General features: G+C 40.2%; 8 protein-coding genes across 10 annotated transcripts; 2 read left to right on the forward strand and 6 right to left on the reverse strand.

Annotated features, from left to right (window-relative positions):
• Nucleotides 1–9,542: 9,542 nt before the first annotated feature.
• spats2 (spermatogenesis associated serine rich 2) lies at nt 9,543–47,695 on the reverse strand. Of its 2 annotated transcripts, none has more exons than XM_083974905.1 (13): nt 47,562–47,695; nt 43,811–44,151; nt 42,768–42,847; nt 40,718–40,826; nt 40,151–40,200; nt 38,586–38,823; nt 36,746–36,937; nt 35,838–35,973; nt 25,119–25,177; nt 20,756–20,865; nt 20,540–20,642; nt 14,497–14,642; nt 9,543–13,614 (listed from the first exon to the last, which is right to left on the reverse strand). In XM_083974905.1, the coding sequence occupies exons 2-13, from the start codon at nt 43,833–43,835 to the stop codon at nt 13,285–13,287; spliced, it is 1,578 nt and encodes a 525-aa protein (XP_083831031.1). In that variant the 5' UTR covers nt 43,836–44,151; nt 47,562–47,695; the 3' UTR covers nt 9,543–13,284. The 2 variants fall into 2 exon arrangements, with proteins under 2 accessions (XP_083831031.1, XP_083831032.1); XM_083974906.1 differs by having other exon boundaries at nt 47,558–47,655.
• Nucleotides 47,696–51,239: 3,544 nt separating this feature from the next.
• pym1 (PYM homolog 1, exon junction complex associated factor) lies at nt 51,240–55,680 on the forward strand. Of its 2 annotated transcripts, none has more exons than XM_083975983.1 (3): nt 51,240–51,512; nt 53,319–53,397; nt 54,397–55,680. In XM_083975983.1, exons 1-3 carry the CDS (start codon nt 51,482–51,484, stop codon nt 54,935–54,937), a joined length of 651 nt encoding a protein of 216 aa, XP_083832109.1. In that variant the 5' UTR covers nt 51,240–51,481; the 3' UTR covers nt 54,938–55,680. The 2 variants fall into 2 exon arrangements, with proteins under 2 accessions (XP_083832109.1, XP_083832108.1); XM_083975982.1 differs by having other exon boundaries at nt 51,259–51,512; nt 53,304–53,397.
• A 5,396-nt stretch (nt 55,681–61,076) lies between these two features.
• Nucleotides 61,077–66,446, forward strand: LOC310988351 (matrix metalloproteinase-19-like; the record flags this gene model as incomplete). Its single annotated transcript, XM_083974908.1, has 7 exons — nt 61,077–61,200; nt 61,746–61,958; nt 62,757–63,002; nt 63,537–63,641; nt 64,415–64,579; nt 65,047–65,174; nt 66,207–66,446. The coding sequence occupies exons 1-7, from the start codon at nt 61,125–61,127 to the stop codon at nt 66,444–66,446; spliced, it is 1,173 nt and encodes a 390-aa protein (XP_083831034.1). The 5' UTR covers nt 61,077–61,124.
• A 2,322-nt stretch (nt 66,447–68,768) lies between these two features.
• Nucleotides 68,769–81,594, reverse strand: LOC310988083 (transmembrane protein 198-like). The gene is made up of 5 exons (XM_083974596.1): nt 81,370–81,594; nt 79,672–79,997; nt 72,648–73,229; nt 71,197–71,327; nt 68,769–69,417 (listed from the first exon to the last, which is right to left on the reverse strand). The coding sequence occupies exons 2-5, from the start codon at nt 79,829–79,831 to the stop codon at nt 69,268–69,270; spliced, it is 1,023 nt and encodes a 340-aa protein (XP_083830722.1). The 5' UTR covers nt 79,832–79,997; nt 81,370–81,594; the 3' UTR covers nt 68,769–69,267.
• Nucleotides 81,595–94,566: 12,972 nt separating this feature from the next.
• Nucleotides 94,567–99,544, reverse strand: LOC310988149 (thyrotropin-releasing hormone receptor-like; the record flags this gene model as incomplete). The annotated part of the gene is made up of 4 exons (XM_083974662.1): nt 94,567–94,971; nt 96,367–97,183; nt 99,316–99,326; nt 99,437–99,544. 4 exons carry the CDS (start codon nt 99,542–99,544, stop codon nt 94,567–94,569), a joined length of 1,341 nt encoding a protein of 446 aa, XP_083830788.1.
• Nucleotides 99,545–103,701: 4,157 nt separating this feature from the next.
• Nucleotides 103,702–108,484, reverse strand: ocstamp (osteoclast stimulatory transmembrane protein; the record flags this gene model as incomplete). Its single annotated transcript, XM_083974663.1, has 3 exons — nt 103,702–104,055; nt 105,275–106,283; nt 108,462–108,484. 3 exons carry the CDS (start codon nt 108,482–108,484, stop codon nt 103,702–103,704), a joined length of 1,386 nt encoding a protein of 461 aa, XP_083830789.1.
• Nucleotides 108,485–113,254: 4,770 nt separating this feature from the next.
• Nucleotides 113,255–125,173, reverse strand: slc13a3 (solute carrier family 13 member 3; the record flags this gene model as incomplete). Its single annotated transcript, XM_083974904.1, has 13 exons — nt 113,255–113,395; nt 115,175–115,312; nt 116,868–117,029; nt 118,373–118,485; nt 119,755–119,852; nt 120,350–120,454; nt 120,590–120,682; nt 121,423–121,548; nt 121,658–121,837; nt 121,930–121,999; nt 123,153–123,331; nt 124,078–124,343; nt 125,066–125,173. The coding sequence occupies 13 exons, from the start codon at nt 125,171–125,173 to the stop codon at nt 113,255–113,257; spliced, it is 1,779 nt and encodes a 592-aa protein (XP_083831030.1).
• Nucleotides 125,174–131,022: 5,849 nt separating this feature from the next.
• On the reverse strand, nt 131,023–136,258 carry LOC310988151 (uncharacterized protein; the record flags this gene model as incomplete). Its single annotated transcript, XM_083974664.1, has 5 exons — nt 131,023–131,328; nt 133,629–133,786; nt 135,560–135,761; nt 135,858–135,998; nt 136,232–136,258. The coding sequence occupies 5 exons, from the start codon at nt 136,256–136,258 to the stop codon at nt 131,287–131,289; spliced, it is 570 nt and encodes a 189-aa protein (XP_083830790.1). The 3' UTR covers nt 131,023–131,286.
• Between the last annotated feature and the right edge of the window lie 7,921 nt (nt 136,259–144,179).

Consider the following 144,179-nt stretch of genomic DNA (forward strand, 5'->3'; position numbering starts at 1 on the left):
ACAAAAACTGATTTGCTCTTGTAGAATTAGACTAAATATCAGAAGAGTGAATGATGACATGAATTTTATTTCATATTAAATGCTCAAGTGCTCTCAGTTTGCATCAATTTTAGTATTAATTTGCATTTTACTGCAACAATCAGACCAGAGTAATGATCAAGACGCTACAGGCAGAAACACTGTTGTTTCATGCACTGATCAATTTTGAGATTTTGGCCTATTTTTCTTCCCTAACATGTATTCTTTCAGAAAAGTCAAAAGAAATGGTAGAAAATCCACATTAAGGTGGTTATTTTACCTGATTTTGATTTTGAACAGCTACTGTGACATACTGAGCTGTGCCTGTTGTCTGACCCATGTCATGTCAGGTATCATTGTAAAGCTCTCTCTCTCTCCTGAACAATGATGTAGGCACCAAAAATGGTCATTTTCTCTGTATCTGCAACCAATCGTAAAAGTACGATTTACATTAACAATCAATGGAATTTTACAGTACAAGTCTTTAAAGGCCGTTTTCTCAAAATTAGTTTTTCCTCAGACTCTGAACCTGAAATCCCCACTTCAGCAGCACTTACAGACACCAAACCTTCCACTTTGATCCCTTTCTATATTCTGAATGTTTTTACAGAGGGGATTGTTGATATATCATTCACAGCCTGATTTATACAACATTTTATTCCTAAAAACATGGAGAAATTAGATTTTTTTAGGGCTGGTGACAGTATTTTCTTATTTACAAAGTGATAAAAAGAGATATCCAAAATCCCCTCTGTAAAACCTTCTGACTCTAATATGTCAACAAAATAAAACAAGAATTTTGAAAGTGACTTCATCCATTTTTCAGATTTCGGTTCTGGAAATGTATGAAAAGTAGCGCATATTTCATCCGGTATTGCCTCATTTATGTATTTAAACATAAAATTTGACAAAACTTGTAATACAAAAAATATTTGTCTTAATGTGAAGGGTAAACTTGGGAAGTTTTATGGTGATATCTGTTATTTAAAATTGTTTTTTACCCTATTCACCTGTAGTGTCTCCCCTTAATTGGTTTGTATTCAGAGCTGCTCCTCCTCTTCCTCTCTGACCGGTGCAGTATTGATCTGAACTAACTGTAACAAAGCAAAATCTTTATTTTGGTGCCCTCTATTACTGCCAATAATACTATTTCATTTTTTACTCTGTCATTACTAATCATCACATCCTGGCAGGTTTTTACCCATCTATGGTTTTTATTCTGAAATGGCACCAAATTCAGCTAAAAGTGCAGCCTACTGTATGTTTGATTTACTTTTAATCTTCAAATTGATATAGTATTGGGATACTGAATGTCACCTATAGGTCGACTAAACGTAACAAAATAAACCAACAGACAATGCATTTACAGTAAGCACATCATCTGCTTTTTTAATTTTTGGTTTTAAATATACGGCAACAGAAAAGTGCAACAATAATTAAAGTTTTTTTGTAATTACGTTGTGTTTCTCTAAGGATCGACAAAAGTTACGCACTACAATTTACTTGCCTTTTGGGGCCCCAATAATCATGGGGCTCTGACATACAGTATCTGTCCTTGTAAGGACGTGTGTGTGTGTGTGTGTGTGTGTGTGTGTGTGTGTGTGTGTGTGTGTGTGTGTGTGTGTGTGTGTGTGTGTGTGTGTGTGTGTGTGTGTGTGTGTGTGTGTGTGTGTGTGTGTGTGTGATGTTGTTTCCCGTCCAGGACGAGGATCATGTGTCCAAACCTTGAAATCCCCTCTTCACCGTGTTTGACTTGATGTGCTTTTGACCGTATCAGTGTAAAAAAAAACAAAAAAAAAACTTCCTCTTCACCATTTTTGCATCTTTGATGAATTTTTGCATCATAAATGTCACAGAGTTGAACTTCATTTCAACTTATTTAACTTCTCTTTCACTTTTTGTTTCATTTCCATGAAACTTGGACCTGATAGCGATCAGGGTTGAAACCAGTGGAGCGTGAACGATTATGTTCGTACTGATACAGAAACAGATCACTGGTCTTTGATTTTGGGGGCTGTGGGAGTTGTAAAGTGTTTTCAGGTTTGTTTGTTTGTTTGTTTGTTTGTTTGTTTGTTTGTTTGTTCAGGTTCAAGTCCAGAGAGAATAGAATAGAAAGACTTTATTGTCCACCGTAGTGGATATTTATCTTCGGCCTCTCCAAGACAACAAAGCATAAAACAATCAAACATACACATAAAAACTGAAATGTTGTGCAAAACAGGCATAGACAACAACAGGCCTCTAAGGGGTTGCCAGCCAGGTGCAGTCAAATAATTCAGAGCTTGTATGGCCTGTGGAATAAGGGATTTTAAACTGCAAAATACTTTCAACAAGGCCTCTGTATGTCATTTCTAATATATGTCGACTTGCACCAAAGCTCTTTAATTTCCTGATTCAAAACAGTCGCTGGTTTGCTCTTAAAAACACTTTCTGAGTTCTCATTGAAGCTCAAGGCGTGATCAGTGATTGTGCCCAAATACTTGAATTGATCAACAACCTCCACAGTCTGGTTGTTGTAACATTAGTAACTCCCTTTGTTTGTATTATGAGTTATTTTGTTTTGGCCACATTCATTTCCAAATACAAGTACAGAGACCTGTCTCAAATAAACTTCCTTGAGTGTGGGATTATTTTCTGATATAAGCCCAACCAAGGCGATGTCATCTGCATATTTCAACAGTTTAACATTGTTCCTATCCACAGTCATAGCATTTACTATATAAATTGAGAACAACAGCAGCGACGACAATACACAGCCTTGTAGTGCTCCAGTATTTAAAACCAGCTCATCTGAGTAAACACCATTCATAAAAACTCTTTGAGGACGGATGAATGTGAATGTGAATGGCGGGCTGATTCACTGGATTAGATGTTTTTTAAATGGATAGTTCACCCAAAATTCAAATTTTCATTATTATTATCTACTCACCCTCATGTCGAGAAGTTTCAGAGTCCTTCAGAGTCCTGTCTGTGCAAATCTATGAGTGAAAGTAATGAGTGAAATTTGAATTTTGGGTTAACTATCCCTTTAAGTGACCCAAAAAGTCTATCTAAAAGAATGTCAATTTGCATAGTATTAAAAGCAGAACATAAAGTAATAGAAAGAACCCGAGCCAGTGTTTTTGGCTGTTGCTGAGCGGCGGATGAACCTGTCATGGTGTGTGTGTGTGTGTGTGTGTGTGTGTGTGTGTGTGTGTGTGTGTGTGTGTGTGATGCCTTCAGGGACCAGGGGTCAAAACCTCCAGTTTATCATCTATCTCCAAACCGATCGGGGTTGAACTCCTTATCAGTTCAACCTCAATAACAAAGAAACCGCAGTCAAAACTCTTTTTTACAAATGAAATCGACACATCACACATCAAACATCACATCACCGTGTCGAACTTCTGCTAAAACCAAAACCACGATGATCAATATTGGCACATCACCGTCATAAAGAACCCACTCACTGCAGCTTCTTATGACTGTGAATACATCTGGATAAATAAGACGCTGCAGCGACACAGAGGTCATGATGCAGTTTTACGTGATTAAACACATATACGTACGTGATGAATGAAAAAGAAAAAGATGTGTCATGATGTAATAGTAGTAATAACATGATGTAATACTACCATGATGTAATACTACTACTACATGACCCAAAGGGAAAAAACTGTGCTGTTGAGGTTTTCCCTCCCTCCGTCACGGTGATAAGACGACCACAGATGATCCACACACACAGGCCCCGTCCGTCTGTCTGTCTGCCGTTCATTTGGGTGATGTGTTACCATGACAATGCAGTTTACAGTTTATCAATGAACGACCTCTCAGCAGCGAGGTCACCGTCACTCGTCAGCGATGACCTTGTGAAGTTCAGCTTCAACTGTGACGTCATTGTCAATTAAGATGAATGTGATAAAGGTAAATAAATACTCACTTTTTTTTATTGAACATTTTGAATATTTAAAAATATAGTGCCATTGCCATTAAAGGTGTAGGCTACAGAAATGGCCGTTTGTCCTGTTTGTCGCGCCGAGTTGTCACGAGCTGCAACACGAGTTTACCCGAGTGAGGAAAACGAATTTGATTGGTCGTTATCGAGCGGGCGGGATATTCAAAGCTTGGGGCGAGCCCGAGCTCCGTGTGTGTGTGCGTGTCTCAGACGTTTGAATGACGGATGACGGATCCAATATCAGTGGCTGGTGAATCGTGTACAGGCTGACGTATAATCCGTGCGCCTGCATTATCCAATGCGGAAAAAAAAATACACACTTTCATCCCGGATTTACTCAAAAATAGAATTTTGCACAAAGTTTGGCCTACAACGTCTGAAAGATGAGTTATCACATTAATTTTATGACCCAAAGTGGGCTCAAATTCAATTTTCTTTTCTGTACACCTTTAAAGACTTTAAAATAAATTAATTAAATAGAAATATCGTACACATTAGTAAATAGAAAGAGGAGAAGTCGAGGACAGGAGTGGATATGCTATTACAATGAAGAGCCCCAAATACATAGTAAATCCATTCTGAATTATCAATCTGATTCTTTTTATTCTATTTTGCTTTGTTTTATTTTTATTTTATCATTCTGTCCATTTTCCTTTGTTGTGTCATAATTGTTATCATGTCCCTATAAGCAGGTATGGTTGTAGGTTTTTGTTCCTATTGTCTTTGTTAATACATTATTCTGATAAATCCAATTGGGTGATGTTATTGGGATTTTAATTTTCAATATGCACAAATATAATTTTGATAACATCACAACCTTTTTTGATAACCCCCCAAATACAGTGAATTTGTGTGTTTTCTGTATATTTTGTTTGGAGAAAAAAAAGGTAATTTCTCATTTACACACATCTCATGAAGCTTGATGTCAATATTCAGCCTCTTTTATCTCACATTTGGTGAAAATAGAATGACAGACAATATTAATGCTCATTAAGCGATTTTACAAAATTTCATGTTAGACTTGTTTTCTACACTTTTCTATTATTTTATTCATACAGTATATTCCACTGCTTTTGTGAAGCTAAGACGTTGAGGTAAACCTGTTTCAAGCACCAAAACAGTTCATCTTCATGACTGAAGTTGTGTTTTCACAAGAGATTTGAAAGTTTTCAAAAAGCGGACTTCCATTTTCTAGCATCTGGCCTAAATTATTTCTTCATACAGTGCTCTAGGACCGAAATGGGCCTCAGAGTAAATAGAGCTGATATTGTCCTTGTGGCGCCGCATTATGTAATAAATTAATACATTTTCACTTCATGATGTAATAATTCTTGAACGCGATATGTAGTAAATATTGCCGCATTTTGTAACAAGTTGTTACACATTGCACCAAATTATTCAATTTTCTTCATAAAAAGAAGTGCAAAACTTGCATTTTGTAATAACTATTGCAATATGTAACAACTTACTACAAAATGAGGCAAAGTTTATTACCTATTGCGTTCAAGAATTTTATTATAAAATGCGGCAGATTATTACATCATGAGGTGACAATTTATTATTATTACATAATGCAATTGTGGCAAGGTGAAGAGGGCCCAGGCGGGGATTGAACCCACACCTCCCAGGTAATAGTCATGCGTGCTTGCCAGTCACCCAAAGGGACATCCCTTTGGCCAAGTAGCCAGGGCACATGATCAATTGGAGGCATAGTGACAGGAACCTCAACTGTCACACAATGTTATTACATAATGTGGCGCTACAGTCCTGAATATTTAGACATAAAACACTACTGTATTGTTAGATCTGCAAGTACATTAATAAGGTGAATTGGATGTTAGGGGCAGGCGTAGGGGGGGGACAGGGGCCTCTTCAGTGCCCGGGGGCCGATGGGGGCGCTGCTCCGGCCCTGGTCCCGGGCCTGAACAGTAGATGTTTGACAGCCAATGACCTTTCTAAAAGAACAATGTCTCTAAAATGATCGAACCATTCTTTTGCCGATGGAATATCCGGGGAAAACCATGAATGAATAACGATCTTCTTAGCGGAAGTCAATCCTGCAAATATAACTTTCCTATGTGCCAGTCTGGTGTTGCCACTAAGTATGTCATTGATCGGAAGTAGGGGGGGTGCATAGGAATGGGAAATCCCAAAATAATTTTAAGGCACCCAGGCACCTTGGACACAGAGGGGCATTCCCAAAAAACATGAAGGTATGTGCCAACAGCTGACAAGGCACCAAGAACCATCCAAATTCATTGAACTATTCGGCTGCAAGCGAGACCTGATGTGTGACCTCACAAATGGACTCAACCAAACTTCTGTTATCAAGACAAAAATCTGATAAAACATAAATTGCATCTAGACAGCAGGGAAATGTTGGTGATTTGTTTTCAACGATAAGTGTTTTGCTTCACAAGAGAAAATCTAATATTTAAAAATGCCACTCTTACATTGGCTGCAGTTGTTCCCATGAGAGCAGAATTCAAAACGTTATGTTGAATGAAATTCAGATATTTGTCAAACTTAATCAACCACGACTCCAAAATATTGTCAATTTTTTTTCAGGAGGATTGAAAATGTATTTAGCAAGAACTGGATGGTATATGTTTACAGTCAAATGTTTTCATGCACTGTAGGCTCAGTTTTCAAATTTCAAAAAGCTGAGTGGTATTTTTGTGGAGGACAGTCTGAAGATGCAATTGAGCGAAAATTCAATTTGCACAGAGTTTAAATGTACAAAGGTTTCTGCAGTATTGGGGAGACATTTTGGTGAAAGTTGTAAAACTGTAGCACGCACAGTTGGTTTGTTAGGGATTTTTCAAAGTTTTAAATGTAGACGTGACGTGTTCTTGGAGTTGAGTAAATCTGGCATGGGACCGGACCATGGTGCAAAGTTTGGTGATATTCCATGTATGGGAAGTAGGATTTCCCAGGAAGAACAAGAACAAGAACAAGAAGAATACTGGCAATAAAAACAATAGGTTCCCGGCAGCTTAGGCCGCCTGGCCCCTAACTAGATGGTTTTACTCCTTTTTAACAAACAGACCCCCACAGGTGAAGGTCAGCGCGACCTCTCAGAGATGAAATACTGCAGCACTGGAGTTCCCCAGGGCTGTGTGAGTTGAGTTCACCCATTTTGTTCAAACTGTACACACATGAGTACAGGAGCACACAGCCAAACACTCATATAGTTTAATTCTCTGACGATACAGTTATTTTAAGTTTGCTGCAGGTTGTTATAGGTCGACAGTTTGGAACGGCGTCGCCACCGTCCAGCTGAGAAATAATTTAAGTTGTACCAGTCAAAGGTGGTAAATAACATCAAGATCTTTTCTCTGCCCAGAGGTTTATGCCACGCTCGCCCGTGTTGATGGTTGTTTATGTGCTCCATGCAGGGCCGTTGCTAGGAATTCTGGGCCACCTTAAAGAATACTAAAGTGGGCCCCTTCCCCCTAACTTTTCCAGTTAGTTTTCTTAGACTACGTATGTATTATCATTTTTTATTTAGCCTACTTTGTTTTGATGCTAATGCAGCATTACTATGAGTACTAGTCAGTGTCTTATGCAGAAAAATTCAGTCATACACAGATTAGACTACTGGGGTTTTTTGGGGCCCTACTGGGCGCTGGGCCCCTAAAATATACCTTTCTCCCCTATACAACGGCCCTGGCTCCATGTGTAAGCTGTACTTTCTGCAGTTTTCTGTTGCTGTATAGTTGAATGTGTACACCACGTGTACTCGAAATGTATGTTGTGAATGTGGTTTTGAGGAGGAGGATAAAGTTTATCTTAATCTTAATCACATTTTGTAGGCCAGGGTGTGACAACATCCTTAGTACATTATCTCCAGTTCAGTTGTTTTACCAGTTGTTTAAACTTACATAATACATTCAGTTACTTTACTTATAAAATACAAACTTTTTCAATTTAAATGAGTTGTTCTTGATCCATTCAACCTGCAAACTCTCACAAAAACGTGTGTGTTTTTAGGTTCCTTGGACAAGTTTCAGAAAATGTATCCCTCTAAATTTCTCAGATAGTTTTAACCAATAACTCACAAAAAGACTAAGACTAGGGAATAAATAAAAAATAACAAATGTGCACTGTACAATGCACCTTTTTTTCCCCTCTCTCATCATTAATCATCTTGACTTTTTCTCTTTCTTCTTGTGATCTTTTAGAAAGGTCAGAAACCACCGGGACACCTGTGTACTTTTCCTTGTGATTCTTAAAACACATTTCATTGTTTATACTTTAACTAAAAGATTTTAGTTTGACGTGTGCAGGACTTTTTACCTGTAACACGACATTCTTGTGTTGACACTTTGAAGTCAAAGATATGAAACTTCCTCCACCTCTGACAGATCAAGGGCTTCCCTCTAAAAAAAAAAAAAAAAAAAAACCTCACACATTTGAACTTTTCTCCAAAGTGTAACGTCGCCCCCTGCTGGAGGCAACAGCTGCCACACGCAGGTGTTTTAAATGACACTGATGTCGTTTGTCTTGATACGTGCGATCAGAAAACAACAATACTTAAGAGAAAATAGTTATTTTCTGTTCATAGAAAATGTTTTAGATCTGTGAGTTCGGCTCATGAAAAATGGGAGGAAAAACAAAAGTGTTGCATTTCTATTTTTGTTCAGTGTATATTGCATCTTGACGCATTGTTTTAACTGCAAGTGAAAATATGTTTTAAAAATGCCACTCTTACATTAACTCTTTATTATTCCCATGAGAGCAGAATTCAAAATGTTTTCAAAAATTCAGTTTTTGAAATAAAATTCTGATATTTGCCAAACTTCATCAATCATGACTCCAAAATGTTGTCAATTTTTTTTTTTTTTTTTTTAGGAGGACAGAAAATGTATTTAGCAAGAACTGGCTGGTGTGTGTTCAAATGTCAAACGTTTTCATGCACTGTAGGCTCAGTTTTTCAAATATCAAAAAGCCGGGTGGTATTTTTGTGGAGGACGGTCTGAAGATGCAGTCGCAGCAAAGTTGGTGTCAACTGAGCAACATTTGTGGCAGAAGAAAGGTTTAATAAGTTTTGCACCACCTTGCACTTTAATGCACATGTCCATATTTATGGATACTTTTTTTTTGTACCGTTTACCTGTGTATGTTTACCTGTGTATCCTTTATATATATTGTTTTTATTTTTTTCTACCGTCCTACTGCCATGTGGAGCTGCTAAACGTATTTTCACAGTAAATGTTGGTGACAATGTTGACAGTGACGATAAAGGATTCTGATTCTGATTTTAGTTTTTGAAAACAGAGTGATGGACTTCATAATTTGCACTGGATATAATCGTAAAAAAGTTTCTGAAGTATTGGGGCGACATTTCGGTGAAAGCTGCACAACTTTAGCACATATGCTTATTGTCATCTGGGTTAATCAGGCATGATGGGACTGAATCTTTGTGCAAAGTTTGGTGATTTTTCATGAATGGGAAGTAGAATTTCCTAGGAAGAAGATGAAGACTGGCGAAAACAAAAGGGTCCCTGGCCTCTAATAATAATAATAATAATAATAATAATAAAAGAACAAACGCATTCAGTATTGCAAACTGTTTATTTGTAGGAAATGAAAAGTGTGCCATTCAGTGACGGGGGGAATAAGAGGAATAAGAGGAGGAATAGGAGGAGGAAGAGAAGGAGGAAGAGGAGGGCGGGGGTGTCGGGGGACGGTCAATGTCTTTGGTCCATACTCTGGTGGAGGGGACGTCAATGAATCGGTGGGAGACAAGAAAAAGGCACTTGAGTTTACAGTTTGTCTCAGAAGATTCGTGTTGAGAAGAAGAAGAAAGACACGAGGTCTGAACGGAAAAAAAAGAAGGAAAAAAAGAAGGAAAGAAAGAACTAGATGCTTTAACCTCCGTGATGCCTGCTATGAATATCACATACAAAATGCCCTGTGAGAGCACAGACGTGTACGTACGGCTACATACATGTATATACAGTGAGGAATCAGAAAGTAAAGTGGAAGGAGAAAGAGAAAGAGAGGATGAGAAGAGAAGAAGAAGTGTTGGATTTATCCCCTTTGGAATATTTTTGTTTTTTTTACAGGACAGAAAACAAAACAAAGGCAGCAACTTTTTTTTTTTACTTGTTTCTCTCTATAAAACAGGACGAACTCGTTTCTTTGGCGATAAACTAAATGTTCCTAACGTTTACAGGAATGTAAAAACAAAAAGTTAAAGAAGTGAGACGAGATGAGAGAGAGACCAAAAAACAAAACAAAAAACAAAACAGAAACGTCGGCGACTCGTCCTGCAGCTTCGATCAGATCAGATCGAACTCGTCGACTCGTTGGTTGTTTAAAAAAAAAAAAAAAAAAAAAGAAAGAAAAAATCCCAACGACTTCAGTCAATAATAAAAATATGTCACCGACGCCGAGAGAAACAGTTCGACCAGTTTTGTTTTCTTACCGAGAGTCAGAGGAGAAGACTGAAGCCACACACACACACACACACCGTTTCCTCTAAAACTATAATAATTGATTAGTCAATTACTTCATTGGCAAAACTGATGCTTCGTTTTCCGGTTCAACTGTTAACGGTGAACGTTTGTTTCCCTTTTGTTTCCCCCTCCGATATAAAAACTCTTTGCCTCTTTGGGGTTTTTTCTCTGTTTTATACCTGAAAAATAAAATAAAAAATAAAACAAAACATAAACTGAAGAACTGAGCATTAAATCTTTGTTAGTTACAGTTGAGGAATAATAATAATCCCGTTTTATTACCTGAGGTTTCTTGTTAATTAACTCGATACAGATGAAAAATAATTAAAGCAATTTGATCGTAACACAACAAATGAGGTCAAATATGAACCGATAATAAACTTGGACATCACTGTGTTACATTTTATTTCCTCTTCCTTCCTGTTTGGAAACACAATCCTGCCTGTTTTTTTGTTTTTTTTTAATCCCTGAAGATTTTTATCTTGTAAAACTGTTTAGATAAAATGTAAATTTCACCTGTGTGATGTGTGTGTGTGAGGGGTTTTTCTTTTCATTAGGTCATTTCACTCCAGTTTCACACTCAAAACTGGTGAAATTTACTATTTATCTAAGATGTTTTCAGTGTTTTTTTTTAGTTTTGTAGGAGAAAAAACTTCTAGGATGAGGATTATTAGTCTGAACTTCTCGTTTCCCACTCATTACGTTTCGGCTTCGATCTTCTCATGTGACTCTGAGCAAAAAAAACCAAACAGGGAATCTGCTCCGTTAATGTGTTAACCATCACACATGTTGAACAAAAACTGCAAACTGCAAACGAGGTCTCCACAATATTCAACAATATAATTCATTCATGAATTCATCTCATCTCATCTTGAACAAACAAAAAAAAAATCTTCTTATGATCAGAAGTTCAAACAAACGGGAGAACGAACTCTTTAAATTCATTTCATTTTCCTTAAATTTCAGTTTTCCGAGGGAAGACGACACGTGAAGAAAAATGCAGCAATAATGTAACAACCGCTTTAACTTTTAACTTTTTTTTAACTCTACAGCTTCAGCTCCGCCTGCCGAGTCGGAGAAGAGGAAACAGGCCGAGAGTCCAGAAGATCAGCGATGAGGTATCATTCACCAGCTCCTTCGATTATCGATCGATCGATTCTACTCGCGCAGCTGGGATCAGAGTGAGTTTATATATAAAAAAGGTGTGCGTGTAGGGGAGAGGAGGGGAGTTAAGAGTCGATCTTGCACCTTATTCTCACATATTTAATGTTGATTCACGTCTGCTCGACCACTCGTACCGTCCGCCTGGAGCCGAGACATCCATGATTCTTAGAAAAAGGCAAATGTGAAGTCTCCGTCTCTGTGACTAAAGGCAAAGCACGTCATTAATACGCCATTCATGTGCATATAAACAACAACGACAAGAACAACTAAAAACAAACTCCACCTGGATAAATGTTGAGAACTAAACTATAAACAGAAAAAAAATAAAATTCCTTTGCTGAGAGTTTCAACACGTTTTGTCTTTTTTATGTTTCTCTCTACAAAAAAAAAAGAAAAAAAAAGGTAATGAGCCCTCTCTTCGTTAGAAAATAACCGAGAACAACAAACAGCACACGTGACGACGCCGTCGGCCGGAGGAAGGGCGAAACATCACGGCCTTAAAGAGTGGAAAAAAAGAAAGAAAAAAGGAAAAGTTAGACTTCTTTGTGGGGAGAAAAACGATGGTTAACGCTCCCGTCCTGCATCAAGACCGGAAACAAAGGGAAACCTCATGAAACCACTTTTTTTGTTTAGTTTTTTTTTTTTTTTTTTACACTTTTTGGTTTTGTATGAGGAGATTAAAGTGTTAATTAGTGAAATGTTGTAAAATTACAGCATTTAAAGAAGAAGAAGAAGACATTCACAGACAGGAGCGTTAACCGTCCTCTCCGACTCTAGAGCACTTTCCCAAAAATGCTGCAAACTTCTCCTTTTTTTTGTTTTGTTTTTTGTTGAGAGCAACTTCTACCGTTCCTCTAGCGTTAACGAGTTCCCTACAGTTTGTAGCAGCCATATGAAAAGCTCGGGATTACAGTTTGATATGTTTCATTTCTTTCTTTTTTTTTTTTAAGTCTTTTTTTTATTTTTTATTTTTTTAAACCTTGCAAAGATTAACGATAGTCTGTAGTGTTGATTGCATTTCTAAACTCTCCTGATGACGAAAGATCCCTGTTCACGCTAGAAACTACTTTTTGTTTTTTTCGTTATTATTATTATTTTTTTGTTGTACTTTCACTACGATTTTCCACGGTGAAGGCATTGAAATGGTTCTGGGAGATCAAAAGAAAAAAAAAAAAAAGAAGATTTGAGGTGCAAATCAGAGAGCTGACATATAAGCCACAGCAAAAATAGAAAGTACTAAGAGTTCAACTTCAATAGTGCACAAAATTGTTGCAGAAAAAGTTCTGTCAGTTTCTGGCAGAAGTTAACAACAGAGACTGACGATAGCATAGCAATGGGATCTCTTATAGAGGAGGAGGAGGAGGAAGAGGGGGGAGGAGGAGGGAGGGAGGGGCTGTTACTTTAACCTGTGGGGGGAGGAAGGAGGGAGGGAGAGGAAGGAAGAGCGATTACAGAAGAGTGAGAGCTTTTCAAGTCTGAAGGATGAATGGATGTCGGATGCAGAGAGGCGGCGGCGGCACTAACAGCTCAACTGATGGAAATATGTAAACTTGTCTTCTATTCTTCATTGAGAGGAGTTAACGGGAGGAGGAGGAGGAGGAAGAGTGCAGGGTGAGGAGGGGGGGAGGAGGTGGAGGTGGGGGGTTCGGGGGTTCGGGGTTAGTAAGATGGGATTGGATTGAACGACGAGGGGGTTTTCCAGCGTCAAGGGCAGTGCGTCGTCCGCGGCGACCGCTGCGGCAGCCCGTTGTGCGCCGCCGGTCGGTCCTGGTGGTGGGAGGAGGAGGAGGAGGAGTGGGAGTGGGAGTGGGAGGGGCCTCTCGAGTTGGTGTTGGTGTTGTTGTTGTTGGAGTGCTGCTGCTGCTGCTGCTGCTGCTGCGAGGTTTGACCGTGACCGTGACCGTGACCATGGCCGCCGCCGTCTCCATGGTAACGGTGGTTGGAGCGACCGGCGCCGTAGGAGCCGCCGTTGTACCGCGGACGGTCCGAGTGGAAACCCTGACCCTGGAACGTACGACGGTTTCCCTGGAAAATCTGGAGGGAGGAGGAGAAGAAAGAGGAGAAGGAGAAAGGAGGATAAGAAGGAAGGAGGAGGAAAAAGAGAAGGAGGAGAAGGAGAAGAACAAGAAGAAGAAGAATAAAGATGAGGGTAAGGAGGAGAAGGAAAATGAGAAGGAAAAGAAGAAGAGAAGGATAAAACAAAAGAAGGAAAAGGGAAAAAAGGAGTAGGAGAAGTAGAAGGAGGAGGAGAAGAACAAGAGAAGGAAAAAGGAGGGGGAGAAGAAGGAGGATAAGAAAGAAGAAGAAAAGAATGAGGAGAAAACAAGAGGAGGAGAAGGAGGTGGAAAAGGAGGAGGGAGAGAAGGAAAAATGAGGAGAAGAAAAGGAGGAGAAAGAGAGGAAGGAGAAGAAGAAGGATGAGGAGAAGAAGAGAAGGAGAAAACAAAAGAAGGTGAAAGAAAAGGAGAAAGAAAATGAAGGAGAACGGAAAAAAGGAGTAGGAGAAGTAGAAGGAGGATAAGAAGAGAAGGAAAAAGGAGGAGGGGGAGAAGGAGGATAAGACGGAAGAAGAAAACAAGGAGGAGAAAACAAAAGGAGGAGAAAACAGACAGAGAAGGAGAAGAAGAAGAGAAGGAGGAGAAAATGAAAGAAGGTGAAGGAAAAAGGAGGAGGATGAGGAGTAGATTGAAAAGGAGATGGATAAGAACAGGAGAAGGAAAAGGACAAAGAGGAGAAGGAGAAGAAAAGGAGAAAATGAAAGAAGGTGAAGGAAAAGGAGGAGAAAATGGAGAAAGAGATGAAGAAGAAGGAGGGAAAGGAGAAAGGAGGAGAAGGAGGAGAGAGTGAGTCAGTGTTTAAAGGATAAAGGACAACGATCATTATGTTTTATGTGTGTGAAGCCGGTCGGCATCGAACCTGTTTGGTTGGGGGGGGGCGGGAGTCACTGGGGGGGCTCTGGGTCTGGGCGGGAGGGGCCGTTTCCATGACGCCGGGGCTGGTGACGGACGAGGACGTGGAGCTGCAGCGGGAACGGTTAGAGTACCCGGTACGAGGATGGTAAACTGGAGGAGAAACGACACAACGAACAGGATCAATATCATTATTATTATCAATATACAGGATCAATATCACTATTATTATCAATATACAGGATCAATATTAGTATTATTATCAATATACAGGATCAATATTAGTATTATTATTATCAATATACAGGATCAATATTAGTATTATTATTATCAATATACAGGATCAATATTAGTATTATTATTATCAATATACAGGATCAATATTAGTATTATTATTATCAATATACAGGATCAATATCATTATTATCATCAATATACAGGATCAATATCACTATTATTATAATACAGGATCAATATCACTAGTATTATTATAATACAGGATCAATATCACTATTATTATCAATATACAGGATCAATATCACTATTATTATCAATATACAGGATCAATATCACTATTATTATAATACAGGATCAATATCATCATTATTATCAATATACAGGATCAATATCACTATTATTATCAATATACAGGATCAATATCACTATTATTATAATACAGGATCAATATCACTATTATTATCAATATACAGGATCAATATCACTATTATTATCAATATACAGGATCAATATCACTATTATTATAATACAGGATCAATATCACTATTATTATTATAATACAGGATCAATATTAGTATTATCAATATACAGGATCAATATCACTATTAGTATAATACAGGATCAATATCACTATTATTATTATAATACAGGATCAATATCACTATTATTATTATAATACAGGATCAATATTAGTATTATCAATATACAGGATCAATATCATTATTATTATCAATATACAGGATCAATATCACTATTATTATTATAATACAGGATCAATATCACTATTATTATTATAATACAGGATCAATATCATTATAATTATCAATATACAGGATCAATATCACTATTATTATCAATATACAGGATCAATATCACTATTATTATAATACAGGATCAATATCACTATTATTATCAATATACAGGATCAATATCACTATTATTATCAATATACAGGATCAATATCACTATTATTATAATACAGGATCAATATCACTATTATTATTATAATACAGGATCAATATTAGTATTATCAATATACAGGATCAATATCACTATTAGTATAATACAGGATCAATATCACTATTATTATTATAATACAGGATCAATATCACTATTATTATTATAATACAGGATCAATATTAGTATTATCAATATACAGGATCAATATCATTATTATTATCAATATACAGGATCAATATCACTATTATTATTATAATACAGGATCAATATCACTATTATTATTATAATACAGGATCAATATCATTATAATTATCAATATACAGGATCAATATCACTATTATTATCAATATACAGGATCAATATCACTATAATTACAGATTTATAACATTAGTTCCATAACAACGGAGAGTAAACCAGAGTTTCAAAGTGTCGCGTCACCGTGACCAGAGAGGAAAACAAACTGAGACGACTGAAAGCTCCAGGTGTTGTCATGACATTTATAAAATCACATTACTGTTTATTGTTGTTCACACAATTAATTAATTAATCAATCAATCAATTGACCTAATCAATAAACCTGGTGACAGAATAGACAGAGACTGAGAGGACGGTGACAAAGACACGACAGCAAAGGAAACTCGACATTGAGAAAAAAAAATGCGTTGAATTAAAAGCGAAAACAGTGAGAAACTAACGACTCAACTAATAAAAAGTTAAATTAAAGTAAAATCCCGTTGTTTCTGAGCCCAGTTGAAGTTTGAATTTAATTTAAATCACACCTTGAATCCACCAAACTGGTCAAATAAACAATATTTGTATACCGTACATTTATTGATTTATATTTTGCACCTGATTTTTAAACCATTACAGTGATTAGTAAATAAAGTTAACTTTTGGATTGGATTGGACTTTATTGTCCCGAAGGGAAATTTGTTTTGGGCTCGGAGCCACTGCATACACAAGACAATACATACGAGACATCCATACAAAATACTTTCACACCTTTAACACGCATTCAAAACAGTGAAGGGTGCTTCCACACTATTACTATTTTGATTATTGTACAATTGAATAACTTTTCCCCAACTATTTTTCCCCCAAATTGAATTTAATGAAATTTGAAGTTTGAATTTAAAACACATGGGGAAATATTCTAAATGTACCGGTATTTGACTATTGTACTGTATATTTGCTTTTTTTAAATTTATGTCAACAGCCAGATGGGGTCTGGCTGTTGAAAAGACACTGATGAAACAACAAAGAGCCCAGAAAACAACACAAACATCCCACTTTCAAATAAACACACTTTGAGTGACCCCAGGCTGCTGTTCATCAGCCTTCAGTCACATTTAAACACTCATTATCTGGATTTGGTAATCGAGAAAAGTACGGCGATATCGGACCGTATAAGTTTTGCTTTCACTGTTGTCATGCATGCGCTCTTCTCTGTGTGTGTGTGTGAATGCCAATAAGAAACAGCGCTATGCGGAGATGAATGAACGGATGACATGCGGCGGTGGTGTATTTGTGACAAAACCCCCCCCCCCCAAAAAAAACGGCCCGCCACTCCTAAATGAATGTAGAGGAAACACTGTGTATATATATAATATTTCAACTTCTCCCTCCGTGGTTTGTAGCCTATATATCTATGGTCGCACTCGCAGCCTTTTGCTCCGCCATTGTTTTATCAGTGAAGAAGTGTGAACATGCGTCAGGCGCTAACGACGTGATAACGTCATACTGTAATTACAGGAGCCCCAGGTGATCAGTGCTAATGAGCTCGCGTTTCACAACTTCAACAGGCTGAAAAAAGTCTTGAATCTGGATTGAAAACTATGTTTTCAGGCAAACACATTTACCAAAAATAATGCTTATTACAGGTTGGAATATTTAGAGCTGCCCTAATATTCGTTCGAATATCACTTTTTTTTAAATATTCGAATTATATTCGAATAACGAAGTTCGATGTCAAAGCCCTACAGTACATTAGTGAAATTGTGAATATTTCCCCATGTGTTTCAAATTCAAACTTAAAGGTTGAATATGTAGAATATTTATTAAAAGCTATATTTTTTCAAAAATAATACATCCATGGGGCCTTTAGAGGGGTACAGAATGAAAGTATTGCTTTTCCATAAAAAAATTTTTTTTAGTCTGAATTATTATTTTTAATTTTTTTGACGGGCTCGACAACTGACTTTCTGTCAACGTTCTGTTTACATTCGTACCTGCCTGTAGCCGACATGTGGCTCAGTTCTCCGCTGTTTTCCTGCCTCCTCCCGGTCATATGCGTTTGTTTCCAACCAAGCCTTTTTAATAATCAATCGGTGGATCAATGGATTATCATATACTTGTTAGGATGGGTGTATTTGTGTAGTCTTATCTGTCATAACGTTTATCGTCGCGGACTTTCGGTGCCACGGAGCTCCTTTTTTTTTTTTTTTTTCAACTTGACGAGAGCAGTGACAGCGGAGGCTCTGAGCAGCAGCAGAGAGCCTCCACTGTCCCTCTAACAAGCTACAAGTCATTTATTATGCTGTTAATGACGGTAAAAATGAAACACAAGGTAAATATCCTGCTTAGCTCTCCTCCTCTGCTGTCCTCTGATCAGAGCGGAGTCCCTAGCAACGGCCCGTTTTACCTAGCAACGGTCTGGCAATCGACTGCTGGAATTCTTTTTCTGTTGTTTTTCTTGTAATTCTACATAGTCAACCTTTAAAATTTCATTAAATTCAGTAGTTGGGGAAAGGTTTTTCAGTTGTAGAATATTCAAAAGTTAACTTTATTTACTAATCACTGTTATGGTTTAAAAATTAGGTGCAAAATAAATCAATAGATCTATATATACTGCATTATAATGTAGTTTATTTGACCAGTTTGAATTTATTTTAAATCACATTTTGTTCCTGAAGTCCCCCCTGAATCCACCCAACTACTGGGATCAGAATAATCCAGTTTTTTTGGAGCAAAGTTTTCCCGATCCTACTGAAAAGTTTTGAACAACACAAATTGATGGTTTGATCCAGATGAAAACCAAGACTGGATTACGTGACAGGTTCATGAGGGGTTAAAAGGTCTGATCTGACGCCGCTGGTTTCTGTGGTCACATTCACATTCACTTCTGGTAACCTGCTGCTGACGGATAAATTTAGCGTCGCTGTGGTCGGAGTGTGTGAACTTCCTTCTCTCTTAAAAGTCTCTAAGTCACGTGACATCATCTGAAAACTGACCGTGTCACATACGAGTCGACCTTTAACCAGCAGCCGTTTTAACTTGTTTCTTCTCTCGCTGGGCCTGTGTTTGATACCAGGAACTCTGAGGCGATGAGATTTGAGATTCTCTCTCTCTTTTCTCCACATGTGTCATTGATCGCCGACAGGAAACGGTTCATCTGAGGGATTTGAAGGAGTTCGAGGTTTTTCCTCAGAGGACAGATGATCCTGTTCTCGTGGGCTCCTGCTGCTCTTCAGTAAAGTCACATCAACTCTCGGCCAGTTTCATCTAATTAGTGGGTTTGTGTTATTGTTGTTGTTGTTGATAATAAAGTTTAAAATGTCACAATTCATAACCAACTGATCCTCAGAGTCTGAGCGACTCCATGTGTGAAGTGTTTGAAGTCTTGTTGTTTGTTTTTATAGCTGCTACTTTTCCTGTGTTTGGTTTCAAATGGATAAAAAAAACTATAAAACATTTTTTCAAACAGATCAGCAGCGTTTATTAAACTTATATATTTTGAATTATGTATCTTTATTGTTCGTTGGCACGGCCTGAAACAACCTCAAGCTTAATTTAAAGGTGGAGGCTGAATTGAGTCATTGTACAATAGTTATTATCTGATTATTCTGATGACTAGTCGACTATCAAAACAGTCATTAGTTGCAGCTCTGCTCATTAACGGACTAAAAACTACAGTGTGACGCTGTTTTACTTTAATATACGGCGATGAACCGACCAGATCACAGATGATCAGCACTGATATCAATTGATTATTGATGGTTCATCAGTCCAAGTTTCTGTTAGTAAATGTTTTACAGGACTCATTTCGCACACACAGACGATCAGTGTTTAAATGTTCTTATTTTGTCTTTTATCAGGTTTTTAGTCGTCTCTGTATCATGGACACTGATAATGTGCAGCAGTGGCAGAGTCTAATATGAACTCCTCTACAGGGACAATGAAGCGCCAACTTTATTGTGATGAGAGTTTCTTTACTGAACAATCTCACATTGGGCTTTTTAGTAAACCTTTAATTTACAGGCCGTTTATTATATGAAATAGCCAAGAAATAACAATAAATTGCCTAGTAATGTCAAGAAATAACAATAAATTGCATAGTAATGTCAAGAAATAACAATAAATTGCGCAGTAAATGCCAAGAAATAGCCTATAAATAACGGCCGATTTCATAGTAATGTCATGTTTTTCATAAAGGCAAAAAGACTACACATGCTTTTCATGCTTTAAATTTTTTTGGGAAAGGCCAACATTTTTCCAGTCCTTGCAGTTATTAGACCGTTATTTCTACACAATCAATCATTATTTCTTGGCGATATTTCTCAACATTATTATGAAACTGGCCGTTGTTTCTAGACATTATGGCACCAATTAATTGTTATTTCTTGGCATTATCACGTAATTAACGGCCTGTAAATTAAAGGTTACAAAAGACACATCTTGATCTTGTTTTAGTGTGTAATAGAGGGAACTTCCAGCCTGTAATAATGAATGCACTTCAGCCTGATCCTGTATTTTGGGATGGATGAGGGTGTCGAGTGTTATTTTGGATTAACTCAAAAGGGCACGGGGAGTTTTTTTTTTTAATTAAAAAGGTAATAAAAAGGAGGTTGAAGTACCTGATCCAAATGATGAGATGCTCGTCTTCAGCGGTTCGAGATCGAATGTGAATCTCACAGCTTTCCCCAGGTCCTCGTCGTATTTACGTTCACTCACAAAGTGCTGCAAAAAACAAAAAAAAAAGACAAAGAAAGAAGAAGATAACCGATTATAATCGCCACATTTCCTCCAAGATACAACTCTATATCTTAACTATATTTTCTACATAAACTAACCTTGATGTCTGCACGTAGTTCAGTCAGCTGCTCCTCGGACATCGACGCTGACTGGTCCGTGAGTCGTCTGAGCTCCTCCGCTCTCTTCTGTCGGGCGTCTAAGATCACCACTGAAACAACACAAAACATCAGATTTAACAGACATTTAGTTTTAGTTTCAATGTGAAACCAATAAAAAAAAAGACTTTTGACCTTTTAGTGTTTCACAGTGAAACAACAAGAACTATAACATTATCCGTTTCTGCTCTTTAAAACCTCTCTCATGATCTAAATTGCCCCTGACGAGGCCGGAAACTAACAATTACTTTGATTACTAATTGATCCGCTGCTCTTTTTCTTGATTACTGTGATTTTTGAGACGGAGAAGCAGCAAATCCTGTTATTTGAGTGAATCTTTTGATTAATAAATGAAGCGTTTAATCAGCTATCAGAATAATTGGGAGATTATTTTTACTGTCAAATCAAATAATCACCTAATTGATTCATTGTTTAAGCCACATCTGTTTCAACAACAGTCTTTTAAAACAAGAGATGTGTAATTCAAAGGGATAGTTCAACATTTTGGCGAATTGGCCCATTATAACCCCTATAGTCATAGCAGTAGGTTTGTTACCTTTAATTGTTGGTGCAAGCTGTTTTTAGAACGGTGGAGCAGAGCCGCAAGATGCTCAGAGCTACGCTACGGAGGCTCATGGGATTTCTTGGTTTCCCTCATCAAACTCATCAAATACACAATCCAACAACTCCACAACGCTCTGGCGGACAAGTTGTGACCTGCACATTCACCACGCTATGAGATAACAGAACGTTACAAGACAGAGTTGTTTTAGAGGTAAATACAGAGACTGCTTGATGAAAAACTGTCCCTGAAGACAACACGCATCAGCGGTTTTGCATGAATTTACCTCTAAAACAACTCTGTCTGGTAACGTTCTGTTATTATCTCATAGCGTGGTGAATGTGCAGGTCACAACTTGTCCACCAGAGTGTTTTGGAGTTGTTGGATTGTGTATTTGATGAGTTTGATGAGGGAAACCAAGAAATCCCATGAGCCTCCGTAGTGTAGCTCTGAGCAGCTCACGGCTCTGCTCCGCCGTTCTAAAAATAGCTTGCACCGACAATTAAAGGTAACAAACCTACTGCTATGACTATAGGGATTATGGCAATGGGCCAATTTGCCAAAATGTTGAACTATCCCTTTAAAATGAATAAATCCTCAGATCTGTGAAGCTGCAGGTGAAAATTTGTTGCATTTATTCACTTAAATTTACTGTAAATGATAATTTAATGTAAGATATTGATTGATCTTAGCTCTAATTTTATGTTTTTCTCAGTTGTGTAATGATTTTCCAGGCGGCCCCGAGAGGTTTCACTTCTCCTCCGAGAGCTCAGGTGTGGTGTTGTGAAGCGAGCTGTGCAAAGTGCAGCAGCTGAGTCAGCCACAGGTAAACACGGGTCAAAGATAAAAACACAGACAACGTCGTCATCGTCATCACCATCATCACACTAAACACAACTCAGTCAAATTAACTCTTAATACTGTATCAAGACTATTTTTTCTTTTGATCTTCAGGAGGAAGAAAGAAAAAACTAAAAATCGTTGGAGAGTCGCTGCGTCTCTTCATCGTCTACAAAAATAAAAAGACGTGTGAAAAAGCTGTGAATCTACACAGAAGATTTTTTTTGTCTTTTGATCTAAAACATGTTCGTTTCATGTTTCGGCTTCGTCTCCGTCTCGTCTCTTGTGGATGAACAGCAGATATAAGAGACGCCAGAAATAACCACTGGATGAAAAACAAAAAGAGAAAAGGTTTCATGTTCAGTCCTCCTTTGAGATGGACATTTTTATTTTTTATTTTAATGACATAATTTCATGTGTGAGGATTAGTTCTCAGTTTTTTTTAGCTTTACAGCTGCATTTTTTAATGATTTCGACTCTTTACTTTAACAAAACCAGCCACGAGGAGGAGGAGGAGACGTCACCTCGGACATTATGAAGCTGTGACTTCAGAGACAATAAAAAGCTAAAAATAAACATCAATTAAATGCTAATGAAGCGTGAGCGATACCTCTACATGTAGTATATACACTATATGATCTCATAAACACCCTGTGTCTGTTTTGCATCATCAGATACTTCACTTCCCTCTCGGACGGACGTCGTCTCTGGCTGCACGTCCAGCTGTTACACATCTGTCTTTTCTGTCCCTGTGTCCTGTCCACCAGTATTTTAACATTTATATACACATAGGATTATCCTCAGTGTGTATATACTATATATACGTATATACTGTGAACTTTGACAGGTGACGAGTGTGTTTTTGAGGCTCAGCTTTCCCACATGTGCACAGATGTTTGTACATTAAAAAGAAAACAAAAAAAATGACAAATTACACTTCAAATTGTGAATCAGTGTAAATTTGCTTTGTACCGTAACTATTTGCTCTCTTCTTTGAGCACTTTTAAACTGTGAATACTTTTAAATCCAGGTTAAAAACAATGTGCTTACAGCTGAGCTCTTTTTAAGAACTTTAAACATTACCTATTTTCTTTTCTCTCTCTAGTTTTTCAATCTTCTTTGCTCTTGCTTTTAACTCTACTGTACGTTTCAACATTGAAGACTTTCATGTTTGCTGACGCCTTTCATTAACTGCACTGTAATATTATTCTGTTATTTTATATCTTTTTTTTTTTTTTTTTTACACACTATGTCTTAGTTGTTCCATCTCCCTTTCTGTTTTACTTCTTTTTATACCCGTTTTAATTCTTTCTCTTGTCTGTTTTTAAATAATGTTAGCTTTTTATGTTCTCATTTTGCTAATATGTACAGCACCTTGAGTTGTCTTGATGCGGGGAAATGTGCTGTACGAATAAACTTGCCTTGCCTATGTTTAATATTTACAATTTAAAAAAAAATTGTTTGTTTTTACGCTATTTTATGCTGTTCTTTTTAAATGTTTTGTCTTTATGTAAAGCACATTGAGTTGCCTTGGTATGAAATGCGCTACATAAATAAAGATGTCTTGCCTTATTGACTCGGGTCTCTGCAGTGAGTTTTTAATGGTTTAAGTCGACATCGAGCCAGGAGGAAACAGAGTTGTTGCTTCATCTCTGTGTGTCACTGTTAGTCAGATTAACTACAGAGGTGATTTCTGAGAGATTTTTCTCTCTGTACTATTTTTTATTTGATGTGTTTATTGTCAGTTCAAAAGGAATAATCCTGATCCTTCCTCAGACAGGAAGAAGCCGAACAGGAAGTCTCTGCTCTTCTGTGTGTGTGAAAGTCACAACAACACAATCACAGACGGTAAGAAGAAAAACTGTGATGTGTGACACTGATTTAATGCACAAATTAATTAATTAACTGAGAGCAGATTCGTTCAATAATGTAAATAAATAATAATGCGCAGGACAATCTACAGAACTGGTTATGTGGCGGCTTCGGCTTCGGGGATGAATAGGGAGCATTATTACATCCTGGACCGGACTGAGAAATTCAGGGAACATCTTTTTTTGTTTAGTTATACAAATGTCATAAATTGAAAACATGTGGAGCGAGGCTGTTTATCAGTAACATCTTCTCCTCTGGGAGAGAGAGAGAAAGAGATGGTGGAAATAAAAAAAACAAAAAGGAAAACCTGTTGGTGAAGCAGAGGAAGAGGAGGCTGGTTGAGGAGGTGGAGGTGGGAAACTCTTGATGAAATTTGGCTTTTTTTTCCTGTTTTTTTGTTGTTTTCTTTTTGTAATTGTCTCAAGAAGTTACTAGAGTTTCTTCACTTCCCTCTCAATTCCCAACACACACACCTCGCACAAAGACAACATTGATTCCCCCTTGACACCTGACACTATTCACTTTTTCCAGGCCCCCGGATCACACACTCAAACACACACACACACACACACACAGCTCAGAGAGAGAGAGGACAGGATAACAGAGAGTGGCCTACTTGCACAAATATGCAGTCTTGCTCTGTCATGTTACACTCACACACACACACACACACATTCACACAGTGTGGTATGCCTCAGCCTCAGGTATATATCAGGACCCCCAGGGCAACAACAACTGCAGGTTTTTAAAGAAACTGGGACTCGCTCTGCCACAACAATCTCTTCCTCCTCCTCCTCTTCTGCTGCTCTTTTCTTTTTTCTCTCTCTCTTCCTTCTTCTGCCTCTCTGGAAGCGATTTAGGTCAGATTCTCCAGCCCTCGAGTCAGGTGACCACATTATACGAGGAAGGACCAGCGGCTCGTAGATAGATAGCAGCAGGCTGGTGTGTGTGTGTGTGTGTGTGTGTGTGTGTGTGTGTGTGTGTGTGTGTGTGTGTGTGTGTGTGTGTGTGTGTGTGTGTAGTACTACTTACTGGCCTCTGCTTTCACTTTATCCATCTCTCCCAGTAGAGTCACTTCTCTGTCCATTAGACTAGAAAGAGAAAAAAAAACAGAAAAGAGAGAAAAAGGGTCATTTGTCTCGCCTTGCTCTGACAGATCAGGAGGAGAAATGTTGTTGTTGCTCCCTGACTTTCTGCACTGAGATTGTTACAGAACAACATTAAACAACAAAGAGGCGGTTGCATCAGCATCACTGTGGGATCAGAGATGCAGCAGCAGCAGAGTGACGATGCAAAACAACAAGTGGAATAGAGTCGGTGCAAATGTTACAGCAAGCAGCACAGCAGGTTACACAACAACACTGTGGTATTACCGTAGATGACCATTTAGTAGCCCGGGCGTTTAATAATATGCTAAATCGACTTGGAGCCGAGGCGTTTATAAGAACTAGGCGCGTATTTATTTGCAACAGGCTACAATTTATTTTTGCAATGACCAGCACCAGACCATTATGCAAAGAACAAGTAGGTCACCATAGCACCACTGGAATTAAACTACGAAACTACTTTTTCCCCCAACACATCTCTGTGTTACCGCAACACAGGGAGCTGATCAGATCAGTGTTATGAACGATAACGGGAAGGGGGGGGTCGATCGCGGTTATTTCACCACTGTACATTAGCGCATTTATCTACAGTATTTGTCTTTGTCTATTAGCCGTCCAGCGCGACCTGTCCCACTAGTGCACCTGTGTTTGTCTGTCCGTGTGTGTGTGTGTGTCAGCCTGCATGCAAGAGAGAGCGAGAGGAGAGTCAGCCCGACTGACAGAGGTGAGAGGCGGTGAAACGGCGTTAAAAAAAAACGTTTTGTTTTCTGTGCAAGACTACGGTAAACACTTAATCGCCCGGGTGTTTAATTAAACCGGCGTTTATTATGCCAAATGAGGTCGGACCCCGGCGGCCATTAGAGCACAGGCGCGTATTTGCACGTGGGCGACTATTTGGTAATCTACGGTATTATGATTATTATTAAAGTACATTATAGCACAGGTCGGGTTTCCTACAGGAGCTGCTGCTGAGATAAAGAGTCAAAAAGCTGAAGGGAGAATTAAATTATGCAGAGAAAAACGGAGCCATTAGTTTGAGCTAGTTTCACTTAAAGCAGATATCAGTGGAATGTTTTTGTTAATATAAGTCCTAAATAGTCCTATTTTCCGTCAGCAATCACTTACATGAAGTATTTCAGCCTAAACACGAGTCTCTCCGTCACTCTGCTCTGCTGTAACCCGAGGAGAAAATTTTCCTTGTGGGATACAAGTGTTATCCAATGAGGAGAGAGAACGGCATGAAGGGCTGTGTGTGCAGCCAAGGGATGCGCGTGAATGTGGTGACGTAGCACGAGGACCAATTGATGCCTGACAAGGGCGGGGGCTGCTAACTCATGGTGCGTTCAAAGAAACTCGTACTTTGTGTTTTTCCTTCCTGTGAAGTCATACCAGTTCGATCTGGTACGAGTTCACGGGTCGGAAGTTACGAGTGGCCGTTATAGGGAACTTTCACAGACAACAGGATGGTAAAAACACGAGCTACGGGTTACCTGGAACGCTACCAAGTCGTAGTTGTGACTTGAAGCTGTAACTTACGGTTTCAAAAGCCTGCCTTGAACGCAGCATTAGCCGAAACGGCCGTGAAGCTGATATCTGCTTTAAAGACGTAAAGTAAAAGGTAAAGTCTCTCTGTGGAGCCGCTGACAAACTGTAGGAATATGGAGCAACGGGGCTCACGGACACACAGCTTAACATCCACAGACCGAAGGAGGAGGAGGAGAAGCAGCAAAGGAAGGAGGAGAAGGAGAAGAAGAGGACAGAGGAGGAAGGGAAAGGAGGAGTAGCATGGAGAAGAAGGAGACCGAGACAAAGAAGACAGAAGGAGAAGTAGAAGGAGATGTAGGAAGAGAGGAAAGAGAAGATGGAGGAGATTTTTTTTACAATCACACTCTATTTACCAATCACAGGACATTATCAGCTGTTCCTTCTACCCAACTACAGACTTATCTATTTATTTAAAACCCACACCATAAACAGATGAAGAAGGAGAGGACAAAGAACAGAGAAGGAGAAGGAGACAAAAAAGACAGGAGAAGAAGGAGACAGAAGGAGAAAAAGAAGATGGAGGAGGAGAATGAGAAGAAGGAGGAGACAAAGAAGACAGAGAAAGAGAAGTAGAAGGAGATGGAGAAGAAGATGGAGACAGAAGAAAGAGAAGATGGAGGAGGAGAAAAAGGAGACAGTGGAGAAGAAAGAGAAGACGGAGAATGAGAAGGAGAAAAAGGAGACAAAAAAGACGGAGAAGGAGAAGAAGGAGACAAAGAAGACAGAAGGAGATGAAGGAGACAAAGAGGACAGAAAGAGACGGATAAAAAGAAGAAGAGGAAGAAGAAGGAGACAAAAGAGAAGATGGAGGAGGAGGAGAAGGAGACGGATAAAAAGAAGAAAAAGGAGACAAAGAAGGAGACGAAGGAGACTATCAATACTGTTATTATAAAGAAGACGTCCGATGACTGGAGCCGATTGATGATGATCCAGTTTATCTAACGACTCGGTCCCTTCGGCCTCTGAGTTGATTTGAAACAATAATAAACGCTGAGTCATCACTAGCTGCGTTTCCATTACAGATTTTCGCAAAATAAAAGCGATATTTCTGAAACTTCGAAAAAGTGCAATTGCCATTTGCGGGTGTTTCCATTGAAAGGTGTTTTGAGAATGAGCCGTAATGCGTCTCGCGTTTCTATGGTGACGGCACAGCGATCTCAGCTGCCGACAGCTGTTGCTGTTATTGTTTTTAACAAAGACGAAAACAGCGCTTGATTACTGAAAGGCAAAGCCCGTGTGGCGCTGGCAGCGGCCACAAATAAGGACGCACTCACACGGGCCAGTTGTTCCGCACCGTGCTGAAGCTCTAATGCCCCCTCCTCTCTCCCCCGCTGGCCCGCACTCACACCACCTCCAACCCAAGCCTGCAAGCACGGTTTCCTCCGTTGATATAGAGGGACTATTTGTTTACCAACACGGCGGATGTGCGCTTTAACCTGACTGCAGAAAGAACGGAGCCTTTTAACACCAGCTGTGATGAGGCGCTGACAACAAGGTGGTTGTGTGTGTCCACACACCCATACTGGTTTATGTGACTTAAGGTGACATTTCGGCGCAGGAGGGAGTGGGAGCGTGGATGCGAGCCACATTTCCTTCAACCATGCACGAAAAAGGGGAATGATAAAGGTTTTTCTAATTTAATGAGAAACAATGCCCAGGTCAGCAATGCATGACAAAAAACATGTGGTTCATTTGTCCGCTCAAGTTACATAAATCAACACAGCGTGGACACACACAACTCCGCTGACGCCGGTGACGTGTAGAAAAGCGAAAAAAGTGTTTCCATTACACTTTTGCGATACACGTTTGTATCGATACGTCTCAAAAACCACCTCATGAGAGCGTAAAAACTTGTTTGCGATATTTGAGAGTTTTTTCGAAATGTAGGTGTTTCCATTACCAGTTTTTAATTTCGATATTTAGGTTTTGCGCATTTCAAGGGGTAATGGAAACGCACCTAATGTCTCAGAGCCGTGGAGTTAAATCCATCTTTACTCACTCAGGTGTGTAAATAAACTAATTAAAATCTTATCAGTTATTGATGGAAAGAAAAAGTTACTATGCATCCGTTAAATACATTTAAAAAAAAGATAATAATAATAATATCTGACAGCTACGACCTCGTTAGACAGAAACTGACCAGCAGGTGCGTGGGGGTTGAAGGAAGTATGCAGGTATTTAACGTCGCCCTCGGGCTCTTTTCTCTTTTTTCCCCTTCCCTCTTTAAACAAATACAAACACCATGAAAAAACCTCCAAGGACGCAGAGGCTGGATGAACACGATACATGATTTACTGTCGCCACGGCAACGACACAGCTGTACGAGGCGGTGTCAGGTGTGGCGAACAGGACGGCGTGCCTCCAGGTGAGGTATTTATTAGCAGCAGCAGGTTTATAAATCAAGGAGGAAGTGGTTTTAAACTCCTTTTGCCCTGCAGGTGGTTCTCGATATTAAACGCCACCGAGGAGCGGAATCAGGCTACTTACGTCGGTAATTAAATCGTACAAATGTGTTGGACAGGTGGCCGCGTGCCATCTGCAGCAACGGGACGACGCCCTCGATGAGCTCCGCGTCACTGATTCAACACAACGTCGTACGGCTCATTGAGGGAGAATCAGAAGCTCAGAGAGTCGATAATGAAAATCCAATAATGCTTATTACACACTAGGGCTGTGGTTAAAAAAAAAACCCGATATGGCCAAATATCATGATGTTGTCTTTGCTGATAGATGCATCGGTGCAGATGCTACTGTATCGATACGAGGGCTGGGACGGTAACCCTTTCTCCTGATTCGATTCTTTTACGATTTTTTGGGTGCCGATTTGATTTACACTCTCTTTTCAAAAGCCTGGACTGTAGGGATGTGACTCTTGCTGTGCGTTCACACCAAGTTCGATCACGCTGGTCATTGGGAGCAGAAATACAAAAAAAAGAGAAAAAAAAAGGCAGCCGACGGACATCTCTATTCTGACAGGTTGCCGCCGAACCGCGTCATAGCTAATTACCCTAAAGTTAAAGCAGAAGTGAGTGATATATTTGTGTTAATATAAGTCTTAAATAGTTATATCTTCCGACAGCAATCACTTACATAGAGTGTTTGGACTGAAACACGGGTCTCTCAGTCCCTCTGCTCTGCTCTGAGCCGAAGAGAAAACATTTATCGTATCCTACAGTTTTTATCCAATGAGGAGAGAGAACGGCATGCAGGGCTGTGTGTGCAGCCAAGGGACGCCGTGAATGTGGTGACGTAGGGACGAGGACTGTTATGGTGCGTTCAAGGAAACTCGTATTTTTCCGACCGTGAAGTGGTACCAGTTCGATCTGGTACGAGTTCACCGGTCGGAAGTTACGAGTGGCCGTTATAGTGACTTTCACCGGTAAAACAGGTCGGAAAAACACGAGTGGGTTGCCTGAAACGCTACAAAGTCGTAAGTTGTGACTTGAAGCTGTAATTTACGATTTCAAAAGCCTGCCTGGAACGCAGCATTAGCGAAAACGACCGGACCACTCACTTCTGCTTTAACCGTGGCTCAACTTCTCATCTGGTGACGCTTTGGAAGCTTTGGACGCTCAGTGTCGCTTGGCTCTCATTGAAAATTCGATGGGCCATGTAGGCCATACAAACCACGAAAACCTGCTGCTCAAAATGAATTGCCCCCTGTGGGATTAATAAAGTTGTTTTGAATTTGAATTGAAAATGAATTGACTTCCGGCGTTTTGACGCTTTGGAAGCTTTTGGTGTGAACGCACAGTTAGTGTCTCAACTAGATTCAAAATCAATTCTCACATGCACATAGATGTGCGGCGCTGCTAAAAGACAAGAAAAGAAAAAAAAATGGACGGCGCTCCGCTCTCCTGCTGGTTCACCTGCAGCGCCACTGTCTCTCTCTTCAGCCTGGTGTTTGGCTGCACTTTGTATGAAATGAGCTCAAAATGTGAAGCTCTAACCTCCGTCTGAGGCTGAACAGCTGATCGAAAAAAAAGTTGTAACTCTAAAATTAAAAAAAAGAAAGAAAAGAGGCTGGAGTCGTGTGTGTCAGTCAATAAATGTTTTGTCTTTTGTCATCAAAAGTCATTTGTCAGCGTTGATTTTGTTTTTGTTTACAAGAGAACAACTGTACAGATGTTGAGGTGTCACGACTAAAGCAAAATATAATGACCTGAAAATGACAGCCAACACAAAAACCTCTTTTTCTCAAGATATTCGTGCCAAATGGCTTTTTGGGCTAAACCAACCTATATTCAACCACCAATTTCTCATGACTGGAACGAGATAGAAACACACAGGTTTTTTTTTAGCTGGAAAGTAGAGACTGTATTCTTTCATTTGATGGTTTGAATGTGTATGTAGGAATAGTACATAATATATGGTGGGTCTAAGAAAATCAGTCAAAAAGCTGGAAAATGCCTGGCAAGCTGGAGGTATCTGAGCTCGCTCCAACGCTTGTGTACGGAAGCCTGTGAGGGCGCACGGAGAGACGGAGGAAACGTTAATAAAACAAATTGAATCGATTCATAAACTTCAAAAATCAGAGGATAAGAATCGCAATTCTTACATGAATCGTTTTTTACCCCCCGACCCCTAATCAATACGTCATAAAATGCTCTGTTTTACAAAAGGAAACCTCACGTACAGTAACAGCAGCATAGACACAAACAGCACAAACATAAAAACTGTATCCGCCGCCGGGAAAAAGCTGAAAGCACCAGGAAGTTGGGAGTTGGACATGAGTCATGATGCAATATGCAAGTTAATTCGGTGCAGGACACGGTCATTATTCAAAATCAACGTGCATCAGGATACACATCGTAATCATAAGGTTGTACACACACACACACTATGCTATGTGTATGTGTGTATCTTCGCCGGCGGCCGAGGTTTTCTCCTTTATCTGTCTTTGTAAAGATAAGCTGAAGTGAATTACTGAGGATCCCTCGTCCAGAGAGGTGCAGCGAGAGTCCCCTGAGGTGTCGAGCTCTAACCGGGGAAAAAATAAATCAGTTCTGTGTTTGTTAAACTGACAAAGTGCTCAAAGTTTCTAGAAGCAGCGGAGGGAGGAGAGGAGTTCCCATTCAGCTCCGAACATCGGTGAGACGCCACGGCATCGAGTTTCAGCCGCTTGCAGAGAGAAAAAGACGAATACAACCGATACTAATAACACTTATTGAATTAAAGAAGATAATAAAAGCACATGTAGTTAAAGAATATGAATCAGACCTAATGAGTTTATAGGTTTAGCTCATCTGATACCGGTGTTAACTCCTGTTGACCTTTAACCGACTGACCAACAGTGACAGGTCAGTTTCTTATCTATAACCAACATCTACAGCAAATAAGAACAGAGAGCTTTTTGACCGACCGGCTTCTGATCAATATTTTTTTTCCTTTAACAGATTGGAAACAAACCAAATAAATAGATAAACAGGGTAGATGTATATTTATCAACATGGGAGCCTGAGTGAGTGTGAATATGGGGACGCACATCTGTTTGCCTGTGACCATGTGGTTTTTAAATCTAATGCATTTTTAGTTATTTTTTATTATTTATTTTTATTGTATTTTACTCACTTTACTACTTCATTTATTCTATTCTCTTTTCTATTTTTCTACAGGCTCAACATGAACTGGTTCCATTTTTTCTGCTCACAGCATCAATAATAGACTCCAGCACTTTACTGCCCAACTCTAGCACTTTAACCCCCGCTGTGAACCACGATTGTAATGTGTTGTAAATGTGTTATAATGTGAATGTGATCGTATTATTTTCTGTTTTTTCTTTTCTTTTAAAAAAAATAATAACAGAACTTTTTAAATATTGAGCTAGAATTGATTACATTTACATTTTATTTTAAAATGTGTATCAATGTAAATTGTCCCTCTCCATCAAATAAACTGAACTGAATAAAGTTCACAAACTAATAATTAAAGTAAAGCAGACAGACGGTGCCCATGGCATTACTGCGGTTTGGACGTATTAATATCGTAATGTGCAGTCTGCATTGCATCTGCTCTATTTTAGTTATTTAATTATCATATCTTAGTTTTCTTGCTATCACACGTCCCACCACAGAGTTTTGCTGATTCACAGATAAAATCCTCAAAAACACACAGTGACACAGTGACACATCATCCTCAGTGATGTTCCAGATGTTTCAACATCATTGACCCAGACCGGGTTAACCAGACATTGAGTCACAGAGTCGGATCAGATCGGTGTTTGTATTAAAAAAAAGGGGGGGAGTTTCTGATCCTGTAACACTCACACACGCTGCTGCAACTTCATGTGGTGTTTTCTGGCTCAGTGTGAACATGTGAAGCCAGAAAGAACGAGGCGTCGTCGTCTTAACCGAGAGAATAAAAGAGGATGTGTCTAAACGACGCTGCCAGAACAGTGACCCGAGGGTCAACGTATAGAGCGCTCCGCTTCCTGTTATGCAAACTTCTGCCCCAGAGACACAGAGACCAGAGGACAAAGGTGACAAACTGCCCTTTGACTCAGTGACAGTAAAGTTAAACTTACACACATATAACACAACATGACACTTCAGTAAAAACTCTTCACTAGTGCAACTTTACGACCAAGGAGACGATCAGAAAAATAAATTAAATCGATGCATCTTTTCACCCAGAAATGACAAATATTCTCAGCTCATCAATGAACTGAGAAAATAACAACTATTATCATCATCATCATCATGTTGGGACGTTTTCATCTGTTCTTCTTTTTAAAAGTTCAACAAAAAGCTAATAATTAATTTATGTTTATTAATTACAATCCTTTAATGTTTGTGCTTGTGGTTTGATCACAGAGTTAAAAAGGATGAAATGTATTTAGACTTTCTGGTTCCATGTTGATGCTGCAGTTTGATAAACATGACTCAGCGTCCCAGTGGATCTACATGTTACTCCCAGTCTGTACATAACACACACACACACACACACACACACACACACACAGCAGCAGCACATGCACATCTGCAGCTTCAGCGTGTAAACACCATCACACAGTAAAGTTTAGCTCTGCTACACAACTAGGCCTGTCACAATCATGAAATATTATGCATTTTACGCATTACAAATAACTGCGATTAAGGTTTGAATTTTATGCCGCTTTTATAATATAAGCCTGAACATAGTTTAATAATACAAATAGAAGAAGAGACATAACTGGCTTTGCAACCAAGGATGCACCGAATATTCTGTAACCGAATATGGCAAAAAAAAGGCACATCCGGCCTTCGGTGGAGTGAGTTAAAAGCAAGGCCGAATAGACTATTAGTGGCGTGTGACGCAATGACGCAATCAAACAACGTGCAGTGACGCGGTGACCTGGCGCCTTCGGTAACATGTCGGCAGTGTGGAGATATTTTTAAGTGTTGGAGAGCGAGAAAAGAATTGCAGTTTGATGCAAGTGTTCAACCAAACTACCTAGAGGGGGTTCCTCTGCAAAGACCTTTAGCGCTACTGCTGTAATTACTCATTTAAAAGCCAAACACCCTGAACAGCTGCTGAGTAGGAGAGAGAGAGACGGCTGCAGCAGCTAAAAGGAAAAGCTTCTCGTCCCAGCACGCCCACTCCGCCCGTGGCCGACGTCTTTGAAAAGACAGAAAAAAAGTTTGCAAAGTGCCAAAGCAAACGGAATCACAAAGAAGGTAACGGAGTTCATTGCTTTGGATGATCAACCGTTTAGCGTTGTGGAGCACATTGAGCCCCGTTACACGATACCGAGCAGACGGTATATTCTAGGCTATTTATGCAACAATATTTTAAAAAAATAGCGAAAAACGTTAACAACTGCATTCGGTATTCGGCCAAGCGTTTAATTTTATTCGGCTTCGGCCACAAATTTTCATTTCAGTGCATTGAAACCATGATCCATGATGCAAATGTCAATAGGTGCTCATCGAAATGCTTATGTCGAACATTAGTAATTAAAACACCTTGAGATAAAGAGGAAGAAGGGGGCGCAATGTGATGATGTCATTAAAAAAGGATCAGTCAATAATCTGTTTGAGGTAACATGGTCGGCTTTTCTGGGGTACTTACCCCCACCCCTTCGGGACACTGTAAATAAGGGGAGATATACTTTAGACTGGAATACTTCCACTAGATGATTTATGGTATCAGATGTGTTATTGCCAGTCTCTAACTCTCCCCTTCAATGCTTTTGTTTAGATCTTATACGACTATATCTACTTGTGTAATCTATTTATGTATTTTAAATTTAATTTTATTGTTTATCTGTCTGTATTTCGTTTACTTACTTTTTAAAAAATCAATTCCTTTTTAATTATTATTTATTTATTTTTTTTCTTTTCTTTGTCTTTTCCTTTCTGATGCCTTTTGGGGTAAGGACAGTCATGAGCTAAGTTTACATTTGGGTTTGGATGGTGGCTTGTTTTTCTTTCCGTATTGATATGTGAATACAGAGAGCACTTGTATGTTGTATGTTGTCGATGTTTTGTTCGATAAAAATCAATAAAAATCTATTGATAAAAAAATGAATGAAAAAAAAAAGAAAAAAAAAAAAAAAGGATCAGTCAAAGCTCAAATGATGGAAAACGATGAATAAACACTGATGGCAATAAGATTTATGTTAGTTTCACCCAAACTGTTTTTATACAGATGAAAGGAAACAATTTAAACGATTACGCAAAATAATTGTGACAGGCCAATTCCGTCTTTCACTGTTTTTTTAAATGGTTGACAACAAAGTCGACTTTTTCTTACTTTAACAAAAACAAATGTCTGGTTTAAGTCCTGATAATCAGCTCTACAGGACTTCCTTGTTTTGTGAATGAAGTTAAATACAAATCGAAGCAGCTGTGAATGACTGAATAAAACCTGTTCACTCCAACAGAGCAGACACCTCATCGTTCTTCCACATCTAAAACTTCACCGATGGGGAAATAAATAAATCAAGCCCCTGGTTCTTTCAGACAGGTCCAGTTCAGCAGAGTTTTTTTGTTGCTGTTACACCTCATTTTTCAACATGATCCAGATATTTTATCACCTCAGGTTTCAGCTGCAGCTTTGGGCCAGAAGCAGGTCGGTCTGTGTGTGTGTGAGAAGAGAAAATGAAATAAAACGTGCATACCAGCTCTGGAGCTCAGCGAACGTCTGCTTCATCCTCTTGATGGAAGAGTCCATCTCCTCCTTCACCACCATCCTGTAGCGCGTCAGCGAGGCCGTGCATCTCTGCAGGTCCTTCACAGAGCGGTCGATGTTGGAGGCTGAGGAGACGAAGAAAAACAAAAACGACACCTGTGACGAGGGATGAACCGAATCCAGGATTTTGGTTTCGGATTCGGCTGAACTTTTTTAGCTTTTTGATGGAATTTGGTTTCTGCCAAATCTCAGAACGTCAAACAAACTGAACCCTACGCACGTCAGCGAAATGACACCGCCAACGATTATGGGAAGATTTACTAACGATATTCTGCCTTTCAAACGTTAAAACCTCTCTCAGCGTCGCTGCCATTATCACAAACTCAATATAAAGTCCATTAGCTTGATGCTAACATATAATGGAAAACATCATAGACAGGCTAAGGGAAATTAGCATCGCTATCACGGTCATTTTAAACCAACAAATAGCCGTTATTTGAACATAAACATGTAAAAATTACATACAATAATATTTTTAGATATATATTTTCTCTGCTCTGTGGAAATAATTTCACTTTTAGGTTTTTTTTCCATTCTTGTTTTGAATCAGAAAAAACACTAAAGCCTGAATCCTGAATGACTTGAAGCTTAAATCCTCCGTTCAAATGCAAAATAGTAGTGAAAGTTGTTGCCCATTGTTTTTTACAGTGAGAATAAAACACACTGTGTGACATTTACTGCATTTATAATATGTTTACTGTATGGGCCTATGATGGGAGGAGGACACGGACGAATCCCTGCGTCCCTACCTGTGACACTTCACCTCGTCTTATCAATCAGTGCTTTCTCTCTCTCTCTCTATCTACGCTCGGGGAGATAAGAGCTGAGGAGTCTGACCTATCTTCTTGACCGCTGGTGATCCCTGTTCGTCGGTGGCGGGGGCTAACGACGAGCTGTGGGGATGCGAGTTCGAGCCCGGTCTGCGTCGGGCCTTGTTGCCTCTGGGGCCGTGGTCGTTCCTGCCGCCCGGCTGGGAGAGCGAGAGCGAGGCCGGACTCGGAGCGCTGCCTTGACTTTCTGCTTCAGCGCCTGTGGGAACAAACGAGGATCATTACTTTTTTTACAAGAAGTGAAATCAGCACGTTCAGAAATTACTTCCTCCTAAATACCTAAAAAAAACAAGTTCACAAGTTCGAGTTCATTCTTCACTTTTCTTAAAGGGATAGTTCAACATTTTGTCATCATCATTAAATAATCATGTAACATTACGAGACATGAAGCAAATACTCTGAACTACTTAAGCCTGTGCATATTCTCATTTGTCCAGGTCATAGTATCTCAAAGGAATTTTAAATTGAAAGCAACTGGACTTGATTATTTGAACTGAACTACTTGCGCTTTTGAAATCACTCCGCCCAGCAGCCGTGTCTGGAATGTAGTTCTGGCTGCATTTGTCTCTAAAACAACTCTGTCTCGTAATGTTACATGATTATTTCATAGCGTGGTGAATGTGCAGGTCACAACTTGTCCACCAGAGCGTTGTGGAGTTGTTGGATTGTGTATTTGATGCTCACGTCTCTGCCCCGCCGATCTCAAAACAACATGCACAGATAATTAAAAGGTAATGAACCTACTGCTATCACTACTACAATTTGCCAAAATGTTGAACTATCCCTTTAAGATTCAGATAATTATGTCACATAATCTGACATTTACATTATTCAGTAACATAAACAGTGACACAGAGCAGGTTCTGCATGGGGCATTTTGATTTTCTTCTATGATATAAACTCCGTTACCTCCACCGCGGCAGCTGATGAGCATTTTTCACTATCGATTCATCTGCACATTATTCTGAATCATTAAATCATTTCACCCCATAGAAAGTCTAATAGCATCTAATTATATGACATTAGAGGTTTAAAAACACCTCCATGATTGGAGCCTAATCGTCAGGAATGTCAGGTGTAATTTCCCTGAGGCCAAGGAGTCGATGTCTTCAGATGTCAAGTCTGACACACGCGTCAAAATTTGTGATAATTTGGGGCGTCGTTTAGCTATAAACCTCGCTCTCCACCCATTTTCTGTTTATTTCCAGTCAAATTAAAGGCATAAAAGCCCCCAAAAATCGATAAGTAAAGAAAAAGAAAGCATCAAACTACAGAAACACTACACCTGCACATTTGTTTTTCATGCAAAATAAATATTTGACTATCAAAGAAGTTGCTGGTTCATTTCCTGTCAGTCACGTAATTAATCAATCAAATTCTCTCTGCAGCTGTCGGCTTAAAACTTCAAACTGCTATTTACAACCCCCACTGAACAATGTCACCTGTTTGAGAGTGTGTGCACGTACTGTACGCTCACTCTCAGGACAAGGACGTGACCCGTGTCGCTGTGTGTCGTCGTCGTATTAAAGCAACCTGAGCCGACGGTGCAGAGGGAGGAGAGAGCAACAGCTTGATATGACATTAAAAACGCCCGCGATCGGAGGCAGCTCGTGGAAACGTGGCAGATGTGGAGGCGAGGGGATAATATGACAGTCGGTTAAATACTATAATGTCATCCTAATGGTTTTTGCATAAGAACTTAGATATAATATCATTAGACTTTCAGAAGATACTGATTGTGTCTCTAATTTTCTTTAAAAACCCTTATAAAAAGACAAAAAAAAAACTCTTTCTTCCTAAAAATCGCTCAGCTCTTCATCTCTCATCACACTCCTGTTTATTATTACCGGTAGTTTCGGATGTAGCGGGTTCAGAGTCCAGCTCGGCTGCATCCAGGGAGGCAGAGTCCAACTGTTCACTCAGCGAATCCAGCGACTCTCCATCCATTACCGACCCGTTGGCGTGGAAACCGTTGATCTCGTCCTTGCCCCTCTCCTCCTCCTCCTCCTCCGGCGACGTGGCCTCGGGCGGAGCGGGCTCGGCCGACGCCTCTGGCTGAGGCTTGGGCTTCTTTTTCTTCTTGGGCTGCACACGGAAAAAAAAACATCAGAGTCACTCATCATTGTGTCATCATTTTGTACCAACACATACCAACGGTTGTTAACCAAAACATACCGTTCATTCTCCAACAGACGTTTGAGGAAATAAAAGCCGGTCTCAGTCCGTTTCTGTTCCCTACAAGTTCTTGTGAACCTCTCAAAGCCCACGATCGTTCATCACAGCAGTTTCTAAGCTGCTTTATTTCGTGCTGCAGTTCTGAACAGGCCTGAAAATCAAGATCCAACCTGGTGTTGAAGCTCCGACCCGACTCACGAGCGTTAATTCTTGGCCCAAACACTTGACTTGCAGTTATTTGTAAATGTTTTTGAGGAATCTGTGCTCCTGATCCGGCTCTTTCCTTCTATTCTCACTCTTTTAATCAGTAACAACAGAACAATTTAAAAGGATTTTCCATCTTTGCTGAGCATAAGATTTGTTCAAAATTAAATTTTCTCCACTGTCTTTGTCTAGCTAGTGAGACTTGTTGCGTACGAACTGATGAAGCCCCGTGGATAAGAGGCGAACCGTCTTCCTAGACAAACACAAGTCCAGTTGCCCACGATTCAATTTTCCCAGAATAGAAATTAAAGATTCCCCCCGAGGAGTTTGCTTTTGGTTATAAAAGAGTCTCATATTAATGTGGATCAATCTACGTTACCCAAACTTGTTAATGGGTCCATTTTCAATAAATATATAATTTCGTCTTTATCGTTATTTTGATATTATTATTTAGTGGTCGACTCGCCCAGCATTTATAGTTTCCTGGTTTCCCGGACGCTGCCCGGCGGGTCATGGGAATAACGCCGCCGGATCGCTGTTTATGGTCGTAACTACGACGGTATCTGATCATCTTCGAACCTCCGACTTTTGTTCTTGATTAATGAAAACATTCCTGGCAAATGTTTTCGCTTTCGTCCATCTTGCACCGGTCCAAGAGTTTCACCGTGCACGCGGAGGCTCGTGGGGAATTTAGTGCGAAAACACTTCCGCTTTCCGAAACTCCTCGTTGTCCCTTTACAATAAAAGCCTGAATACATAATATGCACTTTTTATTTATTCTACTTTGTGTTGGTGCATCACATAAAATACCAATAAAATACATTTAAGTTTGTGGTTGTAACGTGACAAACCGGATCAGTTTGGCAGGTGAAGCAAATAAAAGCCTGGGCGTCTATTGGAGAATCAACAGTAGTTTGCAATGAATGGACGACAACTTTAATCTTCAAGAATTAATTCATCAATTAGCTTCCATTATGTCAACAACAAGTACGAGATAATAAAAACGCCAACTCAGTCTTTTGTGGCTCCTCACCTTCTTTTTGCCGGTGACATTCCACTCCTTGAGGATCTCGACTGCGCTGCCTGAGGCGAAAAGCAAACAAGAGTGACGACAAATGGCAACACGGTGACATCCGACAGGCGTGTACTAATACCCCATCTCCATATCAGAATGCCCCGAGGTGTTGTTTAGAGCGCTAAAAGAGGAACAAAAGGCAGCCTGACGTACGGAGGCAGATTTTTTTGTTCTATAATTAAACCTGTCAAACTGAAGGCATGTGTGTGACGCTCGACCTGCGGATGCAAAGCGAGGAATGCATTGCAAGGTATTTGTTCCCTGAAACGAAAGCAACAGTAGCAGAAACAAAACTTAAAACTTAAACTGATTAACTGACCTGCAAACAACAAGTAAGGAAGTGAGTGCAAGTAAATGTGGAGTGTTTGTTGAAGAAGGCGTCACATAACGAGCGTACGTAATAAAACAGGTGGCTGTTCTTCTCACTGTGCCTTGTGTAACTATTTATAAGGAAGCTTTGGAGGGTCAATTAATTTTCAAGTGTCGAGGCTCAAGGCACCGACCGACCGACCGACGTCATCGTACCTTCCAGGAAAGCTTGAACGGCTTTGTCGACGCAGTTCTCAAAATGCTGCAGCACCAGTACAATCTCATTGTTACTTTTGTTGGGGACGACCGCCCTGACGGCGCTGATCTGTGGACAGAGAGACAAAACAAAACAAAACAAAAAAGACAAAAGGAAGGGAAGGGAGACACAGAAAGTTAGAAGAACAGGTTTTAAAATCATCTGAAAATCTCAACGCACGAGTTCAGGCTGAATATTTACAATAAAGATGTTTTTGTGATGTTTATGATGAGATCTGGCTTTAGGACACAGGACTGGACTCGTGGTCTGAATAATATACCAAATGCTTTCTTTCATTCATTATAAATGCATATCTTGTGTATTTCTTGTGTTTTTTATTGTTTTGTGCACTTTTCTTTATTCACTGTACACTGTCCTTGAGTGTTGGAAAGGCACCTTTAAATTAAATGCATTATATAATAAAATGTTTGCACTTTTGTACATCCATATTGCACTTTCACTGCAAATATTTGTGGATATATCATTCCATACCCTGTACTTCTTCATTTATCTCCATTTATACATGTAATTTCCTGCAAAGGATTAATAAAGCATCTTAAACTTAACTTTATATCATGTGACCTTTACCGGCTGACTACGCACTTCTGGTTAGATGCAGATTGATTGTAGCCCTGACATGCGCAGTGACAATCAAGTTGACTCTAATTTAGTCTAAAATAAAACATTGTGAGAGCCTCTTATTGTTCTGCAAACAAACAAAGTCAAAATGTGCCACTGACTTCCAATGTCGAGTATGAAAAACCGACATCTGAACAAGCAGCCATGAAAACATAATGACAACAGCACAGTAAAACTCTGCAGTGTCCCATTTTCTTTAAGTTGCTCTATTATAGATTAACAGCTTTAAAAGAGGTCGAGGCTTCCTGTTATGAGACTTCATCTTGGGAATCCGCCTCGAGCAAAGTCCTTTATTTCAAGGAAATTCAAGTAAATCTCAGGTGCTGAAGCAGCTGAACGTGTCGATAACATGAACAGACACTGATGCATTAACTCCCATTAAGACAGAAATAATCCACTACCAGTCAACAACAACTCTGGACCTTAAAGGGACAGTTCAACATTTTGGCAAATCGGCCCATTGCCATAATCGCTATAGTCATAGCAGCAGTAGGTTCGTTACCTTTATTTGTCGGTGCAAGCTATTTTTAGAACGGCGGAGCAGAGACGTGAGCTGCTCAGAGCTACGCTACAGAGGCTAATGGGATTTCTTGGTTTCCCTCATCAAACTCATCAAATACACAATCCAACAACTCCAAAACGCTCTGGTGGACAAGTTGTGACCTGCACATTCACCACGCTATGAGATAATAACGGAACGTTACCAGATAGAGTTGTTGTAGAGGTAAATTCATGCAAAACCGCTGATGCACGTTGCGTTCAGGGACAGTTTTTCAGCAAGCAGTCTCTGTATTTACCTCGAAAACAGCTCTGTTTCGTAACGTTCTGTTATTATCTCATAGCGTGGTGAATGTGCAGGTCACAACTTGTCCACCAGAGCATTTTGGAGTTGTTGGATTGTGTATTTGATGAGTTTGATGAGGGAAACCATTAGAAATCCCATTAGCCTCCGTAGCATAGCTCTGAGCAGCTCGCGGCTCTGCTCCGCCATTCTAAAAATAGCTTGCACCGACAATTAAAGGTAACGAACCTACTGCTGCTATGACTAATAGCAATTATGGCAATGGGCCAATTTGCCAAAATGTTGAACTATCCCTTCAATGTCTTCCTCCAGCAGAGCGATGAGTGTTACTCATGCTCGGGTTTTCTGCTGCCAAAAAAAACGATGGGAAACTGTTGAGCAGAGCCCACAACTAACATTACTAATGTCCTCCAACGCAGAGTGGAAACGTCTTCACTGTGGGAGAAGAAACCCTGAATATTTCTAAAATGTTGAGGTTTTTTTTGGTGAAAGTTAACCCTTCACATCCTGCAGCCTCTTTGCATCCATCATCATCATCATCATGTGCAGTGGGCGGAGACTTAACGTACCTTCTCCTTCATCCTCTCAGCTGTTCCCCCCTGGGACATCACCATTTTCGAGCGAGTGTCAAACACCACCCCGGACGTATCTGGAAAAAGAAAAAAAAGAAAGAAAACAAAACACTGAGCTCCATTTTCTGCTCGGGCCTCGACTCGTACTGTATTTGCAAAACCATTGTAGAAAATAATTTGCAAAACAAAGCGACCGCCGGCAACTTCGTCTTCATCAGGGATTGCCTGGGAAAAAAGTTTGTAACGTGACGTCCAATCGTGTTTATACAAAATCGGCGTGTGTGTTCCTGTGAAGCTGTTTTTTTTTGGTTGTCTTCATCGTTCAGGTACAAAGAATAGACACATGAAGAGTCTTGTTTATCTCACCGAGCAAATCAGTCTCTCTAATGCACTTCTCTAATGCGTCGAAAAACAGATTTGATTTGTTTCCTGGAGGCATAATTTGTCTAAAATAACACCACCGCCAGTGAGAATGAAGAGATGAAGAGACGCCGGCTTCAGTGTGCACTCTTTAGCGAGAAGAACACAAAGAAATAAAAAAAAAAAAAAAAAAAAAAACCCCATCACATCTGCGCCTGTACAGTCTGGAATCTGCATCTGATTTAAATGACTAATAACCAGCGAAGGCCTCCAAAAACACATTCTTCCAACAACAAAAAAAGAGAAAAGAATGGGAGAAAAATGAACAACCTCAGGGTTTTTTTTCTTCTTCGATCAGAGGCAGCAGAACAAAAACCGGCACATTCAAGAAACAGCTGAGTGTGAGGAGTCGGGGTAAAGTCCAAACTTAATCTACGACCATTTATGGATGAGACAAAAAAAAAAGTAATGGAGCCTTGTAAAAGTTGTTTTTCCTGTGCATGAAAGTGGGTTAATGTCAAGTCGACCTCTGTGTTTGGGACCTATTTTTAACTACGGTATATTCTGAGCTGAGTTTTCCTTTTGTACAATTATAATGCACACAGAACATTCAATGCAGATTTTTATTTTACTTCAATTCTTCTTTAAATAAATACAAGTTTTATAAAACAAATACGTACCCTTCTGGCTGTTTTTCTTTGCCATGTTGTCACACACTCACACACACACAGATGTATCCGGGAAAGACTCTATCTCACTTTTATACTCCCAAGACTGTGAAAGAAAAAAAAAAAAAAAGAAGAAAAAAAAAAGAAAGGAGAAGAAAAGAAAAATCTCCTCTCAAATATGTTTAAGCAGGTGTTCAAATAAGGACTCCAAGTGTGATGAGTTTCACTTCTTAGCGATGCCAACAAGGGCTCACAAGGTTCAGATCCGTCCTCCACCTTTTTTTTTTTTTGTTTTTTTTGTAGGCGACGATTCAAGTTTCTTCCTCTTGTTTCTTCACCGTTTTCATCCAAATCTGTGAAAGAGGAGAATAAGTTATTGGGAAGGAAAACGACTCAGCTGTGAAAAAGGACAGGACAGGACAGATAAAGAGGTTTCATGACAGGACAGGATACAAGAAGTAGCTATGATTTACATATGTACAAGTAACTGCAGATAACATGTTGCCCCGAAAAACGTACAGATACCGAAACTTCCACTTTTATGAAGATCTGAGAATCCGAATGCAAATCAAATGAAGTCCATTTCCCTTGGCTATAAAATATGAATGAAAAACAGATTTCAATAAATTATTGTCTGTCTGGCAGAGCGTTCTCGAAGAAAATCTGCAGTTAATATTGTCCTTGGCAAAAGCCGCTGCTGAATCCAGTTTTTTTTTTTTTTTTTTTTCAAGGGGGGGAAAAAGTTAGTAGAGCTGCAGAGAAACTCATCTTTGAAGGGTATTTCCTTTTTTTTCTCTCTCTGCAGGAGTTATGGGTGATAATGTTATGAAGGCAACACAGAATATTTTTTGTCATGCATCATACGCGGTGTGAATTCAGAGCAGCTTCCGAGCCGCTGACGTATTAACGCAGAAGAAACTTCCTCAATTATGTCGAGTTTGAGTGACTTTCCCTCCCTGCAGCCACGATGATGCACAGATCTTTGCGTAATTGTGTCAGGATTTTATCTGCAATTTAGATTAGATAGACAATAATAATAATGAGTTTCTGGACACTGTTTATGTTTTGTTTTTTATACCTTTTTTGTTCCTGTAAAAATGAAACATTAAAGTGGCTCCACAGGACGTCGACCGTCCTGACAGTCGCATTAATATTACAGAGAGGAGCTGTTTGTTTTTGGCAAATGTTTGGTGGTAAAACTTTATCTGCTTCCCTTACTCAGTCTGTGCTCTCAAGTAGAGCCAGGAAATTATAATTATTTTATATTTTTGCCCTACTTTACACAACGAAAAAGGAATTCTGCATTCAGTAATGGGAAAAAGTAAAAGAAAAAAACCTGCGAGTCTCTGTAAAGATCTCAGTTTGTCTTGGAGAGGAAGCCGGGATCACCAGACTGAATGATCAATACTGCACTGCTGACTGCTGCCATATACAAGTCTGCTTTAATTATGCTCCCTGTAGCCTTTAAAAAAAAAGAAAAAGAAAAAAAAAGGAAAAAAAAGAAGCTTGAACCAGACGTTTCTTCGGTGATCTGGATTCTGGACCCACTTTTATGGCCCCAGCTGTTTCCCTCCTCTTAAAAAAAAAAAAAAAAGGTTTCCCTTTCTGGTCCTGGTTCTCGGGAAAGGGAAACCTAAACCTAAACCTAAAAAACTGCCTGTGCAAACCCACACCCCTCCTGATTAGGACTTGGCATGCCACCGTCCTGGTTGCACCACCACCACACCTTTTACACGGACGTCACACACGCACACACACGCACACACACAGGATCGGGTCAAGTCAACAAGTGACACTGCAGCAAATCGGTCGTGCAAACTGCAAACACTAGGATGCATTGTGTTTATCAAGAGGGATGGTTGCTTGAGCATTTAAGAGAGAGGTGCAGGTGCACTTCAACTTGTGCTGAGTGATCGTGACGACGACGATGACGATGATGATGATGATGATGCTGAAAGTGCAGAGTCAGCACTCTTATAGATAACACTCTCACTCTGTGGTTTCAGGTGAAGAGGTTGGTCGCGAGTTTGAGTGACACGTCTAACAGGAAACTATCGACGAGCTCCCGTCACTGTGACAACAAGACTCATTCAGTCAAATACAATTCAAGAGGAAACTTTTTTTTTTTTTTTTTTTACTTTGGCACCACTACAACCACCAACTCACTTAATCTCCTCACACACAGAACCACAGAGAGCGGGCGTTTCTGTATTTATATGCATGTTTTCTCCTTCAGCCTCAATAAACAATGCAATGTCAACCCTGTATAGACTAGTGTTGTGTTGTAGTACTCGAGACCACGTTTTTAAGGTCAAGCTGGACTCGGGATTTTTTTCCTCAAGACCAGTCAAGGCCACAGCTGCAGTGATATCTTTTTTATTTTAACTGCAAATGTCTCTCTCTCTGTCTATTTGGTTTATGCAATGCAATTAAATAACTTTAAGATACTTAAAATTGTTCTACAAAGGCATCTGCTTGTGTGTAACCATCTGAAAAACTTGGTTGCACCAGAGTCAACAGTGGTAGGAGACTTCAGCTGCTGTGTTATTCTGTTCAATCCAAACTTTGTCTCAATTAAATATGGCATTAGATTTAATATGAAATTATCTTCTTTTCTTTTCTTTTTAGCTAAGGTACCTATATGTACATTTCAAGCTACATGATTATTATGAGGACTGGCACTGAATACAGACATGGTCTTGAAAATGGTTTCGCATTGATTTGGTCTCGGTCTCAGGTTAGGTGGTCTTAACTACAACACTTTTGTAGACAGATAATGAGATAATAATCTCTGTCATCACTTGCTGCAGCATTGGTACCATCCCGAATGATGATGATGATGATGATGATATATTTATTCAACGCCCCTGTAAACTTGGCTGCTCCCTGCAGAGCTCAGTCAGACCAGCCTCACATCAGATTTCTAACTATAAGACAACTTGTACTTTTACATTTATCACACATTTTTTCATCTATGCACACAGAGCAGATTTCCTTCTCCAATCTCAGACAAAAAATATGAATGTAATTTATCTTATTCGTATTTTATATGTAATTGTATGCCTTATGTGAGCTGCTGTGTCTTTTATCTTTTATTCCTGGTGTATTTTACTTATAATTCTGTGCAGCAGCACTTTGGTTTCACTGTGGATGCTTTAAAAGGTGCTCGACAAATGAAGTTGGACTGGACTGGAGATAAATACCTTCAGTTTTTTTTTATTTGGAGATCATGTAATGTTAGCTAACTCACCCCTGTCTGTCTCTGTGTCTGTCTGCATCTGCTGCTGCTGCTGCTCAGCGGTTTAACTTCACTTCATCATCATATAAATATCTATTAATCGTATCTATAACCCCCAACATATTCTACCTGGATGATAGAGTTTCTACTTTTTTTATTTCACATCTTTTTGTGGGGGGCTAAAGTCCGGAGGTTACCTTAGCATTAGCTCGTTAGCCCGTTAGCATTAGATTAGCAGCGCTGCAGCGCGATTATTTCCCCTTAAATGTTAAAATAACTAAACCATAACAGCACAGCATTAACAAGACATGTATTTTAAACAACCGCACCTTTTATTTGAGCCCTGGCTAACGCGCAGCTAACACACTGCCTGTGTTTTTGTATATATTATTATTTTTTATATATTATCATTCAATGCTCTGTTTTGTTTTTAAGGGGCTAACCAACCACTTAGCTTCCTAATTAAACACAAATAATAAAACGCATTAAAGTTCATATGTGTTAGAAGATTAAATACGTACTTACGTGTTGTGTTGGCAAGAAAACTGCACAGTAGATTCTGGAAACGGGCTTTTTTTTTTCTTTTTTTCTTTTTTTTACCGCAGCTCCTACCGCCAGCCGTCTTAATGCCAAGTCGCCGCTGCTGCTGCTGAGGGAGATACTTTCAAGTGCTCCCACCGGGTTGCCAGGTCGCACTGACACGTCCCCCCTTTTAATACGTTCTCAATACCGCTAATGGAGCTGTCCAACTCAGCACAGACTGAGAGAGAGACAAGGGCGTAACTTTGGGTAAAACATGGAGGGGGGGTTAAGAGCTCTGTGTCCATACAAGGATTTCTTTTAAAGCACAAAAACGTCAGTGTATATGTGTCCAAATGCTGATTTACCTCTTTATTTGGGCATTTCCATATGTGTAGTAAAAGGTGTTTCAGTTGTTAACATCACTATTTTAATGCATTATATTTTGTTGTTAATCAGTTGTGGTGATCAACATGTTTATTCTGACAGGACTATTGCTTATTATTAATTTACGGTATCTATCATAACACAGCGTGCCACTGTGTAGCTATTTCTTACCAGGCAGATAAACTACTGACACCTATTTGTGATTTAGGCAGCTGTGACACAGCAGCACCACATCTTGTCATTAATGCAATGTAAAGACCAAATTTGATTCAGAGAGAAAAGCAGATCAGTTTTCAGATCAGCTAAATCCTACCAGTGCATTTCTGTGGCATCATCTCTGAGTTTTACCTCTGTATAGCCACCAGCCAACCAGCTAACTTAAAGGGATAGTTCAACATTTTGGCAAATTCTCCTATTGCCATAATCCCTATAGTCACAGCAGTAGGTTGATTACCTTTAATCATTGGTGCATGTTGTTTTGAGATCCGCAGGGCAGAGACACGAGCTGCTCAGTGAACACAAATGGAGGTGAACGGTACAGGTCTTAGAAAACAACTCTGTCTCGTAATGTTACATGATTATCTCATAGCGTGGTGAATGTGCAGGTCACAACTTGTCCACCAGAGCGTTTTGGAGTTGTTGGATTGATGAGTTTGATGAGGGACAGGCGACCTGTACCGTTCAATTGTGTTCACGGAGCAGCTCACGTCTCTGCCCCGCCGATCTCAAAACAACATGCACCGATAATTAAAGGTAATGAACCCACTGCTGTGACTATAGGGATTTATGGTAATTGGAGATTTTGGCAAAAATGTTGAACTATCCCTTTAAGACAACAATTCACTTGCTAACTCAGTGATATGACATACGTTACACCCTTGGAGAGAGACATCATCAGGGTGAATTAAACTATATGGATTCGTTTTTTTTCTCTCTCTCTCTGGTCAAAGTGCATTTAATTGTTGCTGAATCACAACAGACTTGGCCTTTGTAACAACCTCATAGGTAACAGTGACCTTTGACCCCAGTCCTGCAGATTGTACAGGGCTCCAGACAGTTTGCCCCTAAAATCTGATACATCACATCTGTGGACTGAGTTGTGTCTGTTTCCTGGACCCAGAATAAATGCATTTATTATTGAATTATTTATTTGTTACATATACGATTAAAAAAGATGAGTCACATGACATATATTTATTATGTTTACTGCAATTTGTTACATTATGGAATAAAAACACTGGGCTACCATTAGGATGTTGTCATTGTCTTTATTTACTTACACTTTACAAATATTTATGGAAAATAATACAATTTCACACATATATAAATATGGTCCTGCCATGAACACATGTTTTTGGTCTGTAACATGCTAAATTGGTATCTTACTTTACAGGAAAGAAAAATAAGTTTTCTTATTTCAAATCAGTGACACAGTGGTGGTAGGCTGAATAAAGAAGAATTACACAGTTCTGCCTCGTAAGAACACGTAAGAAAATTTGATGCATTTTGGTGAGTTTTATTTGATTATGACCTTTTCAAATCATTTTTTCCCTCTTCTTTGAAATCTTATCTTCACTCGTTAGTTCACCCTCTGAATGAGTCATAATGTCTGCAGCGTAAAAAAAAAAAAAGGGTTGTAGAAAACATAATGTTAAAAAAACATCACATAGCATACAAAACCACAAAGACATCATTGATACAATATAAACATGTCAATTATTGATGGTTTTTCAAAAGCTTTGTGATGTTCAAGGTGATGTCTGCAACTGTCTTGTTTTGTTTGCGCAAAGGTTCAAAATTCAGACGAAAAAAAGAAGGGAATTTCTGACTTAAAAAGACTTAATTGAGTGATCAAAACAGTTGTTAGTTAATGATCTTTCACTCAATCAACTGAATAAAAGAAAAACTCTATTTATCCAATTTACTTTCACAAAAGGAATGTGTGTGTGTGTTGACTGAGTATTATGAGAATCTTAATTTTCTCTGGTTGACACTTTTGGCAGCACACAGCTGTTTTACTTATGTTTATTAATGTGGCCTTGTTTGTCTGCTCAGCGACTGACTGTGTTCCCAAATTCTCCGACCAACCGGAGAAGTGGGACAGAGAATCTAGGTTTACAGATTTCTGTGTCTCAGCTCCCGGGACAATTATCTCACACTGGTCTGTGTTAAATTGAAGAAAATGATGATATGAGGCACCCACAAGTGTAGCTCTATAAAATATATTTGTTTAAATGGAAGCACAGATTTAAAGTGCTGCTCCAACACTTTAGCATTGTATCATCATTATAAATAAACTAATATTATTGAAATCTGTACATTATATATATGTTCTAACTACCTTGAAGTCCTCAATGTGACACTGTGAGCAGTATGTCAAACTATTATTACTGTTACTATTATTATTAGCTTGTCATTAGCATTGTAACATTAATGACCATATTGTAGGCCTATAGTCTCTAACCGACTATAGCCATCTTGTCTCTTATTTTTAATACAAAACTCTATAGAAACAACAATAATTTGATGATTTAATACTTTTAAAGCAGAAGTAAGCGATCCGGTCGTTTTGGCTAACTTCCTGTCAGCCGATGGAGTTGGCAGTCCCCGCCCTCGTCCCTACGTCACCACATTCACGCGCATCCCTTGGCTGCACACACAGAGAGGACCGCCCCTTTATGCCGTTCTCTCTCCTCATTGGATAAAGGTTGTAGGATACAGGGAAAGTTTTCTCCTCGGCTTACAGCAGAGCAGAGTGACTGACAGACCCGTGTTTCGGACCAAACACTCTATATAAGTGATTGCCGTCAGAAGATATAACTATTTAAGACTTATATTAACAAAAAAATTCCGCTTACTTCTGCTTTAATGACCATATTCTAGTCTCTAACCGACACTAGCCATCTTGTCTCTTATTTTTTATATAAAACTCTATAGAAACAACAATAATTTGATGATTTAATACTTTTAACTTATAAAGGGATATTTTTGCACTAGATATTTTCTTATTTTGGATACTTTGAGTACAATTTCCTGTTGCTTTAATTGCAGAAAAGCCCTTCGATATTTTTTTTAATACTATATACATTGTACACATTGTTATTGGTACTTCTGTAAAAAGTAAAAGTTACAGTTAGGCTATTAACTTTACTGGTAAATTGACTATTCCTATTCAATACCTGTTCCACTGACTGGTGCTCCAAAAGCGGACTAACCCTCCACACCTGGCAACCCGGCGATCCACGTCGTCACTTCCGCAGTCGAAGAAAAAGGGTTCGCTCGGTTTGTTGACCCGCACCGCTCGGTTAAAAACACAGTTTACTGGCCCGTGTTTAACACCCAGGGCCTCGGTCGTCACTTTATTATTTAAATGCAGGCGTTGTCATGACTTTTCTTTAACGCGGAGGGGAAGGAATATGTTGAGTTAAATGTTTAAAGAGCTCTAGTTTTAACTGTGTCGGGTCTAAGTGAGCCGGGGGGCGTTTGAGGAGGACACCGTCCGACGCCGGAGGCGAGCGGAGCTGCACGCTACAACCAAAATGGCAACCCCGTATGTGACAGATGAGTCCGGTAAGGCTGCTGCATGTGTCAGTCCATTGTCCAATTGAGACAAAAATCATCTTCATTAAACACCGAAACATCAACTGAGGCCGAGTTTATCTTTTTTTATGTGACTGTCAGCGATAAAAACACGTTTAACGACGCTGTTCTGCAGCTAACTGATGCTAATGTTTCCGTTTACTGTGCACTACTAGGCTGTAGCTTAGCATGTAGCTACCGCGCGTCCTGACTTACCACTGTGAAAATAAGATTAATACGCGTAGCTACGTATGTCGCTGAAGAGATTATGTTTATTTTTTGTTGTCCATGTAAATTCGTAGTAAAAAAGAGTTTTAATTTGCCACGATGTTAATGTACAATGAGCCAACGGTGGTCACGTTAGCCCACTGCTAACGTTAGCTTCTCTGCTGTAGGGACTAAAACAAACTATCGCGATATTTCATTCACAGACACATTATGTTGTTATTGACAACGGTTTGTGTTTGTGTTGATTGTCTGTCTTCGTGCAGTTTTAAATCCTTAAAAAACAAAATAGGGAAAACAAATCAGTAACTTTAGCTGGTAATAATATGGTTTATGACATTAAATGATGGTCAAGTAGAAAATAAGTCAGGGATTTGTTGTTTAGTCCAGTAAAAGTAGGAGTGGGTGTGGATAAAAATCCTGTATCACACTTTCCTATCATCATAATATCAACATAGCAACACATCATCCACCCAAATTATGTAAATATAAAAGTACAGCACGAGCATTTTAAGTCTCACATCTAATCTATTCATCTATTCAGTTATGTTTGATTGTTTTATTGCATGTTTTTACTGTACATTCCTGTATCCTATTTAGTTTTATTGTTATATGTTTTTATATTTATGTTATACAGCACTTTGGTCATGTGGATTGTATATATTTCCCAGTTGGAGTAATTATTTTGCTCCTTTGCCAAAACATGCTGTTGGTTTCTAGGTGTGAGGTGTAATTTATGAGAGTGGATGTGTGTGATCACTAGTAGTTACACACACACACACACACACACCTTGACAAAGTATAGGGATAAAACTGTGCAAGTTAAATCTGAGCTCAGCCTTCACAGTGACATCTGGTGGTTTATAAAACCTATAGCAGCCCTCTTATCCATCAGGTCACTACTACAGTACAACACCTGACTGACTTTATAGTTTCAATCTCGTGTGTAGTAAAAAGTTCACAAAGTCTAAATCTTGTGCTGAAGTTCTGCAGTGAATAAATACACATTTTATTGTGCACTGGGTTGCAATAAAACTCAGCCAATAAATGTCTAAAATTCCTATAGGAGAAAATATTTTATTGACATATATAATAATAATTCACCTAAACAGTGAGAGAGTTCACTGTGGACTCATTTATTTAAAGTTTTGTTCAGTGTTTTTGTGAGTTGTAATTTGTTCTTCAACTTTTCAACTTTTTTTTTAACATAGTATCGGGTAGAAATGTTCCCATACTTATGATTATGTATTTTAGTTGCACATGATCACATTTCCTGGTTGTTGTTTTCTTCTTGCTTTACTTCTAGTCTGAAATATGTTAGTTTCAGTCTGACCACAAATATCTTCTCGCAGCATTAATAACCAGAGAAGTCGACGCCCAGATTGCAACTTAACTGAGTCATTGAGTGTAATGTCAGCTGATCGGTTGTGTTAGTTAAGCTGACAGGAACGGTGCATGTGAATGAATTCAAATGGCCAAAATGTTTAGAAAAAGACTGTTTTTTTTGTTGATGCCAATATATCAGTTCTCCTTTCTGACGTTGCCCCTGTTCTTCAGGGAAATACATTGCAGCGACCCAGCGACCTGATGGGACGTGGAGGAAGCCGAGACGAGTGAAGGACGGTTATGTTCCCCAGGAGGAAGTCCCAGTGTAAGTGTGTTACAGCACATTATAAATTATGATCTTACTGTTTTTTTTTAGTAAAAGGCCTATTTTTCCCAGCTGATTTCAGTGTAAGAATTTGATGCTTTTCTTCATCATCTTTGATATAAACTGAATATATTTGGAGTTTGGACTGAAGATTGATAAAAAATAAATAATAATAATTGTGAATCACTGAAATGACTCTGTGAAGCACTTTAGGCCCTTTTACTGCAATTTTTATTTGCACTTTAGAAGCATATGCACTTTAGAAGCATAGATTCTCAATATATTTATTTATTTATGAAATTTTATTAAAGGGATAGTTCACCCAAAATTCAAATTTCACTCATTATCTACTCACCCTCATGTCGACTTAGGGTTGGGAGAAGTTTCAGAGTCCTCTGTGCCTTCTCTGAGTTACAGCGGGGCTCCGTGCAGCACTGCATGTCCATATGACGGTAGCGAACGGGGCTCACTTTTCTTCGTCCAAAAAGACACACCAAAAAACATCCAAATACCTCCATAGTGCTCGTCTGTAATGTCCCTCTTGTATTGAAGCCCCGACATGAGAATCTGTTCCAAAAAAAAATTAATAAGTCTATCTTTTAAGCTTGTTTGTAGCGGAAGCTCCCAGTGTCTCATTTCACTGCTTTGCCTGTGTCAGGCAGAGCCGTGAACTTGGTGTTTAATTTTGGGTGAAATATCCCTTTAACTAATATTTGTAAATCTTGCCTTGTATCCTATTCATTCTAACACAGGAGGGAGAAGCGAGCACTCACCCCCAAAAAAAAACTTTAAAAGGAAAAAACTTGTAGAGGTCCTAAATCCTTTTGATGCTCTTTATTGTAGGACAGGCAAGCCAGGCTTCCATCCTATTCATTCTACTCATTAGCTCCTTTTTATGTATGCAAATGCATGGAAATGACTATTATACTGAATCTGAATCTGAATCACATTTTTGTCATTTATATTTTCTCACTCCAGTCTCTTTTTCTTGTTGTTTAGCTATGAAAACAAGTATGTGAAGTTTTTCAAGAGTAAACCGGACCTGCCTCCTGGTATGAGTCCGTCTGAAGCCGCTCCCTCGAAGCAGCAGCAGCAGCAGCAGCAGCAGCAGAAGATCCCCGGCTGTGTGGACAGCGATGGCGCCGGCCTCTCGAAGGCGGCCAAACGCAACATGAAGCGCAAAGAGAAGAGGAAACAGCAGCAGCACCAGGACCCGGACGGAGAGGGAGACGGCGACGTGGACTCGGTGAGCGACGCTGTGGAGAACGTGTCGATCTCGGCGGCGGCGGCGGCACCGGCCTCTCCTGCAGCAGCGGCAAAGGCAAAGGCAGCAGCGGTAGGGGCGCCCGACGACTCATCGGCGGCAGCGGAAAAGGCCAAGAAGATCAAAAACGTGAGAAAGAAGCTGCGACAAGTGGAGGATCTGCAGCAGAAAGTGGACTCGGGGGAAATAAAAGAGCCGACGAAGGATCAGTTGGAAAAGCTTGGGCGGGCGAAGGCGTTACAGGAGGAGTTGGACGAGCTGGAGCGAGATTCTTGAAGCAATAAAAAAAACAAAATAAAACAAAAAAAAAACAAGGACAGAAGAGTCACAGACAGACTGAACACAAACACAAACTCCACTCTGAAACACAGGGAAGGGACCTTTGCAGCTCTGTGGTCGTAGCTTCCATTTAAAAAAAAAAAAAAAACCTACAGTACTCGACCTGTTTGAATCTTCATGACGAACTCTGGAGGTGAACGTAGCAGCTGGCGCCACATCATCATCCTCACACCCTCGACGAGAAACATCCTGACTCTCACACATAGACACACATCGTATCGAGCAGGACGTTGATCCATTTATAAATATCTTTTAAAGACCTCATTGTGAATTGTTTTGTGCACGTCTGTCTTTTTCCATTTTGTACCTTTCAGCAGCAGCAGCGTCATTGGGTTTCACTTATACAGAAAATGAATTTAAACAAAACAAAAAGAAAAAGAAAAGAATCTAGTTTGTCAATGATTGGACGGCCTCCTGTGGTTACACGTACAGTATGTCGAGTCTATACAGTCGTTATACATTAATTAAAGCTACATGGTGCATAAAATAATGTTTATCTCATATTACTTTCTAGTGGATTTACATGAATTATAACTGGGGGGGTTTATTTTGAAAGGGTCTGGGAGGAAGTTTGTAGAAAAAAAAAAAAAGAACAACTTTTATTTTGGAGTCATTGCTTGGTTTATTTTGGAAACTACAGTAATTCTACACTTTTAAAGGACGAGGCCGGTGATGTTGATGTGTGTTTTTACTTGTCAACGAACATCATGAAGAAAAAAAAACAACTCTGTCCTACAACAACAAAGTGTCTGTGCAGCCAAAGTCTGATAGAGCTTCTTCCTCTGTGCCATAGAGTTTATTGTTAATGAGAGATGATTAAAAACAACCAATGACCCAAAGTGTTGCACCGAATCACGTTTGTATTAATTACTGAACTTATCACACACACACTGATGTAAATATATGTTTCTTTATTAATCCACGGTGGAAACAAATGCACCGTATGATCTGTACTGAGCAGTGTTGCAGAAACTACAGTGATCGGGGGCCGTATTTATCAAGCAACATTTTAGTCTTAGTGCTGAGATTTTGTGGAATTTATTTGGTCCTACTCTCTTAATGAATTGGAAAGCTGAGGAACATCTATTTTAATTTTGAACTAGAAAAAGAAAGCATTTCCTGCAGAAAATGCGTGTGAATGCTGAAAGCAGCTGAACGCTGTTGCTGAATGAGCTGAAGAAATTGTTAAAACAATGCTGAGTTAGCTGAAGAAACTGCTTAGGCAATGTTGAAAAAGGCTAAAGCTAAAATATAAAAGTTGAAGACTGAGAGATGAATGTCTTTCTATGGGCAAAAGAAAGAAAGAAATGGGGTAGAAACAGAAGAAAGAAAGAAAGAAGTTAAAATACAGATGAAGGGGTAGAAGACAGAAAGAAAAAGAGAAAAAAAGAGACAGAGGGTTTGAAAGAAAGAAAGAAAGAAATAGAGTAGGAGGTAGGATATACTGTAGATAGATAGGACAGAGAGAAGAGGGTAGACTGAGCAAGATAGACAGATAGACAGATAGATAGATAGATAGATAGATAGATAGATAGATAGATAGATAGATAGATAGATAGATAGATAGATAGATAGATAGATAGATAGATAGGACAGAGAGTGAGGAAGACAGAGAGGACAGAGTGGAAAAGAGAGACACAGATAGATAGATAGATAGATAGATAGATAGATAGATAGATAGATAGATAGATAGATAGATACTGTTGAATAATATCAAACAAACTAAACCAATATATTCTGAATTATTTTGTAGATTATTGTTAAAATACGGTTGAATATACACTCCCATTGGCCATTTAACTATTCACTGAGATATTTCTTAGTTTCTTATTCTTAGATAATTGATTCCGTTCAGCGATTGGTCATTCGTATAAATTTGGAAGTGAGACGCTTGATAACTAACTTTTAAGTGCAGCTTTCAGCTCATAAGTCAACTCTTGGATGTGTTTTTAGTAGTATGAGAAGCTTGATAAAACCAGCCCCAGATGTTAGGGAGATTTTTATTTTATTATTATTGATCCAGGAAGTGTGAACGTACATTTTTGTGGATGGCTGTTAGAGTGAAGGTGAAATTTATTGTCTCACTTCACCACTGAAAGAGGCTCTTTGACATTCTTGTGTTGCATCTTCATAACGTTTAAAGCTCACAAAGGAGAGGGAGAGAGAAGATGATGATTTACAGCCCAAAACACTGGATCCACATTTTCCACAGAGGGAGTCTGTGGTTGGTTTAGCGAGACGAGTCTTTCCTGATGTTTTAAAACTTGACACTGTGTGTGTCCCTTAAAACTTTAATTTATATCATTGTGTAAACTGTAGGCCTAACTATGCTAACTATTCTACTTTATTTTTTTTATAATTTACATAAGCAGATGAATGACCTCTGCAGTTTACCCTTAAAAGTTAAATTTGCTTAAAACTTCTTCTAGAATTTTAAAAAAACATTTTTGGAGAATTTTTTTTACCAGTTTCTTCTAGAATAAAAATAAAAATTGAGGGAGAAATTTTAGCACTTTTTTCTAGAATTGTTTTTGAGAAATATTACCACTTTTTCTAGAATTAAAAAAAAATTGGAGAATTTTTACCACTTTTCTAGAAATGTTTAATGTTTTGGAGAAATCATATCACTTTTTTCTAGAATTTTTTTTTTCAAGAAATGTTTACCAATTTTTTTTATTTAATTTCACCACTTTTTGTAGAATTTTTAAAAGCTTTTTTTATTTTTAGAAATGTTACCACTTTTTGAGAAATTTTACCACTTTTTTGTAGGAAATGTTTTTGGAGAAATTATACCACTTTTTCCTGAAATTTCTCTACAATATTTCCCCAAATTCACGCCATTAGCCCTAATTTGAACATATACATTGACTAAAAAAGTAATGTTCTTCAGATTTTGTCCAATGGGGGTCCATTGTCTAATTTGTGTCAATTTTAGGGGGTCCTCGAAGACAGTTTGAGAACCACTGATTTAGAGCAGAAAATGACAAAAAAAAAGATGCAGTGTTTTCAGACCTTGAATAATATTGCAAAGAAAACAAGTTTATACTCATGTTTAACATTTTTAATCACAACAGTGGTTTATATACTCATCCTCCTCGTTAAACATGATTTGTTTTTTCTAAATCAAAATTCTAAATATAATATCTAAAACAATCTTTTCAGAGCTGCTCCAAGACTCAGTAATTTTACTTTCAACACATGTGCACACTCATTCTAACAAAATGTTTATACAGTGCATTTGTTTGTTTTTTTTTTTTTTTACAGTGTTGTGTCTGCTTCACTTCACTAAAACGTATAATTACTGCGTCGTCTGGAGCTGGGACGCAGCCTGAGGTTTTGTTTCTTGGTCTTTGTTCAGTCTGAGCAATTATCAATTGATGAGGATGAAGTGTCTGCTGCTGCTGCTGCACCTGCGAGGCAGAACTCAGGGCAGCAGGAAGTCTCATTATTAGCTACTAGATGAGTGACAGCCCTGTTGTAAAGTGTTTCCTGTCTGTCCGTCTGTGTTTACGAGCTCAGATCAGATCAGGAGGCGTTCTCTGTCTCCATCTCTGTTCAGAAGACGAAGGAGAAGATGATGGTGATGATGTGAAGCCATGGTTTGCACGGGGGCGTCATTGTTTCTCCTCCTGAATGGGCTCCTGTGTTCAGAACAGTGTAATTAAACAGTGTGGTTAGTTGTTTTCCTACACAGAGCCGCAGAAACAATGAAGTCAGCAACGCTCCATTTTTAAATTTATGAGGAACGTGTTTCACCCAAAAATAAATCACAAATGAGAAACAGGAACAATATTTCCTGATGCATGTGATGTGGAGTTGAACTCTTTGACCACGGTGACATCAGCCGTCACCTTCAGCAGACAGTGGGCAGCTCATTTATTTGTTTCCTTTGACGTAAACCAACTTTTTATTCTTAACACTCACGGAGACAAATGGTATTATGTGTTGGTGTGAAGAGGAGGCGTGATCGAGATGGCACTATGTCTGTAAAATATGTAGCGGTGGTGGTTGTCGTCCACACATTCCTGTAAAGGTTTATTATGTGGTTTGGTCTGGTATAAAAACATGGATCTCTAAAACAGAGAAGACACTTCAGCCTCATCAGCTCTGAGTCGAGGGACTAAAAGACGAGAGGATGGAAGTCGTAGTCGACGGAGGAGCTGCAAATGTTTAGTCAAATCTAATTTATCTGGTGAAAAAGTTTCTCTGTAACTGGATAAAATGGGACACAGACTGGAGCTACTGGTGTTTCTTGTTTTGGTGACGACACCTTCATGTTCTGCTCTGAGCAGAGAGGAACTGACAGCAGCAGTGGTAAGAAGACAAGGCTCAAACATCCCATAATTTACAGTTTTATAGATATAAATCTGTGATTGTTGCTATGAAACATTTATCTTTCAAATAGTGAAACTAAATTAAACGGGAAATATATTTAACTAGTACCAGTCCATTGTTTTAATTGTTTAACGCTAACAAGTTGCACTTATTTTGATTAGTAAGATAAGTTATCACTTCATCCCACACTGAGGAAATGTACATTGTTACAGCAGCCAAAGAATATAGAGCATGAAGACATTTTAAAGCAGATATCAGTGGAATGTTTTTGTTAATATAAGTCCTAAATAGTCCTATTTTCCGTCAGCAATCACTTACATGAAGTATTTCAGCCTAAACACGAGTCTCTCCGTCACTCTGCTCTGCTGTAACCCGAGGAGAAAATTTTCCTTGTGGGATACAAGTGTTATCCAATGAGGAGAGAGAACGGCATGAAGGGCTGTGTGTGCAGCCAAGGGATGCGCGTGAATGTGGTGACGTAGCACGAGGACCAATTGATGCCTGACAAGGGCGGGGGCTGCTAACTCATGGTGCGTTCAAAGAAACTCGTACTTTGTGTTTTTCCTTCCTGTGAAGTCATACCAGTTCGATCTGGTACGAGTTCACGGGTCGGAAGTTACGAGTGGCCGTTATAGGGAACTTTCACAGACAACAGGATGGTAAAAACACGAGCTACGGGTTACCTGGAACGCTACCAAGTCGTAGTTGTGACTTGAAGCTGTAACTTACGGTTTCAAAAGCCTGCCTTGAACGCAGCATTAGCCGAAACGGCCGTGAAGCTGATATCTGCTTTAAATTAAAATTAAAAATATCTATAATCTTGTAATTGGGACAAACAGAACATTTACCATAAGTTTGTTTTACAAAAACAGAAAATTAAGGTTTCTAAGTTAACAGTTACAAAAAACTGTAATCTCGTTAGTTTCACTGTGACGGTTCAAGTAGAAAAAACTTCTCAGGGTCGTTAAAGTTACAGCCTGGATCAACAACCACAACAAACAAGGAGTGCAAGCATTAATCTTTTTTCTTTTTTCCTCAAATAAATGATTAAATGTGAACAAATTAACATGTCAGTGTTCAGAAACATGCAGCGAAGCAAAAACTAAATTAGCTGATGAAAAACTAAAAAACAACCAGAACTAACTAAAAGACAAAACAGAGACGACTTGGTGCAAGAACACACACACACACACACACACACACACACACACACACACACACACACACACACACACACACACACACACACACACACACACACACACACACACACACACACAGCTAAAGTTGAGAAACTAAATTTGGTCTGTGATTTCTTCACCAGCATCAATGAAGTTACTCTACATATTGAGATTTGACCTTTAGGACATGATCGATCTACTGATTTTGCATTGGTGTTGATCAAAAAGCACTGGTCACAGAAAAGCATTAATAATAACAATGACACCACCATGGCTCCTTTCTGTAAGTTCATGAACGATGTGAGTGACTCCTCTTTTCCTCAGACGTATTTCAGGACGTACGGTTACCTGCACGTCCCTCTGGGCGGTAACGGACAGAACCCTCCACCTGAGGACGTAGCCGAGGCCGCCAGGTGACTTCACGTCTCTTCTGTTCTCTGCTTTAGATGAACACGTTTTCTGTCTCTTCTGAGCTTTATTGTCGTTGGGTTGTTTTTGTGTGTATGAGTCGTGTGTCGGTGCATGTGTTATTAACTTTTCCTGTGAATGTCAGAATCTTCCAGAAAGTGACGAACCTGAAAGTTTCAGGAAACCTGGACGCAGCCACGATGATGATGATGAACAAACCTCGCTGTGGCGTCCAGGACTCGTTCAATAACAAGTCTCTGAAATACAGAGTCATGGGTGAGTGACTGACTTCCTCTTCTTCTTTCATTAGTTAGTCCAGTGGTTTCCAACCTTCTCCAACTCAAGGCCATCCCACCTCCCACCCCCTAAACAATACAGAGGCCAAATAATGTGTTTTCAGAGCAATTTATTTATTTATTTCATTTTTTCTTTATTATTATTATCATCTTCATCATCACAGCTTACACTACACAGCTGATATCGATCTCTTGGTTCACTATTATCAAGGAAAAAACAACAGCATATCAAAACATAGCTGTGTAATGTTAAATAAAGTACTGAAAACAAAACCTGAGACTTTGCAGTTCCCGTGTGCAAAATACGCACCTTTTTATTTTAATGGTGAAGATAAAACATTTACAAAATCATATTATTCTTAAAAATGATTTGACGGCCCACTTGCAGTACCTTCGCGGCCCACCAGGGGGCTGCGCCACACAGGTTGGGAATCACTAGGTTAGATTATTGATATAGTGCATAAAATGTGTAAATGTAAATGTTTCCATCTAAAAAGTGAGTCCGGTGTTTTCCTGGTTGAACAGGTCACTGGCGGAAGAAGATGCTGACCTACCGCATCTTTAATTACACCCCTGACCTGGGTCAGAGCAAGACCCGTCTGGCCATCCAGACCGCCTTCAAGTACTGGAGCGCTGTGTCGCCGCTAACGTTCAAGGAGCTGCAGCAGGGAAGAGCAGACATTAAGATCTCCTTCCACAAGAAAGACAAGACGTGTCCCGTTCCCTTCGATGGACGAGGTGGGAGCAGCAGCCTTTTCTGATTCTGAACTTCCCTAAGGTTTTCAATGCATAAAAATACCACTTTAATGTATTTATTGCATCAAGACCTTTTGGCTTTGTCGGGAACCTCTATTTAAGCAAAATAAAAACAAAAATCCTATCACATTTGTGTTGTTAGGGTCGGTTACCACCCGGTGATAACGATAAGAACAAAAATTAGAGTTAAAACTGAAATCATAAGTGCAAAATCAACCTTTTCATGGATATCGAAGCCGAACAACGCAACCAAGAGATGAGAAACAAGAATATTTGTCCTTTTTCTTGTTAAAATGTCTCATTTCTAGTCAAAACTAATCTCTTTTTCCACTTAAAATAAGACGCATCACCTAAAAATGTACTTGTTTTCTCATAATTTTCACTTGTTTCAAACAAATATTCACTTGAAATAAGTAGAAAAATCTGCCAGTGAAAGCAAGTTTTTTGTGCTTGTAATAAGGAAGAAAAACTTTCTCCACTATCAGATTTTTCTACTTATTTCAAGTGAAAATAGGCTTGAAAGAAGTAAAAACTGTCTAAAAACAAGCTACTTTTTAATGTGATGTTTCTTATTTTACAGTAAATATGAGATTTGTTTTGACTAGAAATAAGTCAAATATTCTTGGTAGGATATTTGAGTTTTTGCAGTGCAGCTGATTTAAGACTCAAGTCCAAACCAACAATAACAGAAGAGATGGTAGCAGGAAGCTAAAACACAAGACAAAGTTTTTAAAACCTCATTGACTTGAGTGTTTGTTTGAGCTGCTGCTTCGTCCTCAGGTCGAGTTCTGGCCCACGCCGACGCCCCTGAGTCCGGCATCGTGCACTTCGATGCAGACGAGCAGTGGACCGAGGGGAAGAGCCAGGGCTCGAACCTGCGGATCGTGGCGGCCCATGAGATCGGCCACGCCCTCGGCCTCGGCCACTCGCAGTACTACAGCGCCCTGATGGGGCCCGTGTACAACGGATACCGCTCCGACTTCAAGCTGCATCCGGACGACATCCGAGGGATCCAGGCTTTATACGGTGATGTTATCGCAGTTATTACACAGTCACACTGCAAAAACTCAAATATCTTACCAAGAATATTTGTCTTATTTCTAGTCAAAATGTCATTTCTAGTCTAAACAAATCTCATCTTACTAAAAAATAAGACTCATTACATAAAAATTTGCTTGTTTTTAGACACTTTTTACTTCTTTCAAGCATATTTTCACTTGAAATTAGTAGAAAAATCTGATAGTGGAGCAAGTTTTTCTTTCTAATTAAGCACAAAAAACTTGCTTTCACTGGCAGATTTTTCTACTTATTTCAAGTGAAAAATAGTTTGAAACAAGTGAAAATTATCTAAAAACAAGTTAATTTTTAGGTGATGAGTCTTATTTTATGTGGAAAGAGATTAGTTTAGACTAGAAATGAGACATTTTGACAAGAAATAAGACAAATATTCTTTCAGTTCAGTTTTTGCAGTGCACAGACACACACACAGTAATGTACAGTATGCATTGCACGCTCTCTGAAGTAGAAGTAATGCAATGTGCAGCGTTGTCCCCGGTGCAGGAAAACCACCGAGTGGTCTCCCGTCCAAAGATCCAGGTCAGTCAGCGCCAGGAGGAGGAGGGAGTGTGGATCCCTGTAAGGCCTCGCTGGACGCCGTCATGTTGGGTAAAAACTAAGTCTCTGGATGGTCTGCAACAAATTAACCCCCTGCAGGGATCTGTGCATCTCATCTACAGATATATATTATGTACTTTATTTTTTATAGAAAGAACATAAACAACATACAGAAAAACAGTCAGTTCATGCAGCAATACTCTAATTTTTCCCATATTGCAAATACTTATCCATGCGTAGACTTAGCAAGAAGGTCATCCTTTCCATATTTTGAATATTAGTCACAATATCTATCCATTTTCAGGTTACAGCTTTCTTGCTGGCTGCTAATAATATATTTTTAAAAATTTGTCTTGCACCTAGCCTGACAAGTCAGACTATATCATTAAAATGTCTAGTCTGGCAACGACCGGTAGACCTCGGCTCAATCCAGGGGGCGGGATGAAGGCTGTCTTTCAAACTGCCTCTGCACCAATAGGGTAGCGCTACGACCAATCAGAGCAAAGAGCAGGATGACGTTAGCCTGACAAGCCAATTAAAATGTATGTCGTCATCGTGTTAAGCCCGCCCAACGACTCTCTAAACAGATAGAGCGCTGTGATTGGTCAACACAAACGGTGTTCGAGACTCAAAAAGTTCCTATGGCTCGTTTCTAGACCCACCTACGGAGCAAATATATTTGCTGCCGCTAGGGTGCAGATAGATTTCTAGGCTATCTTGCACCAGTAAATGGGGTGCAATATTACCCAAATACATTGTAGAAAAAGAGCAGTAAATTTCATCGCATCTACAGATATTCTTCTTCTTCGTCTGTGCTCCTGAAGGTCCTTTACATAAGACGTACGTCTTCAGCGGTCGGTTCGTGTGGACGGTGTCCAACTCTGGCTACAACTCCCCCGTTCACATCTCCGCTCTGTGGAAGGAGCTGCCGGGAAACATCGACGCAGCCGTTCACTCTCAGAGGACGGGGAAGTCCTACTTCCTGAAAGGTGGATTCACTTTTTTTTTTAGATAGATTCAAGATGTACAACATCTGCACAACCAGTCATATGTAATGTTAGATAATTATGTAGTAACCCTTTAATTTACAGGCCGCTAATTACGTGATAATGTCTAGAAATAGCCTAGAAATAACAATCAATTTCATAGTAATGTTGAGAAATATCGCCAAGAAATTACAATTGATTGCGTTGAAGAAGGATTGGAAATAATTGATTGTAAGAACTTGGTGGAGAAAAATTCTGGCCTTTCTCAAAAAATTCAAAGCATGAAAAGCATGTGTAATTACTATGAAATTGACCGTTATTTTTAGGCTATTTCTAGACATTACTATGCAATTCATTGTTATTTCTTGGCTATTTCTTGACATTATCGCGTAATTATCGTGTAATTATAGCGGCCTGTAAATTAAAGGGTTATACCAATTATGTTTTCTTTACTGAATGTGTTTCCACAGACGACAAAGTGTGGAGATACACAGGATTCAAACTGGACTCTGGTTTCCCCAAACCTTTGACCAACCTCCCTGCCAACATCGACTCAGCGCTGTACTTCAACAAGAACAAGAAACTGCTGTTTTTCAAAGTAAGAGCTCAAGATAAGTTATTATGTGATGATCTTGTCCAACCCTGTACTGGTCGACATCATCCCCTGGCATCGTAATTCAAAAAGTCCTGGGTTCAGGCAGCAGCCATTGGGCTTTTAAAGGTGTACAGAAAAGAAAAATGAATTTGATTCTGGGTCATGAAATTAGTGTAATAACTCATCTATCAGACGATGGAGCCCAAACTTTGTGCAAAAATCTATTTTCGAGTAAATACGGGATGAAAGTGTGGTAGTTTTTTTCCGCATTGGATAATACAGGCGCACGGATTATGCGTCACGCTGCTCATAATTCATCAGCCACTGATATTGGATCCGTCATCCGTCAATCAAACGTCTGAGACACACACACACACACAGAGCTCGGTCTCGCCCCAAACATTGAATATCCCGCCCGCTCGATAACGACCAATCAAATTCGTTTTCCTTACTCGGGTAAACTCGTGCAGCAACTTGTGGAAACTCGTAGAAGGAAGCGCGACAAAAAGGACTTCTGATCACCTTTAAAAAACAAATGATTCATCGCCATTTAAAGGTGGATTGCACGCACTGTCGTCACTTAACTCCTTCTGTTTTATACACTGCTCAAAAAAATAAAGGAAACACTTAAACAACACATTGTAACTCCAAGTATATCACACCTTCGTGAAATCAACCTGGGATGATAATTTTGATTTAGCTACATTGATCATTTTTATGTTATTTTGTTCTCAACACATTCTACTATATATTGAATAACGATTTTAAACTGCAATATTTCATTAATTGAGATCTAAGATGTGTTGTTTAAGTGTTCCCTTTATTTTTTTGAGCAGTTTATTGTTATTCTCTATTGTACTTTTTTGATTGCTCATTTTTAACTGTTGTCTCATGCCATTGTTGTGTATTTCTATTGTGTTTTTTGCTGCTGGCTGCACCACAAATGCCCCTCAGGGACAATAAAGATGTCTTGAATCTTGAATCCTGGAGAATAAGTTATAACTCTCTCTCCTCTCCCTCTCTCCTCTCTCTCAGGGATCTGGATACTGGCAGTGGGATGAGATCGGTCCGACAGACTTCAGCTCTTATCCCAAACCCGTCAGTCACCTCTTCCACGGCGTCCCCGGCAACACGGACGCCGCGTTCACGTGGACGAACGGTCACGTCTACGTGTTCAAAGGCTCCAAGTTCTGGCGCGTGAACCAGAACCACCAGGCCGCGGAGAAGGCCTTCCCCCTGGACACGGCCTCGCACTGGATGCAGTGTGACGACTGAGCCACCAGGGGGCGCCACCGGGGACTCAACACACACACACACACACACACACACACACACACACACACACACACACACACACACACACACACACACACGCACACGCACACGCACACACACACACACACACACACACTGTCCTCAACACGAGCCTGAGAAAACACTCGACAGTGTGAACAATCAGAGCACTGTTGGTTTTATTAATTAAAGGACACAATGAGCATGAATTTAACTAGATAATAAATATTTGCAGAGTTTTAATGTTTCTTTTTTTGTCACATTGAGATGTTGGTGTTTTTATAAAGTGATATGAGATGAACAACTGAGGCTGCTTTGTTTTTTCTTAGGGAGCTTCTAGTGTTCAGAATGGATGAAATCATGGAAAACAGATAGAAAATATTATAGTTCATTTCATGTGCTGTGAGGCCGAATGTTTAAACCAACAGAAATCTCTGCCAGATAGAAGATTCATTAATTATCTCAATCTAATCTGCTCAAATACACAATTAACTTAAGGTTTTTAATGTTTTTTTTTTTTTTTTGCCTTAATTGTAATTGACAGGACAGTTTAGGGTCATTGGGGGAATCGAACCGGGCCCACTGCAGTGAGCCTGCTCAACCCAATGAGCTACACAACGCATCTAAATCACCTTTAATGTAATTATGTGTAATTAGGAATTGAGTGCTGGGCTGTTTATTCTCATTGTAGGAGCCATATACACTCATTTTTATATTGAATGTATTAATTCATTCATTAATTTACAATCTAATCGATAAAAGTATATTATTTAAAAGGAAACGTCACCAGAATGAAACCAGTTCGACTAACTCGTCTGATTATGGACAAACTGGTGAGAAAGAGTTGTACAGTAACTGTCGACTACGGATGGAAAGTAGTTAGTAAGCTAAATCCGGTACAAGGCATCTCTTCTCATTTCGAGACGAATGTTATTTTGTGCATGGTCCCTGATACAAAATAAACTTATTAAACTAAACTAAACTCTGCAGCCTCTGACTCTGTTTGTTCAAAAAATGTTTTTGATTAAATATGAATCACAGAAGAGCTGAAAAAGAAGAAGAAGTTGTGTTTTCTCTGGTCCAATCAGAGAACACATGACCGTATTATCTTATTGTATCTTCAGAGGTGTTACAGCAACAGAGCAGGCAAAGTGCTATTTTTGTTAAAAAATAAAAATTATTGATTATTTAATTGCGTCATGAATGGTTTTGGATTAATTAACCAGGGGGTGGGGGTGGGGGGCTCCTGCCTGCCTGGGGCCTCCAGAGAGTCTAGAAACGCCCCTGCTTATCTTATAGATGTTTGCGTTAACTTTGATGCCAGGTCAGTGAGCGTGAGTCATAATCAATAAATATATGGCTTACGTATTATATTTCCATGTTACTGCTCCAGTATCTGCAGCCTGGACGGTTACACAACACCTGAACCACAGAAACTCCACAGGTGAAGAGTTTCACCTTCGCTCGCTCTCACGTCTGATTTGTAGTTAAATATAAAAACCTGTTTCCATGGCAGTGACTTGTTTCTATGGCAGGATGTGTTTTTTATATATAGGCTATATGTACACAGTGAAGCAGATGTGACTTAAATAATGTTTTTATGTACATGAATATAAAATAAAACTCTCTCCCTCAATGTAGAGTGTGTGGTGTCTGTTGACTGACATTACATTTTACTGACTTAATTACTGTTTTTATCCACTGTGGCTGTTTAACAGACACTGATGTGTATATATGGAAGAGTATTAGGGCCACTCATGGGGAAAAAAGAGAAAAAAGAAAGGAGATTTTTTTTCCCATTATGCACTTCAAGAAAAAAGTCAAAATGTTGAGAATAAAGTTGATAGCCAACACTAAAGCATATGTACAGCTTTCTAAAACTTAAATCTCAATATTGTATTTCGCCTTTATTCTCAACATTTCGACTTTTTTTCACCGCATGATGTAATAACATGTAATAATTTTGTATTAATCTGTCACATTTTGTACTGTAATAAAATTCTTGAAAGCAATTTGCAATAAACTTTGGCGAATTTTGTAATAAGTTGTTGCATAATGCACCAAACTATTACATTTTCTTCATAAGAAAAAGTGCAACACTCGCATTTTGTAATAACTGATGCAATATATAACAACTTCTTACAAAATGCGCCAACGTTTATTAAATATTGCGTTCGAGAAAATGTGGCAGATTATTAAAAAATATGGAGTTATTACATAATGAGGTAAAAATACATTATTACATAATGTGACACTACAGACCCTAATACTCTTCCATAGATATAAGACACTATTTAGAGGAAAAAAAACATACCATCAGGTTGAGCTTCTGCTCTCAGATCAATGGTTTATTAATTTATTGTCCAGCTTTCCCCACTTATCCTTCGTTTATTTGCTTGTGCTGGTTTAACTTCACAGCTTGCAGCCACGATGACACAGATTTCAAATGAGTTACAACCCAAACTAATCTAAACACACACTGACACTTCAGCTTTACAATTGTGTGCAACAAACGCTTCCAAGAGAAAGTCTCAGTATTTGGAGAATATAAGGTCGTTATGTGAAAGTGTGTGAGAGAAAAAAACAAACAGTGTGTGATGATGAGTCTAGTGGTGACTGTGGGTGTTGACTTATATCTCCTTCATCATTCAGAAGACGATCTCCAAACCATCTCAACACACAGGTTTGAATTGGTTGAATAGTTTCTGTGGATGTGGATCAGTTCGCCACAGATGTAACAGATTCCTTTAAGTGCGTGTGCTTCATCACAGATATTATAAAAGATGTTGTTGTCGTGTTTCCTTCAGACGGCGAACGCGGGCGAGGCGGCAGTCAGAGGCACCATGGAGCCCGTCTCAAAGTCAAAGTCGATCAGAGTGTGTGTGATCGTGCTGACGCTGCTGGTGGACGAGCCGGTTCCCATCTGCCGCTCCTGAAGGCTCTGGAGGTAACTCTGCCAGGAAGACGGGGAGGAAGAAGACACAATGATGATGAGACTGAGACCACACACTGTCATTCACATCATCATTATACACATCATTTACTCAAGTAATGTCGTCATTTTGAGGTATTTTTGGGGGAAATACTGAATTTTTCCACCAGAACATTTATTTGGCAGCTCTACCTCTTAGGTTATTATACAGTAGGTTTATGAAATATGCAATAACCTCTGGTGTTTTTACTGGGTTGTTTGTTTTTAAAGAGGAACTATGCAAGATTTGCACCTTAATTAAACAGCTTCGGAGTAATTGTGATGGTTAAATGACTTGTTACAGGGAGAATGGAGGCTCTCTGTCTTCCACCTGGTGTCACTTGGCCCAAAAAACCAACGAGACGAGATCTAGGACACACTGATCATGCAAGGTTGTTTTTTTGGGCCAAGAGACACTAGGTGGGAGGCCATTGAAACATCACAATTATTCTGAAGCTGTTAAAGGGATAGTATATATATCCCAATATTTTGACAAATTGGCCCATTGCCATAATCCCTATAGTTTTAGGAGTTGGTTCGTTACCTTTAATTGTCGGTGCAAGCTATTTTTAGAATGGCGGAGCAGAGCCGTGAGCTGCTCAGAGCTACGCTACGGAGGCTAATGGGATTTCTTGGTTTCCCTCATCAAACTCATCAAATACACAATCCAACAACTCCAAAACACTCTGGTGGATAAGTTGTGACCTGCACATTCACCACGTTATGAGATAATAACCGAAGCTTGCGGCTCTGCTCCACCGTTCTAAAAATAGCTTGCACTGACAATTAAAAGTAACTAACCTACTGCTATGACTATAGCGATTATAGCAATGGGCCAATTTGCCAAAATGTTGAACCATCCCTTTAAATTAAAGTCAAAATCTAGCATAGTTCCTCTTTAAACCTGTGTGTTCTTAAACATTGTAACTTGGTGAATGTGTATTTACATGTGAAACAGGAACAATAAAGTCTATATCCTAATTCTACTCCTAATCTAGATCTAAAAGTCCAAACCAACATATAAAATAGTAGCTGCCTTTTTGTTTTATCTCTTTTGATGATAAGATAACTGTTTAAACCAAACATTTGCTGGTGAAACGTGACATTTGAAGACGTCGTTTTCAGCTCTCGGAAACTGGAATGAACATTTTTCACTGTTGTTGCTGTTGTTGTTGACATTTTAAAGGCAAAACATTTGGTTCGGTCTCTGGACCCTGAGGACGCCGACTGACTGACTGACTGACCGACCGACCGACCGACCGTCTGTCCCCTGGGTCACAACAAAACATGGTGAGGCAACGTTTTGTTTACACGCTGCACGAACCTGGAATAACCTCCCGTCATGTCAGACAAACCACGACTCGGAGCAATTTCAACTTTAAGATAAAAAATGTTCTTCAATTTCACAGTCTGTGATGACGACTTTCTTATTCATTAAACTTTAACCTTAAACGTTTTCATCTCGGTGAGTCTTATCTTCTGCTTTTACCTTTTATATCTGTTTTATAGCACTCTCTCTTTTATTATGTTTTACATTTCACTGCTGTGTGAAGCACTTTGATTTGCCCTTGGGTTGTGTATGAAAGGAATTAAGCTCACTCACTGCACTTCTTGGGTGCAATGATCCTAATGCACTAATGTAATTTCGTCTTTTTACTGCAATTTAAAGACTTGTACTTAAACTTTATTCACATCTTAACACATTTAGTAAGAGAGGAGCAGAAAGAAACTGGAGGACGTGTTTTAATCTGGGCCACTGACCGGTGCCAGGACGTCTCCGGCGTAGCGTTTCAGAGGTGGAGGTCCGCGCCGACGATGTGACTGAGGTCTTCTCCTGGTGGACTCTCTGTTTCTCTGCTTCTTGTAGTGTTTCATCTGTTTTTTATCTGCAGCTGGGGAGAGAGAAGGGAGGAGATCATGTGTCGATCCAACAACATCACAGAGGAAGGATGATGTAGTTTAAAGGGAGTGTTCAACATTTTGGCAAATTCTCCTATCACCATAATCCCTATAGTCATAGCAGTAGGTTCATCACCTTTAATTATCGGTGCATGTTGTTTTGAGATCAGCGGGGCAGAGACGTGAGCTGCTCAGTGAACGGTAGGCCACAGATCCCCTGTCCCTCATCAAACTCATCACATACACAACCCAACAACTCCAAAATGCTCTGGTGGACAAGTTGTGACCTGTACATTCACCACGCTATGAGATAATCAAGTATAATTATGTAACATTACGTCACATGACATGAATACTCTGGCCTACTTACGCTTTTGAAACCACTCCACCCAGCAGCCGTGTCGGAATGTAGTTCCAGCTGCATTTGCCTCATGTCTCATATGATTATTTCATAGCGTGGTGAATGTGCAGGTCACAACTTGTCCACCAGAGCGTTTTGGAGTTGTTGGATTGTGTATTTGATGAGTTTGATGAGGGAAACCAAGAAATCCCAGCTCGCGGCTCTGCTCCGCAGATCTCAAAACAACATGCACCGATAATTAAAGGTGATGAACCTACTGCTATGACTATGGAGTGCTGAAGCGGAAGCAGGAAGTAACGTCGCCATGGGACCTAAATTTGGAAAAAAATTCTATGTAAGTGAACGGGAGTCAAAGTTTTATTTCGTGATCTGATTGAATTGTGCCATGAGAAAAATATCTGTCCTCTACCTGTTTAAAACATCACGTTTCATGAAGAGAAATCAGCAGTTTATCGTAAAACGGCAACGGAAGAATGTATTTTGTGTGACGACGCTCTACGGACTACAGATCTGCGTCCCACAAAAAATACGTCACCAACTGACACGGGAAAGGGCGGCATGTGGTGTGTGACGTCAGCAACGCGACTTGTAGTCTTTCTGGCTACGGATTCTTCTGAATTTTATTTTACAATAGTTTTACAACAAACTGCTGATTTCTCGGCATGAAACGCAATGTTTTAAACTGGTAGAGGTCATATTTCTTTCTCATGGCACAATTCAATCGGATCACAAAATAAAACTTTGACTCCCGTTCACTTTCTGAATTGAAGTCCCATGGCGATGTTACTTCCTGCTTCCGCTTAGGCTCTCTATTCCACCGGAAATGCAAAAGCGGCTTCCGGTTTTGATCATAGATGGCGTTCGGAAACTTGTGGATAGGGATTATGGTGACAGCAGAATTTGCCAAAATGTTGAACTGTCCCTTTTAAAGTGAAAAGGAGCTTAAACTCACCTTCTGTGTGCGAGACGCCTCTGGCCGTGAACCTCCACTGCACCAACAAACCGATGAGACTGAGCGTCGGACAGATCCCAGCGATCGTCCAGTTGAACCAGCACAGCGGCCGCGGTGCGACTTCACAGAACAGGTCGTACACCTGCACCGGCAGCACGGAGCTCGCCAGCAGGTAATCCACGCACAGCGTCACCGCGGTCGCCCCGAACACACACGTGTACAAGACGCTGAACAGTTTCTGCCACTGGAGCGTGAGGACGGCGGAGACGGCGCCGGCGGCCAGCACCGTCCCGAGAGGCGCCCACACGGGGGTGAGGCTGTGAAACTGTCCGACCGCCACCAGCACGGCGAGGGCCAGCGTGGCGCCCAGCTGCAGGCCGCTCAGCAGGAGGCCCAGCGCCGACACCAGCATCGTCATCAGCCCGCACAGCACGCCCACGCCCAGCCCGATGCCCGCCTTGGTCTCCACCGCCAGCTGCTCGACGCCCAACACGGGCTCCTTGTGGTGGTACAGCAGCAGAACGGCCGCCGTGCCGGACAGGAAGCCGGAGAAGAACATCACCATCTTGAAGCAGCGGTATCCTGGAGGAGAAGGGAAGAGACGAGAGAAAAGGTTCAACACAAAACAAATCCAACACAGCTGCTGCTCTGGCTCAAACACTAAACAGGGAAAAAAAAGTCCAAACACGAAGAAAAAGAAAAATCTCAACTTTTAACCCTCATGTTGTGTCAGGGTCTGTTTGACCAGAGGGCCACTAGGGGTTAAAAATATGGTTTTCCTCAAGTTAAAGGGACAACGAGGAGTTTTGGAAAAGCGAAGTGTTTTCACACTACATTTATGAGCCTCCACGTGCACCGTGAAATTCTTTGACCGGCGCAAGACGGACTCATGTTTTCATTCATCAAGAATTAAAGTCAGAGGTTGGAAGACGATCACATACCGTCGTAGTTCCCACCATAAACGGCGATTCGGCGGCGTTATTCTCATGACTCACCACGAAACCGAAAGTAAAGAAACGCTGGTCGGCTCGACCAGCATTTCCACCACCACTAATAATAACAAAATAACGATAGAGACAAAACGATATATTTATCGAAAATGGGCCCATTAACAAGTGTGGGTAACGTAGATTCATCCACATTAACGTGAGACTTTTTTATAACCAAATAGAAACTCCTCGTTGTCCCTTTAAAGAGCAACTATATGCAGGATTTTTAGCTCAACTTTGCTTTTTTTTTTTTTTTTACTTAAAGCAGAAGTAAGTGATATATTTGTGTTAATATAAGTCTTAAATAGTTATATCTTCCGACAGCAATCACTTACATAGAGTGTTTGGACCGAAACACGGGTCTCTCAGTCCCTCTGCTCTGCTCTGAGCCGAGGAGAAAACATTTATCGTATCCTACAGTTTTTATCCAATGAGGAGAGAGAACGGCATGCAGGGCTGTGTGTGCAGCCAAGGAACGCCGTGAATGTGGTGACGTAGGGACGAGGACTGTTATGGTGCGTTCAAGGAAACTCGTATTTTTCCGACCGTGAAGTCGTACCAGTTCAATCTGCTACGAGTTCACCGGTCGGAAGTTACGAGTGGCCGTTATAGTGACTTTCACCGGTAAAACAGGTCGGAAAAACACGAGTGGGTTGCCTGGAACGCTACAAAGTCGTAAGTTGTGACTTGAAGCTGTAATTTACGATTTCAAAAGCCTGCCTGGAACGCAGCATTAGCGAAAACGACCGGACCACTTACTTCTGCTTTAATGAAGCAGCTTTGGAGTAGCTTAATTGTGATGGTTTAATAAATGACTCAACTTTTTTACGAGGGAGAATGGAGACTCTCATCATCTTTACATCCCCTAATTGACCCCCTGACGCCAGGGCTGCCTGCCTGCAGCGCAAATTTCCCTTAAAGTTGAAGTTTGAAGTTTGAAGTCTCTACATCAGTCCAAATATTGACCATATTCTTGATATTATGTATATCATCTATGGGTAAAAGCAGTTTAAAATACTTAAATACAGTACATATGGAAAGTATTCAGACCCCCTTCGATCTTTCACCATTTGTTATGTTGCAGTTTTATGTAAAAGTTTTTTTTCTTCATAAATCTATACTCACCACCCCAGAATTATAGAAGTTTTGCAAATTAATTAAAAAAGAAAAAGAAAAACTGAAATACCAGTATCAGTAAGTATTCAGACCCTTTGCGTAGGTCATCCAGGTGTCGTCAGTCTCTTTTGTTCGTCTTTGAGCCGGTTCTACACCTTCATTTGAGTCCAGCTGTGTTTTCCAGCCATTAAATAGTTTGGACACGATTTGGAAAGACACACACCTGTCTAAATAAGATCTCACAGCTCCAGTGTGTATCAGAACAAAACCAGATCCATGAGGTCGGAGGAACTGCCCCAAAAGCTGCAGAGACTGTGTTTTGGTAAGACACAAAAAACTGCTGCACTTATTGTTTCTAAGAGCATAATGGCCTTGGAGGTTTGGGTCAACCAGGACTCTTTAGTGGGGCAGATAAGCAAAATAATTGTGCGTTTTAATGACTAAAGCATGAAACTTTCAGCATTTCATCTACATACCCCAAGGTTTAATTTCAGACGTGGAACCACTTTGGTGGCTGACCTTAAGGGGTCTTTAGGGGTCTTTTTCCACATTATTCCCCATTGGAAACCTATGAAAATCTGGGAAGTAAATCATTACCAATAAATTTCTTCACCATTGTGTTTAGGAAGGTGTGTAATATCATGCAATAAAATGTTGAAATTCAACTCCAGTGGGAAACCCCCTAAAAAACTACTCAAAGTTGGGGTACCCGTGCAGATTTTGCGAAAATTCCGTGATGTTAAATTTGGCCTTAAATATCTTGTGAGGGGTCAAACTAGAGGTTTTTCATGATTCTGAGTTGATCGCCAACATTCGTTTTTCAGCCAAAACACTCCTTGGTGGAAAAAAACAGCCACACCCACTTTTCCTGCTCATCGGAACCCCCCCACCACCAATAGAATGTATTGCAGAGAAGCCATTCCTTATCATTGCAGAGGTTGTGTTACATAATTATTCTGTCCCTGAGGCGTGTATCATATACGCACAAACTGACAGATAGCTAACAGCAGGATTTAGAGAAAGTCGGACGCAGGAGTATGTTTACTGAATCCTTTTTTACTCTTCTTTCCATCCATTTTTGTAAAACTGAAATGAATATAAAGTTACAGTACTTTAGTAACTCACAAAATACAATCCAGAATGAATTTACATTGATTACAGTCTCAATGCACAAGCCATAACAATAAGCTAACATTTAGCTTAGCTTAGCATTTAGCGAACTATATTATCACAGTCATTGTTTGTTCCAAAACAATCGTTTTTAAATCCAACTTAAGAATTTTTAAATTATTTATATGCTCTGTTGAACAGAAACACAGAAAACTAACAAAACTTACAAGCAAAGGCTCTCCAAGGCACTCACGTAGAAGAAAAGAGGAGAGGAGCTGTCTGCCTGACCGCATGGAGAGAAAATGGCCGCACTTCCTGTAACTTACGGTCACATGACCTTAACTGACCAATAGAAAAACACTTAACAACATAGTCTCTTTTATGACAGATTTCAACAAAATAAGATATCTAGAGGCCACAAAATGTGTGCCATGACAATAATACTACTAAATACTCAATAATATACCTTATATTCTGTAGCCTTTTTTCTTGTACAACGTTATACAGACGATGAATATAAGTTATATTATTGAGTATTTAGTAGTATTATGTAACACAACCTCTGCAATGATAAGGAATGGCTTCTCTGCAATACATTCTATTGGTGGTGGGGGGGTTCCGATGAGCAGGAAAAGTGGGTGTGGCTGTTTTTTTCCACCAAGGAGTGTTTTGGCTGAAAAACTAATGTTGGCAATCAACTCAGAATCATGAAAAACCTCTAGTTTGACCCCTCACAAGATATTTAAGGCCAAATTTAACATCACGGAATTTTCGCAAATTCTGCACGGGTACCCCAACTTTGAGTAGTTTTTTAGGGGATTTCCCACTGGAGTTGAATTTCAACATTTTATTACATGATATTACACACCTTCCTAAACACAATGGTGAAGAAATTTATTGGTAATGATTTACTTCCCAGATTTTCATAGGTTTCCAATGGGGAATAATGTGGAAAAAGACCCCTAAAGACCCCTTAAGGTCAGCCACCAAAGTGGTTCCACGTCTGAAATTAAACCTTGGGGTATGTAGATGAAATGCTGAAAGTTTCATGCTTTAGTCATTAAAACGCACAATTTCTTCCATATATGAGCTTATCTGCCCCACTACTTCTTCCGAGAGCTGAACAGTCAGGGTAGAAGAGCCTCGGCTAGAGAGGAAACCAAGAACCCAAAGATCAAAAAGCTGAAAGCCAAAATGTTATTGATTTTAAAATAAAGGCCCAACATAACAAATGGCGAAAACTTGAAGGGGGTCTGAATACTTTCCGTATGCACTGTACAACCCTGCCTGAGGCAAACTGTACTGTGTAATACCAATGTATGACACACACACACAGTGAGGAGGGGCAGTGAGCTTAGAAAAATAAACAAATTCATTATGACACTTTTATTCTAATCAGAAGCTAAAGGGCAAAAGTTCAGCCTGGTTTTTGTTTGAATCAGGAATCTGCTGTAATAAAAAAGAAAGAAAAAAAGAAAAGAAAGAAACAGGCCCAGATTACTGGGATCGTATGAGCTGCTTGGACGAGACTGAGAGTCAGAAACTACTGAGATATACTGTAGAAGTAAATCTTGTTCCAGTGTTCGTGTCCAACTCTGACATCTGTCATAGCTTTTGTTTTTTTTTAATGCAATAATTCCCTTAAAACTAAAAAATCTAAATGCAGAGCAACTCTCTCCACCTGCACCACTGAGACTGATGTTTTCCACAAAATGTATTAATCATTTACATTCACCAACTTTCCCACAGGCCACGAAAACCTTGATTTACCCAGTGTGAGTTTTACTGGGAACTGTTTACATAACGTCACATGTGGTGTTTTTTTTTTTTTAAGAGAGAGCAGGTCGACAGGTCCACACGACACACTCGACCTTTTCTTCTGTAAATCGCCGATTACTCAACCTCCAGCTCTAAAAACGTGCTGCTACAGGGCTGGTCCAAGCCTACACAGGACCCTAAGCAAAATGTATTTTGGGGCCCTCTATTCCTGCAAATAATACTGATTATTGATTATTTATGTACCTACTATGATCTTATTTCATTTTTCTGATCTTTCATTATGAATCACCATGTTACCATCGATGGTTTTTAATCTAAAATGGTACCAAATTCTGCCAAATGTACAGCCTGGGGCCTAATTAAAGGTACATTGTGTAGGAATTACTCCCATCTATAGCGTTGCGGTAGTAAATCGCAAGCAACTCAATCGTATTTTTCATGCTGCATTCACGTGAAATTGGGCAGATGGACGACAGACGCTGCACGTAACGGCATGAACAAGCCTCTATGTAAACAAGTGGTCCGTCAGCACGAGGCAAAACAATACACGTGACACTATGTTGTCATGGCGATGTCGTATTGTTTACCTGACCCACGTTTTACCGGCTTTCTCTCGGCTTCTGTGACTAGTAAAATGACATCTGGTTTGTTACCGACGGCCTTAATGAAATGAAAAACATACTTTTGAACGAAATAATCGATTTGCGTGAATAGACAACAGGAGAAGTTACACAATGTCCCTTTAAAGTCACAAATTAAACCAATAGACAATGCATTAAAGCAGAAGTAAGCGATCCGGTCGTTTTGTCTATAACTTCCTGTCAGCAGATGGAGTTAGCAGTCCCCGCCCTCGTCCCTACGTCACCACATTCACGCGCATCCCTTGGCTGCACACACAGAGAGGACCGCCCCTTTATGCCGTTCTCTCTCCTCATTGGATAAAGGTTGTAGGATACAAGGAAAGTTTTCTCCTCGGCTTACAGCAGAGCAGAGTGACTGACAGACCCGTGTTTCAGACCAAACACTCTATATAAGTGATTGCTGTCGGAAGATATAACTATTTAAGACTTATATTAACACAAATGCGCTTACTTCTGCTTTAAAGCAGAAGTGAGTGATCCGGTCGTTTTCGCTAATGCTGCGTTCCAGGCAGGCTTTTGAAATCGTAAATTACAGCTTCAAGTCACAACTTACGACTTTGTTTGACCTGTTTTACCGGTGAAAGTCACTATAACGGCCACTCGTAACTTCCGACCGGTGAACTCGTACCAGATCGAACTGGTACCACTTCACGGTCGGAAAAATACGAGTTTCCTTGAACGCACCATAACAGTCCTCGTCGCTACGTCACCACATTCACGGCGTTCCTTGGCTGCACACACAGCCCTGCATGCCGTTCTCTCTCCTCATTGGATAAAAACTGTAGGATACGATAAATGTTTTCTCTTCGGCTCAGAGCAGAGCAGAGTGACTGAGAGACCCGTGTTTCGGTCCAAACACTCTATGTAAGTGATTGCTGTCGGAAGATATAACTATTTAAGACTTATATTAACACAAATATATCACTCACTTCTGCTTTAATGTGTTAATTGCATTAACTGCTTTTATATTTTTGGTTTAAACTGCAACAACAATGTGAAGTCCAACAACAGCAATTAAAGATTTTTAGCAATAAGAAGGTGCTTAGTTTGCTTATGCCTTGGGCCAAAGAAGCTGTTTATAAACAGCCCAGTAAGTGTCTGGGAGAGAGTCAAAGCAACAGGTGGCTCCTCATATTCTCTACCTCTGTCTCACTCAGACACAGTTTCCCTGTTCCCATCTGCCTCATCTCCTCCAGCTTTGCGCTGCTTATCCACCCTAAACCCCTGGCAGCCTGCAGACACCTGCCACACGGGGTTTAAGGCGTCAGGTGAGCTAATGAAACATGTTGAGTGTGTGTGTGTGTGTGTGTGTGTGAAAACAGCAGTGAGATGTTGCAGCAGTGATGTCAAAGGACCAGATGGTGAGATGATGATGATGATGATACGCACCGAAGAAGCAGTAGATGAGGCCGAATGAGAGGCAGACGGAGCAGACAATGGTCGGGATGAGCTCATACTTCATGCTACTGAGCTCCAGCGTGCAGATGTCCACTAAGTCGCCTCCTGCTCCTGGCCTTTCTGTAGCGTAGTAGACTGAAGTGGCTTCCATGATGGTGGAGGAGGAGGAGGAGGATTATTATTTCTCTTCTGTTGCTCTGCTGTTGCTCGTCTGGATGCAAATCAGCTTTGTTCATTGACGAGGGGAAACTGCAGCGTCCTGCGAAAGGCATCCAGGGAAAGAGGAAACTCGTACAACACAGTTTCCTGCAGTGCACCTGCAAAACAGAAGACGAGAGTGTTTTCAGCTCTGTGGCAACAACATAACAAACATAAACTCAACTCTCTGACCTATATTAATCATTCAGTCTTATGACCATCCAGTGGGGAGGAAACCGTGTTTTACATTCAACACGATGAGTTATTTATGATTAGGAATATTTCGATTTTATAGTTTATAAGGTCGTTCCCACGTGCAAACATCTGTTCGGGAACCAGCAGCAGCGAAGGAAACCGGGGTTCCCCTCTGAGTTTCTCTTTCCTGCAGCTCCTTTTGTTCGGGAGCAGGATGCAGATAAGGAAACGACCTGCGGTGGCTTCGCACCAACCACCGTCATCCAGGCTCATTGTTCTGGGAAACGAGGTTTCACCACTGTGTTTACTGGACGACTTAACAAAAGCAAACGGCTCAACACTGTTTGAAAATATCTTGAAATGTCTTTGAAAATATTCTCAAGTGAAGTCTGAGAGAGAGAATAACAACCAGTGATGGAAGCAGCACCCATCTTTTACTTAAGTAGTAGCAATAACACAATGTAGAAACACTTTGTTTTATGTTATACAGTCAAAATTTAAAGTAAGAAAAAGTACAATTGTATCAACATCAATTTATATTTAAAATACCAAAAGTAAATGTGCAAAATATGCTAAATGGACCTTTTCAGAATAATCCATATTTGATTATTGGAACATAACATATGTTTTTACATCATTTTGATATAAGGGCTGGTAAAGTAAAGTAAGTTGACTGAATAAGTACATAGTGCAGTAATAAACAGTATTTACCTTATCAAACTGTAGAACAGAAGAATAAAAGCAGCGGAAAAAATAAATACTTTAAATTATCAAGTCCAAGTGAATGTTCTTACGCTCTTTCATTACCCATTACTTACAAAAAAAGCAATATGAACTTTGTTTTTCAATGAAATTGTCCATACATCTCAGTGAACAGTGTGAAGGCATGAATCATGTTTACAAACTGCAGCGGCAGCGTGAGTCAGTGTGACGACCTTAAGCCTTTCAGGCTGATACACGGTCAGTAAATGGACTTAGAGGAGCTTTAGCAGGTGAGTGATCCTCCCGTCTGCTCATGTCAACCACTGTGTCCTTTTGTAAAGGTGAGTGTAGAGACACACAAAAACACTTTCTACACTTTTACACAAAAAATGAGGAATGAAAATCTGCTGAACGAACTCCATTGGTATTGGTTTGGTATGTTTTTGTTAAATTCTGACATGGAGATGTTATTTAAGTAACTTTATTCTGCAAAAAAGTGAGAATATTCTCATCTAAACGGATCAAAAACGTATAAACAAACATGTAAAAGTGTAATAACATGAGAAATGAAGAGGTGATATTCATGTGGCCTACCTGGAGAGAGACATATCTCCTCGGGGATGAAGGGGAGCTTTACCGGAGGACAGAAAGCGTCTTCATCAATAGTTTCCAGTAACCCCAGCAGGGACCGAGCTGTTGCAGAGTTGGTTCAGGAATCTGTGAGACTCGGAGTCGGACGCTCTCGTCTGTGCTCATGTGAACAGCTGACGCCTCCGTCCTAGAGAGAGAGGGAGAGAGAAAGAGAGAGAGAGACCATCTGCCCTCAGTGACAGGACGAGGCTGCTGCTGCTGCTGCTGCTGCTGCTGCCAAGTCCAAGGCCGAGAGTTCAGCTCTCACTACCCATGATCCCTCTGCAGCCTGCGCGTTATCGCCTCAGCTTCGTTTCACTCAGTGGCACTTAACATTAAGGTCAAAGGGAGTAAATAAATATCACTGTGGATCCTGATCTGACCCTTTTAAAGAATCTCATTCAAGACATTTGTCACTGGATTTATCATTTATGACATATTTATGGTCTGTGACACATAGCTGGAGATTTACTTCACTGCCTCATGTTTTTTTGGCAGCAGTGGTCTATTGGATGGATTTTAGTTTTATTCATGTGTCCCTGAAAGATGAAACCTACAGGCTTTGGTTCCTCTAGTGCCTTCATGAGGTTGACATCATCTGAACTTTCATCTTTATACATGTTTTACTCTTTATTCATCTTGTGACAAAATATCAGCAAATTACACCTTCCACCCACTTCAGTTGTGCTTCATGATAATTTGTAAACATTGGCTCATTTACACACTAAAGCAGTGGTTCCCAGCCTTTTTTGGGTTGTGACCCCATTTTGACATCACAAATTTCTGGCGACCCCGCGATCACGGCCGTCAATGCAAAGATGCGCCAGCTCAGATATTTTTATATGCTGCATTTTATTTGAACTCGATTTATGTTCGAGAAAGTGAAAGTATAGAATACAGTTGTTTTAGATTGTGTGTGGTGTTTTTAATCATAATTTTAAAAATGATTATAATTAATTAATTACAAAAAAAATGTTTTTCCCCGTCCCGACCCCAAGGTTGAAAAACACTGCACTAAACGAAGAATGAATATGATGAATGTTACAACTGCTTAAAACATTTGGATGTAAGCGTTGACAACATCACAGGTGCGGGTTTTTAGGGGGAACCAGGAGGACAGTTCTCCTTCAGCCTGGAGTCCACAGAGGCCCGTTACTATGACGAGGATTTTTTTTTTTGGTCTATTATACCTTTATTTTGACAGGAGAGCTGCAGAGAGACAGGAAATGGGGAATTCTGTTTGAGGAAACAGGCCCCGTGATACTGAGCAGAACCACTGAGCGGGGATTTTAGAGGCCAAACCATGGGTCATTCGGAGGCTATAGAGGTGTGTCCATTAGCGCCAACCTGAATTTCAGGCCCGATGAAAAGATTTCACATTGGAGTAAAGGTTAATAGTTGATTATTCGGGAAAAAAAATTACCTAATTGTCCAATATTTTTCAGGGCCCCAGTCTCACACGTCACCCCTGGGTGTGGCCGACGACGCTTTTATTTCGGACTGAGATGCAGGTGGTGTAATGCGACACCTAGTGGCAGAAATGATCAATTACAGAATCTTTGACTTGTTTGAACTGATTGTTTCTTTTGTGCAAAACTTCTAAAACACATTTTTTGCAGGTTGAATTAAACAGAACTGTTGATAGACATCACGCTGATATAAAAGTGGAAGTCTCCAGACAGTCTGCAGCAGCACCAACAGCTTATAAACCCACATCCAGACTTATGGCCTGAACACAACAACAGCAAATGTCAAGGGGGAGAGAGCAGATTAATAATGACAGCAGTGATCTTCATATAACTGCAGGGACACTGAGGCGCAATAAAGGCTGGGATAGACGGTGAGATGGAGCTGTCTGGCAGCATTAAGTTCTTCTTGTGCAAAGTGTAATAACGACATCACCAGCCTGTAGTTCCTTTCATCAGCTCGATATGTCTGTCTACTGTCTGCTGCAGAAGATCAAAGCAGGACACGCTGCTGAAAAGTCCAGGGATCGGGTAAAAACTGACAATGGTGCTTTGTGAGAATAGACGAGCAGCTTGTTTGGTTTATTTTTAGCTGAGAGAGCAACTTTAGGGACGACGACAGCAGCAGCAGCAGCAGCAGCAGCAGCAGCAGCAGCAGCAGCAGCAACAGCAGCAGCAGCAGCAGCAGCAGCAGCAGCAGCAGCAGCAGCAGCAGCAACAGCAGCAGCAGCAGCAGCAGCAGCAGCAGCAGCAGCAGCAGCAGCAGGGTCCACCATTCACGACTTTGGTCCAGACTGAAATATTTCAACTATTACTTTGATTGCCATTCTACATTCTGTTTTTTGTCTTTACCCTCAGTTTTTCCCTTTTTTTGTTTGTGTTTCATTGTCCTGTTTTATTTTTGTTACGCTGTTTTTTGAGTTTGCTGGAGTCCAAACACTTAATTTAGATATCTATATTTTTGTATACAAGTCTCAACATTAATTGTTACGTAACCAACATTTCCCACATGTACTGTATACTTCTAATGTGTGATATTCAAAAATCCCAGTAAAGTATTAATCATGAAAAGAATTATTGCTTTGATTGCCGTGAAATTTTGTGGTATTTGTACTCGTCCACAAAATAAATCCTTTACAAATCCTTTGGTGACTCTGCTGACGTTTACTGATGAGGTTGAGGTTTGTAAAGCGGAGAGAGATGACCCGTGATGGATGATGATGAATCAGGTCCAGATCTTTACATTTTCTCTCTTTGAATTCGAATGATATATTGGTGATGTCTTGACTTTACTTTTAAAGCTTTGCAGGTAAAACTGTTTTAAAATTCTGGTCCACAATCAAATCTGAAAAGTGACAACAGCCCCATTCAAACAAATTTAATTTTACTTTGTATTGCATCATAATGTGTTTACAATGTGCATTACGGATCAACTCATATGTTTTTTTCAAGGCAGATAAATTCAAAATTTAGAATGACACACCTTGGATTAAACTAAATACAATAAACTGTTTGTTTGTTTTTGTACATTGTGAACATCTGTGATAAAAAGACTTTAGATCTTTGTGGAATAACACAAACTCCAACACAAATCTTGGCTCAGTGGGCGGGACATTAGTGGTGACTTCAGGCAGAGAGACCGCTGCATCAGAGCCAAAGGAGCGTGTTCTAAAATTAATTTATTTACGGTTATTAGTATAAAAAAAATGCTGATTATCATAAAAATGCAGAATATCGACCAATATAATCAGTCATGCTGATATCCGGTTGATCCTAATATGCAGTATCTCAAGTAGGGCTGTCCTTACAAAAGCCAATTTAACCACTGGTTGTGTCAGTGAAGAAATAAAAACGTACGACTCGTGCAGGTCTTCATGTCTGAAGTTCGACCTTTAGGTTGGTGCATTCTAACAGGTGTGTTCTGTTCTAACATTTTGAGGACCGTTCCAATGCATTTCCTATGGGACAAAAAAATCTGAAAAAGTTTAATATTTGAAAAAAAGTATAAAGAGTATTAAAAAAATGAATGTCCAGAAGAAGCTGCACAATTTGATGTTTTAATTGTTGAAGTAGCAGAAAGTATACAGGACTAGTCGGACTGCAAAAAATGCCGGAAGATGTGAGAATTACTAAAAAAGAGCATTTCCATAAGGAAAATGCATGTGAATGCTGAAAGCCATAGCTGAAGCCATGCTGAATTAACAGAAGAAATTGACAAAGAGAGGAAATTTAGGACTCAGGTCGTCTCACCTGGATTCATGGACAAGTTCATCTGCATAATAATTTAGATTTGGCTGTGGATCCCCTGCCCATCAACCCATCAATCAGTCAATCATATCAATTACATCCGGTTTGCCTGTCCACCTGCTGGCTTATACCAACATCCCTTGCTCTTTCTTTTAGTTTTTTTTTTTAGTATGTTTTTATTTGAACTTGTATCATAAGTATTTTACTCCATTTATTGCACCCCGCGCTTTCTTTCTTTCTCTTCTCTTGGATTTGTTTGCCTTTGTTACTGTTTTATTGTATATTATGTACTGTGTATCATGATGTTTTACATGTACATGGCAGCTGTCAAAATCCCTTGCCCAGGACAAATTAAAGTTTATTTGATCTGATTTGATTTGAGATTTATCTGCTGATAATTTTACCTAAAGGAACAATATAAAGGGTGAAAACTACTGAAGCCATGAGGAGATCAACTATAACTGTTTCTGTGCTATAATGGACTTGTATATTGTGTTATATTTATTTTTTATTGTGAATTATTCTTGTTTTTTCTGGCCAAACACTCCACCCTCCTGCATATGTTGTTGTTGTTGTCCTTCCTATAGCTGGTACTGTATATATGAGAGTATAACAGAGGAAAGTCCTGCCCTCTAAGGATTTATAAAACATACTTTTACAACACACTATTGATTGCCCCGTTGCTCTCTGAAATATCAAAGGCTGGAGACTGGAGTGGATTCATGAGACCTCTCTCTCTCTGTGTGACGCTTTATGACATTTTTGATTGCAGAGCAGAGAGTATTGATCACAGCTGAAACATTTAACCTCTATACATGAAATGTGTTTTCCACCTGAGTGGTTTGCAGACAGATTAAATGGAGGTTACACTGACACCATGGATTTTATGATGATATTTATCTTCTTCTCTTTTTGGACCATTCACCAACATACGGATGATCAGAATCAGATAATAAATCCTGCATGAATAACAACACGTTTTAGATAAAATTAAAAGTTGATGGATATTTTTTTCTGGAGGTGATGCTATGAGACACTTTCAGTCAGACATATGGATGTTCAGGCTTCTACTTAATATACAGGATTAATGCACAGACACTGTGTTTCCAGCGTTATCAATCCATTCACTGCAGAGATTATTCATGGAGACGTTCCCGTATCCCTCTACTTCACATTATGCAGCAGCATGATATACGACATGCATGCATACATACATGCAATTAGGTACTAAATTGCAGAAACAAGTAAAGACAATTTCAGCTCCATTACAATTCCTGTGTGTGTTTTTTAAATTTAATTTACTACGTTTTTAAACAGGGTCATTATCACCTCACACAGTTTGGTTTGTCTGAGTGCTCCCTCCTCTAAAATGTCTGTAAATGAAACATCTGAGACTCTATATTATTGACTGAAAACCAAACATGCACTGAGGCCTCGGAGAAGTTCAAAGTACGACTTGATAACCACCGATCAATGTCCAAATGTTTGCTGTGGCTGTGAAGACCAAAGATTTCCTCATATACACTGAGACGTTCATTCACAGGGGCTTTCAATGTTACATCTAAAGATGAATACAAGTCTCCTGACATGATGACTGTGCTCAGTTTTAAAGGGCTAGTTCAACATTTTTGGCAAATTGGCCCATTGCCATAATCCCTATGGTCTTAGCAGTAGGTTTGTTACCTTTATTTGTCAAGCTATTTTTTAGAACCACGCTATGAGATAATAACAGAACGTTACCAGACAGAGTTGTTTTAGAGGTAAATTCAGAGACTGCTTGCTGAAAGACTGTCCCTGAAGGCAACGCGCATCAGCGGTTTTGCATGAATTTACCTCTAAAACAACTCTGGCTGGTAACGTTCTGTTATTATCTCATAGCGTGGTGAATGTGCAGGTCACAACTTGTCCACTAGGGCGTTTTGGAGTTGTTGGATTGTGTATTTGATGAGTTTGATGAGGCAAACCAAGAAATTCCATTTGTCTCCATAGCTCTGAGCAGCTCACGGCTCTGCTCCGCCGTTCTAAAAACAGCTTGCAATGACAATTAAAGATAATGAACCTACTGCTATGACTATAGGGATTATGGCAATGGGCCAATTTGCCAAAATGTTGAACTATCCCTTTAATATTTATACTGAAGCTATTGGTAAGTAAGCGCTTCACTACAACTCACAAACACAAAAACGTTTACTGAAGTAAAAGTACATTATTATTTCAGCATTTTTCATCAAAATGCACCAGAATTCAAATTAAATTGAGGCATTCACAGTTTCACAGCATTGTCACGTGATGAGTATTTCAGATTAACTGAAGGGTTAAGTTCTTATACATAGATAAAGTTACAGAAATCACTGAAAGCCCTCCTGATTGCCTGACAAACCTTTGAAAAACTTGAAAAATGCACCAGAATTCAAATTAAATTGAGGCATTCACAGTTTCACAGCATTGTCACGTGATGAGTATTTCAGATTAACTGAAGGGTTAAGTTCATATACATAGATAAAGTTACAGAAATCACTGAAAGCCCTCCTGATTGCCTGACAAACCTTTGAAAAACTTGAAAAATCCTGTTTTATTTTAATATTTGATATTCAGAGTACAATACAAAGTTGTGTTTTATTATTTTGGCATTGAATAAAAATAAAAACAGGACAGACAGTTAGCCTGGCTCTGTTCGGTGGTAACAAAAATCTTGCTTTGTTTTCGTCCTTTGTTAAAACTGTATTGACAGTTGGTTGTTTTTATGGGGTTTATATCTGGTTTTACTTCATTCTCTGGTCTTTGTGCAAATTTACAGTACCAGCCTTATAAGAAATCAATATGACAGCACTACTTAATCTATATCCTTTAAGATGAGAGTGGTATAGAACTATTAATTATGTTCCTGCAATAGGTCAAAGTTTTTCTGCTTCACCAAAAATCCTATCATCTTTTAGAGTGAAGCAAATTTACTGCTTCAAAATACTAACTATACACCACTCATCAGTCATAAGGAGCCAATCCTTTACATAACATAATGAATCTGGTATTATATGGTTCCTGCAAACATACACAGGCCGTTCTCTATTCTATCCAAAATCAATTAACATGTTCAAAGCTCAGACAAACACTGAACTCATACATGTTCATATAGCTACTGCTGCTCTCACTCATCCACCATCACTTGAGCTTGAATCTACAGCCCAGGATAAAAGCTTGGGCCGTCTCCATAGCAACCCCTCTCCTAAGCTTCTCAATCAATGGGGTCTGTGATGCTAATAACCTGCTGCTCTCATCCTAAATGACTGTAGTATATGAAAGGTCTAACACTGACATTCAAGCGCGTACACAAGATGTACTGTTTCGCCGTCTCTTTATATTACACCATATATACACACTCTGACAAACGTGCTCTGGAGACGGTGGATTTAAACCTGAGTGGGTGGAGGGGGGGTTTATGATGCTTCCCATGAAAACAGTGGAATAAATGGAGGATAAACTGAATAAACTCACATGGACAGTAGTAGTTGTGCCACGTTGTTAAAAAAAATACCAGTGATGAAAAATAACCATATAGAAATACATTATCAAATCAAATCAAATCAAAATCATTCATTAGTCTCCCGTGGGAGAAATTTCTCTCGGACAGAGAGCAGTGCTGCTTCATTATTATTTTCTTCTCTTCAATTTTTTCAATGACCATCCTCCACCATAGTGCAGTATAATATCCTGCTGTTGTCTCGTGAGACATTTTAGAGGTAAATGCAGAGACTGATTGCTGAAAAACTGCCCCTGACGGGAACACGCATCAGTGTTTTTTCATGAATTTACCTCTAAAACAAATTGCAGCTCACGGCTCTGCTCCGCCGTTCTAAAAATAGCTCTCACTGACAATTAAAGGTAACAAACACTCCTAAAACTATAGGGATTATGGCAATGGGCCAATTTGCCAAATTGTTGAACTATCCCTATAAGTATTATTATTTACCTACAGGAAAACACATTGAGCAGATTAGCATCAACTTTTCCTTTGAGAGCACTGGAATAAAGTAATGGATGCGCTAACACCGATCTCCTGCTTTGTGTCTCGACAGATTCTGCTCTCAGCATTATGTAGTTTCAGTGAAGAAGCTTCAAGAACCAAGACATTAATTCAAACGCAGGAGCATTAATGGACAAGAAATAATAAACAGTCTCTTCAGTGCAGCATTATGGGCTTTCTTAAACAACACAACACACTCTGGCCGGCCTTTGATTACTCTGTATGTGATGCTACTGAGCAGACAAGAGCTCTTGACAGATGCAGTGGATAAATTATTCAGTCTCACAGACGAACTGCTCTTCATTTTGTCATCATCAAAAGGTATTAAAAACATTGTGCACTAGTTGTCACCTATCTGTCTGGCTGTTACTCGTGCTATGACTTATTCATGAACTTAAAAATAAAGCTCACTGCGTCGTGGGTTGGGGCTTTTAAACATTCAACAGAATTAACTTAAATTCTCAGATATCTAAATGATCTAAGGCTATTTTGTCTTTGATTGTGCCACATTAGATGCAAAATATCACAGATCCAAAGATAAAAGTCGATAAGCACCTTTAAAACCAGAGCCATAAAAGTAAATTAAATTTTTTTTTGCCAGGACCCATGGTCCAACGCACCATGACACTGAGTTAGACCCCCCCTCGAGAGATGAAGTCTGCTAACCGCTAGCTTCTCTAGTTGTAGCAACTTTAGCAATGACCCGCACCATAACAAACAGCGCAGTCTATTTATCCACGCGCAACCGACCAAAAAGCCACTCATAGCAACAAATAATGCTCAGAACAGCACCAAACGTCATCAACAGTAGGAGGGTCCCAGCACATAAAATACGAGGCACCAAACATCTGTTAGCTTAGCCTGGTTTCTATTGAAAAAAGACGAAAACAACTCACCCACTCTCCTCCAGTTATACGCTATGCAGCAACTTTCCGCGTCCAGGTCCCCAGTGTCCCACGTGCTGGACCTGGGGGAATCAAGTGGTCAGTGTGGTGGTCACTGCCTGCCAGTGACCGCTGAAACCAGATGTTTGTGCTGCCAGTCGGCCTCGGACGTGTGTTGTCAGTGCCTGGACGCAATACTGGACGCGGAAAGTTGCTGCCAGGCTTGGGGAGTAACGGACTACATGTAACGGCGTTACGTAATCAGGATACAAAAAAAGGGTAACTGTAGTCCGTTACAAGTACAGAAAAAAAACCCGTAATCAGATTACCGGTACATTTGATAAAAACGGAGATTACTTGTCTGATTACTTCACATTTTAAAAATCAACCACAGGCTATAGAGCGGCCGTAGAAGCCACTCGCCGGCTCGTTGTAGTTTCAGAGGTGAGGCACACAGACAGAGCTGCTCTGCCTCTTCTGCCCGTGCGGTGTGTGTGTGGCTGAGGCTACGCTTCCTCTTAACGTAACTCTACTGAGTGTGAGCGGCACGTAAGTTCACGTTGCTTTCGTGAATTGTAAACACAGACGGCCCCCTCGGTTTTAGCGTCCAGCAGTTTAGTGGCTAATTCAACCGCAGTGATGGATAACTGTACCGGAGAGGCTCAACAACTTCATGAGCTTCATTTGAGGAATAAACGGCAGCTTTTACCTGACGGGAGACCGACGCCTGAGCTACGGTAGCTAACAGCTAGCAGGTTACAGACTTTTGGGTCGTTCAGACCAAAAGCGTCAAAAGACGCTCTTGACGCTCTTGAAGCTTTTCCGCGACGCTGGTGGTCTGAACACCCTGGCGTTTTTGACGCGCGTCAAAGAAGTTGACGTCGGTTGTGGTTGGTTGAGTGGGGGACATCTACACTCTGATTGGTTGCCGCTGCTCCGCATCATCGCTCATTAGCATAAAGTTCAGGAGATTTCAACTTTCTCCTGACGCTCTCGCCGCCAAAACGCGACGCCAACGCCTTTGACGCTCTTCAACGCTCCTCGACGCTGGTTCTCATTGAAAATGAATGACTTCCGGCCACCGCGACGCTCTCGACGCTTTCGGTCTGAACGCACAGTTTCTCTCTCTCTCCCTCTCTTCTTTACACACACACACGCGCGCGCGCGCACACACACACACACACACACACACACACACACACAGCCCAGGTTGTCTGTCATATCTGTTGTAAACCTGTAATACTAGCTTGTTGAGTACAGTTAACATTATTGTTGCTTCGGTTTGAGTGTGGATTAACTTGTGGTTTGTGCCGCGGCTGTCACTAATGTTGTTAAAGTGATGATTTACAATCGAGAGTTTATCCATTGTGTTTTATTTTGAAATTTAGCGGATGCTCGGTGCGTTTCATGTCCTGTTTCCTCTGCGTGGATTGATGCGTGATGGCTGCGTGACTGAATTTGCATGTTTGATATTAAAGTTATCCAAAAGTAACTAAATGTAATCCGTTACATTACTTTAATTTTGTGGTAATTAGAGTAAGTTACTAATTACATTTTCTAACAGGTAACTTGTAATTGTACTGGAATACATTTTTAAAGTAACCCTCCCAACCCTGGTTGCTGCATAGCGTATAACTGGAGGAGAGTGGGTGAGTTGCTTTCGTCTCTTTTCAATAGAAACCAGGCAAAACTAACAGATGTTTGATGCCTCATATTATGTGCTGGGACCTTGTTTGTACTGTTGATGACATTTGGTGCTGTTCTGAGCATTATTTGTGGTTATGAGTGGCTTTTTGATCGGTTGCACGTGGATAAATAGACTGTGCTGTTTGTTATGGTGCGGGTCATTGCTAAAGTTGCTACAACTAGAGAAGCTAGCGGTTAGCAGACTTCATCTCTCGAGGGGGGGTCTAACTCGGTGTCATGGTGCGTTGGACCATTACGCCGGAATATCCCTGGAGTATGCTTGAGTATAAGTATAAGCATAGCAAGTATAGCCTACTATGGACCATGTACTTGACAGACTGACAGCTCCTGTCAGTGTTCAGAGAGAGAGAGAGAGAGAGAGAGAGGGGGGTGTCAGATTATCCCAGTTCTGGTTGTCAGTTCAATTCCCATGTTGACAGAGTTCACATCCCAACAGCACCCTCTCCTCTCAAAACTAATGCAAGGAAGTTTTCGACTTTTAGTACTGCATTTGAAAGCCCCATTAGGAGAATTGAAACCTGCAGTCTGTGTATTGATTTTTTAAGAACTAAGATAGAACCATCAACATTTTTAGACGACCTCTCATTGTCTCTCATTGTCCAACATTAAAAGTTGTCTTGTCCCATATTTCTTGTTTTGGGATATGGTCACCCATGGTGACACCTCTTTCTTCATAAAAGCCGCTTATCAGAGCTATAGAGCCTGCTCAACGTCCAGAGGGACTTGACTGCTGTGACACTATATTGTCACCGTGACTGAGAATATTGTTCCTGTATTAGAAACCACTGAGGGATTACTGAGAGTTGGTTCACTCTACAGGTGTCCAACTTTATGATTTAGTTTTGCATTTTCTCCGTATATGCTTTACTAGTAATTTATGTTATTTATGCTATTTGCATGCTCACATGTAGTCTTGATTGTGTTTTTAAGGTTTAAACCTGCAACAGGGAACAAGGAAAAAAGCAAATCAAAACAAAACAGAATGATAAGAGTGTCCTTGAAGTACTACTATTACTACTGCTACTAAAATGATAATAAATAATGATATAAATCAGTGTTAAGTCACATTTTTCTAAAGATATGATGAATAACTCTGAAGATTTATTTAAATTCAACACACAAAACGGTCATAAATAAAGAAAATCTATACATGTTCCATGTTTGCTAAGGGAATTGTTAATCCCATGGTCCACGGAAAGCGGCAAAGCCTGTTTACAAAATGTATTTACAACATCTGGATCAAACATAACATGGATTTACACATGTGTCTCACGCTGGTTCCAGACATTTAACACCAACTTATTGTGACATGACAACAGAGCTGGAGCTGTGGAGGGAAAGACGCAGCATTGTGGCTGACAACAAGACGAGGGAGACAGAAAACCTGGAGAATACATTTAGCATCACAATGTTTTTTTTTTCCCAGTAATGCTCGTATACTGTCAGATTTGTTGCAGATCTCCAGTAACTGAAATGACAACTTACTTCCCCTCCGACTCAGCTGATGGTTTGAATAGGAAATTATTTGTTTGCTGTCAGAGTTTCTCTCATTAGTTCCTGTTTGTCAGACCGAGTGGGTATCCAGTCAGTCTTTTTCGTTTGAAGAAGTTGCAGTGACAAAATCCTTAAAATAAAAGACGAGGTAGCTGGTAAATTAAGAACTAGAAGTGGAACAAAAAGCAGTTTTGTGTTAGATCCCTGTTTATCCACAGTACAGTATATATAAAAATATGAACCAAACTTACTGAATGGTTTGTGTGAAATATTCTCATAATTGCTGTGTGAAGTCTGAAGTTATGCCGAAAAACATTTTGTGACCTTTGAACATCAAAATCTAATCAGCTCATCTCTGACTCCAACACCAAATTTCTGCACAGTTGTGTTCATAATGATGGGATGGACAAATAGCCGGATGCAAAACAGAATGCCTCTGGCTTTTCTGGCTCTCACCATCATGGAGGCATTAAAAAAAACATTCTCAAAACAAAACACTTCACATTAAAGGTCCTGCACACCCACACAGGCATTTTAATTAGACCTCCACACATGCTGAAATTAGATGGAGCCATTCTGGGAATTACACAATATCAACAAACTGTGTGAAGTATTAACAGTGATAATGGTGTAAAATGGTGGCGAGCTGACAGGCGAGTAGGGGAACTGCCCACGCTAGGCCTTCAAATAAACATCTCACATCTGTATTAAACATCCAGATGTCTGATCTATGTGCACTAAAACTGAGAATACAATATTTCACAGTTACAGTACTGATGCAAAAATTACAGAGCCCCTAAAGGGACATTGGTAAAAAATAAAAAATTAAACGTTTCAGGTGTGCATGCGAAAGTTTAAGTTCGCACCTGAAACTTTCTGGTGCGCACGTGAAAGCTTTGAATGAGCACGGTAGCGGTCGTGCGTCGTAAAACATGATCCAAAGCGGTGTATCCCTTGCGCCTAAACAGACTACATAACTTAAAAATTCATCTTAAATGCCTTTCAGACACATAACGATGACGACATAACAATGTCCCAGGTCAAAATACAAACAAACTAACTCCTGAACTGTCAATTTCATACATGCAAATGCAATAGACTATTCAGGCTTCAGGTGCGCATGAGAAACTTTCAGGTGTGCACCCGAAACATTTAATTTTTTTTCTCCCCCATGTCCCTTTAGGGGCTTTGTAAAAAATACCACAACTACACCACAAACACAAACCTACTGTATTTCAGCAAACACGCAGATTATTTACAGATTCCAGTGTCAGTGAATACTCAAACAACTATAATAATATAATAATAATTCAAAACATTAAAATGTCCTCGTGAGTCCTTATTATGAGATGCTGAAAGTGCTTGTTTCATCATCTGTCACAGTGAACCTCTTCATGTTTTGCCCGTGGCTCACGTCCTCGTGCTCCGTGACGGGCTCGTTGCTCTCGTGCGATGAATCCTTGACCATGCCGTAGTACATGGGGACGTTGTACTCGACGGCCACCTTCTCCTTTTGCCGCCAGCTGCACTTGCAGAGCTTTTTGAAGGCCACGCGAAACTTCTGGGACATGAGGTTGTAAACGATGGGGTTGATGGCACTGTTGGTGTAGATGCACATGCGGCAGAAGAGCAGGAACCAGGTGTTGTGGTACGGCGGGTCCACCAGGGAGTTGACCACCACCAGGGTTCGGTAAGGCATCCAGAGCAAGGCGAAGAGCACGACCACCACGGCCAGCATCTTCGTTATCTGTTGAAGGAAACGAAGGACAAGAGAGTGATGTAATTATGTGATGAACAGTGATGAATCTGGAACAACTCGGTGTGGTAGAGAGAGACCAATGATCTACAGCCTTTCTACAGACAATTGGGTGACAACATTTAGCATCGCAACATTTTTTCAATATTTGTCACAAGGCTAAAATGGAAAACTTCTATCTTACCTACTTCCCAAACTATATTATAGGCCGCAGGTAACTGTAAAATAACTTAAAAGTTTCATTAAACCACACTATGAGGCAACATTTAGCCTAAACAAAAAGGAAACTGCACATTTTTTGGTTTTAAAATATTGTTCATAGTGAACCTGTCCAGCCTTTGTGTGCAAAAGTTGGGTTGTCAGTGTGGAAAATTATAAAACTGATGAACAAATACCAAAAAAAACAAAAAAAAAACCCAACAACTTCTGATCTGTTCAAATATTATTTCTTAACTACTTAATAAATACTTCTTATGAACCATACCGACAGCTTAACAAGCAGCGGAACTGATCAAACCAGTTTACAGTGATGAACGTGAGTCCAGAGTTGCATTCATTTTTCAATATTCTCAATGGACTCTGGACTCTGTGGTCACATTGGACCAGATTTCTTCCTTGAGGATGATGGTTCCCCACTCTACTTCCAGTTTTTAATAATGCGTTGGACAGTTCTTAACCCAATTTTAGTCTCAGTTATCTCCTTAGATATTTTATTTGCTTGATGCCAACAATTTGACCCTTATGAATCTTCTCCACGACCACAGGATGTGTCTTCTGTCATGGTTGTTTAAGAAATGAGACTGCATCAGTAAGCGTTAAATAAGTTGTTGCCAGCTGAAACATAATCATCCATGCAGTAATTATCCAATGGGAGGCTCTTACCTATTAGCTGAGTTAAATCCAAGTGGTGACTTTTTTTTTTTGGAAGGGCAGTGTACAGTATGTCAACATGCTAACAATTTGCAAATTTGCACTATTAATCACAAAGCACCACTGAGTTTGATGTATTACCTTTTAAACCTGTTATAGATTATGTTGAGACATTTACTCAAAATTACAAATGTCAACATGTCATTGTGTAACGCATGTGCACTCACTCCACCCATAAAAAGACATGCTCTTGGCAAAGCGGTTAGCATCGTCGCCTCTGGTGCGGGAGGTTGTGGGATCGAACCCCACATAGGGCAGGCCGTGAGAAACACAACACAGAGGGCCAGATATGGCATCGGCTACAATTGCACTAGAGGAAAAATCATAAGGATTCATCCTCTGGGGATCATGACTGTCTGTACAAAAACTACCTTTGTAATAATTTATAAAATCCCTTTTTTCTCTTACAGATAAAAACTTCTCCTCTGCTGTAAGTGAAGTGTCTCCTGTATCTACCTGTTTCCTTGCAGAGACTGCGCCCTTGTTGGCCTTGTTGGTGCTGCTGGAGTGGCCGTGATGGACCGAGCCTCCTCCCGCTCTGTCGTTGAGATGCGACGGCAGCGGGCTCATGAACAGAATCCTGGCGATGAGTCCGTAGAGCACGGTGGCCACGATGAGCGGGATCACGTAAAACAGCGTGAAGTCCAGGAAGTAGATGGGCATGTAGAGGCTCCTGGAGACCCGGTAGCCGCAGGTGACCACCACCCCGTTGGCGTAGACGGTTTCGTCGATGTCCACCAAGAAGAACCACATGATGCAGTAGAGCGAGGTGAAGATCCAGACGCCGGCGATGATCCTCTTGGCCCGGGACACGGTGCAGATGAACTGCGCCTTTATGGAGTGGCAGATGGCGATGTAGCGCTCGATGGTGAAGGCCGTGATGGAGCAGGACGACACGTTGATGCCGAGGTACTGGAGGTAGGTGATGCACAGACATCCGGTGTAGCCGTAAATCCAGAAGGCCACGACGTCGGAGATGTTGGGCAGCCCCGCGGCCAGCAGCACGATGAGGTCGGCGACGGCCAAACTGACCAGGTAGCAGTTGGTGGGCGTCACCATGTGCTTGGTTCGCAGCACCACCAGCACCACCATGATGTTCCCGGCGATCCCGACCCCGCAGATGAGCATGGTCAGGAATATCGTGATGACCTGCTCCCCGAGAGGCTTCATGGGCATCTGTGTCAGGTTCAACACCTTGGTGACGTCTTGGAAAACGGTCGTGTTGTTGTTCTCCATCGTGAGGTTTATCTCCAGGGACACAAAACAAAGAGTCCTAAAGACAGAGATGCAAAATAAAGGAGTGTCAGAAAGACTTTATTTTAATTAGAACAAGAAAACTGCAACTCCCTCCTCTCCATATCCCAAAATATAAAGTCCTGAGTTCGAGACTATAAAGAATTTAAAGGGATACTTCACCCAAAATTGATAATTTACCAATGGTAAATGGTCTGTATTTATATAGCGCTTTACTATACCTGAACAATACCCAAAGCGCTTTACAGTAGGCTACATTGCATTCACCCATTCACACACACATTCACACACTGATGGCGGTAGCTGCCATGCAAGGCGCTAACCACGACCCATCAGGAGCAAGGTGGGTAAGATGTCCTGCCCAAGGACACTACAGCAGCAACCGGGAGAGAGTGGGATTCAAACCGCCAACCCTCTGATCATTGGACGACCTGCTCTACCACCTGAGCCACTGCCGCCACCAATTTTCTACTCACCGTCATGCCAAGGAAGGGTTTGGAGAACTTTCAGAGTCATCAAAACTCTTTAGGAGTTCCAGGGGGGGTCCGGCTGGCGACGGATTTTCATATAATGGTGGCGGACAGAGTTCACTTTTGAATCGTCCAAAACACACACTATGAAACATCCAGATACCTCCATACTGCTCGTCCGTACTGACCCAAGTGTCCTGAAGCCGCCACATGGAAAAGTTGTTCGGAAAAAATTAATGTGGTCTCTGTTTTTATCCTTGTTGTAGCAGTAGCTCCCAGTGGCTGCGAGATGTTCTTCCGTGACATCATACATTTACATCATACATCCAATGGATGACAAACAATGACAAACGAACATCTCGCAGCAAATCTCACGCATGTGCCCAAACATCAACAGAGCCACTGGGAGCTACTGCTACAACAAGGATAAACACGGAGATCAAATTAATTTTTTCCCAACAACTTTTTCATGTGGCGGCTTCAGGACGCTTGGGTCAGTACAGACGAGCAGTATGGAGGTATCTGGATGTTTCATAGTGTGTGTTTTGGACGATGAAAATCCGTTGCCAGTCGGACCCCCCCTGGAACTCCTAAAGAGTTTTGATGACTCTGAAAGTTCTCCAAACCCTAACCCTTGGCTTGACAGTGAGTAGATGATTGGTGAATTATCAATTTTGGGTGAAGTATCCCTTTAAGGGAGTGTCGGGAAGACTGTATTTTAATTAGAACAAGAAAACTGCAACTCCCTCCTCTCCAACATCCCAAAATATAAAGTCCTAGGTTCGAGACTAAAAATAATTTAAGATGATATAATTCAACATCGTGACTATAATAAATATTTTTATAGCATCAATCTATCATTTAGGTGTCCTGACACAACTTCACTGTTTGTTCTCTGTCTCGCTGCTCTCATTGTGTCGTGGTTGATGTTCATCACGGAGCGTTTATCTGATAAAGAGGCTCTTGTTTCCCCTCAGGATGAGTCGGCTGCAGCTTTTACAACCAAAGAGTGAATATTGGACTTTGATTCATCAGGTGATCAGAAACAAGACTCCAGATCAATGATAATCTCACAACATAAGTTAGAGGATGTATGAATTAGCAACAATTTATAGATAGGTTCACCTATTAATACAAAAGGTGATAATATAATTCCACTGCCCCCTAGTGGTTCATCTTGTTATTGCAGGTTTAATTACTTGTATAAATGATTGTGATTTATATAAGGACACTACATAGGTACATATACACAGATCTGAGGCAGAAATACACATTTTAAAATCCTATGGTAAACTTAATATGATTATGATTATGAATACACCAGATACTCTCTAGTGAAGACTAAAGAGATGCAAAATTAAAGCTCAGCATCGTAATTAACGGCTTTTATTCAACTTTTAGTTCTGAAGCAAAGTTCTGAAGAGAGAAGATAAAAATGATATTTAATCATAAACATCCATCAGTATTCTTGTTTACTTCACTTTGGTAGGAATAATTAAGAATAAACTACTACAGTATAATAAACTACAGTTATAATCATCATAATCATCATGTAGCCATCGTTCTTGATATCTGAGTTCTTCCACTTAAACTCACAAGTAAAAGGTAAAAATTTAAAGACACTCACCTTCTCCTCCAGAGAAAGACGAACCTCCTCTCAGTAGATAAAACAAAACCTTACCCTCCACTTTTCTGAAATAAAACATTCACAGTTGAATCAAGTGGGAGAAAATGAAACCACAGAAGAATTAATCTATAAATATATATATCATGTATCAGGAGAGGTGAAGTGTGCGTCTCACCATCCTCTTCCAGGAGGCAGAGCTCACTCTGACTCTCAGGTGCAGTGAACCAAGAAACACCGATGACTGCTGCTCGTCCTCCTCCAGAGCCGCTGCACTCGTCCACATATGTCTCTTTCTCTCTCTCTCGCTCTCTCTCTTTCTCTTTATTTTCCCAGTGCACCCCTCCCTCCTTCCCTCCCTCCCTCCCTCCATCCATCGCTCTCACATCACACACAAACACACACACACACACACACACCACTTTACTGCAACACACTGCTTTTGTTCAGCCACCAACTTGAAAATCAATTCCTCCTCCTCCTCCTCCTCCTCCTCCTCCCATCATCCAGGGCTCGGGGCGTCATGTCAACCGCCGCGGCCATGCATGTGACCATAAACCCTGTAATTATTGAAAGAACGGAGGAGGAGGAGGAGGAGGTGCAGCCTGCAATTGAACGCATCATCCACACTGCACTGACTGGCCATTGAACTGAAATGGCACTAATTACCAAGCCAACAGTTTTTTTTCAGACGTAATTTAGTTAACTCATCATCACCCTGTGTGGAAAAGAGACAAATTGACATTTTCAGATTCTCGACTTCTCGATTGTCTCGACTTCTCCTGAGGGACAAATAGAAACACACATCAGAAGATTAAGATTCTCACTATTCCTGTGACATTTGGGAAAGCTTTCACAGCTCAGCTCCCGGCAGTCTCTCTCTCTCTCTCTCTCTGACTATCTGTCTGTCTGTGTCTGTGACTCGGTGCTGGATGCTGGATGCTGTTACAAGCCGGTGCTCCTCCTCTCAACAGGGACAACAACAGAAACATTTAGGCTCAGATTAAAACCCATATTTCAAAACAAATCAAAAAATATAATCTGTTTTTTTTTTTTCCAAACGCAATCAAAACAGATTCCAACAAACCACTTAGAGCTGGGACTGACCTCTGGCCCTCTATCTGTGCACAGCAGTGTCCAACGTGAATGCTAATACACAGGAGATGCATGCATTTTTATAGAGGGGGAATAGTTTTCAGCGGCTCCAGCAGAGTGTCTCTAATGAACAGATAACAGCTTCACAGGAGGAGGAGGAAAGAGAGCACGAGAGAGAGAAAGAAAGAAAAAAATCCTGCAGGACATCTCCAGGTAATTGTCTGTCTGAACGGCTGCATGCCAACAAGTCTGTCAGATACTGTGTCCAACAACGACGCATCAAAACATCTGCAAATACGTATTTTAAGTTTTGTAATTGACATGATGAAGTTTCTAAAGGCGCTGAATATGTTGTGTTAATTTGTAATATCTTACATCCTAGAGCTGGAACAAATACATTCAGTATAATACTGTGTTGCATATGTTTTCTTGCAACCTCAAAGGGCTGAAATTTGGGCCTCGGGTTCATATTTGTTCACATTTTGAAGCAATAATCCATCTTTCAGTCGAGTGCATTTCCAATGAGCTTAAGACCAAAGCCGTCACACACTCTTAGCGAGCAACACACTTATGTGAGAGGGAAAAATAAAATATATGAATTATTTATCATTTCTGGACCGGTCGCTTTCTTTTTCTTTTTTTACACAGGTTGCTGCTGAATTTTGAGACAATAATAAGAAGTCAGGAGTAAAAATAGATGATAAGGAGGTTTTCTATTATTATTCTTGGAAGACGTCTTAAAATAAACTCCCAAAGCCTCATGGGAATTTAAAGCAGGAGTGAACTGATATGCAAAAGAGTTTTTCAGGAAACGGAAGAGAGTCTTGTTTTCATAAAGGCGGCACTAAAATAGCCCCGTGAATTATTTCATGTGTGCATGAAACGTATTCGTTTAATTTATTAATGTTATCTAGGCCAGTGCAATATTGGAAAAAAAGAAATTGGCAAGATCTAATCTGTTGCTGCTCAGATCCAGAGGAGGAGGAGGAGGAAGAGGTGTTGTCCTCGTCTGTCTGAAGCACCACAGTGGCATCTAGTGGAACTGAGGGGGTAAAATAAAACCAAACATGAACAAACACAGAAAAAAAATAAAGCACAACTTCCTTTCCTGTGGAAAAAAAAAAAGTGGGCCCCTGCAACACAAACAGAGGGGCGATGAAAGCTGCACAGATGTTTTTGTTTGTGTTGCATCTTTTCTAAAACCACATTAGCTCTGAAGTGTGGGCGCCTCTGCAGTTTTTCGAAGTGTTGATACGCTGAGAGAGGAAAAGGTGTCGATGTCGACTCACGCACACAGGAAGCTCTCGTCACTTTACCGAAACAAAACGATGATACAAACTGAGAAAGAGGAACCGTCGAAGGGCACGCTGCAGTTATGTCATAAATATATATATAGAGAGTTTCTATATATAACATACAGTGGCCAAAATTATTGCAACACTTGGCATTTCAGTTGTTGAATTGGCCATTAATCATCATTATGCGCTATAAATAGAGCCATCATAAGAAAGTTTAGGTCAAATAATTTAAAAAGTCTAGACCTCGAGCCCATCGTGCAAATTTGGGGCGAGTTGGAAAATGAACTGGACGGATTTATTTTACATTCAAAGGAAAACCTTTGGCTTGAGTAGCAGAAGGCATGATGGGATAACTTCAAGTTCTCAGGGAATATTGACACTGTACCATAGAAATGTGCTGCTGTAAATGCTGCAAACTAGTGAAGTGAATACACCATTTAAGTTAAAAACAGTCTGACTCACTTCATCTGATTGTGCTCAGAGCAATCATCTGCATGTTTCATGACCATTATGAAATTAAATCATCAGTATTTTCAGATCAGTCAGCTGTTCTAATAATTTTGGCCACCACTGTATGTTTATGTAAAATATTATATATTAAACTATTAGAAATGGTCATATATTAACACATCTAGTCCATTGGAATATGTATGTTGGTTAATACTGTGGACATGTGATTTAAGGATTTTTATATGCTGTTTAAATTAAGCGATCCGGTCGTTTTGTCTAACTTCCTGTCAGCAGATGGAGTTAGCAGTCCCGCCCTCGTCCCTACGTCACCACATTCACGCGCATCCCTTGGCTGCACACACAGAGAGGACCGCCCCTTTATGCCGTTCTCTCTCCTCATTGGATAAAGGTTGTAGGATACAAGGAAAGTTTTCTCCTCGGCTTACAGCAGAGCAGAGTGACTGACAGACCCGTGTTTCAGACCAAACACTCTATATAAGTGATTGCTGTCGGAAGATATAACTATTTAAGACTTATATTAACACAAACATTCCGCTTACTTCTGCTTTAATTAATGTCTTTAATTAACATTGCAACATTTTATACCAAATAAAAAAAGATCATATAGATATTTTTTAAACATATGTACATATGCATATTTTACAGTGGACATTTGTATGTTATAAACTTTGAGGATGTTTATAGGTGATGGATGGTACTAGTGACATGTCAACATAATTCTTGATAAAGGGACATAAATGTCAAATATTATATTTTGTTAAAGGGAGAGTTCAACATTTTGGCAAATTGGCCCATTGCCATAATCCCTATAGTCATAGCAGTAGGTTTGTTACCTTTAATTGTCGGTGCAAGCTATTTTTAGAACGGCGGAGCAGAGCCGTGAGCTGCTCAGAGCTACGCTACGGAGGCTCATGGGATTTCTTGGTTTCCCTCATCAAACTCATCAAATACACAATCCAACAACTCCACAACGCTCTGGTGGACAAGTTGTGACCTGCACATTCACCACGCTATGAGATAATAACACAACGTTACCAGACAGAGTTGTTTTAGAGGTAAATTCATACAAAACCACTGATGCACGCGCATCAGTGGTTTTTGCATCCGTTGCATCTCGTAACGCTCTGTTATTAGCTCTGCTCTGCCGTAGCTTGCACTGACAAATAAAGGTAACCTCAGACTATAGAGATTATTGCAATGGGCCAATTTCCCAAAATGTTGAACTATCCCCTTAAATTTATCTCTGTTCTTTACTTTGTGCCGATTCTTTCAACAGTGTTTCATGTCTCCCGGTTGGACAAGTGAAGACATCGACCTGCTGGTGCTGCAGCACCTCAGCTCAGGAGAAGGACTCGGTCTCTGGGCTCCTTTCAATGTCTGAAGACAAATCCCAGGACGATCGGTCCGACATCTGTGGAGACGTCTCACTGAAAAACCTGGATGTTAAGCTCTGAGAAGAGACGTCCACAGATGTCGCTTCATCCTCTGGGGATTAAAACCTGCCTGTGGAGGATTTCTGTGGCGGCAGCTTGAAGGGCCAAAGACATGAGAGAAAAGTTTAGATATGCACTTCAGTGTTTCACCCCGAGGCGACCTGAACAGAAACCGTCTCTTGCTGCTCTTTCTTCCTTTGTTTCTCTTGTGTTCTCTCCATCAGGTGAACTCTCCTCCTCTCCTCCTGCTCCCTGAAGAAGGAGGCAGAGATGTTCCTGCGCAGCCTCCTGGCGTAGACCTCGGCGAACACCAGGCAGTAGCTCATCAGCCACAGACATCCCAGCAGCAGCGTGACTCTCAGGTCTGGAGCCGACGTCGTCGTCGCATCGCAGAGCGACGGCTCGGGGCTGAACGTCCACCTGTAGTCCCTGTGGAAGTCGGTGACCGGTGTGTCGCAGCGCTGAGATAACAGAGAGCAGGCATGGAAGGAGAGCTTCACCTGGAGAAACAAAACACAAACATATGTAAAAAAAAATAATAATAATAATAAAAAAAAAAAACTGAAAGGTGAGTAACCCTTTAATTTACAGGCCGTTAATTACGTGATAATGTCAAGAAATAGCCAAGAAACAACAATTAATCGCATTGTAATATACACACATTTTGATCCAAACGGTGACGATTGTTTTACGAGCCGATTGGCGGGAGAACACACCACACACCACAGGAGAAAGATAATCTTAAGAGCCTAAAATAATCAGGCGATTTTTGTCCTTGGTCGGAAGGGGGAAAATCGGGGCAAAATCAGCCAGATTATCTTTATTATGTGTGTGGTAGGCTTAAGGATTTCGAGTCATATAGGCCTACCATAGATATTTGATTGTTTTTTGAGTGTTTGTTGTGTAGTTTAAAGAATTGCCCCCATGGGTTAGCGTTGTCGCTATCCCTAGCGCCGGGTAGCCATGGTGTAACTCCGGTTTTTTGCTCCCCCCAACACTGGGTGACCATCAGGACAACGATGTAGGGGTCAAAAATGACCGGAATTCGCCTTTAAGGCCTTTATTTTAGGCTATATGGCTAATTCTATATTTGGCTAAAGCTGCGTTCACACTGAACCTTTTGTTTTTCTCGCTGGCGACGAGTTTACATGTTAAGTCAATGCAAACGAGCGATTGAGCGTTTAATCGCTCAGGCAAAAAATCGCTGGGGCTCCGAGCGACGGAGTGATTTTTCGCTCTGTCGCTCGAGATGACAAATCCCAACTCTCCGGCCGTCAGTCGCTTGGCGCTGATTGGCTGCCGTAATCTATGTGTAACTATGACAACTACTGAAATTATGGAAACGTAATACAACCCCACCAGTCCAGCAGAGCAAAGCCGGCTTGATGTTGTACGGCGCTTGTGGGACTTCCACAACAGGTAAACGGCGGCAGCAGGTACAATGTCAGCCGTGTTGGACCAACACAAACGGGAACAGAATCGCTTGAATGACGTCATCAGAGCGATCTGATGTATCGTTCCAAACTGACGAGCGGCTGCAGCTGCATGACAGAGCGTTTTTTTTGGAGCGACGCGAGCGACAGCGACAAAAACAAAAGGTCTGGTGTGAACGCACCTTAATTCTTAACATCATCACGTAATCAACAGCCTGTACATTAAAGGGATTACCTAAAGGGACAAATGAGCTGCAGTGGTGAGACAGACCGTGAGCTGTGTTACCTTGTAACTGACACTTATGGCTGCAGACGTGGGTGGAAAATCCAGCAGCCAGGGCAGAACCACCTCCACTATGTGATACACAGCGTGATCTAAAGTCACTATTGCAGTGATCGCAATGAAGTATAAAGTCACCACGACCAGCGACACGAAGCACGAGGCGCACTCCTCGCTCGTGACTTTACACCTGGTGGTGGTGGTGAGTTTCCTTTTAGCAGTTTTCTTCTGATCGGCGGGCGTTGTTTCCCTGGAGACGTGGCGGTTGTCAAACTGAACCGAGGTCAGGTACGACTTCAGGTAACGAGCGGCTTCGAAGATCAGCAGGGCGACGAACAGGGCGGCGAGGATCCTGTTGGCCAGCAGCTTCCCGTCTTTGAGCAGGTTCCCGGCGTGCGAGAAGTTCCCCTCCACCTGTCCGATCATCTCCCTGAACCGGCGTTTGACCCCGGTGACGTTGACGTACGTGAACTGATCGAGCTTCCTCAGGTTGGTCACGAAGCTCAGGTCCTCCCGCTGCACCTTGATCGTCTCTTCGACCAGGTCTCGCTTCACGTTGTTCCAAGGCTCCGACGAGCTCAGCAGGGTCCCGGCGAAGCCCTCGGCCGTGCACCTGAGGACTCGCGCCACCGCCCCGACGTTCGCCGCCACGTTGGGGACGACGTTCACCACCAGGACCATGACGGAGGCCGAGACCAGCAGCGCGCGGCCCTGTCGGGTGCAGACGGTCGGCAGCGTCATGGTGAGCACGCAGCGCAGCGGGTGGCACAGCGACGAGACCGCCGACACGGTCAGAGCGTAGAGAGCGGCGGTCGGCACGGAGACCTCGGGGTCGTACCTCAGGGTCCGGAGGAGCCAGTGGTGCAGGAGGAGGCCGGTGACGACGGAGAGAGACAGGCAGAGGGACAGGAGGGCCAGGACGTCCCGGCCAGAGGAGGGCGAAGGAGCCGAGTAAACGTCCCAGAGATAGAACAGGACCGATCCGAGCGTCTTTCTCCAACACGAGGCTCTGCTCCTGAGGACGGAAACCACAACTTTAACTTTAACTTTAAAGGAGAGTTTGACATTTTGATGAATACACTTTGTAGCAGGTCACGTTAGTTTAGTTTAGATAAAGACTGGGAACTGGGGCGTCGTTTAGCTCGGTGGGTAGAGCAGGCATTACATATGTAGAGGCTATCATCCTCACTACAGCGGCCCCGGTTCAATTCCCTGAGTGGCTGCTTGCTACTCCTACATGTCCTGTCAATTAAAGGCCTAAAAGCCCCCCCCCCCCCCAAAAAAAAAAATACACTTTAAGCAGAAGTAAGCGATCCGGTCGTTTTGGCTAACTTCCTGTCAGCAGATGGAGTTAGCAGTCCCCGCCCTCGTCCCTACGTCACCACATTCACGTGCATCCCTCCTTGACTGCACACACAGAGAGGACCGCCCCTTTATGCCGTTCTCTCTCCTCATTGGATAAAGGTTGTAGGATACAAGGAAAGTTTTCTCCTCAGCTTACAGCAGAGCAGAGTGACTGACAGACCCGTGTTTCAGACCAAACACTCTATGTAAGTGATTGCTGTCGGAAGATATAACTATTTAAGACTTATATTAACACAAACATTCCGCTTACTTCTGCTTTAAAATAAAAACAGGTCGCTAATTACTAATAATGTCAAGACATAGCCAAGAAATAACAATTAATTGCATCATAATGTCTAGAAATAGTCTAGAAATAACGTCCAATTTCATAGTAATGTCAAGAAATACCGCCAAGAAATAACAATTGATTGTGTAGAAATAGTTCAGAAATATCACTTGCAAGGACTTGGTGTAGAAAAATTCTGGCCTTTCCCAAAACATTCAAAGCATGAAAAGCATGAGTAATCTTTTGCCTTTATGAAAAACATGACATTACTACAGTATAAACACACTATGAAATTGACCTTTATTTCTTGGCTATTTCTTGACGTAAACGAGTGGAAAACAGTTCTCGACAAATCTGTTACAAAACAAAAACAAAAAAAGAAATCACTTGTATATGACTCATCGTGTACAGCTGTGAACACCGACTCACAACAAGAGGGTTCCTGGTTCAGTTCCCAGGTCAAAAACAACCACACTTGACTCAATTATCAAACTATGTCATAAATACATGTCTGTGATAGATATAAGTGACAGTTTCCATTACAGTAATGAAACATGAGTCAAAACAATTAAGAAAAAAAACTGTAAAATACTTTGATTATAAAAAAGTATATTCCAAAACTGTTGTATAATTTGTTCCACATTTACAGAACCTGATGACAAACAACTGGATGAACTGACTCACTGTAAAACCCAGAGAATAAAAAGATTGTAGAACGTAATAAAATATAGATAGATGATAGAAACTGCCAAACAAAAACAACTGAACCAACACAAACTGATTATCTGGACATAAACAAAGATGCTGGTTCAACATCCTTCCTGAAGCTGGATGGCACATTACCGAGCAAATTACTAAGAAAATGTTGAAAATCAAAACACATAACAAGGAGCTGAAACTTTAACACTTTTACACAGTTTATACATTGTGCATATAAAAATGATGATGATAGCCACTTTTACAGTAGAACAAGACGGTGATAGATAGATAGATAGATAGATAGATAGATAGATAGATAGATAGATAGATAGATAGATAGATAGATAGATAGATAGATAGATAGATAGATAGATAGAGTTTACCTGAGAGCAGATAGATAGATAGATAGATAGATAGATAGATAGATAGATAGATAGATAGATAGATAGATAGATAGATAGATAGATAGATAGATAGATAGATAGATAGAGTTTACCTGAGAGCAGATAGATAGATAGAACGATAGATAGAACGATAGAACGATAGATAGAACGATAGATAGATAGAACGATAGATAGATAGATAGATAGATAGATAGATAGATAGATAGATAGATAGATAGATAGATAGATAGATAGATAGATAGATAGATAGATAGATAGATAGATTTTACCTGAGAGCAGATAGATAGATAGATAGATAGATAGATAGATAGATAGATAGATAGATAGATAGATAGATAGATAGATAGATAGATAGATAGATAGATAGATAGATAGATAGATAGATAGATAGATAGATTTTACATGAGAGCAGATAGATAGATAGATAGATAGATAGATAGATAGATAGATAGTATTTTACCTGAGAGCAGCGATGACCTTCATGGTGGCGGTGAACTGTTGGACTGTGGAGGTGAAATGAGGAACTTCCTGTCACAGTCACAGTCATGTTGGTGTTTGTGTGTCGCCTTCAAGTTCCCACGAGGGAAAAATGCAAAAAAGCCACTTTTTTTTTTTTTCTCACCATGTGAACCGACGTGAGGCAGAATCATATGGACGGATGAGATGTGACACACTCACATGCACAATGTGACTCAACGAGGTCTCACTAACTAACGCCACAGTCGCCGTGATGTCACCGATGTCATGTGTCCCGTGTGTGTGTGTGTTTGATTCACACACTGAGATTGACAGAGAGCAGAGCAGTGATTTGGCTCCCAACCTTTTATGGCTTGTGACCCCATTCTGACATCACAGATTTCTGGCGGTCACGTGATCTCAGCCGTCAATCAAGATGCGCCAGCTGAGATATTTTTATATGCTGCATTTTATTTGAACTCGATTTCCATTTGAGAAAGTGAAAGTATAGAATACAGTTGTTCGGATCCATAAGGACTTCTGATCCTGGCTAGTTTTTTTGTTTAAATATCTATGTGCACTGTTGTCTATGACTACTGTAGCTGTGCACATTTGCATTTGCGTATGTGTATGTGTATGTGTATGTATGCGCATATGTCCGTATATTATGTACATACATCTGTGTGTGAGAATGTGTGATAGTATTCATGTCATTTTGTTTTTTGCACATGCATTTGTCTTTGTTTCTGTCTCTGCTCTGTGAAGCACTTTGGACGACTGTCACAGGTCTTTTTAACTGTGCTATACAAATAAAAGTGAACTTGAACTTGAACTTGTTTAAGATTGTCTGTGGTGTTTTTAATCAAAATTTTTAAAAGAATAATAATTAGTTAAAAATAAAAAGTATCAGTAATTTCTTTTATCAATTACTAGACACTTCAGGTGACCCCACGTGGGGTCCCGACCCCAAAGTTGAAAAACACTGGTGTAGAGGGACCTGGACCTGGACCCACTTCTACAGCAGGGGCGTGTTTAGACATTTTTGATAGGGGTGGCCCAAGTGAGGCACTGACTTATGGTGGGGTGGCATGAAGCATGAGCATGAGCGTCTGCACACACACATTTCGTATTCATGTATACACGTGCACACACAAACACATCTACTTAAATTACTAACACTGCAAGAAAAAATATTCAAAATACAGGAGTGGCAACATACAATTGTGATAAAAAAAAAACCTCAATATTTTATTCTTGAAAAAAAAAATTACTTGTCAAAAGCCAGTACAAACAATGTATAAAATGCCTCTGACCCACTGTCTGATGACTGAGCCCATCATATTTTGGGATGGCATCTGGGGTGGCCAATCAGATTTCAGGGGTGGCCCGTGCCACCCAAGGCCACTCCCTGGACACACCACTGTTCTACGGGCCCAATGTCAGGACTTGAAAGTCAGATAGTAAATAAATGAATCAATCAAACAGTTCTTACATCGTCTTTTTAACTCAGTCGACCTCGTCCGTCCATCATCGTCCTCTGTCCCTCAGTGTGAAGCTGCATGAGACACATGTTCGCCGCTGTTTGTCCACATAATGTATAAATACATAAAACATTTTAATGTTAACTTCAAGGTGCATTTTGACAGGAAAAATCTAAACTCCAAACTGGGATTTATTTATTTTTTATCAATTTATTTTATTTATTAGTGATAGGTTACCTTTTTTGTGTGCCTGTCTTGTATCTGTTGCTGCTGTGACAAAGTAAATTTCCCCCTTGGGATTAATAAAGTTTTATTCTATTCTATTCTATTCTTCTATTCTTAAAATCTACATTTTGAGTAATCTGTTTGAGTTTAATACCTTTTGTTGTTTTATTAATTTATTATTTAGTACAAACCATTATTATCTATGATTAGCTCACTCCTTAACGAGCTTACCACCGTGTTAAATGTCTGTTAATTAACAGTGTTTTAATGTATTTCTTATTATTCTTATAGAATATTGTTATAATTCTTGTTTAGGTTAATCAGTGTTTTTTTTTTACTATATAGTAGTAGTAGTTTTTTATTTAACCTTGGGGTCGGGACCCCATGTGGGGATACCTGGAATTCAAATGGGGTCGCCTGAAATATCCAGTAATTGATAAGTTGATCATTGAAAAGTTACCGATAAAAAATATTTTTTTAAACTAATTATTATTCCCTTAAAAAAATATGATTAAAAACACCACACACACTCCTAAACAACTGTATTCTATACTTTCACTTTCTCAAATTTAAATCAAGTTCAAGTAACATGTAGCATATAAAAATATCTGAGCTGGTGCATCTTGATGTGAAAATGGGGTCAATCACGAGCCAGAAAAGGCTGGGAACCACTGGATTAATGACTCAGTGTTAAACTGTGACTGATGCTTCTCTGTTAATATGTCACTGGTCTTATTCACTTGTTCCTGGTGTCAATGTGTAATTTGACATTTGTGTGTGTTATACCGTCTGTATATATACGTATAGGACTCTAAATACTGAAGATCCACTTTTCCTCCTCATGCACCTGTAACATTGATCAACCTGCAGAATAAAACTTTTTTCACTTTAAATCTGTAATTACATCACACTTCATTTCCAGATGTTCCTGTTTTTTTTGCTGATCTCTACTTCCTTTATTTGAACCCACCACTTCCTTACTCGTCATGATTTTGTCCCTTCAATTGTCCTTTAATTTCTTGGCACTTTATTTTTTGTTTTGCTTCATTGTGTTTCATTTTTACAAACAAGCTCATCGTTGTTTCTTGTGTCTACAACCTTTTAACTTCTCGTTTGCTCAGCTACAGATGAGTCACTACATGTATGTTAGATTCAATTAAATTAAATTATATATCCAGTGTGTCACTACAGACAAATAAGATTCAAGAATTAAAGATAAATGATCATAAGTTATGAACAACAGTGCACTGCAAAAACTTAAAATCTTTCCAAGAATATTTGTCTTATTTCTAGTCAAAATGTCTAATTTCTAGTCAAAACAAATCTCATTATACTTAAAATAAGACTCATCACATTAAAAGTAGCTTGTTTTTAGACACTTTTTACTTCTTTCAAGCAGATTTTCACTTGAAATAAGTAGAAAAATCTGATAGTGGAGCAAGTTTTTCTTTCTTATTACAAGCACAAAAAACCCGTTTTCACTGGCAGATTTTTCTACTTATTTCAAGGGAAAATTAGTTTGAAACAAATGAAAATTATCTGAAAACAAGTTAATTTTTAGGTGATGAGTCTTATAGAGTTCAGTTTTGACTAGAAATGAGACATTTTTACAAGAAATAAGACAAATATTCTAGGAAAGATTTTGAGTTTTTGCAGTGTGTAAGATAGGCCTATTGTGTGGTTTGTCTTGTGCTGACGTTTCAGTACGTCCTGTTCTGGCCACTCAGGTATTTTATAGTTTTGCATGTAGACGCCACGCGACCTTCCACACTGACCCCTGCAAACACTGAGTAATCACACAACCTCACACAAGTTAACTATTGTTGTTGAGCCTTGTGACTTCAGACACTTTACAACAGCAGGTGAACACCGGGAGGGATTTACATTTACAACCGTAACCTGCAGAAACACGACGACGACCAGAGCTTAAACGTTTCTGTTGGTTTTCCATTAAAACCTAAAACACAAATTATCTGATGCAGATGTTCTGATGATGACGACAGGTAAACACACACACACAGACACACACACCATGTAGTACATCAAACTAAATGATCATAATACAAACTCAAACCATTTTATTCGTAACAGCAAGTCGAACTGTAGGAATGAAAATCACATAGCCTAGAAAAACATAACAAATTTACACTTTGATTAGTCGGGATTCATGATCTAATAATGTAGAAAAAGATTTAATTTAAAATATTTTTCTCTATGCGTCGCGGCTTTGGTCGATAAACACGAGCCGTGTTAAAAACATAAACATGTAACATGATCTCTTAGTGATTCTACACAAAAATATATATATTTAATAAAAGATGTTTCTGTCATTGTTTCAGCAGAGGTCGACCTAGTAGCATCAATACAAAAAAAAGAACTCTTAAAATCTAAAGTTGTTGTTTTGTTCTTGTTGTTGTTCTTGTTGAGGTTAAATTGTTTGTCCAGTTTTATAAAGGTTCAATACACTGCAAAAACTCAAATATCTTACCAAGAATATTTGTCTTATTTCTAGTCAAAATGTCATTTCTAGTCAAAACAAATCTCATTCTACTTAAAATAAGACAAATCACATAAAAAGTAGTTTGTTTTTAGACACTTTTTACTTCTTTGAAGGATATTTTCACTTGACATAAGTAGAAAAATCTGATAGTGGAGCAAGTTTTTCTTTCTTATTACAAGCACAAAAAACCTGCTTTCACTGGCAGATTTTTCTACTTATTTCAAGTGAAAATTAGTTTGAAACAAGTGAAAATGATCTAAAAACAAGTTAATTTTTAGGTGATGAGTGGAAAGACTTTAGTTTTGAAAAGAAATGAGACATTTTGACAAGAAATAAGACAAATATTCTTGGAAAGATTTTGAGTTTTTACAGTGTATGAAGTGAAGCAGCTGCTGCTTTATTTCAAACCTGTAACCTGGAGTGCGTTTAAACACCTCACGGCCCTAAAAGGACGATTGAACATATAACAACAGACTCACTGAATGCATCACAGCAGGTACAGTAACAGCTTTACAGTGCCCCCACCCTCTCCTTCCCCCTCCATTTCCCACCCAAGACACAACTTTTTGTCCCTGTTCAGTGTTTTGAATCTTAACTCGTGGCGTTCAGCGACTGGACGGACTGAGCCCAGTCGGGATACGAGTTCAGGTCGAACATGGCGACGCCCCACGTGTTCATGGCCAGAGAGACGGAGAGGACGCCCAGGATGTTCATGACGATGCCGGTCTTCACCTGAGAGGACAGATTTATATGTTTATTTTTTTATCAATTAATTCACAATAAAACAACTAAAAAAGCAAACACAACATCTGTAGTCAAGAAGAACGAAGAAGTAAACATCTTATATTATCTGCTGCTCCTTCACTAATCATCAATTAAAGTGATATATTTGTGTTAATATAAGTCTTAAATAGTTATATCTTCCGACAGCAATCACTTACATAGAGTGTTTGGTCTGAAACACGGGTCTGTCAGTCACTCTGCTCTGCTCTGAGCCGAGGAGAAAACTTTTCTCGTATCCTACAGTTTTTATCCAATGAGGAGAGAGAACGGCATGAAGGGCTGTGTGTGCAGCCAAGGGATGCGCCTGAATGTGGTGACGTAGGGACGAGGACCAATAGATCCATGACGAGGGCGGGGGCTGCTAACTCCATCGGCTGACAAGATGTTATGGTGCGTTCAAGGCAACCCGTAACTCGTGTTTTTCCGACCGTGAAGTCGTACCAGTTCGATCTGGTACGAGTTCACGGGTTGGAAGTTACGAGTGGCCGTTATAGTGACTTTCACAGGTAAAACAGGTTGGAAAAACACGAGTGGGTTGCCTGGAACGCTACAAAGTCGTAAGTTGTGACTTGAAGCTGTAATTTACGGTTTCAAAAGCCTGCCTGGAACGCAGCATTAGCCGAAACGACCGGATCGCTTACTTCTGCTTTAACTGATTGAATAATTCAATAAAACAGAACAAAGCAAGACTTTATGAACCATTTTATTGTATTTAAGCAACAAACTGGTTCTAATTGTTCCTTTAAATATAATGTTTGTTTTGTATTCTGTGATTTTTTTGTTGACATTCTTACATAAACGATCCATTGATTTAGTCCTGACTAGTTTATTTAATGTCTTTCTGTCTTTTTCCAAACCTTTTTGGGGATTTTGTTGGAAAAGTTTCCTTGTGAGTCTTGTTCAAAATGTACAAAAAAAAACTGTAAATCTACTGAGTTTTGGGAGTTTAAATCACTTTAACCGCGTGAATAATGAGTTTGATGGATCTGTATCAACGTCTGCTGATGATACTTACGGCTCATTTTTACTATAAGTGAAAAGTGAAAACTGGTTTATTTTATTTTAGGGGAACTATCATTGAGTTATATAAAATGCTAATGAATCTAATTGAATTTGTGTGACAGATATTTTCACCTCAAATTCTCATATATCCTGGCACCTCACAACTCATTAAAGCAGAAGTAAGCGATCCGGTGGTTTTGGCTAACTTCCTGTCAGCCGATGGAGTCAGCAGTCCCCGCCCTCATCCCTACTTCACCACATTCACGTGCATCCCTTGGCTGCACACACAGAGAGGACTGCCCCTTTATGCCGTTCTCTCTCCTCATTGGATAAAGGTTGTAGGATACAAGGAAAGTTTTCTCCTCGGCTCAGAGCAGAGCAGAGTGACTGACAGACCCGTGTTTCAGTCCAAACACTCTATATAAGTGATTGCTGTCGGAAGATATAACTATTTAAGACTTATATTAACACAAATATTCCACTTACATCTGCTTTAAGTTTGTTTTTCCAAGATTCAGTGATAATTTATTCACAACAATCAATGTTTTTCATTATTTCCAGTTCTTTTTCAACCACATCCAGCACCTGTGTTACAGTATATTGTAATAAAGTTGTATCATCTGGAAACAGAAGTTTGGACTCATAATAATAAACAGTTTTGGGCCAAGTAAGACATGTTGTGTTATGTGTTCATGTATGATGCTGCGGTGCTGAGTGCAGCTGTACCATGTCTTTGACCAGCAGATGTCCGGAGGCGAAGGCGATGGAGTTCGGAGGCGTCGACACCGGCAACATGAAGGCGTACGAACATCCAACTGTGGCAGGAATCATGAAGTACAGAGGGTTCACGGAGGTGTGGATCGCCTGCACACAAACAAACACACACAGAGAGTACGTTAGACCATAAACACAACTAAAATATATAATATTTTACAGTTAATTAAAACCTGTATTAAAAGTCCTGAATCTTCCACCCTGATGTTTGTGACTTAAAAAAACCTCATTTTCCTTTTTATAAGAAGATGCTATCAGCTCTGTGTGGCTGATCCTGGACACTGTGGCTGATGATAAGATGTATTTTATTTAATAAATAAATAGTGCTCACTGCCTGGTTTTCAGAGGAAGTTATGTGTATTTCTTTGGTGGGAAGCATTTCCAACTCAAATCAAATCAAAATTAAGTTGAATTCTTGTTGGTTTTTGTTCAGTTTTATAGTTTGTTCTTGTGAGTCCTGTAAACGATTCTTTTAGCAGTTTAGTAGTAGTATTTTTTACTTTTTTTTTTTTTTTAACAGTAGGCTACAGGAAACATGACAAAGTACAAAAGCTGCAGTTAATAATTACTGACAGCAGCAGTTAATGTCCAACAGGCGACAAACAAAAGAACATCTATTGCAAGAGTTTAACAAGTCTCCAAAAGCTTTGACCGACACAGAGGACGAGGTCAGCGACAAACTGATCCCAGGTCAGTCTGTGAGTTTCCACTGATTCAACAGCTTCTCGGTTAAATGAATTAAATTAAAATGAATTAATTCAGGAATTCTGAGTTTGTCTTATTAAACTCATTCACTCATTATCTACTCACCCTCATGTCGACTAAGGGCTGGGAGAATTTTCAGAGTCCTCCGTGGCTTCTCTGAGTTACAGCGGGGCTCCGCGCAGCAGTATTTGTCCATATAACGGTTGTGAATGGATACCACCAAAAAACATCCAAATACCTCCATGCTGCTCGTCTGTAATGTCCATCTTGGATTGAAGCCCCGACATGAGAAATTGTTCCGAAAAAAATTAAATAAGTCTATATTTCAAGCTTGTTTGTAGCGGAAGCTCCCAGTGTCTCAGTTCACTGCTCTTCCTGTGTCAGTGCAAATCTCGCGTGATTTGCACTGACTGGCGGAACAATTTCTCATGTCGGGGCTTCAATACAAGAGGGACATTACAGACGAGCAGTATGGAGGTATTTGGATGTTTTTTGGTGTGTCTTTTTGGACGAAGAAAAGTGAGCACCATTCACAACCATTATATGGACAAATACTGCTGCACGGAGCCCCCCATAACTCAGAGAAGCCACGGAGGACTCTGAAAATTCTCACAGCTCTTAGTCGACATGAGGGTGAAATTTGAATTTTGGGTGAACTATCCCTTTAATATGGACATATTGATATCTGTTTTGTAAGTAGCTGGATAACCAATCATGTGCCAAACCTCTGTAACTTATCCAATAGTAAAGTGTGGTCTATCTATCATATCAAATGCTTTCTGTAAATCAAAAAATACCCCCACTGTACTGTATATTGTTTTTTCTCAATTGCATTTGTTATTTGTTCAACAAAGTCCATTAAAGCCAATGAGGTGGTTCGATTCTTCCTAAATCCACACTGCTGTTCACAGAGCATAATAAAGTTAAACTCCAGTCTCACCAGTTCAGCAATGACGGGTAGAAATATGATGATGGTGGCCGTGTTGCTGGCGAACTCAGTGAAACAGGCGAGGAAGGCGGTGATCAACATCACAGCTGCGGCGGGAGGGACCTCGGCCAGAGGTTGGAGGTAACCTCCGATCCAGGAGGCGAGGCCCGACTCCTGCCAAACGCCACAAGACAGCGGGGTCACGGGGTCAAAGGTCGAATCACAACATAATAAAGCAAAAGCGGGGGGAACGGAGTGAAACAGAGCAGAGCAGAGGAGCAGAGAGGAAACAGCAGAGAGAAGAGAAACACGACAACATACGCAGATAAAGACATGTAAGGGTTATAATTCGTTTAATTCGCAGCCAGTTTGCTTATAAAATATAAAAACTGTAAACAGAGAAAAGAGAAAAGCTCTGTCCAAAAGATTTAAAAATATAAATCCACCAACCAGCTGCTCCAAGACTCACTAATAATAATATTATCTCACTTGTTTATTCTGAGAAAAATGTAAGAAGTTGTTGTTTTATCAGATTGTTGTTAAATCTTACTCAGGAAGTCACAACACAGGAAAAAAAAAAACCCGAAACCACAATCTGTTGCTGTTTCTGCACTTCAACTGAACAGAGGATGTAATAACAGAGAAGTGCAGGGGGATTTTGTTTTTTTTTGCCCCCTGAATAAGGTCAGGTTTCAAATCTTTATGCTGAGCTAAAAATGTATGCATACATGTTTGTAAAATTAGGTTGTATTGCTTTCTGAGTTATTTTATCTCTCTACCTGCACAGCACTTATGCAACTTTGGTTATTTTAAATGTGCTTTATAAATAAAATTGGACTTGACTTGACTTGACTAAGCTAACAAGCTGCTGCAAACTATTTATTAGACAGAGAGTAATCATTGTCCATTGTTAATCACAATTAACTGCAAAGTAATCACAGTTTTAGTTTTTATCTGTTCTTAATGTACCTTAAAGGAATATTATTTTATATTTGAAGTGTCTAATAATGTACAAAATATGCTGCTTAATGCAAATGTAACTTGTAACAAACAATGTAACATTGTCTAGAAACTTTTGAAGGCTTCACTACATTTGGCAAAAAATGTGCTCATATAGTCTGTCCTATTTCTCTTTCTATTTCTATTTTATTTCTATATTTTTTATATTTTTGCACTGTTTTTTTCTGTTGTGGCTGCTATGACAATTAAATTTCCCTCTGGGGATTAATAAAGTTTATGTGGTTTGATCTGATAATAACAGAACGGAGTGGAAACTGTTAGCACACATGATTTAGCTTCATGCTGCACCTGGTTCATCTCCAGCAACACAGAAGGTCAAAAGGTCAACACGCAGCATGAGCATGCATAAAAAAATGTGCATTGAAACTAAAAGACATTTGTATTATGGTGTTATTATTACTGTATCTGGCCCTCCTACTTCTCGTCTCTCATGAAGAAACACACACATACTGTAGAGAAACATGATGAAGACTCATATTTCATAACGTTTTCTGTACCTCGCAGCCTTTGGCCATGGCGAAGCCGCCGCCGAGCAGCAGGATGATGTTCCAGGGAACCGAGTCCTGAGCTTTCTTCCACGACAGCAGAGGAACGTAAGGAGTGTTGGAGCCTGATGGGGAAAGAAACAACACAAAGGAACGAGAGAACAAACAATAAAAGTTATTTATTACAGTTCATCCATGTAACATTTAGTCAACGTTTCTGTTGCTGCGGTCGAATGAACTTATTAACTGGTCGCTCAAAAGCCACACGTCAGTATAAACACTGTCTTGCGTACTTCACTTTACTTCACTTTACAGCTTAATCAGTAGCTCGATTCATTTTTAAACACTCAAAACAAACAGAAATATATAAAAATACACAGAAATCTGCGGTTTAAAGACAAAAAACAACAACACATGAAGCAGGTTTCCACTCTGCTGTTCTGCTGTAAAGTTTTGACCCAGATTGAAAAGAACAAACGAGCCCCAGGATTCGCTTTTTTCTTCTTTTTTTTCTCGCTTGTTTCCAGTGGTTTATTTGACCAGCTGAACATAATATACACAATCGCACCACACACATACACACACACGTGTCTCCAGCATACACAAGGCATGTGCATACAGTTTCTGCGCATGCTCAAACACACACACACGAACACAAAAACAAAACCCCTAAAGTGTGACAACAAAGCTTCGGGAGCTTATTCTAATCAGAAACAGAGAAACTACAGTTTCACTTCCAGACTCTCTAATCTACATTATTAACATTCCTCAGCTTATTTTTCACTTCAGTCACAGTCTGAACGTCTCTGAATCTTTCGCAAATATCAAATATTTGTTTTTCAATCTTCATATCTGACTAAACTGCTCATCTTCACCTCTGTTATCTCTGTGTCATAATTTGTGTTTATCTCATCATTGTATCTGATACCACACTGCAAAAACTCAGAATCTTTCCAAGAATATTTGTCTTATTTCTTGTCAAAATGTCTAATTTCTAGTCAAAACTAATCTCTTTTCACTTTAAATAAGACTCATCACCTAAAAATTTACTTGTTTTTCGATCATTTTCACTTGTTTCAAACAAATTTTCACTTAAAATAAGTAGGAAAATCTGCGTGCTTGTAATAAGAAAGAAAAACTTGCTCCACTATCAGATTCTTCTACTTATTTCAAGTGAAAATAGACTTGAAAGAAGTAAAAAGTGTCTAAAAACAAGTTTTTTAATGTGACGAGTCTTATTTTAATTATAATGAGATTTGTTTTGACTAGAAATAAGACAAATATTCTTGGTAAGATTTTGAGTTTTTGCAGTGCAGTCGTTAAATCAAGATTTCTTCATGTCCGTTTTGATTTAATCTGTGACCTGTGTTGTTGTTGAGGAGTATGTCACTAACCTTGAGGGTCGAACCACCAGCTCAGAGACGGTTTCTGCGACGGGAAGAAGAACAAGATGGACACGATGATGACACCAGTGACGGCGTCTGAGACGTAGCTGCAGGACGACAACAGGAAGACATCATTAACTGTAAAATACGACTAATACAACAGCTGCAACTTACAACTATATCCTGTGTATGTGTGTGTTTGTGTGTGTGCACTGTTAAAATGTCTCATTTCTAGTCAAAACTAATCTCTTTCCACTTAAAATAAGACCCATCACCTAAAAATTAACTTGTTTTTAGATAATTTTCACTTGTTTCAAATGAATATTCACTTGAAATAAGTAGAAAAATCTGCCAGTGAAAGCAGGTTTTTTTGTGCTTGCAATAAGAAAGAAAAACTTGCTCCACTATCAGATTTTTCTACTTATTTCAAGTGAAAATCTGCTTGAAAGAAGTAAAAAAGTGTCTAAAAACAAGCTACTTTTTATGTGATGAGTCTTATTTTAAGTATAATGAGATTTGTTTTGACTAGAAATGACATTTTGACTAGAAATAAGACAAATATTCTTGGTAAGATATTTGAGTTTTTGCAGTGTGTGTTTCTTACCCTATCTTAAAAAACACAGACCAGCCTGTGACGAACTTGGGGTCTCGTGTGAAGAGCAGAACAGCGAACAGGATGAAGAAGAAGGAGATCGCTCCCTCTGCAAAACTGAAATTTGAGTATCGAGAGTAGAAAAGTCAGTAAAATGGATCAGTTGTAAAAAAAAAAAAAACAGCGACAACAAAAAAACGCACTTATTCGGCGCCTATTTCATGAGATTTGAAGACATACACGAGTCCTCACTTTATGGGCCCTAGTTTCCTGTAATCCTCCAGGATCATGGCCTTGGCTCGCACCTCGGCCTGCGCTCGCCGGTCGTTCCTCTTGATGCACAACCTGCAGGAAATAACAACGTGACATTTAAAGGTATAATGTGTAGGAATTCCCCCCATCTAGCGGTGTGATTGCATATCGGAACGTATTCTTGATGTTGCATTCACGTGAAATGGGGCAGACGTCAGACAGACAACAGACACTGCATGTAACAGGATAAACAAGCGTCTATGTAAACAAGTGGTCCGCCAGCACGAGGCAAAACAATACAGGTGTGACAATACGTTGTCATGGTGATGTCGTATTGTTTACCTGACCCACGTTTTACCGTCTTTCTCTCGTCCAGTAAAATGACATCCGGTTGGTTTGCCGACGGCCGTCTGCCTGACTGCACCTGAATGCAACACCAGTGCCTCCGTCCTTCCTCACACTACACAGTGGTGACAGTTTTAACAGGCCGAGCCCACAGCTCCGCTGAGTTTCCGTGGTTACCTACGGTCACGCTGACACTGAACTTAAAAAATGGCGATGCAACATGGCCGCCTCGGTTCGGTGCGTCGCCCACTTATGTATTTGTAACGACTTGTAACAACTCATTCTAAGGTACGAGAAAGCTTTCATTTGTATGCGGGTGTGATTCCACTTCAGTGAAATACGTATTTATGAAAGACATATTTGATTTTTGCTAATAAAAAGCCAAATAAGTTACATACTGGGGCTTTAAAAGTGATGCAGAAAGAAATCTAGAAAAAAAGTCAATAAAATACAACTGTAGTATGAATATTTCTCAGCTAACACATTACCGTGTGTTGAGGCCGCCGTAGAGAAACGCAATCCATATCCAGCCCAGAAACAGGAAGATAAGCATGAGCGGGAAGGCGAACGCAAACCAGGAGCCGAAGTTGATGATGTCACAGTCTGGGAAGTAGCTTTAAAGAAAAAAAAAAAAAAAAAGTTGTTGTTGAACAGAACCAGATGACGATCATTTTTCATTTTTCATTTTTCATTGATGATCGATATATAAAACGTAACATCCACCTCTTCAGCTGTCCGATCAGGATGAGGTTGGGCGCGGTGCCGGTGAGCGTCGCCGTTCCTCCGATGCTCGCCGCGTAAGGAATACAGATCAGGAATCCTTTCCACACCTTCAGCTGATACTGCGCCTCCGACCGGATCTCCTCCGCCGTCCTCGGGTCGCTCGGCTCCGCCCCCTCCGACCTGCTCACATCAAACCATTAGAGACTTTAAATTAATTGATTCATCTATGTAAAAAAAAACATAATCTGGGCTGTGTTGAACAATCCTCTTACCCTTCTGTCGACAGTATTTGTTTTTCCGACGGGGCGCAGGGCAGCGAATGCAGCTTTAAAGACGACTGACCTGCAGGGAAATAATAAAAACACATGAAATTTAAGATTTAAACAAAATTAAACTTAATACTAAAACAGTTTTAGCTCATTTATGAGGCCGTGCTTCAGCTAAAAATGTAATACATGACTGAGTCAATAAAGCATCATTAATCAATCACCACTTGAATATTGACTAACTTTGTCTCCGAGGACTCGGCGTGTTGGAAAAACTGCACAAAGTTCACGTCTTAAGTTTACATATTAAAAGACGAGGTTAACACAAGTCAACACAAAAACCTAATTCACCGTTCACTGTGTAAGAAGAAGAAAGTGTCGACTCATCATAACTCTTCATCATTAAACCTGTAGCTGTTATGGAGGCTGTGGTACAGTACAAACATATTAACTGGTTGTTTATTTACATGTTCAATCAACATATAGTTATTATTTATCTGAACTCATGTCTCTGGTGTCTTTGGGTGCTAAACGCTCCACCATGAGAGAGTTTAAAGGGATAGTTCACCCAAAATTGAATTTTCTCGGGTCTCGGCGTAGCAGTGCATGTCCATATAACGGTTGCAAATGGATACCAACTGTCTTTGTAACAAAAAGACACACCAAAAAACATCCAAATACCTCCATGCTGCTCGTATGTGATGTCCATCTTGTATTGAAGCCCCGAAAAGCGAAGTTGTCCCGAAAAAACATTAAATAAGTCTATATTTCAAGCTTGTTTTGTAGCAGAAGCTTCTCGAAGCTCCTCTTCTCGGTTCGTCAAATTTGGACGAACCGGGAAGAGGAGCTTCCGCTACAAAACAAGCTTGAAATATAGACTTATTTAATTTTTTTTCGGAACAATTTCGCATTTCGGGGCTTCAATACAAGACGGACATTACATACGAGCAGCATGGAGGTATTTGGATGTTTTTTGGTGTGTCTTTTTGTTACAAAGACAGTTGGTATCCATTTGCAACCGTTATGTGGACATGCACTGCTACGCCGAGACCCCCTGTAACTCAGAGAAGCCACGGAGGACTCTGAAACGTCTATCCCTTTAAGAGTTTGCAAACAATGAGTCGGATGATGCTAAAATTCTCCTTTATCGTTCCACATCCACATTTTTATCCATTGTTAATTCAAATATATCATTTAAAGGGAGCGACCGGTCTGTTACTACTCTGTACCGTTTACGATGTCGCCCTCTGGATCGCCGGTGTACTTGGTCTTCTGCTTCAGGACCTCCAGGTCTCCAAACAGACTCTCCAGGATGGCGTTGGCGATGGGCAGCATCATGGCCGTCGTGGCCGTGTTGCTGAGCCACATGGACAGGAAGGACGACGTCAGCATCATCCCCAGTATGAGCCTGCGAAGATAAACCGGTGTTAAAACTAGTAACACTTAAAGGGATAGTTCAACATTTTTGGCAAATTGGCCCATTGCCATAATCCCCTACAGTCGTAGCAGTAGGTTTGTTACCTTTAATTGTCGGTGCAAGATGTTTTTAGAACGGCGGAGCAGAGCCGCGAGCTGCTCAGAGCTACGCTACGGAGGCTAATGGGATTTCTTGGTTTCCCTCATCAAACTAATCAAATACACAATCCAACAACTCCAAAACGCTCTGGTGGACAAGTTGTGACCTGCACATTCACCACGCTATGAGATAATAACACAACGTTACCAGACAGAGTTGTTTTAGAGGTAAATTCATGCAAAACCGCTGATGCGTGTTGCCTTCAGGGGCAGTTTTTCAGCAAGCAGACTCTGCATTTACCTCTAAAACAACTCTGTCTGGTAACGTTGTGTTATTATCTCATAGCGTGGTGAATGTGCAGCTCACAACTTGTCCACCAGATCGTTGTGGAGTTGTTGGATTGTGTATTTGATGAGTTTGATGAGGGAAACCAAGAAATCCCATTAGCCTCCGTAGCGTAGCTCTGAGCAGCTCACGGCTCTGCTCTGCTGTTCTAAAAATAGCTTGCACCGACAAATAAAGGTAACGAACCTACTGCTATGACTATAGGGATTATGGCAATGGGCCAATTTGCCAAATGTTGAACTATCCCTTTAACACAAACTCTTCATTAGAGGATGAAGTGTCCAGTCTCTCACCAGGCCGGTTTGACGCCGGCGATGCTCAGGACCTTCAGGGCGATGCGGCGGTGCAGGCCCCACTCCTCGATCGACGACGCCATGATGAGGCCGCTGAGGAAGAGGAAGTTGGTTTCCAGGAAGTACTGAGGACAGACTTTCTTAGACGGGAGGATTCCCAGTGTCGGGAAGAGGCAGACGGGAAGCATGGCCGTCACGGCCAGAGGAAGAGCCTCTGTGCACCAAAACATGGCCATGAGCACGACCACGTACAGACATTTCCCTTCCTAAAGGATAGACACGATCGGACAGTGATTACAGATTATTGATTAGATGTAATGTGAGTGACACAGCAGAGTGTGAAATCCTAGAATAAATGTGACCGACTGGTTTTAAATGAACAAAATAAACAATATAAAACTATGTTATGAGTTTTTACAGCTGCAGCTCACACCTTATTTCCATTATCTATTGATCTGCTGATTATTTCTCAAATTAAATTGATTATTTGTCCAGTGAAATGTGAAATACAGTGTAAATACACCACCACTCCCCCCCTAAAGTGACGTCTTTACATGTTCTGTTCAGGTCAAAACTAAAAACACGTTCGCTTCACTGTGATAAAAGTCAAAGATTAACAACAGATGCTCTGATCTGAGCTGCTGGAACTGGACACTACAGTATTTAGGTTTGTTTTAATTATTATTTGTGCTTAAAAAACGACTCACATGGCTGATGCATAATCTAATAAATAGTCACAAATTAGTATTTTATTGATTATTTGACTAATTATTTCAGCACTGACCCAAAGTTTATCATGTAATCAAGCAATAAACATCTGATTCAACAGATAAAAACAGACAGAGGAGTTTTATGGCCTGTGTGTGAATCAACTCATTCATCATTCCTGGAAAATGCTGGAAACGTTAAGACGTGTAGCTACATGAACTCGGACCAGAGTAGAACCAGAGTAGAACCGCAGTAGAACCGCAGTAGAAGTACCACTGACCTTCTCGGGCAGAGTGAAGAGCATCGGCAGGAAGAGCAGCGGGGTGAGCAGCAGCACCAGCTGCTTGTGGACGCTCCACAGCTTCTTGGACACGACGGACATCTTCATCTCCGGAGGAAGGTCGAGCTGCGTCTGAGCGCGGAGCCGCGGGGCCGCGCTTTGAAGCCTCGGGCCCGGGCAGCAGAAGATTAACTACACACTCCGCTACACGTTAACTCCTCGTATGTTGGTGTCACATAGTTCAACTTCTGTCAGGACTGGAGCAGTGGAAGGTGGACATGTACGGTTCACACACTCACTGCGCGTTTATATATTGACTATATATGTGTATAATATATATTTGTCCACATATGCACATTAGGCTATGTAATCTAAATGTAATCGAGGATGAACTGCATTTTGTGTTTCTTTATATGACGAAGCCAGCTAGTTTTTGTTTCAGAAAATGCAAAATGTGAAGCCTGAGGGTTGATGATGAGGTAAAGTTGGAATGGTTCTTCAGAAAAGAAGTCTTTACTATAGCTACTTTCATAAAAACTGCCTGGACAATAAGAAAAAGTTAATTATTCATGTGAATTCCATGTGGTTTTTGTTTTGTCTGTGCTCTGATGATTTTGTTTGTTGTTTAAATATGAAATGTGTCTTGTAAGCCTCTATACTGTACTAGGCTGGGTGCCTTAATTGGTGCATGACACTTAAATAAATATAAATTCAATTCAATTAATATAGAATAAGAACACATATGGAAAAATTATGGATCCTATTGGAAATTCTATAGAGAGTCCATACAAATATTAAAGTTTTTATTTATAAAGGCCTCTGTTTGATTATTTGATTGCTGTTATATGTTTAATGTGATCAGAGTTTGTCAATATGTTGATATTCTTAACAGTGAATGAAAATAAAGGTCAAAATTAATGTGGAAATTAAAAAAAAAAAAAGATTATTTTCATACTGTATGTGTGCTGCTTCAATAAACGTGTATACATGAATTAAATATGTATATTTAATTTATTATAAACATATGTGGTCCCAATATGACAAAAATAATAATAGAGATATTTTCTGTATGTACACATTTTGTATTTTTATTTTGGTGCTCTAAACTTCTTCATACATTCACAGGATGTGGCATAGCATAGGCTACATGGTGACATATACGATCACTCCACGGGCCTGATTTAACCACCTCCTGGTTGTTTGACTAGTCTCACATCACTTCACTGTTTCTCCAGAACCTGATCAATTATTAACCAATTGTGTGAAATTTTGATTTGTGTAGCGGCTGTAAAGTGTTTAGAGAGGTCACTCCTACCTTGACCTTTGACCTCTGACCACTAATCTGATCGGTTTGTCTGTTAGTAGAGTTTGTAGAGAAAGACGAAAATTCCCTCACAGTGTTAAAGATGATGTGAGTGTGTTGACCTTGACCTTTGACCTTAAAACTTAAAGCAGATATCAGTGGAATGTTTTTGTTAATATAAGTCCTAAATAGTCCTATTTTCCGTCAGCAATCACTTACATGAAGTATTTCAGCCTAAACACGAGTCTCTCCGTCACTCTGCTCTGCTGTAACCCGAGGAGAAAATTTTCCTTGTGGGATACAAGTGTTATCCAATGAGGAGAGAGAACGGCATGAAGGGCTGTGTGTGCAGCCAAGGGATGCGCGTGAATGTGGTGACGTAGCACGAGGACCAATTGATGCCTGACAAGGGCGGGGGCTGCTAACTCATGGTGCGTTCAAAGAAACTCGTACTTTGTGTTTTTCCTTCCTGTGAAGTCATACCAGTTCGATCTGGTACGAGTTCACGGGTCGGAAGTTACGAGTGGCCGTTATAGGGAACTTTCACAGACAACAGGATGGTAAAAACACGAGCTACGGGTTACCTGGAACGCTACCAAGTCGTAGTTGTGACTTGAAGCTGTAACTTACGGTTTCAAAAGCCTGCCTTGAACGCAGCATTAGCCGAAACGGCCGTGAAGCTGATATCTGCTTTAAGCTGCCGTTATTTCATCTTTCTTTTTTTAACCCTAACCAAGGTTTTGCCACGACAGTAAAGGGAGAGACAGGACAGAGACCGATCACTGAATTGGGCATTGCCAACATGGGATGTGCTATTAAAGGGATAGTTCAACATTTTTGGCAAATTCTTCCATCACCATAATCCCGCAGCAGTAGGTTCATTACCTTTAACAGTGCATGTTGTTTTGAGATCAGCGGGGCAGAGACGTGAGCTGCTCAGTGAACACAATGGAGGTGAACGGTACAGGTCCCCTGTCCCTCATCAAACTCATCAAATACACAATCCAACAACTCCACAACGCTCTGGTGGACAAGTTGTGACCTGCACATTCACCACGCTGTGACATAATAACAGAACGTTACCAGACAGAGTTGTTTTAGAGGCAAATGCAGCCAGAACTACATGGCTGCTGGGCGGAGGGATTTCGAAAGCGCAAGTAGTTCAGAGTGTATTTGCTTCATGTGTCGTAATGTTACATAATTACACATGATTATTTCATTGCGTGGTGAATGTGCAGGTCACAACTTCCACTAGAGCGTTTTGGAGTTGTTGGATTGTGTATGTGCACCGATAATTAAAGGTAATGAACCTACTGCTGTGACTATAGGGATTATGGTGATAGGAGAATTTGCCAAAATGTTGAACTATCCCTTTAATCTCTTGACCACCGAGCACCCCAGCTCATCTTTGAGTCCAAGTCGACACTTCTGCTAAATTTAAAGCAAAGTTCCTCTCCTGTTCCTGTTTTGTGAGGTCAAATGACTTCGAGTTTTGACCACAAGACGTTTCAGAGAAATCAACAAACTGAAAAAAAAAAAAGGAAACGCTCAGTTGTCGTCGTCATCGCAGAACCATGAAAGTATAAAAACATGTGCAACTAAATGCTAATAAGCAGCCGAACTAAACAGTCTAGATAAACTGCCAGGCTCGGAAAAACAGCAGTGCATTGTGGGAATGTCAACGGGCCTGTCTGTTACACTTTGGTCACAACGGTTGCAGCAACATTTCAGAGTTAAAACGTTAAGATGTGGGTGAGTTCAGTTCAGTTCCAGGAAAGTCTTAAGATCATTTGTGGGGAAAGTGAGTGACCCACAAAGTACAGTGGAACTGGATTAGTTCACAATGAGTCAGATGTAAAAATTTGGTCAAAAAGTTGCAGATAAAGTGTGAATCTACAGAATAATCCTAATGGATGCTCCAGTATTATACAGTATATTAGATCAATACTCGAGCGAGTCATAATTTACATTATTGTGACACGTTGTTTTGTGTTGACTTTTGAAATGAAAGTGAATAAAACCTCTGCAGCGAACGAGGTCACTGCTGTGGTCGAAACTTTTTACTTTGAGGTTATGTGATTCATTTTATTGTTGTGATTGCGACTAATGTGTTTTGTAAATGCACATCTTCCTCATAGAGATGTTGTTGTATCAACAGGAGCAACTAAAGCCCTTTATTGACATTTTATTTGGTTTATTCCTGTTTCCCCTTTTCTTTTCCCTTCTGTTGACATTTGTGACTGATGTAATCGGTGTAGTTTGAGATGTGAGACACTATTATTCATGTATTTATTGATTTTGATCTCATCTGCTGTTGTTAAATGTTTGTTTTGTGTTTGAGGATGCCTGAAAACAAGATGTTGCATCTTTATCCTCTACTGTGATTAAAGTCTTGCAGACAACTGTAAATATTTAAATTTGCTCTTACTTTTTTCTTTTTTTCCCCTCAAAACCTCAAGACGAGTCAAATGCCTGAAGCCACAGGAATAATTTCAATATCTTGTTTCCCACAGTGGACTTTCCACCAACCCACAGAAGTATTGTGAATCATGAGAATCATTCCTCCAGTTTGCACGCAACAGGTTGTTTTACTTTACTACAGAGTCTGAATCTCCACGGCCTTTACTAATATAACTTACACTTATATTTGTGCTAATATTTTCTATATATCTTTTCCTGTAAATAGTATTTTTGTGCCTCCTGTGCCTGTGCAACTATCTGAGAGTTAAATTCATGTCCTTTGTGTTTATGTTACATTATGTATGTTATTTTTCATATATTATTAACACACTTAACAATAAATAAGTTTCTACATCAGATTCTTTTTTGCATCTTGTTCCTTTATTACATCTTTCAGATTCAGCTGCAGAAATAATATAGCTTGTGGAGATCTAAAATTAACAATGAAAGTGGCGAATCAGTCAGCTCATTGCAGTAATTAGAGCTGAGCCAAAGGAATAACCACTCATAATAATCAATAAAGATCCATAGTTTCTTATGTTATTAACTAGTTTATATTTTTTATATGAATATTTTATGTGAATCCAGATCTTAAAACTAAAATAACCTGTGACCTGTGGTGTTGTTGTGTGATTGACCAGTAGGTGGCGATCTGTGCACGTCGTTCTCCTCAGTCTGAACCTGGATCAGTGATCTCTAATCAATATTTACAGAAGTCAGCGGTGCATGTGAAGTGCTTTAGTCTGACTTTGTAAACCAGAGGGAGAACTCAGTGGTGGATGAGAACGGCTCTCTGATCGATGTTACCAGGTGTCTGCAGGATAAAAGCTGCTGGATTACCTCACACCCTCCAAACTGTGGCGGTCGATACACACACAAACACACAAACACACAACCACAAATACACACAGTTTCATTTCTTCAACACACAGGAAGCTTGGAGTCGGTTCAGGGTGATAAGGCTACATAAGTGCAAAAGGTGTGAAAACCAAAGTCTTGTTTGAGATGTTTTAATGACAACGCAGCCACAGTGTGAATATAGAGCTGATGATGAATATTAAAAATAAGTTGAAATGCTGCTTTACTAGTGTTGCACCACATCCTGGGTACCATTACTCTTTCTGCCTGGTTTTAGGACAGGAAATAAAAGTGGCGGGCTGGAAACCACAAGCTGAGTGACACACTTAGAGTTTAGGTCGAAAGCAAGTGTTTCATGTATGTGGATACATATTCATATACATAAACAGTGCCTATGGAAAATCATCAAACCCCTGTGAAATAACAAATAGCCTAAAAGATTATTTGTCATATAGGCTGAAATCAAAATCCATTAAAAATAAAACAAAACAAAATTTACCCTGACAATAGTGAGAGTTCTGAAAATTAATAAAAAATGAACAAATTAGAATAAAGTCCCCGGATTTAATCCTTCATAGATCCACTTTTTGCTTTAATTACATCCATCAGTCTCTTTGGACACGTCGTGACTAACATTGCACACCTACTGTAGGTCGGGGAATATTTCCCATTCTTCTTTACAGAATTGTTTGAGTTGAATAAACTTGCCTCTTCTAGTCCATCCACAGGTTTCCTTTTGGATTTAAAGGGATAGTTCAACATTTTGGCAAATTGGCCCATTGCCATAATCCCTATAGTCATAGCAGTAGGTTTGTTACCTTTAATTGTTGGTGCAAGCTATTTTTAGAACGGCGGAGCAGAGCTGTGAGCTGCTCAGAGCTACGCTACGGAGGCTAATGGGATTTCTTGGTTTCCCTCATCAAACTCATCAAATACACAATCCAACAACTCCAAAACGCTCTGGTGGACAAGTTGTGACCTGCACATTCACCACGCTATGAGATAATAACACAACGTTACCAGACAGAGTTGTTTTAGAGGGAAATACAGAGACTGCTTGATGAAAAACTGTCCCTGACGGGAAAGTGCATCAGCAGTTTTGCATGAATTTACCTCTAAAACAACTCTGTCTCGTAACGGTCCGTTATTATAATAATATAAGCCGTGTTTCCACTGCAGGAGTTCCTGGTAAAGGGAGGGGGTAGGAACTTCTACAGGAACCGTCCTCTCACTCAGCCCTCTCAGTGGCCGTGTTTCCACTGCAGAGTCGGACCCCGCAGCGACGTCAATTTGTAGACTTGCAGGTTAAAGTTCATGCTGTAGTAGAAAGTATCACTTCATCACTGCATGTGGTTTGTTCCTCTCTACAAGCTCTACATCCTCAAACTGAGTGACGCCACTAAAACAAACTCAAATTCCAGTGAAAAGCTGTCTTCAGTATATATGACAATAAAGATTTGATTGAAAACAAGTACCGGTAAATACAATAAATTAAAAAGAGAAAGATACAAAAGTTGAATCATGTGCAAGCACCAATTTAAAGCACCTTATTTACACATCTTTCTGAAGTCTCTGAGTACGTCGGGCCGTTCAGTTGGCTTCACCACCTACGATGTCGTTTCGAAGAGCTGATACGAACAACCTGCAGAGAAAAAAAAACACAGAACTGATCAATTCACAGAACTGTTAATTGGAAAAAGTCAAACCTCCCACATCATACAGAGGAAACAGAAACCCTTAAAAGGTTCAGACGGGCTGTTGTTTGTGAGGGGAAATGGTACCTCAGAGCTTCGCCCACAGTCAGAAATCTAATTCCAGGATTACTCATGGTGGGGTTTCACACTGAATGTAATTAGTAAGTTTTAAAACCATAATAACGCCTCTGAACACATGTAATGTACCTTCCTTTTAAACTGTTGACTCAGTAAATCTCAGTCATCTGTAAATAATAATTATTAGCTCTGCAAAGGTGGAATTTAGAGCCGAGATGTTGTTGGATTTTACAATAACTAATAAAGTTGTTTAAATTGGTTAGAAAAAATGTTCAGGTTCAGGTTCAGGTTGCTTGTTGCTTGTTGCTTGTTTAAGAGAGACTGTAGCTGTGTTCAATCTGTCTGTTTTTGTGTACGGTGGCCAATAAGGCTCAACACACAACACACAAGCAAAGACAAAAAATGTGCAACAAATTCAGAAAAAAAAACTTCAAGCATCATGTGTCCTGCAAAAACTCACAACAGCTGCAAAAACACAAACACAAAGCAAAAAAAAAAGATTTTAAAAAAATCACATCAAATGTTCAAGTGATCAATAAAATAAACATTTGCATCAGTCGTAGCAACAGTTTGTTTGTCTTCATTTGACCACAAAAAAGTTCAAATAAATCCCGGCCTGAGTTCCCTCAAATGTTTTGTATTCATTTAATTATTTTGTCATTGATTTGTTTTTTCAGTTTAGTTTAATTTATCTTCATTCAACACGAAGAATGAAATAAAAATATCTCTGATCATCGTTGAGACTTGTTTTTCTGCACAGTTTAGCACCACTCTGATTATATAGCCTACACATATACAGTATTTAAAAAACACTGTTATGCAGACTTCCCCCTCAGACCTGGTGAAACCCGACGTCTGTAGCTACTTGTGACATTCTGGACTGAAAGCGCAGGAGCGGAGGAGGAAGAAATAAAAAAGGTCACGGTCTGCAGCAGGCCAGTGGTTACCTGTGGTTTCAACACCACTCTCTGCCATTTGAAAGTGTCAAACTAAACAAAAACCTAAACATATTTCACACGTGTGGTGCAAAAAAAAAAAATGACAACAACATCTCAGTCGTTTCAACAGAACAAAAGCTGCAAAACAACACATGTTTGCGTTCAAGTGTCAGAGCCGTCCGGCAGCTGCAGAAATTATGACGGGAACAAAGACAGAGCGAGAAGTTGTTACGATACAACAACAAAGTCTGCACATGGAGGATGTTGTTGGTTGGGGGTTGGGGAGGGGGTCAGTGAACAGGCCTCATGCCTCCGGGCCGGGGGGTCGATCATATTTCTGAAGTGGTTGTTTAATAAGTCGATCAAATGACTATGAAGAAATATTGGATGTCCACAAAGAAACGAAGATTTAAAAAAAAAAACACCAATGAGGAAAAGATGCAAAACGACCATTAGTATCCAGATCACAGCAGTGAGGCTTGATACATGTGTGTGCTCGGATAATCCATCCACAGTTTTATGAATAAGTCGACAAAACATGGTGCTTTCATTATGGTAGAAATTCTAACTTGGTCTGCAAAGGTTCAGATGATGTAAATAGATAAATATTGAATGGTCAGATGTGGACGACCAAGACTTCAAAGGTTGGAAACCACTGGTCTGGGCAAATCATCTCAAACTAAGTGTCATTGCGTCTTCGTTAGCTCAGCATGAGTTTTTCAGATCAACATATGGAGGCTCTGAGGAGCATTTTTCTTTTTTTCTTTTTTTTCAAAGTCCAACTTGCCAAATGGGAAGAGGGAGGGTGTATTCTGCCACCTCACCACTAGATGGCACTACATCCTACACACTTGTCCCTCAACACAGGAGTTTCCTGTTTGTTTCCTGATCAGAGTCATTCCTTCGTTTTAGCCAGATTTCTCCAAACTGAGCTGAACTCTATCATTAAGTTGTCACATCATTAAATGTTTTGGGGTTTTTTTTTGTGCAAAATGATGTTGTCATTTTCACAGAGAGTTCATAAAGTGTTTAGAGTTTAGAGTTTATTTATTTAGCACACAAATTTCAATGGTGCAAGGAGGGAACGAAGCCGGTTGGCTTGTACATAGGTTCCACCCCTATAACATTAAAAAACTGGACTCACATCAGTTCATTTTTTATGCTTTTACAGACTGTGTTGTTTGCTTTTGAGGTCTTTCTGCAAATAAAGCAGATTAATAAAGTTTATTTACCCAAACGCTGATCACACATAACGTGATTTTCACGATGCTCACGGCCACGAAGCAGAGAGCGCTCCACATGACGGGCATCTCCTCCACTCGTGTGCGGCAGATGGATTCGTTTGTCGTGTTTTGCACAGTTTTCGCCGTTGTCAGTTCAGCCACGCACTCTGCGTTTAAACAAAAATAAAAGACAAAATTAGTGGAAATCAATGCATTAATACTTCACACAATCAATCAAATAGCAACAACATTAGTGTTGAATAAAATGTAATAATCAAGATTTTGGAATGGATAGTAGAGTGTGTTTGTGTTATATCATGTTGTTTTAGCTGTTAACTTCCAACTGTGAGTGTGTTGGCGAGCACACTGAGTGAGTTTAATACTGTCATTCAAATGTATTATTATTATTATTAGGTACATGTGTTGGTGAATTAATGCAGTCAGCTGTGAGGCAGGTGTGTGCAGTGAGGTGACCTTTAACAAATCTATCTGTGGTCGTTTTTGGTTTTTCTTCGTTTTTTGTGCCACTTCTGTTTTCTACTTTGTCTATAATGTCTGTTGTTAATGTCTTAGCACAGTCAACAGTAAAAGTGCTGGTCCGTTCTGTTAATAGTCAATTATCAATCCTCAAAGTAACAGAATTAACATCCGTCAATCAGGGATTAGAGCACCCACAAGAAAAATACATAACCCTAAAACCCCAAAAGACAATTTGTCGGTCGACTTGCATCAATTTGTGATTAGTCCACGCTTCATAAAGAGTGTGTGTGTGTGTGTGTCACAGTGGAAAGAAAATTATTGTCAGTATTTGAGGTCATGAATAATCTCTGTGGTTGGTTTTCCTCTGTGACATTTCACACAAGTGAGAAGAGAAAGTTTGGAGCCTTTGTCCCATGAATTTAAAACATCACCACATTGCTTTGTGGCTGTAAATCTACATGGATCAATAGAAATTAATATGTATACTGTGTCATTGAAAAGTTTGGGCACCCCAAAAGCCATAAAGTTCAACATGAAACACAATATTTTAAAGGTCCAGTGTGTAAAACGTGGGGAAAACTCGCTCGCTCGCAATCACCGCTCCCGTCGGCAAAGTGGCGGTGGCCTCCGAGGACAAAAAAACTTGTTTACCACGACTGGGAGTATTTCAGGAGCATGGAGCAATGAGGTGAAGATCTAAACCATTTTACGATATGTCTGCTGTTTATGAACATGAAACTCGCGAAATGTGCTCTCGGGCTACCGTACAAACATGGCGGCGCAAGATGGCGACACTCTCTAAAGCAAGACCCTTGCTATATGTAGATATAAAAGAAGAATTATAAGGCTGCAAGAAACCAAACCAATTTGGTTTTTATAGCGTTTATACACTTATACAAATATATTCATGGGTAGTATATTCAGATTTTGCCAATAAACCTTGCCAATTATTACACACTGGACCTTTAATCAATATCAAGTGTGTTATTTTGGTTTTCTACAGTTTTAGAGTGAAAAAGGGTAACAAAGCCGCAGCCTGCAAAACAATGGGAAACCCAGGAGACTTGAGCTCTCAGATAACTTTGACCAAGGTATCAGACAAGATATTTACTATTTACACAATGTGATAGTTTCCAAAGGAGGGGCTACTGCTGTACATAGCTACTAACTATACAGGGTGGACAAACCTTTGCTGCGGGGCCCTTTTCCTTTTCTGTCATTTTGAAAATGTCAAAGATGGAAATAAAATAAAATAAAAATATATATTGTTTAAAATGTGAAGGGAATGTGTAACTTTATGCCTTTTGGGGATCATTTCATCCTCCACTTGCTGAACTGTTTTGAACATTAACAGATAAGATTACATTTTGACCAGGGGTGCACAAATCTTTGCATGCCACTGTATGTGTGTGTGTGTGTGTGTGTGTGTGTGTGTGGAGATGAAGTGCAAAGCTCACCACGAACAATCAGGTTGTAGGCGAAATTCCTGTTTTTACTCCCAATATTTGCGCTGACGTCACATTCGTAGGTTCCTGAATCGTTAGCTGTCACACTGTCAAGCAACAGATTGAATTTCTCCCCAATTCTGGCCGTAGAGTTGGGAAAGAGAGCTACTTCGCCACCTTTAACTTTCCTGATGAGACCAACTCTGTCAGGCGTGGTCTGGACAAAGACACACAGACACAACCAGAGTGTGTTAGATCTCCACATCACCGGCTTAATTTATCCCTGAAAGCCTCAAACACACAACCAACCGACCTTGTACCACGTCACCGAGTAGAAATCCATCTCGCCGATGTCTGTTTCTTCACTTTTACATGGCAGGGAAACATCCTCATTGCATGTTGCTTCTTTCTTTACTGTTATCAGACTCGGGGTTGTGTAACTGACCAGCAGCAGCTGAGACGACCAGATACACACAGTTACACACAGGTTCAAGTTTATTATCATTATCATCATCATCAACATCTGGCTGAGGCTTATGCTGAACAATCACTCCTGTTCTTTCACTTTTAAGGTTTTAATCTGTTAATCACATCTCAACTGAACCCAAACTGAGTTTCACAACCCTCATGAAGACAAAGTGAAACATTTATTTCACTTTGAGGCATAAAAAAACAGATTTCACTCACCTTAATGAAGAAAACCGTGTGTAACATCTTCTACACTTTTGAAATGGAGCCACAACTTCCTGCGTGCATGGGGCATATTTGAGGGGCTGAGACGTTAAAGATTTCAGATTTCTGAGGAAGTAATGCCACCGTGCGGGGTTCAGGGACAGTGCACTGTTTCAGTAACGCAACAAAAACAGTTTAGGTTTGGGTCTCGTCATTTAAAAGTGAGGATACGAGTACAAAACACTGTTTGTCAGGTCAGGACAGTGAACGTCTTCTCATGGTTCAACAGCTGCTTGTTCTGAAACTTTAAACAGAAACTAAAACTATCTGTTATCTGCCTCCTTCCTGTTTATATAAAATATGAAACTGTGGTGTGAAAAAGTGTGAAATTATTTTAAAACAAAATGGAGATACTGTGTTCATGAGAAAAAACATGATTTGTGCGATTTGACCTTTGACCTGAGTGGGAGTCACAAATAGCGAAGTAAAAAAAAAGTTGTGTAATCAATAATGCAATTAAAATGATTGTCTTTTGATTTGGATTGTTACTTGTAACTTTGCATGGAAATACCAACAACTTCAGAGGATTATTGGTTCATGATCATTGATTAGCTGACTTGGTGGGCGTGGAGCATTCAGGGTCAAGTTTACTGTGTGGGAAATACGGACGTTATGTTTCCTCCTGGAGATAAGTTCTCCTTTGTGTTCAGGTGTAAACTTCCAATCAGAAGTTTGAAAACATATCTATGGTGTTTTATTGACCCATTGGTGATAGGAACAATGACAGATGAGCTTGAGCTACAGGAAACACCACAATGACCGCCTGTGTCAATGTTAAAGGTATAATGTGTAGGAATTCCCCCCATCTAGCGGTGCGGTTGCATCTATTCTTGATGTTGCATTCACGTGAAATCGGGCAGACGTCAGGCAGACAACATGTCTGACGCTGCATGTAACAGGATAAACAAGTGTCTATGTAAACAAGTGGTCCGCCAGCACGAGGCAAAACAATACAGGCCTGACAACATGTTGTCATGGTGATGTTGTATTGTTTACCTGACCCACGTTTTACCGTCTTTCTCTCGTGGAGTAAAATGACGGATCAGTGCCTCCGTCCTTCCTCACACTACACAGTGGTGACAGTTTTAACAGGCGCTACCTGGAAAACTTTCTCCCTGAGCCGACAGCTCCGATGAGTTTCCGTGGTTACCTACGGTCACGCTGCCACTCAACGTAAAAAAAATGGCGATGCAACATGGCCGCCTCGGTTCAGTGCGTCACCCACTTATGTATTTGTAACGACTTGTAACAACTCATTCTAAGGTACGAGAAAGCTTTCATTTGTATGCGGGTGTGATTCGACTTCAGTGAAATACGTATTTATGAAAGAAATATTAGATTTTTGCTAATAAAAAGCCAATTCAGTTACACTAATTATCAGTAGCTTCAAACACTTTATCACCAAATCTGATCAGTTCCTGGTGAATGTTTGGGTATAAAGGTGTTTGAGATGTTGTGTTAAACCAGTATACTGGGTTTATACTGGGTTTAATGGGTTTATAATGGGTTTATACTGGGTGCAGGTAAAACTGACACCACCCTGAACTTGCGCTTTTAGCACTTCGTTTTTTGAATGGGATTTTGGTAAAATACTGTACCTCAAAATAGGTCTGTGGTTAACAAAAGCTTAAGCAAGTTTCAGGTTTTGTTCTACACAATAATATACACATGGTAACATGGTATATGATAAATAATGTTATGTACCGCTCTATTCATTGATTTCTCACCGGCTTCGTTGTAAACAAATGCACATGGCCGAGAGGAGGGTTAGCAACACAAAGGAAAAGAGACCAGACGTACTTGTACATAGTTCCCCTTTAACACAACCTTTAAACGTGATTTGTTTTTTGTTTTTTTGTGGTGCAATGGATAATTAAATGTATGAGCCATCCATCCATCCATCCATCCATTTTACCAGTGCAGTCTTGGGGGTTTCTGGAGCTAATCCCAGCTGACATATGGAGAGGGCAGGGTTCACCTGGACAGGTCTTCAGTCCATCACAGCTCTGTCTGACACACAGACCTCACACACTCACATTCACACCTATAGATAATTTAAAAAGCCTCCAATCAACCTGGTGTCCATGTGTTGGTGAGATCCCACAAAGGCACAAGGAAAACATCCAAACTTCATCCATAAAGGCCACCAGGCCCAGGAATTGAAACTTAAGCAATAAAACAATGTGACAAAAGTAGATATGAGATGTGTAAGTACTGTACATTTCATACTATAAAACAAGCAACAAATGATGATGTGATAAAGTTTGGTAATTAAGACTATATTTGATTAATCTGGTTTAATTAAACAACAAATAGATGAAACAATCAACAAGTTACACTTCACTTTTATAAATCTGTATCACTGACCAAAGAGGACGACGTTTGGATTTAGTGTAGCTCATCAATGCAATGCTCACCCTCTCACACACACACACACACACGCTCGCACACTGAGTTATGAGCCTGGCTCATCCTGTTGTTTTCATCTCAGGGAACTCCCCATTGTCTCCCATCAAGCATATTATTTGTATGTGTCGCTCTTGTTGACAAAGGAGGTCGATATATGGTTATTAATAGCTGCCTGTCTTGATGGAAAAGGGAAGAGTGAGGTCTTTGGATTCCGCCATCTGCATTAAACAATGCCTCATTCAGCAGCAGCTGGCACAGCGAGCTCAACTTTGTCGACGTTCACCGATGTTACAACACAAATTAGGTTTTTTCTTTTTCTGTTCGGGCTCCATATTCTAAATATTGGACACCAGTCGCTGCAGCTGTGAGAGGTTTCAGATTTCTGTAAGGGAGTAATCTCAGCACGAAAATAAATAACAAACACAAAAAACTTGACACTGCACAGTCCTGACATGTGTGTGTGTGTGTGTGTGTATGTGTGTTGTTGGTCAACACAGGAGAGCTGAGCCTAATAATCAAGCACCAGGGAGTTTCACACTTGTACAAACTACGTGTTAAAAGTTGAAAAAACTGAAGTTCATCAGCGTTGTGATTCTCCTAAGGATTAATTGTGAGTGTAAGTGTGAGTGAGTGCTTGTGTGTGTGTGTGTTTGACTACAGGGTGTTGCACAGCACAGTAAATCCCAGAGGTTGTTAGCACGCCCAGCTGCGAGCGCAGGTCTCCATGTTTCTGTCAGCGAGGTTGTTCACCGCACACTCTTCGGCCCTCTGATTGAGGAAATCCTCTGACTGTTTGCTCTGCTCGCTGAAAATCAAACGTCCCAATGGTTCCGCCGTCCCCCCCCCCCCCCCACTCACCCGCCCCCCCGGTGCACCAACACTTTCCCATGAAGACATGTGCATGTTTACTGGGCTTTGACAGATATATGGGCCTTTGATGAGCCGAAACGCAGCCGCACCAACGTCTCCTATCAAATACTTTGCATGCCCGGTTCACTTCATACATCACCTTTATTGTCCCACAAGAGGAAATTGTTTTTGCAACGGGGAAGTATTAAAACATTAAACATAAACACAATAAAAACACAATGGAACAAATGAAAACATTAAAAACTCTTGGTTGTTATACGCCCAGTTCGCCCATAACGAAGAACTACTGTACAACAACAGGAATGGGCACAAGCTGAAGTGGAGTCAATAAGAGGCTGGGAATAAAAATTAAACTACATCTCTGATTAAAAAAAAGATGGTTCAGATTTGGCTGTAATGGAAAGTAACTGTAGTATGCTGCTTTTCTTCCACTACAAAATGAAGACTTTTTTATTTAAAGCATGATTGGACTTGATCGGTTTCTGATTCGTCTTCACTCATCTTTTTCACTTACAGAAAGGAGAGATTTCTACCCTTTGATCTTGTTTTGGACTATTTCAATCTGACTATAAGCGCCTGACATGATTCCTGTCTTTGTGCTAAAGGGTTGATCATGCTGCCTGTTCAATTGTTTACTTAAGGAAGCAAAAAAAAAAGCCCCTTTAAGTCGCTATCACTGGATTCTCACCTCTGCCTCTTTGGCAGGCTGCAACGACGACGACGAGTACTGTACGAGGGCCCTGATTGTCCGAGGCCTGCAGCAGCAGCAGCAGAACGGGGGGAGGGGGGAGGTTGTGTTACGACGATCTGTATTGTTCCCCCTAATTTCTTCCTTGGGATTTCCTCTGGCAGACTCCCCCACACCCAGCCGCCCACCGCTCCTATTCACCGCACAGCCCTCCATCATCCTCCCTCTGTCTGAAGGCCCTGCCAAAGTCTCTGGCACATAGAAAACAATTGTTCTTGCAATGTTTGAGGAGACACAATCAGCTCCTCAGACGGGGCTTCTCTTCCCCCCACAGAAGCTCGGCGGCTGACGGTCAGGCAGACAGACTTCCTCCTCCTCCTTCTCCCTCCTCCCTCCTCTTTGCGGAAAAGCGGTCATGTTCAGTTACATCGGAACCGAGGTATCTGAGTTTCGAGCCACAAAAGTGACTCAGAATCGTTAATATCTTTGACATGCAGGTGGAGTGAGAGGCCATCTCTCCCCACAGCCAGCCAGCGAGTTGTTTGAAACAAGCTGAAACAGACTGAGAGCAGGAGCTATTAAAATATTACCATGTGCAGGTTTGTCTCTAACAAGAGCGCTCTGGCAAGACTACAAAATCCTGAGGATAAGCACCCATCTGGGAATCAGGACTGCGCTCCCAGATGATGTTGAAAAAATGCTTTACATCCTTCCTGTTTCTGGATCATCTATTTTAGGTTTTTTAGGTTTTGGTGAGGCGAGGACAGGAACATGTTTGAACCGTCAGTCTGAGCTCGTTTTGTTTCATGTCAAAAGAGACACGGCTCAACGGGATTCATTAATTCATTCTTGCTAAAAAATCTGCTTGTGTTTAGATCACACGACGACTGTTTGTCAGTCGACGTGAGCATCGGTTGCAGAGTTAGAGAGACACAAAAGATGAATCGACCACAGGCAACAGGAAGACAACGAATGCTGCAATAAATGTCGTTTTAAGGGATTTTTATTCTCCAGTTTCAGACTTTATTGTTGCAGTATTCCTTAAAAAAACACCCATAAACATGTTGTATTTGCTTTATCTGGTTTATTTTCATCTGTTAAATGATACTAAGTCAAAATCGACCCACTTTAAGTCAACGTAGCACCAAAACAACTCTGTTTTGATTTCACCCAGGACCCTTGTGCACAAAACCACCCACGACACGGATCCTATTTTGACCAGCGTTGCCAGTTTCGGCCCATTTTTGGTTTGATTATGTATAAAAAAAAGAGAAAAACCTCTCCTCTGAGCTGCCTTATTGTTTCCACCAAGGAAATGTTGGGCTGGTTTCCCATCAATCTGCCCCTCCTCTCATCTCAGTGTTGTGATTGAGAGACCGACATGCAGGGCACCGAGTTCAGCTCGACACGCAGCGACCAACAGCTGATGACGTCAAAAACAAATGTCACTTAAGTTCATAACAACAGAAACCGAAAGTTTTTCCCATTTTAGTCCAAATATTATTTGATATCATGTCTAATTTCTCTTTTAGTACAAGTTTGTATCTGTTGATATGTGTGAAAATGTCATTTTTAACATTAAAGACCACGGAGTAATGAGTGAATGTTATGTTTTATGTGTTATCTGCTCAGTTTACACCATTAATAAACATATGCCATTGTGTTTTTGATGCATAATAATATCTATATCTCTTGCCATGTTTACATATTCCCTATATCTATAGTTTTCTAAAGTTTTATGGTACAACTTGAACTTCAGTTCCAGTAAATAAAGAAAAACAACACTGACACTGGGTCAAAACAATCGATTTGTGGTCAGAGGGTCAGATATTGACCTCAATTTTTGTTTTACTGTGCAGGAAAGATGGAAGGACTCTCTTCGTCTCTGTGCTACTTAGCTCCATGTTTGTTTATATAAAGTTACAAAAGGTGAATTCAGGCTTCATCCATCAAAGACATGACAGTGAGATATATCAGAAAATACAGAAATACAGAAAAACTAACAAGTGTTTTGCTGCAGTTCTCCTTGTTTTTGTCTCCCACAGAACAAATACAGAGTATACACTAGTCTATATACCGAGGTCATTTTTCATCTTCAGGTCACGGTGCCGGGCAGCAGCAGCAGGAGGAGGAGGAAGAGGAGGACGAGGAGGAGGTGAACCTGAAGTCGAGCTCTCCGTTTCATCTCCGCTTGAAACTCTTCCTCTGCTGGGATTAAGAGATGCGAGTGTCCGCGCGGTCGGAAGAGAGAGAGGAGGAAAAGAAAAAACTCACCAAAGTGAAGCAGTAAAAACCTCTGCAGTGGTCCCCAGGTGGATCCTCGCCTGTCAGACATGTTAAACAGATCCGCACTGACATTATTTGCTGCCTTTACCCCCCCCACCACCTCCTCCTCCTCCTCCTCCTCCTCCTCCTCCCCACTGCTGATGATCTCTGCCATCAATTTGTTACTGCTCATCTTGCAGAGGGAAGACGAGGAGGAGAAGAGGAGAGGAGGAGAGGAGGGAAGGGGAGTAAGGGGGGGGGAAAGAAGACAAACTCTCTCTTCTGATTTTGTTGAAAACTCACTGTTCGGTTCGTTCGCTCGCTCCACCAGAGAGCCGCAGCAGCTACATCTGGGTCCCAGCGCCGGATGATGTCAAGACTGGCGCTGACCCAAAGCCCCGCCGCACAGAGAGTTCCTCCGAGAGGTCGGCTGGGCGTTGTTTTCCCTTCCTGTGCCTCCGTGACATCTTCCTGCCGGCTGGGGGGTGGGGGGGAGTTGGAGGGGTTGGAGGGGGCCTCGGGGAGCCATTTGAGGGGAGGCCCCGGGCCCCTCGAGCATGGAGAACTTAGCACAGCAAATTCCAATTAGCCTGACAGGGCAGGTGGGGGAGGAAGAGGGGGAGGAAGCGGGGAGAGAGGAGAGCCTATAGACCCCCAGCATGCACCTTTTTACTGCCTTGAAATCCTCTTTCCACGCAGCCGGCTCTGTCACCGGGGACAACCTCCTCTCCTCTCCTCTCCTCTCCTCTGTCATGTTGAGGACTGAGTTTGCGGTCGGACTCAAACTCAAACTCAAACTCAAAGCGATGCCAGACAGGAACTGGGGCTCAGCTGTCTGCGAGGAGGCAATATGCCTGTTAGAGCGATCACCGCCGCGACCGTTTCAGACTGCAGAAGACAAGGAGGAGACAGAAACCTACAGAGACTCAAGTCGAGAGGCTTTTGATTTCTCAGCAGTTATGAAATATTTTTTCCAGTTGCGAGTGAGTCGACTCCTGCAGGGACCGCTGTGTTGTTTAGAAAATACAACAACATCCTGTATAGCTAAATAATCATCTATGGTAGTGATAGTGATAGTGGTGGTGGTGGTGTGAGTAAGTCAAAAGACTTTCCTTTGCTCCTGTGCTCCACCGTGACCTCTGACCTCTCACCCCGTCGTCTCTTCTCCCTGTCTGCCGGGCCCACAGCGGTGATTTATCCCCCTGACATACCAACAGCTGTGTCGGGGGCTCCCAGCAGAGTGTGGGCTACTATTTGCCGCCGTGACTAATCGATAACAGACTTCAAAAAAACACCAATCGTGAGATTTTTGAGGAAAACACACACACACACATACACGAACTTACACACTTACACACATACACACAAGGCAATGACACCAGAAACCCTGAACCTTCAGGCTTCATCAACAACGACTTGGCAACACGACTGGAAACAATGGAAATGTGTGTGTGAGGGTGTGACATGTTTCCATAAAGACAAAATATGTGACATTTTAACCCGATTAATTGGTGATTAGGAGGATCTACGTTTGCCCAGGGAGCCGCACGATCTCCGATGGTTTCGTTATCCAACAAAGACGTTTATTTCAGTGTAGGTTTTTTTTTTTTCTGTTGCCTGTTTTGTAATAAGAGCGGCCTTTCTCAAATTCCAGTCAACCTGAAACAGAGG

Source organism: Trachurus trachurus (genome assembly GCF_905171665.1).
Source record: "Trachurus trachurus genome assembly, chromosome: 7".
NCBI lineage: Eukaryota > Metazoa > Chordata > Actinopteri > Carangiformes > Carangidae > Trachurus > Trachurus trachurus.

Coding starts and splice junctions, on each gene's coding strand:
- spats2 (XM_083974905.1), bottom strand. CDS start 43,835: ATGGCAAAGAAAAACAGCCAGAAGG. Junction 35,974..36,745: donor ACCAGCGGTCAAGAAGATAG/GTCAGACTCCTC, acceptor TCGTCTCCTCAG/CCTCCAACATCGACCGCTCT. Junction 20,866..25,118: donor TAAAGTGAAAGCAGAGGCCA/GTAAGTAGTACT, acceptor GTGTTGTTTCAG/TGGTGATCTTAGACGCCCGA.
- pym1 (XM_083975982.1), top strand. CDS start 51,482: ATGGCAACCCCGTATGTGACAGATGAGTCCG. Junction 51,513..53,303: donor GTATGTGACAGATGAGTCCG/GTAAGGCTGCTG, acceptor CCTGTTCTTCAG/GGAAATACATTGCAGCGACC. Junction 53,398..54,396: donor CCCCAGGAGGAAGTCCCAGT/GTAAGTGTGTTA, acceptor CTTGTTGTTTAG/CTATGAAAACAAGTATGTGA.
- LOC310988083 (XM_083974596.1), bottom strand. CDS start 79,831: ATGGAAGCCACTTCAGTCTACTACGCTACAGAAAGGCCAGGAGCAGGA. Junction 73,230..79,671: donor CCTCATCTACTGCTTCTTCG/GTGCGTATCATC, acceptor CTTCTCCTCCAG/GATACCGCTGCTTCAAGATG. Junction 69,418..71,196: donor CCGGAGACGTCCTGGCACCG/GTCAGTGGCCCA, acceptor TCTTCCTGGCAG/AGTTACCTCCAGAGCCTTCA.